The sequence below is a fragment of the Tenrec ecaudatus genome, chromosome 13 (assembly GCF_050624435.1).
Source record: "Tenrec ecaudatus isolate mTenEca1 chromosome 13, mTenEca1.hap1, whole genome shotgun sequence".
Taxonomy (NCBI): Eukaryota; Metazoa; Chordata; class Mammalia; order Afrosoricida; family Tenrecidae; genus Tenrec; species Tenrec ecaudatus.
In genome coordinates, this window is record NC_134542.1 from 40,203,212 (window position 1) to 40,347,390 (window position 144,179).

A 144,179-nucleotide genomic window follows, 5' to 3' on the forward strand; every position below is an offset into this window, starting at 1 on the left:
AACTATCACTATTTGCAGGTGACATGAATCTATATATCGAAAACCCCAAGAGCTTCACAACAGGAGTACTGGCAGCAATAAAGGAATACAGAAGAGTGGCAGGATACAAGATCAAGATCAACAAATAGAAGTCTGTTGGTTTGCCTTAGACATTGGACAAGACTACAGAAGAGGAAGTCAAGAAGACAACACCTTTCACAATCGCTGAGAGCAAACTGAAATATCTAGGAATATGTCTAACAAAAATAAACCCCAAAAGAGTTATACCAGGAAAACTACAGAACCCTACCACAGGAAACCAAAAGTGGCCTCCACAAATGGGAGAATATCCCATACTTGTGGATCAAAAGACTCAATATAGTAAAAATTATAGTCAATCATACCAAGTCACTATATGAGTTTAATGCTTTCCTGATTCAAATACCAACAACCTTCTTCAAATAATTAGAAAAACCGACCACCAATTTCACATGGAAAGGGAAGCAGCCCAGAATTAGCAGAGGACTCCTCAAGAAGGACTAAGTCAGAGGGCTCGCAACCCCTGACTTTAACACTTACTACACAGCCACAGTGGTCAAAACAGCATGGTACTGGAATAATGACAGAAACTTAGACCAATGGAAAAGAACAGAAAATCCAGAATTAAAAACATTAGCATACAGACAACTCATCTTCACAAGGGCCCCAAAAGCATCCAGTGGGAGGTGGCTGCCCTATTTAACAAGTGGTGCTGGAACAATGGATATTCACCTGTAGAAAAATGAAGCAAGACCTTTACCTCACCCCATGCACAAGAACAAATTCAAGGTGGATCACAGACCTAGAAGTTAAATCCCAAAGTAATCTGGACAAATCTAAGAACCTTTGTGCAGGAAACATAAGGAAGGATACACACACAGGTGAAGCTGAAATGGACAAGTGGGATATATTAAGGATAAAACACCTGCGTGTGTTGAAAGAATTCACCAGGAGTGTAACAAGAGAACCCACAGACTAGGAGAAGATTTTTAAACATAAGGCTTATTACTAAAATCTACATTTTCCCCTAGTCAGCAAAAAAAGGAAAGCAGATATCTCCTAAGGAAGTGGGCAAAGACCTGAAAAGAAGATTCAGTAGGGAGGAGAACCAAATGGTCAGCTCTTCCCTGGTTGGTAGAATGCTCCTATGAAGATGTACCATCCAGGAGGGTAGAGGGAAGACAGACTGGAAGAGGAAGGGAGGAAGGGGAAACTGATTGCAATAAAGCCCACCCCCTGCCCAGGGGTCTAAGAACAGAAACTGTGGGGAAGGGAGACAGTGGTGGATGTAAGATATGAAAATAATAATAATTTTATAATTTATCAATAGGTCATGAGGGTGGTAGGGAGGAAGAAGGGAAAAAAAGAGGTGCTGATACCAAGGGCTTAAGTAGAAAGTAAATGTTTAGAAAATAATGATAGCAACATATGTACAAATATGCTTGATACAATTGATGTATGGATTGTTAAAGAGTTGTAAAAGACCCCAATCGAAGGATCTTTTAATTAAAAAAATATTTAACTTAAATTTTATTATTGTTATTGAGAAAATAAACAGAAAAAACATGCACCAATTCAAAATTTTGTCTATGTTCAATTCAGTATCATTGATTATTTATCATTGAAGTTTGAAGACATTCTCAACCTCCTTTTTTTTAGTTGTTTCTCCCACATTAACCCCAACTCACTGCTTTCTAGGGTTCCTATCTCAGATGTGAATTGTTAGTGGAGCCCTGGTGCTTTCGTGGTTAGGCATTGGGCTGTGATCCGAAAGGTCTGGAGTTTGAAACCACTGGCCACTTTGCGGAAGAAAGATAAGGCTTTTTACCCTCCAAACATTTACAGTCTCAGAAACTCACATGAGCACTTCTACCCTGTCCTATAACCTCCCTGTGGGTTGTCTTTCACTTGATGGCAGTGAGTTTGGCTTTGGGTTCATGGTCAATTTCATCTCGTATAGATAACTCTTACAAGACCATGATGCTAAAGGCAGACACTTTTTAATTTGATCTCAACACTTCAGGGACTATATGTTGTGGGTGTGGTTTAAATACTATTTTAAAATCAGAGTTACTGTGGTTTATTTAGCTCTATGGCTTCAAAAAGATTAAGGAATATCAGATTTTTAAATTCTATTCTCCATTTCCACCCTTTTTATCAGAATCTTTACCATCCTTGATCAAAATGATCAGGAATCACCCAGTTTGGGTCTCCTGACAAAGATGGCGACTATTCATGGAAGAAAGTAGGCACACATTTCAGACTCACATTGTTGGATTTTAAATGTAAATTTTATAGAGATGGGCAGAGCATTTTAAATTTCCTCATGATAAGAGGAATGCTATTAGCTATTGTGGCTGGTAAACAAATAATGGACTCCAAAGATGTTAATGTCCTAATCCTCAGAACCTGTGAATATGTTACCTTGTGTAGCAAAAGGGGCTTCGTGTGACAATAGGTTGGAATGTCCCAAGTAAGGATCATACACACATCCTGGCTTCCCAATTGCCGGATAGTCAACTGATCAACACTTTCTTAAATAGTACTTGATTGCATTAGATTATAGTTAGATATTGCATTTTTAAGCTCAGTTACAGTTAGTTATTGATTATAAGTGAGATGCCAGGTAAACATCATGTAGAACCAATGACTGATTTATGAGCTCCTTTGAATAAAGAGGCCTAATGTTGAGCATGCTAGACATGCTTTGCCTGATCTTAATCTTAGAATAGACTTTGTAATCCTAGACTAGACTTAATCTTAGAATAGACATCTCCCCATCTGAAAGGATTGGGGCTTTACCAAGTGTAAGTGACTTGTCTAAAATCACATGAGGAGTAAAGCCCAGAAGGATTCTGAGCATATTTGACTGCAAACCTTATGATCTTTCCTCAAACATGCAATGCAGAAGAATGAATTTTAATACTTTTGCCATTTTATTTTGAAATAATTTTAGATTTACAGAAAAGTTCCCCCCCCCCAAAAAAAAAGAAAAACCTAGAGTTTCCAACTATTCTCCCTCTGAATACAGTCTGAGCTAGTGAATAAAACCTCCTCTCAAAAGCTTATTAATATTACATAAAAATAAATTGAGTGCAAAAGTAAGATCGAATTCAATACATAATGATGATGGTTGATTGGAAACATGCTGAAATGGTAACTGTTTTGTGATATATGCATATTTGTATGTATGTCTATTTACTTCCACAATAGGATAAATGAAAATTTAAAAATTAAATGGTAGCTCAGTTGTAGTGAGAAATAGAATTACCTCAAAGTGAAAGAGAGACTGAGGCTAGATAAGTCACAGAGGTTTTAAAACCTGTGATTTTTTTTTAACTGTAAAGTCTATCCACAAAGGGCAGTACTAGCCATAAACCTTGGAGCTGCCATTCTGTAAGTCAGGGTAGAAGTAGAGCTTGGGCTTCCTATCAATGAACTATGGAAGAGAAACATTACAATGGCAGACCTGGAGAAATAGTGAGAATGCTACTCATCTGCATCGCTAGAAAAATAAAACACCGTTATCCACAAGCCGTGGAATATTGCAAGGGGGGTTTATCAATGAGTAAAAGTACTGAGCAGAGGAAAACCTCATTTGAACACTCACAGAGTCTTCCCATTTCTCCATTGTCAAAATTTCGCCTTATCAATGAAACCATGTATTAATCACTTATGGTGCATCCCAGTGAGGTACTGAGGCTTCTACTCCCCAAGTGAAATCATACTCTGCTTTCATTTAGTCACCTTCACAAAAGTGTTGGGCAAATCATTTCAAGGACTGTACTTGTGTCACTGAGTGGCATTCAGGAGACTGAGGCCTGGCAGTGGCTAGTAAAAAGGTCCAGGTATCCCTGGCTTGGCTGGCATCTCAGTACAGTCTGATTTCCCAGCAGACAAAGGATCAGGGATGGTGGACACGTGCAGGGAGGAGCAGGTGTTGACCTCTGATCCACAGCCTTCTGGCATACTCTCTGTTTTTCTTCAATTGAAAAATCATTTATAGTAAATTGTTAATGTATTCTGTCCCTAATGCCACCTGCCATTTGCCAGGTCTTTACATGTGGATGTAAAGATAATTCTTTCGTGAGAGGGACGTGGAAATCTAACCTTCAAAGTGGACCACATTTTCCTTTTCCTGTAGTGTGAACGTGAAAACTTTCACCAGCATTTCTGTACTAAGGAGAAGGAGGGGTATTTTCTCAATGAAGCCAGAAGGTTCTGAATGCCAGGTAGAAGAAAAGAATTTCCTACGAGGTTCAGACTATGAGCAGAGTCTGATCTGTAGCTCTGTGACTTTAGACCAATTGCTCAACAATCCTGGGTAGTATGTGTACTGTCCTGTTTAAAACACAGATGGTGATGAAATAAAAAACAAAAGAAAATCATAAACTCTTTGCCTTTGAGTAGAGCCCCATCATGGGGACTCCATGCACCCCTGGATGGACTTGATCTACCAACTTTTTGGTTAGTCACCAAGCACTTTTGTGCCACCCAGGACTCCAGAATCATAGTTGCTTCTTCCTAGTATGGCAGTGATGAGGGCTAGAGGCTGCAATGTTGACAATAACTAGAACTCACTGCACGCAGCAGTGAGTCACGAAAACCAGTGCTGACTGCGGCTGCGCCGTCTACCCAGTGCCGTGTCTTGCATTAAAGGGAGAACAACGGGGGTCTTCTCCAGTATCCGTTCCCTCTTGGCCCCATTCTAGTATGTCCTTTTTTGCACATTAGCTATGTGATTGGGGGGAATCAGACCAAAATCTGCTCGCCTTCCGTTGGGAGGATCACCAAGAGAGAACAGGATAAATATATGGGAGTGAAATGTGCACTTCAGCAAATAGGCATTTCCTATGGTCTCTTACGAACAGCGAAGCATCTGAGAACCTCGTACTCTGTCATAGAACTACCCACAAATCCATTTTGGGATTGAAAATCCATGTTCATCTCAACCACCATTTCTCAACCTGTGGGTCGCGTCCCCTTTGGGGGTCGAATGACCATTTCATAGGGATCGCCTGGTTCATAACAGTTGCAAAATGACAGTGATGAAGTAGCAGTGAAAATAGTTTTATGGTTGAGGAACCTGAGGAACTGTATTAAAGGCTTGCCGCCTTAGGAAGGTAGAGAACCACTGATCTAAATACTGGAATTAAGTATTAAGATCACTATTGTTCAGCACGAGGAAGAGAGACCTCCACCCTGGAAAGAGAACCACAATTTTAAAAGTATGACAGTGAAATGGCAACTTCTCAGCCATTTAATCTGAGAAAAATGTTAAAATGAAGGGCCTAAAGAAATAAGACATTTCCCCCAAAGCAGTAGGTTGGGAATGGCACTTCTTCACAGATACTGCAACTCAAGCAGTATTGTATTCCTCTGATTCACACCAATAATCTGCCATGTTTGATGTTGTTTTATTTTATACTGAAGAGAAGTATTGCTTCCGTCTGATGCTGGTTTAATTTGATTTTCATGTGCCTTTCAGAAAGGGGTTGGGCTCTTTTCAACATTATGAAATGCAACATTCTTCTTGAAAGATGGTATTAATGATATCTTTGTGGTCTTAGGTAGAATCTTGATTTATATAGAAACAAGAATATTTGGTAAATCATGTAATGTTCTGGAAATGAATCTAATGTATTCAGTTGAGCTTGTGTCTTATCCTAATTTTATTTTCAAATAACTATGAACTATGTGATTATATCAGATTCTTTGTCCTTGGTTTCCTCCTCTGTAAAATGACAAGAATATCCTATAAGAAATTGCATATCTTTTTATTATATTCTGTAATTTCTTTGATTAGTCAACATATTTACAAGTTATATAGTTTCAAGCTTGGGAAGCTATAGCAATACATACCAAACTAAAATAAATTTCAATTCCATCAGGTAGATTCCAACTCATAGTGACCCTGTAGGACAGAGTAGACGCACCCCTGTGGGTTTCCAAGACTAAATATTTATGGAAATAGAAAAACCTCATCTTTCTCCCTCAGAGTTCTCATAGTTTTGAACTACTGACCTTGTCGTTATCAGCTGAGCACATAATCTACCACCAGGGCTCCATGTGCAGCATGCTGAAATCAGAGATGGATTAATATTGTCAAGTAAAAGTTGTTCCCCACACTCATACATTAGGAGAATATGGTGCTCTTTGGTTTGCTCATCAGGAAGGCAGGATCAAAGGTCGTTGGTTTCCATACAGGTCCAAGGGTCAGTACAAGTCATTTCTCAGCTCTACATTTAATTTCTTACCGTAGTTCCGTGGACACAGAGACTTTGACTTTCTGGTCCCCTCTACATCCTTGGAACCAGAACAATCCATAATATCAAATGCTCACTTCTCAGCCATCAAGTCTAATGAACATGTGTTAAATAAAAAGCCTAAAAAACTATGCATGTCTCCAAATGTGCTGTCGAAATAATTCTCCACAGATATGTACAAGCCAGGTAATATTTTATGTCCCTTCGGATCTCACCAATGAGTTGCGTTGCTGTTTTTTTAATCCTGGTAAATTTCTAATGAATAGAATTTTGAAATAAATATATGAAGACCTGTGTTCTGGACTCAGCTTTGGAACCTTTGGTGCTTTTCAGAAGTGATCCTAGAATCACACATCATGATGGATGATATAAAAATGCATGGAGAGGCGTGGCCTATGATAGTCACTGACTGTCAATTCATATTTAACCGAGGTGGCATCCCCTGTAGAACAACTCTATTTACTTTGTATTCGTTTGTTGACTCAAGTATGCTTGATTTTACTTTATGAATCTAGATGGCGATAATTGGCATAGAGATAATGTTTAACATGAATTTTTAAAGTTTCATCCTTTTCATAGGAAGCTTCAGAAAAACAAATCCCAAGTGCATACATTCAAGTGTTTTGAATGTGGAATTGCTCAGCTTCTACCAGAGATTTCTGTCTTCATTCATTGGCAACTCCTAATAAGTCTTTTCTGATTGCCAATGTTTGCAGATATTTCCATGGATGCATAAATATAAGAAAGATTCGTTTTTTGGAGAATTGGTGATGAGGTAGAATTTGTCTGCTGGGTAATGCAAAGCAAGGGTTTTGACTCAGTCTTTTTCTTGGTCTCCTTTTAAAATTATTTGGAAATATCGATATAGATATTTGTAGCCACAGATGTAGAGCAATAAATATGCTAGATTGGGAAAGTATAGTTCTGGTGAAAACTGAATGAATATATTCAAATAACTTTGACTTTAAGTTAATGAATTTGGTGGTAGCTTATAACTAAACCCTATGCTTTGGAGATTTCATAGAGTCAAGAAACAAACTTGAAGAAATAAATATAATGTGAAATCAGATTTCAGCTCATAAATGATTTATTTAATCAATTCATTTGAATATGCCATCCATCCTCAGCATTTCTGAGAGCTGTATATTATAACTTCGTGGCTGACTATAATGCCTAATAATTTGTAGATTGCTTTGCTGGTCCTGACATAGTTCTCCATTTATAATGAAAAGTCTGTTGTGAATAAGCATCATAACCTTCACAAGCTCTTGAGAAGGCCAAGATGAAGTCAAGAATAAAGCCCTATAAAACCACTTCACTGTAAATTGGCTTTAATCTGAATTGTTTTCTCAGAATATGAGAAATGTTTATATTCTTGTCCTGGGCCTCCTGTAGCATTCTTCTTACATTGTGCAATGAGGAATTTTATTGGGTTCTATTATTTGTATAAGTGTTCTTATAGCTAGATAGAAAGGACATGGCGGTGTTAGAGAAATTAACAATTCAAGGAATGTACATTGCTATTAGAAAATTAACACTAAAAGATATTGTTAAGGTCATTAATAAAAGACCACATCTTAATTTTAAAATGTGTGGCAGTATCCATTGTACAAACAAAATGTAAGTTATTGTTATTAATTGGGTTGTATGCATGTTTTCCAGACAATTCTCATTGCCACTCTTAATGGCCATGCCACTGATTTGCCCTTTTCAAGGTTACTTGGTTTTCCATGTAGAAAAATCTCTAACTTTCCTTGCATAGAAAAATAAGAGTTAAGATGGTAGCTGTTCAAATATGTGTTTTCAACGTGGTGGTACGTTTATTTCTTAAAATAAAAGCTGTAGGGAATCGACCACAAGGATCAACATATAACCCCCTCCCGGGAAGATGAACAGCAGAAGAGGGGGTAAAGAGAGACAGTGGACAATGTAATATATGAAAATAATAATTTATATTTTATTAAGAGTCCATGAGGGAGGGAGGGTAAAAATGAGGGGCTTATATAAAGGGCTGAAGTAGAAAGAGAATGCTTTGAAAATGATGGTGGCAACATATGTACAAATGTGATTGATACAAATGGATTGTGATAAAAACTGTAAGAGCCCCCAATAAAAGTATTAATTAAAAATAAAGAAAAAAAGATCAATAATTTTTTAAAACTATAACAAAAATAGTACCTCTTATTAATGTTTTTCTGCAAATAAATACTTATACTGTCTTTTGGAAAAAATCATACATCATTTATATGGTTCAAACATTTCTCCAGAACCTATTTCTCCAACCTCATAAACCTCCATTATTTCTTGAAATTCAAAGCATGTTAAACTTTAGTTCACAACTGCCTGTTGTTGTTATGTACCATTGAATCAACTCTGACCCATAGAAACCCGAGGCACGCCAGAAGGAAACACTGCATGGTCCTGTGCCATCTTCAGAATTGTTCTTCTGTCTAATTGAGCCCATTGATGCAGCCACTGTGTCAGTCCATCTTGTTGAGGGCCTTGCTCTTTTTCATCGCCCTTCTATCTTAATAAGTTTCTTTAATAACACTGCCTAATAGAGCTTTTTACAATAGAAGAGGTGTTCAATACCTAACCTCAAGTGACTAAATACCAATAGTATGTGTGAGAAATTAAAATTTGTAAGTTATTTAACTGTAATCCACCTGGATTAAAAAAAAAAAAGAAAAGCCAATATGTTACCGTGAAGGGTGAGCCTACCTCAAGTCATGGTATTTTTAGTCACCTCAAATGCATATGAATGGGGGACAATGAAGAAGGAAGGCCAATGAATGACTTGGAATTATGATGTTGGCAAATAAAATTAAGTATAAGATGGGCTACCAGAAGAACAAACAAACCTCTCTTGGAAGAAGTACAAACAGAATACTACTTAGAAGAAGAGAAGGGTGAAACTTCATCTCCCCTATTTTGGATATAGTATCTGGAGGAACTTGTCACTGGAGAATGACATCACGCTTGATCAATGAAAAAAGAAGATGGATGGACACAATGGCTGCAACATTGATCTCTAACATAACAACAAGTGAGAGAATGGTGTAGAGCTGGGACAGGTTTTGTTCTATCATGCAAACTGTTGTTATGCTTGAAATAGACTCAATAGCACCTAACAATGTTAAAATTTAAATAGTCACAAAATTTAAAGTGAAAGTATTGGATAGCAGAACTATAGTTCCTCAAATGAAATACATCATCCCTGATTTCCTGCCCTTCTAATTTGTAAATGTGTTTTTGCCTGTGACTAAAACACCTTCTCCCACTTCCCTCAGCTAATTGTGACTTTCCTCCCATCACGTCCCAGACCTTTCAGAGCTGTTTGGGTGCTCTTGTTGTGTGGTTGTCTGTTGTCCTATAACATAATGGTATCAACTGTCAGAGTGAACATTTATTGATGAACTATGCAACACTAGTGCATTTATTTGATTTTATTCGCCCAGAAACCCAAAGAAAAGATCAGTATGGTTATCCACATTTTACAAAAGATAAAAGCAGCAGTTTGGATAGATTTAGCAATTTATGCTCAGCTAATTCTCCTATCCATTACCTATCTGTCAGTTTGTTGTACACTCACTGATGAAGATTGGGGATTGAAGTCTTCAATATGTATTAAAGCTTGATGTAAGACCAAAATCCTCATAACTGGAACAATAGGTGACATTGTGATAATTAGAAAAACTGTGGATATTCTCGAGAAGAATGGGAATTCTAGAACACTTCATTGTGCTCATGTGGATCTTGCACATGAAGAGGCACTTGTGCAAAAATGGAACAAGGGGAAACTGCAAGATGTAAAATCAGGAAAGGTGTGCAACTGGATTGTATCTCTCACCCTACTTATTCAGTCTATTTAGTGGGCTTATCTGAAGCTGGATTCTGTGAAGAATAACGTAGCATCAGGATTGGAGGAAGGCTTGTTAACAACGTTGGGTGTACAGATGACATAATCTTGCTTGTTGAAAGTGAGGATGAATTGAAGCACTTGTTGATGATCAAGGACTGCAACCTTCAGTATAGATTACAACTCAATGTAAAGAAGACCCAAATTCTTACAACTAGACCAATAGGCAACATGGAGAAAAAGTAAATATGTAAATGGATTAAAGGTTGACATTCTCAAGGATTTTGTCTTGCTTGGATACACGAATGCTCACAGAAACACCAATCAAGAGTTCAAAATATGAGCTGCATGAGGTCAATCTGGTGCACAAGGCCTCGTTAGAGTGCTGAAAAGCAGAGATGTCACTTTGAGGACTGAGGCGCGCCTGACCCAAGCTACGGTGTTTTCAATGGCCACATATGCCTGTGGAAGTTGGACATTGAATAAGGAAACAAAAGAAGAATTGATTGAATTGTAGTGCCAAAGAAAAATATTGAAAGTATCAGGAATTACTAAAAGGTCAAACTATCTTGGAAAAAGTATAGCCAGAATACTCCTTAGAGGCAAGCAGAGCAAGCTTTCATCCTTGGGTGTGCTGCCAGGAGAGACCAACCCCTGGAGAAAGACATTGCGGTCGGTAAAACAGAGGGCCATTTAAAAGGGGAAGGCCACCAGCAACACGGATGGACACAGTGGCTGCAACAGTGTGCTCAAGCATAGGACCAACTGTGAGGCTGGTGCAGGACTGGCCAGTGCTTCCTGCTATGGCACATAAGGTTGGTAAGCGCCAGCATCAACTTCAGGCCACCTGGTAACAGCCTTCTTCGACAGCACTCATCATACTTATGACGCGCTTTTTAAAATAGCTCTGCTTTCTACCAGACTCCCAATTATACATGTTCTGAGATCTTCATGCCTCTTTGCTTTCTCCCCCACGCACAGCATTTAACAATTATACATTATTGTCTATGAACTGACTTCAAAAGTTATGAAATGTGCCATTTAAAGCAGAACTGATATTATTCATGCAATCATAAATGGTTCATTACTGAAAAAACGTTTTAACTAAAGAGAAGTTGTAAAATATGTTATTTATCCACAATGCTGCCCTTTAAAAACTGGTTTGTGTTTTTTAATATTGTTTAAAAATAAGTGTAAAATGGCCTCGTTACATCAGACCACCTCTAATTTCAAAAGGGGAATAATAATCAACATTAGCCTAATGTTAATCAATATGAGATGGACATCAATTATAAATTTATCTTCGAATCTTTTTACTAATTCTGACACAAGCCTTCCCTCTTGTAGCATTCTCTATTTCTCTGCTAGGCTCATTAATTTATTGTAATGACCACAGATAACTCATGGCAATACTCACAGTTATGGGGCTTACAATTGAAGTATCAGGTTGCAATTTAAGATTAGGAACAATTCTGGATACAATTCTTTGTTCAGGGCAGTTTCTCAGCTGTGCCTATAGCCAGGCCTCACTTTTGGTCCATGAGCCTCTGGGCCACTTACCTTGTCTTCCTCCTACTTGGGCAAGGGTTGCAAAGTTCTATAGCTGTGTCAGTAAGTGCCTGGAGGCATGCTAAGCCCCCTACCTAGAGGCTCTCAGTTTCTTGCCCCTGGCTCTGGGGACCAGTAAGTCTACTGCATCATTTGTCTTGGTTGTTCTGCTGTCGTTTTTCTGTCACTGCTTCCTAATGTCTTTTGCCATCTTCAGCGTTATAACTCTGTTTCTTGAGTCTCGGAGAGTCTTACTGCAGGGATTTTAGGTCCAAAGATGTACTCTACTCCAGACTCTTCATGTTGATAGTTATGGACCTTCTCCGGTTCTAGTATTGGATCCATTTAAACCAATGGGATGGCAAAACTGATCATCCCCCACTGAAATCAAGCCAACTCCTAGTGATTGTGTTAGTCTGGGTACTTTAGGGAAACAAATCCATGGAAACTCATGTATAAGAGAGAGTTTTATATAAAGGTTAAGTGCACATCAAGAAAACATCCTAACCCAGTGCTGCCCAAGCCCACAAGTCCAACATTAATCCATTAACTCATATGTCCAACACTAATCCACAAAGTCCTCCTCTGTCTCACAAAACACATGCTATGCTGCCGACTGCAGGAGGAAAGCCGAGTCAGTGAATGTGCAAGCATCTCAGGATTAGGAGGGGTCTCCACACGGCTCGTCCAGCACCCAGGCCTGCATCGTGGTAGGTCCATGCGGCTTCCCCTTGGAGATGTCTTAGGAAGTGAGTCTTGCCAGCTGAAGCAGGAACTGGCTAAGGCAGCCACATCTTGGTCTGACCATCACAAAGCAAGAGACACGAGAACTCGAAAGGCGAATCTCACAGCCATTTATCTCTCCGCCCTTCAATTAGCCCCACATGGATTATCGCCAGGATGGCACAATAAACTACCTCAGTGACCCTACAGGACAGACTTGGACTGCTCCTTTGGGTTTCTAAGGTTTGAATACTTATGGGAACAGGTAAGTCATTTTTCTCCCAAGGAGCAGCTCAGCTGGTGAATGGGGACGGCTAACCTTGTAGTTAACAGTTCAGTGCAGAAGCCAGCGCACCACTAAGGCATCCGTGTTCCATATTCATACCATTTATTTGTGTGATCTCATTTTTGTGAGGGTTCGATGCATTTCATTTGCATCATTAGCAGGCCGTCCTGTCCCCTGGCTAGACCACAAACACGGTATTTGCAGAGTCCCCCAATCATTCTGTGTGAGTCACAGACATGGCTGGAAGGGTCATATTAAGGTAATTCACTGCACCACAGTGATTCAAGGGTCTTTCAAAACACTCCTGGAAACATTCCTTTATCTTTTCATTCTATTTGCCAGTGAATCTTTTGGAGCCCCCTTGTAATGTCTAGACACTATTGTATTCGTGGAATCTTATATTAGATACAGTGAGTTATTTTTTAATGCCCTGTACTAGAAAAAAGAGACTTGTGTTTTCAGCTTTTCTCTATTTTGAAGATATGTGACCCTGACTTCATATTTCTTGGCCTTACAATTTCCAGGATTCAGTTTCTTCAACCACATAATCAGTGGATTGGATTCGATAATCTTTCGGATTATTTTGGGTTCATAAATTTTATGATGATCCCATGTGCATTCCTACCAATGCACTAAATTCTTAAAATGGCAGAATAATTGTCTAACATATATATTTATAAGTCATCCTTAAATAACTTTATTAAAGCACCAATGTGTTTTATAAACATCATATTTTTCAATCAGAAGGAACTTTCAATAGCAGCATTTCCAATAAAGCTTTTACCTTATTTTGAAATAGTTTATATGAAACACAGTCATGTTATTAAAAAGTTCACCAACCCCTTCAGTATAATTCTTTCCTGTCTAATATGTCAATAGTATACCAGTGTCTCTTCTGAGTAATGTGAAGATGTTCTTTGAACCTAATCTGCAGGGAAAACAGGACATACCTCTATGGGGGAAGTGCCCCTTTTCATTGTGATTCAAGTGGTTGAAACCCAAGAATGGAATTAATCATCTCATTTTAACACTGTCCTTTCCAAATGTAGATACAAGTTACTTTTCTGAGACAGAAATCATTTATTGACTCACCAGCCTGTATTGAACCTTTAACCATTGTTAACTGTTTGGAAAACAGATGAATAATATTCTTGAGATGTTCAGCATCTCATACCCTGCACAGTCCTGCCCATGGGTCACAACTTTGATTTAAGGTGAACTAGTGGCTGTAGCGTGTGCAGCACAAAAGACAATGTGCAATCACAACATTTGGTGACCCCCGAGCATTTCTAGAGTGCTATTTCTAATTTGTTTTTAAATTGTCACCCAACGGCCCTCCACTTCTCTCCCAACATTTTAGCTTGATGATCACTTTCGTCTTATGAGCACTTAGTTTACTGAAGGAAGAGTATGCCATGATATGAACATTAAGAAAAAAATTCATCTTGCTCAGGATTAACTTTCCACCAAGATTTGAAAAGGGGAAGCTTTCCTCTTCCCTCTGGACAACATCTCAGGAACATTCCCTACAGTTTCAAACTCATTTTTGGTCATCTTGTGAGCCTAAACTTTGGGCAGAGCTAGTGTGAACAGCTCACTATGCTGTATATACAAGAGCACCACCAAAATGAAAGAAAAAAAAACCAACCCCACAAAATGAAAAAAACAATGAAATTGAAAAAAAAAACCACAAAAAACCTCTTCCCAGGTATATATTTTTCCCACTAGGAGAGCATCAAGCAACTCCCTCTGAGTTAGTGCACCCAGGAGTGTCACCTGGGAAGGTTCTCTCTGGTCACAGGGAATTTTTTTATAAAAACAATTTTGCTCAAACTTCATTTTTTGTGATGGCTGATTTAAGAGAACAGCATACAACTGTGAAATTTTGTTTCCTGCTCAGGTAAAATGCCACATAAACTGTGCCCCAGCTTAAAGGACAGCACTATGGGAAAAGCTCAAGTGTACAAGTGGTTGTTTCATTTCAAAAAGGGCCAAATGCCAATGACAAACCTTGTTCTAGATGTCCATCAACTTCCCAAACAGATGAAAATGTTGACAACATTTGTGCACTGTGCTTAAAGACCACTGATGGGACCATTGAAGAGATGGGGGAGTTAGCATAATGGACTATCGTGGAGCTTGGTTCAGTGAATTTCAATCAAAGATTTTGGAATGAGAAGGGTCGCAGTGGAATTTGTGCCTCGGTTTCTGACGGACTAGCACAAAGAATGTTGAATGGAAACATACCGTGCTTTGAAAGAACAGCTCCAGAGCAACCCAGACATTTTTTCCAAGGTCAACTCTGGTGAGGAGACATGGTGCTATTCTTACACCCTGAACGCAAACATGAATCAGGCCAGTGGAAGACACCATCATCACCCACCCCCCTAATGTGGTTTGGGTTTGGCTAAGGGTAGAACTAAAGTCTATCAGGATAATAATAATAATATTTTGATATCATAGAGAACCTTTAACAGCAGTCTTATTTTTATGCTCTGTAACATGAATTTAAGAAGTTTTAGTGCTGCAGTGGTGAAAGTCTTTGGTTGCTAGTCAAGATACCAGCTACACCATGAGAGAAAGATAGAGCAATCCGACTTCTTAAAGTTTTACATCAGTGGAAACCTAGGTAAAGACAGTTCTATTCTGTCCTTTAGGATTGTGATGAGTTGTCATTGACTGGGCCTCAGTGAGTTAACATGCATTCAAATTATTACAAATTTCTTGATCTTAAGGCTATTTAGTTTGATGCTTTTGAACCATCATTTGCCTATGCTTCAATGAATGACTGAAAGATTGACAAGATCTTCACCTTTCCATTAAGAGTGTCAAGCCACATCACTCAAGGTGTTTTCTATTTGGCAAGTATGCTCTGAAGCAGTCAAGTTCTTATAATATCACTATGGTAGCTACAGTTGTGTGGCACTGTGGAGAGTCTGGAATAAATTTAGTTATTGTTTCAATTGCAGTCATAAAATAAGTAGGGCACATTGTATTCACAAAGCAGTCATGTGTAACCAGCACATCTGGCGGTGTCTGAATTGTAGGTGAATTCCCAAAGACAGAAATTCAGTTTCTTTCTGAGTTTTAGAGAGGTGAATCATACAGCTTCTATCCATAGACCAAAAAGAAGCTTCAAATACTTTAAAAAAAAAAAAGGTGGTGGAGGGCTGTTCTAATAATGTGGAATTGTAAAGTACTCACCTTCCTGAGACAATTGCTGATGACAAAATGAGTGCATAAAGAAATGTGGTGAAGAAAGCTGATGGTGCCTGGGTATTAAAAGATATAGCCTGGCTATTAAAAGATATATATGGGATCATAAAGGCTTATAGTTAAAGAAGCAACCATGTAGCTGGAAAGCAACAAAGTCCACGTGGAAGAAGCATGCCAGCATGTATGATTATAAGGTATCAGTGGGAAAAGGTATCAAAAATTCAAAAATAAGCAATCAAATCAATGTGAAGGGATGTGGATGTAGTTCAGACTCAAAACCCACCTGTAAGATAACTGGACAGTCCCTCTCAGAAGGGCTACACTGAAGGGATGATAAATTTACAGGGTATGGTATAGACTGGTGTGGTATAACACACAATTATTCTCTAGTCCTTTAATATTTTCTCCCCTTACTATTATGGTTTTATGTGTTATCTCATTAATCACATTAGACTTTCATATGTTCACGTGTATAATTAACATCATTTTACACATAAAAGCCAAGATAGATAACCATTCAGAAAGAGTAACAGGAGTAAAGGTTCCCTGAGGGTACGGGAAGAGAGAGGGGAGAGGAGGAGCTGATGGTATGGATGTCTGTATAACCCCACCCTACGGGAGCAAACAACAGAATTGTATGTGATGTGAATGCATACATTGGATGGTGTAAGATATGGCCAAAAAAAAGTAAATAAAGGTTTCGGCGGGGTAGGGGAGACAAGGGGATAAAGGGGAACTTATATCAAGGAGTTCAAGAAGAAAGAACATGTTTTGAAATGGATTGTGGTAGCAATTATACAATAATGCTTGATGTAATTGAACTGTGAACTGTTATAACATCTGGAAGAGCTCCCAATAAAATGATTTTTTTTAAGTAAAAAAATGGGGGGAAAAGGGAGGGGTGTTGCAATAGGCTGATAGTCTCAGACAACATATAGCCTAAACCTGGACAACAAGATGCAATATATTTACTGAGAAAACACTGCTAACCAACGAAAGATACTACTAAGATATAGTTCCCAACCCCAGGAGCTTTTATTGTAGTTGGGGAGATGAGACGTACACATCATCATGCTCAATCCATATAAGTCAGTGTCAACTGAATATCAAATAAATATGAAGCAAGAATATGTAGAATGGTATGTGGCCACGCATTGGAAAGTAAAAGGCATTTATTGAAAAATGAATAAATAGCTTGTGAAATGGTTGAACTGAGCTGCCTCGGGGGTCCAGGAATGTTCGAGAAAGATCTCAGGAGGTGGAAGGGAAGGTTTTGATGGTTTATTTTGTCTGCCAGCACCTCGATGGGATTGCAATGATGAATGAAATTGTGTTGCTTGCTTAAGATGGATTTCACTCTTTCAATGACTTCAGTAGGAGAAAAGATTGAGTTCCTGTCTTGAGAATGAAATAAATGAAGGAGAGAAAGGAATAAATCAGGTGAAGATGAAAACTCTTAGCTTGAGGCTGTCTTTATATTCAGCCATAGAATCACTGCAGAATCTTTCCAAACTCTATTTTTTAGGTTAATCTACCAAACAATTCACAAGGGCAAGTGAAGATAGTGCTTTGCTTTATTTTAATGTATATACACACAAAATTATCTCAATACACAGGTTAGATTTGGCCAGGGGCTGCCGCTGAATCTCCTCTCTTTAAAGTTTTGAGGAGCAGAGTGTATGGCTCAATGGACTTAAGTGTATTGTGGGACGTTTTCTCGAAACGAAAGCCAGGGTTGGGGAAAATGAATGTGAACAATAGAATAGTGGGAGAGGGATAGAGGATGTTTGATTTAACCAATAGAGTGGTCTACTGCTTAAAGGAAGTATAACTTGGACCTTCCAGAAATGAGGCAAGGAAGTATTTCACTCAAAATGACAGCAACCGTGATGAAGCATTGATTTCAACTGCCTCCTTGCTAGACTACAGTTCAAAGTGACTTAATGTTTTTGACTAATTGGTTTCTTTTTGCTGTGAGCCTTGTTACAGATTTTCTACCTGTATTTCAATCTGTACGCACCTAATGAGAAAGGACAAACATTACCAGAGCCATGTTGACCTCTTAATGTGAAAACCTCAAAGAAAAGCCTCGCTTCTTTGCTTCTGAATTACACTTTTTGCCAAATATATAATCATTTGAGTCTCATTTACTTATTCTGTCTTTACAACAGCTTTATTTTCACACGACCGTTTTGCTGAATAACTCGTTTGTGCAAAGGTGTCTATGCACCCTTGCCTCTGAGAGCTTGGTTTCATGAAATTTGCATATCTAGAGACATCCAATGGCTAGAGAAGTGCTGTTGTGTATAATTAGTGGGAGACTGTCTTCCCTTTTCAGAAGTGTTCTCCGTCCTCCCCATCCACAAGCATTCCGGTATGTGTAGACGTATGACCTTAATTTGGGTGGGGGGGGGGGGATGTAAAAGCGGTTCTGTTCAACACAGAAATGAAAGGCTGTCCTCTTCTTTATTCGTGCGTTGATGTTTGTTTGAATTTGTGTATTTGAGCCCACATCGCTGTGATATATGTTAGAATATGAATTCTTAGAGGACAGGGATTGTTACTCTCCCATTAACTTTGTATATCTTCCAGCATGGGTCTATGTATATACAAAAGCTTAATGTATTCAATCCGCTGAAAAATGACTGGGCCTGGGATCCTTCAAGGGTAAAATTGTATTCTATGATACTTTCATTTAAACATGGAAATCATTCAGCCTGATTCTTTCTCAAAGCTGTCCTGATGTAGGTTTGTATATGGAAAAGAACAAAAGCAAAATGCACTCGTTTCGCCAACATGAGAAAGCAGAGGGCAAGATAATTCACACATAATGTGCATCTGCTTGAGACAGGTAATCTAGCCGCTGTACACAGGTTACCTCACATGCTGTTTACAAGGCAAGATGTAGAGCTAATCAAGTGTTTCTAAAGGATCACAATATTTAGAATAGATTTACCTGAGTGTGAATTTCTGTTCTGCCATTTACTAAGCTGCATAATCTTGGGGCCTTTACTTAATGTTCCTGAATCTTTGTTTCCTTATGTGTAAAGAGCCAACAATGATGACGACTTTTCCATATTAATGCAAGAATTGTAAATGAATGTTATTATTATCAAGACAGGAGTTATTGTACTCATTTGATAAGTGAGGAAACTGAGGACAGAAGTATTATACAGCTGCCAGGTCACCTTGAAAGTGCTTGGCACATTTGCTGATTCCAAGTCCTATGCCACTTTAAAAACTAGTTGCCTACAGATGAGCTTTGGGTCATGGGGAGGACAAGAGGCAGTCAGGGTGCAGTGTAGCAACGATGAAACATACAACTTTCCTCTAGTTCCTAAATGCTTCATTACACGCCACCCCCCCCCACTATCATGATCCCAATTATACCTTACAAAGCCAGCTAGACCAGAGCATGTACACTGGCACAGATAGGAACTGAAAGCACAGGGAATCCAGGACAGATGATCCCTTCAGGACCAGCGGTGAGGGTGGTGATGCTGGGAGGGTGGAGGGAAGGTGGGGTGGAAAGGGGGAACCGATCACAAGGATCTACATATAACCTCCTCCCTGGGGGATGGACAACAGAAAAGTGGGTGAAGGGAGACATCGGACAGTGTAAGACATGACAAAATAATACTAATTTATTAATTACCAAGGGTTCATAGAAGAAGGGAGAATGGGGAGGGAGGGGGAAAATGAGGTGCTGATACCAAGGGCTCAAGTAGAAAGAAAATGTTTTGAGAAAATCATGGAAACACAGGTACAAATGTGCTTGACACAATGGATGTGTGTACGGAGTGTGATAAGAGTTGTATGAACCCCCAATAAAATGATTTAAAAAACAATGTGGGAAAGATTACAGTTAACTTGCATTGTTGATGTGACCCAACTGAGGGGGCTGCTCAACATTAAACAAGGAACAGTTATGACACTTGTGTAAGAGGAGAATAGAGAAGTGAGGTTGGGAGTTTTTTCCTTTCGAGAAGTCTCAAAATTGGATGTTAAAAAGGGCAAATTTGCTTCTCACTCAAGTAAACATAGGGAGTCTAGAGTCGATATGCTGGTTCCAAAACTGCCGAAGATCCAGGCTGCTTCTGTCTTGCATTCTGCTGTTCTTAGCACTTGCCTTTCATCTGTGGTCCCTATCAAAGCCAGCCAGGCACATTCTAACCAGTAGCAAGGAGAGAAATAAAGACAAGGACAGGAGAAAGCATGCCCTTATTCCCGGGGGACACTTCTAGGAAAAGTTCCCATATTTCTCGTGTTTCATTGAGTGAAGATGGTCATATAGCCACACTAAGTGCAAGGAGTTCTTTAGCTGATGAAAGAAAGGGGACCAGATATTGTGGGACAACCAGAAAATCATTCCACATCACTTACTTAAAGTTTTTGTTTTTGCAAAAGTAGATTGAATGGCACTATTTTCTATTGGCTACTATGCTTTCCACTGATTTCGAAAGTAGGTTGATTAAGGTAGGGTAACAGTGTTATGAGTTACTTAGTATGGCCCGTCTAGCTCTGATCTCTGTAGCTCCCACCACATGGCCATATAGGACCCTGAAACTGAGGTACTTATGGCCCATCAAAAGGATTGGATAACTTCTTGTAATGTATGTGTATAGCTGGATGCCAAAAAGGTGACTGGAACCCCAATGAAGGTATGGTCAGTTTTACTATTCTGTGAGACTTACAATGAGCCGCCACCACTCGAGAGAGTAAAGCCAGGGGGTGGAGCTTGTCCTTCCCATATGCAATCCCGAAACAGAATCTTCTTAATTCTGGAGACCAAGCGCTGTGATGCCAGAGGCAGCAAGAGATGGTGAGACGCAGTGATCCAGAAACAGAGGCTGCAGAATCAAAAGGCCAGGCCAGGCAGCTGGGTGGGTTTCCCCACCCCAGTGTGAGAAAGCGGAGGTCTTTGGGGAGACTTGCTGTGGAGTAGGGTGATTCTGGCCACTTGTTTGGGAGTTTGCTGACTCACAGAGCTGGAGCTAAGCACCTTCTGGCTGAGGCTTAATGATATTAGAGTGGGGTTCCTCTGGGCATTTATTCAACAGCGCTAAGAGACTTTGGTAACACTTGTCCAAACAGAGGAGAGGGCCCAAGACCTTGAGAGAGGCATGCCTGTGGGCGAGAGGCTTTTGTGACTGAAGAACTATGTTCAGTATCATTTTAAATCTTGAATTATGACCTTTCCTAATAAGCTCCATAGTCAGGAGTATTGTTTGTGAGTACTGTGATTATTGCAATGAAAATCATGAATCTAAAATAGAAACAGAGAGTGATGTGGGAAAGACAATGTCAGAATTGATAAAAAAAAAAAAAAAGACTGGAGTATGGAGGCATATCTTCGACCTGATAGGAATTAGCTTAGGGGTAATGATCTTGATTATTTCTTCGCCTTGTGAAAATTAAAGGCAGTCAGGTACCAGCCCCATACGATTTTTTAACAGGTACCTTAATAGTTTTGTAGCTGAAACAGGCTTTTAAATATGAAGAGGCTATAAAAAGTTCAGGGAAAAATGGAATTAAAAGATAATGGAATTTTCCCATGAACTTCTAGAAGTTCCCTAATATAGACTTATCTTATTCAATATTAATATACAAAATCTTCTACAATATTATAATTTTTATTATTGTACTAAAACATCTCAATCAAAAAGTGATGGATTTTTACTTAAAAGTGCTATACATATTAAAGTCATTTAAAGAAATAACCCTTCCTTAATCTAAACATTTTTTTGTCTAGCTAGGCTTGATAAATAATCCCTTTAAATTGCTAGACTATAACCCAAGCATCATTTTATTTGTCTTTGTGTAATGCCCAGTAAATATTAAGCCAATCAACAAATTAATATAAACATGAATACCTGAGATGTCTGATGGAGTTTTAAGCATCCTTTTGACATATGAAATTATTTTTACCTTTAGTATTTGTGATTTTAGGATAGCTTTATTATTTGTATATTCAAATAATTGAACTCCAGGAGATGATAAACTTAAAAGCTCTGGAGGGAAGTTTGGTTTTTCAAATAGAATAAATCTTTGAAAGAAACATCTTGGTTATTCTTCCAAGTATCTTCTTCCTTCTTCCCTGCTTCTTTTTTTTTTAACTTCTAGGAAAGCAAAAGAATAATGTTAGAAACAGAGAGAGATAAGATGACTTTCATGAAAACTCAATGATGAACATTAATGGTCATCAAAACCATTAGATTTCTTTCTACCCCAAACCTGATCACTAAAAAAAACTGAAGTATAGATTTTACATAAGACATAATACAGACTATTTTTAGGCTTATCGGGTTAGGCTTATAAAACTTACAGATAAAATAGAAACTCTAGAATGATATGAAACAATTATACCTCCACCATAATCACCCAGAGACGTACGTATTTATAAAACACTTTCATGGTCTTGCTTTCACTTTGTCCTTCTGCCCATGCCTCCATCCACCTCTCTCTCTTTCTTCCTTCCCCCATTTTCTATTTTTAAGAGAAGCCTCATATTGTTGGATATAGTTTGCATCTTCTTATCACTTAAAACTATAACCTGTGTTTCCATGTCATCAAATATTATTTGATAATGAGTTTGGACATTGTCATATGTTTTTATAGCATGATTTTAATCTTGCTATAAAAATTCCCCTTAATCTTGAAAATTTTTGCATGGCTTCAGCTCTTTTATAGTATAGCAGTAAATATTTTTATATATAGGTAAGGTCTTTTTATTTTCCTTGTATTAGGTTTCTAGTTATGGGATTACTGGGTCAAAAAATATTGTCTTCACTGGTCCTGGAGGAGTCATCTGTCCTGGATTCCCTGTGTTTCCAGTTGCTATCTGTACCAATGTACATCCTCTGGTCTAGACAGATTTGTAAGGTAGAATTGGGATCATGATAGTGGGGTGGAGGAAGCATTTAAGAACTAGAGGAAAGTTATATATTTCATTGTTGCTACCCTGCACCCTGCCAGGTTCATTTCCTCCCCACAACCCTTCAGCAAAGGGTGTCCAGTTGGCTACCATTGGGCTTTGAGTCTCCACTCTGCACTCACCCACATTTTCAATGATATGATTTTTTGTTCCTTGATGCTTGATATCTGATCCCTTTGACAGCTCATGGTCCCACAAGCTGATGTGTTTCTTCCATGTGGGCTTTGTTGCTTCTGAGCTATATGGCTACTTGTTTATCTTCCAGTCTTTAAGACCCGAGGTGCTATATCTTTTGATAGCTGGGCACCATCAGCTTTCTTCACCACATTTGCTTATGCACATGTTTGTCTTCATTGATCATATCAGGGAAGGTGGGCACCCACTGATATGGTTTTTAGCTCTCTAATGTCTGATAATTGGTCCCTTCTGCACCTGTGGTCAGACAAGCTCCTTTGCTTCTTCCATGTGGGCTTTCATGCTTCTCAGCTAGATGCCTGGAGGGTGGAGAGAATGTAGGGTAGAATGGGGGAACTGATTACAGGAATCTACGTATAGCCTCCTCCCTGGGGGAGGCATAGCAGAGAAGAGAGCTGGGGGAGATATCAGACAGTGCACTATATGACAAAATAATAATAATATATTAATGATGAAGGGTTGATGAGGTAGGGGGAGTGGGGAAGGAGGGGGAAAATGAGCAGCAGATATTAAGGCCTCAAGCAGAAGGCAAATGTTTTGAGAATGATGATGGCAACAAATGTACATATGTTCTTGACACAATGGATGTATGTATGGATTGTGATAAGAATTGTATGATCCCCCAATAAAATGATTAAAAATAAAAGATACTGTCTTTGCAGTATCGAGAATATGTTTTACTACAGTGTGTTCCAGAAAAGACATCCACTTTACATCGCCAGCACTGTGTGAAAAGACCAGTTCCTGTCACACCAACCCCAATGTTGTGTTTTTAGAGGTCTATAGCTCTCTCTCCAAATATAATAAAAATAGCATATAATTATGGCTATAATGTGTAACAGTTGATGTAACATTTGTTTGCACTTTTATGAGACCATATTTTTTCTGGTTATAACCTTAGACTGGATTTATAGACAACATCATGGTAAATGTAGAAAGAATTTAAATTGTCCAGAATTTTATTTTAGTTGGATCCACAATCAATGCTCATGGAAGCAGCACTCAAGAATTCACTTGACATATTGAATGGCACAAATCTGTCTTTGAAATGTCTTTAAAGTATTAAAGAGTAGATATCACTTGATATGTCTGACAAAACTATTATACGTTTGATCCTTCCAAATGCATATGAAAGCTGGGCAAGGAGTACAGAGGACAGTAGAACAATTGATGCACTTGAATCACAGTGCTGACAAAGAATATCAAAAAGTACTGTGGACTGCCAGAAGAACAGACTAATTGGTCTTGGAGGAAGTACAGACAGAATGTGAGAATTTGAATCATGTTCTCTGGACATGTGATCAGGAAAGACTGGTCCCTTTCCATGGACATTATGCTCAGTAAACTAGAGGTGAATGAAAAAGGGGGAAAGCCTCATGAGAAGGATTAAACAAATGGTACCCAAAGGGGTCTAACATAATGGAAATTGTGAGGATGACACAGATCTAGCCACTGCTTATGTCTTCCGTGCATGTGGTCGTATGGTTGCTGTGCATTAGACTGACTCCAATGTGCTGTTAGCTCCTACAAGCAAATATAAACAATGGAATAGCAAGGCTACATGACTTAAGGTACCGTATGTACTCATGTAGAAGCTGAGGTTTTTAGCACATTTTTTTAAACATTTTATTAGGGGCTCATACAACTCGTATCCCAATCCATACATATACATACATCAATTGTATAAAGCACATCCGGAGATTCTTTTCCCTAATCACTCTCAAAGCATTTGCCCTCCACTTAAGCCCTTTGCATCAGGTCCTCTTTTTTTCCCTTCCCTCCCCGCTCCCCCTCCCTCATGAGCCCTTGATAATCCGCAGATGGTTATTTTGTCATATCTTGCCCTATCCGGAGTCTCCCTCCCCCCCCCCCCTTTTCTGCCGTCCATCTCCCAGGGAGGAGGTCACATGTGGATCCTTGTAATCAGTTCCCCCTTTCCAACCCACTCACCCTCCACTCTCCCAGCATCGCCCCTCACACCCTTGGTCCTGAAGGTATCGTCTACCCTGGATTCCCTGTGCCTCCAGCTCCCATATGCACCAGTGTACAACCTCTGCCCTATCCAGTTCTGCAAGGTAGAATTCGGATCATGGTAGTTGGGGGGAAGAAGCATCCAGGATCTGGGGGAAAGCTGTGTTCTTCATCGGTACTACATTGTACCCTGACTGACCCATCTCCTCTCCTAAACCCCTCTATGAGGGGATCTCCAGTGGTCGACATTTGGGCCTCAGGTCTCACTCTGCACTTCCCCCTTCATTCACTATGGTATATATATACATATACATATATTGGATGATGCCTTATACCTGGTCCCTTTGGCACCTCATGATCGCACCGGCTGGTGTGTCTCTTCCATGTGGGCTTTATTGCTTCTGAGCCAGATGGCCACTTGTTCACCTTCAAGCCTTTAAGACCCCAGACACTAACTCTTTCGATAGCCGGGCACCATCAGCTTTCTTCGCCACATTTGCTATGCACCCGTTTGTCTTCGATGATCATATCGTGGAGGTGTGCAGCCAATGATATGATTTTTTGTTCTTTGATGCCTGGTAACTGATCCCTTCGGGACCACGTGATCACACAGGTTGGTGTGTTCTTCCATGTGGGCTTTGTTGCTTCTGAGCTAGATGGCCACTTGTTTATGTTCAAGCCTTTAAGACCCCAGTCACTATCTCTTTTGATAGCTGGGCACCATCAGCTTTCTTCACCACATTTACTTGTTCACCCACTTTGGCTTCAGCAGTAATGCAGTTGTTGTGGTAAAATTAGGTCCCTCGACTGATATTCAGGTCAGTTCATACTCAACTGTATATGGTAATTGCTAAGATGAATGTAAAGGGATAATATGATGATTAAAAACAATATGAAATTAAATATATAAATGAGCTGATGATGTTGGGATACAGTAGACAAAGATATAAGGGAAGTGGATGTTTATTTGGGTTTATATGCTTCTATAAAGCCAGTTTTAGCTCATAGTAACCCTATGTGATAAATGGATAATAGTTTTCTTAACTATAATTGTTTTTTTCTGGAAGCAGATTGCTATGATTTCTCTCCCTTTCCTCACGCTCTCCCCTTTTCTGTAGTTGCTGAGTTGGTGGGTAAACTTCAACCTTTTGGGGACAGCTGAGCTCTTAATCATTTGTGCCATCAGGGCTCCTTGGGAGTTTACTTAAATCGTGTTTAATACGGGAAAAAGAAGTCCTGGTAGTACAAACAGTTAAGAGCTAGGTTTCTGACTGAAATGCAAAGTTGGCAGGTCAAACTCACTCAGTGCCTTGAGTGAGAAAGAACTGGTAACTGCTTTTATAAGAAACACATCCAAAGAAGTGACTGTGTGCACTACTGTCACATGGGTACTTCTGAATCTAGTTGAAGTCCACTAGATTGCATCCAACACAACCCATTAAGAAGAGAGAATGATGACATTATCTATTTAGATAGCAACAGTAAAAGAGGACTTTAAATACGGAAAAGTCTAGAATGATTTAGCTACAACAACCAAAATTATAATTCAAAATACCCTCAAGCAATAGGGACCCACTTCCTTAAAGAATTCCCATAGTAGAGCCATTGCTTGGTAGCCACATTTGATGACTAAGCATAACCTAATGGCCTGAGCTTTTCTCTTTTCTCTTTTGTGATTCAAGGATAGTAGGTTTTCTTCCTTTCTAGCTGGGGGATGGCAGTAGACTTTGATCTAAATTGAAAATAAATGGGGAATACTAATGAAAATAAACTATAACTGTACAAATCATAGAAAATATAAATCATTACATCGTTTTCATTAAATGAGACAGTTAAAAAACTATAAGGTGATTCAGGGTATTTTTATGCAGAAAATAAAATAAGATTTAAGAATATAGAGTAAAAATATATTAGAAATGGAGGAAAAATATAGAATCTCAAATAAAGACTAGTATACATTTCTGAATAATTAAAAGATCAACTTCAGTAAATATTTATATAAATAAATAAATCATGCATATACCAGAGAGTACCCATTTTGAAAAGTCTATACAGAATACATAAAAATGGGTTTCAGTTTATGGTACTTACTATTTGCCAAGAACCATTCTAAGCACACATTTTCTCTCTTCCTTATTATGCTAGGGCCAAAAGAAAAAATTAAATTCCTAAATGTAGAAATCATACTATCAATGATCACAGGGAAATAAAAATAGAGAATAAGGACCAGAAAGGAAGAAAATACCAATCCACTTAAAATCTTAAAACACCCAATAAATAATTTCTGAATTAAATAAAAAATAAAAGCTTAAATAAATTATTATCAAATTAATCATAGTGAGACCATTACAAATCAAAGACCCAATAATTTTCCTAAAATGGTTGCAAAGAGAAGGAAATTATGTTGTTGAACTTATTTATTATGAAATAAGAAAGATGAAAGCTTAATAAATTAGGATTCAATTCAAGAAGCTGGAAAAGGAACAACAAATAAACAAAATGAAAGTAGTAGGAAGTTAGCAAAGATAAAAGCTGAAATTAATGACATGGGACATAACCTATCAGACTTAAAAAGAGTTAACTTGATCAATATAAATTAAGACCGGTTCTTTGAAAAGAACAATAAAATAAACCTATCTTTGGCAAGTTTCATTAGCAAAATTGAAGTTCAAAATAACATTATAAATAAGAAATAGAACATAATTACAGATACTTTACGAATGTTTAAAGGACATCCATTCCCTAAGCAAAATACAAATTATGAAAGTAAGCTACTCAAGACACAGAAATCCTGATTAGATCAATAATCACAGAAGAAAAAATGAATCAGAAACCTAATCCTTAATAAGCATGAGACACAGACACTACTACAAGAAAGAGTAGCCAAGATTCCTAGCAGATAAGCTTTATAGGTCTTGAAAATAGACAGAAAGGTTTAAAGTCATTCTATAAGACAAAGTGATCATAATACTAAACATTGACTAATAAAATAAAAAAACAGATAGACCAATCTCACTTAATAAAATGAAAAGCCTTTGAAGGATTAAAAAGGATAAAATGACACAACATAAACCCAGGAGAATACACATAATCATTAATTAGGATTAAAAGCAGTAATGAGCCTACAAATTTGTTTGTCCTATCCTCATTTCTAAGGACATTTGGTTATTCTATTTTCAAAATAAATTTGTTTGTTCTTAGGGCAGTCATTATATATTCAGTATTCTTCGCCAACACCATAATTCAGATGCATCCATTCTTCTGAACTGTTCCTTTGAAATCTCCGGCTTTCACTTTCATATGAGATCATTAAAAATAGCATGATTGAGTCAGGTCCACCTTAGCCTTCTTTGCTCCTTAGCATGTTAAAGAGGTCTTGTGCAGCAGATTTGCCTATGTAATTTAATGGCTTGACTGCTGCTTCCATGTGCATTGATTGTGGATCCAACTAAAAGGAAATTCTTGACAATTTCAATCATTTCATGATGTTGTTGATTGGTAACATTGTGAAGATTTTTGTTTTCTTTATATTGAGTTGTAATTAATCCTGAAGGCTGAGTTTTTTAATCTTCATTAGTAAACGCTTCGAGGTATTTTGGCTTTCAACAAGTCAGGCGCTGTCCTCCAGTCCTGATGCCATGTTCTTCTTTATGCATCATTTCTTGGATGATTTGCTCAGCAAATAGATTGAATAAGTATGGTGAAAGCACACAACCCTGACACCCGTGTTCCCCAATTTTAAATCATGAAGTAGCCCCTTGTTTTGTTTAAAGGGCTGTTTCTTGGCTTATGTATAGGTTTTATATGAGAACTATTAAGTGATCTGGAATACCCATTATGTACATTTTTATCCATAGTTTGTGATGATCCACACAGTTGAATTCCTTTGCATAATCAATAAAACACAAGCAAACATCTTTTTGTCATCCTATGCTTTTAATCAAGATCTATTGAACATCAGCAATGAGATCCCTCTTACTCCATCCTTTTCTGAATGTGACTTGAATTTCCAGCAGTTCCCTGTCAGTGTACTGCTACAGCCTTTTAAAATTATTTTCAACAAAATAGTACTTCCATACACATGATATTAATATTATTGTTCAATAATGTTCACATTCCGTTGGATCACTTTGCTTTGGAATGGGTTCAGATATTTATTTCTTCCATTCAGTTGGCCAGGTGTCTTCAACTTTTTTGGCATAGACCAGTGAGTACTCTCAGCACTGCAGCAGTTTGTTGAAACATTTTAATTGATATCCACCAATTCTTGTTTTGGGCTAAAGTCCTCAGTGAAACTTGAATATTTTCCTACAACATCATTAGTTCTTGATCATATACTACCTACTGAAATAGTTTTTGGTATAATGACTATATGTATTCCTTCCACCTTTAAAAAATCATTTTATTGGGGGCTTGTACAGCTCTTATCCAATCCATCCATCCATTGTGTCAAGCACTTGTGTACATTTATTGCCATCACCATTTTCAAAACATTTTCTTTCCACTTGAACCCTTGATATCAGCTCCTTGTTTTGGGTCCCGCCCTCTCCCACCCTCTCTCCCTCATGCGCCCTTGATAATGTATAACTTTTTATTATTTTTCATGTCTGACACTGATTGATGTCTCCTTTCACCAACTTTTCTGTTGCCTCTTCCCCAGGGAGGGAATTATATGGAGACCATTGTGATTTGTTCCCCTTTTCTCCTCCCACCTTTCCTTTATCCTCTTGGAATCATTACTCTCATTATTAGTCCTGAGAGGTTTATTTGTTCTGGAATCCCTATGTTTCAAGCTCTTATCTGTACCCATGTACAGATAAGCTCTGGGCTAGCTGGATTGGTAAGGTAGAATTGGGGTCATAATAGTTGGTGGAAGAAAGCAATAAAAAACTAGAGGAAAGTTGTTTGTTTCATCGGTGCTATCCTGGACCGACTGGTTCATCTCTTTCTTGTGACCCTTCTGTAAGGGAATGTCCAATTGTCTACAGATGGGCTTTGTCTCCACTCTGCAATCCCCCTCATTCACATTGATATCAATTTTTGTTCTGGATCTTTGATGCCTGATTCCTGATCCCATTGATACCTCCTGATCACACAGGCTGGTGTGCTTCTACCATGTTGGCATTGTTGCTTCTCACCTAACTGGCCGCTTGTTTATCTTCAAGCCTTTAAGACACTAAATGCTATATCTTTTGATGGCCAGGTACCATCAGCTTTCGTCACTACATTTGCTTATGCACCCATTTTGATCGTGTCGGGAAGCTGAGTATCACGGAATGCCAGGTTAGTCGAACAAAGTGTTCGTGCCTTGAGGAAGTAACTTGAGTAGAGGCCCAATGTCCATCTGCTACCTTAATGCTTAACATATAAATATACATAAATCTGTTTCCCTATTGTTATATATAAACATATTTACATATGTACATGCCTGTACTTAGACCTCTATAAATGCCCATTTGCCTCCTAGTTCTTTCCTATGTTTCCTTTTACGTTCCTTTTGTCCCACAATCATGTTTGGCCTTCATTTGTGTGTGTCAGTAATTCCTCTCGGTTATGTTGCCCTTGATCACGCCCTACCAGGCATCCTATTACTTCCTTATCATATATGTTAGATCACTTGTTGTTCCTTTGTCCTTGGGCTTATTAACACCCCTTTCTTTCCCTTGCCTCCCCCTCTCCTGTGTCCCCCTGAAACCATCGGTCCCATTGAGCTGGCCTCACCATGAGACACTACGTCCCTGGAACAACACTGGAGGGGAACAACACTGGAGGTACAATATGGGAATTGTGCCTGATCTGACCCCACCACACTGGGTGAAATGCTAAGGGAGTGCAACAGAACAGCAAGTGGAGCAAAGCAATGATGTCCCTGGAGAATACCAAATATAGACTTTGGGACCAGGACATGGCATCCCATCAGACTGGACTGGAAAAAACTCCTGAAGGTCAACAAACAGACTAGAACTATGCATGGTCCTTTCTAATTTTTGTCGTTGGGTTTTTTTGTTTTGTTTGTTTTCTTCTGTTTTTTAGTTTTGCTCTGTCTTGTTTTTGTGCTTATTATTGTCTCTGCATGATTTTCTAGCTAAGATAGGCCAGATAACCAATTCAGAGGAGAAAATAATGGGACCTTCCACCTTCTTTTGATGATTGCTCCATTGCTCTCAGTATATTGCCCATAAACCCCAAAGCCAGTGCCATCAAGTGAATTCTTACTTACAGAGATTCTTCATGGGGTTTGGGGGGATGTATACCTTTGCAGGAATACCCAGCTTCATTTTTTTCCCCGCTGTGGAGCCATTGGTAAGTTTGAACCACAGACCTTGTGCTAAGAAGCCCAAAGCCTAACCCACAAAGTCAACAGGACTCCTTTAGAACCTCTCAATATTACAGCTAAGAGATTGAATTTTTTTCGGTACTTTCATCTTGAGAAATACTGAGCATGTTCTACACTTTTGGATTTCTAGCAATAGTTATTTGCACATTTCATTATAACATCTTACTTTGTTTTCTGCAGCAGCCTTATGGAATTATCTGTTCCACTTTTTCACCTCATAATATTTTTAGTTTCTACATGCTGAAGAGTAGGTTTCAGAATCTCTTCAGATATTCATTTTTGTCTTTTTTCTATATATTTTTGGTACCTTTTGCTTCCGTCTTACACGTTGATGTTGACGTTGTCACACAACTCATCTACTCTTTAGTTATTACTTTTCCATTCATCAAATTTGTTCCTGAGATTCTCTCTAAATTCAAGTGGGATATAATCAAGTTCATATTTTAGCTTTCCCAGACTTCTTTTAATTTTCTTCAGCTTCAACCTCAACTTGCATTTATAAGAAATAGATTGTCTTTCTCACAGTTGATCCTGGCTCTGTTTTGGATGATAATATTGAATTTCTCAACTGTCTCTTTCCACAGATATAATCAATTTGATTTCCTGTGCATCCATCTTGATGGTTCGCATGTATAATTGTTGAAACAAATGGGTTAGAAAGTGATTGATCTTGCAAGTTATATCACATGAGCTCCAGTTTCATTTCTGTCTCCAAGGCCATACTTTCCAACTAAAGATCCTTCTTTTTCTTTCTAACTTTTATGCAATCACTGATAATTATCAACTATCTTGATTGATTTTTCAATTTTAGACAGAAGATGTTGGTAGAATTCTTCAATGTCTCTCTCATTAGATTTCGTCGTTGGTGTGTAATTTATAAATATTGTCCTATTATAGACACCATTGTTCTTCTTTTTTTTTTTAATTTTAACAATTTATTAGGGGCTCACACAATTCTTATCACAGTTCATACATATACATACATCAATTGTATAAAGCACATCTGTACAGTCCCTGCCCTAATCATTTTTTCTCCTCTTTTCTTTTTTTATATTTTATTAGGGACCCATACAACTCTTATCTCCATCCATACATATACATACATCAATTGTATAAAGCACATCCATACATTCCCTGCCCCAATCATTCTCAAAGCATTTGCTCTCCACTTAAGTCCCTTGCATCAGGTCCTCTTTTTTTTCCCCCTCCCTCCCCTTTCCCCCCTCCCTCATGTGTCCTTGGTAATTTATACCTCGTTATTTTGTCATATCTTGCCCTATCAGGAGTCTCCCTTCCCCCCTTCTCTGCTGTCCCTCTCCCAGGGAAGAGGTCACATGTGGATCCTTGCAATCAGTTCCCCCCTTCCAACACACTCACCCTCCACTCTCCCAGCATCGTCCCTCACACCCTTGGTCCTGAAGGTATCATCCACCCTGGATTCCCTGTACCTCCAGCCCTCATATGCACCAGTGTACAGCCTCTGTCCTATCCAGGCCTGCAAGGTAGAATTCGGATCATGGTAGTTGGGGGGAGGAAGCATCCAGGATCTGGGGGAAAGCTGTGTTCTTCATTGATACTACCTCGCACCCTAATTAACCCATCTCCTCTCCTAAACGCCTCTATGAGGGGCTCTCCATTGGCCGACACTTGGGCCTTGGGTCTCCACTCTGCACTTCCCCCTTCATTTAATATGGTATATATATGCATATACATATACACATATATACACACACTTATATCGTTGTTGTTTTTTTTGCATGATGCCTTATACCTGGTCCCTTGGCACCTCGTGATCGCACTGGCCGGTGTGCTTCTTCCATGTGGGCTTTTTTGCTTCTGAGCTTGATGGCTGCTTGTTCACCTTCAAGCCTTTAAGACCCCAGACACTATCTCTTTTGATAGCCGGGCACCATCAGCTTTCTTCACCACATTTGCTTATGCACCCATTTGTCTTCAGCGATCCTATCATGGAGGTGTGCAGTCAATGATAAGATTTTTTGTTCTTTGATGCCTGGTAACTGATCCCCCTGGGACCACTCGATCACTTCCATGTGGACTTTGTTGCTTCTGAGCTAGATGGCCGCTTGTTTATCTTCAAGCCTTTAAGACCCCAGTCACTATCTCTTTTGATAGCCGGGCACCATCAGCTTTCTTCACCACATTTACTTGTTCACCCACTTTGGCTCCAGCCGTTGTGTCGGGAGAGTGAGCATCATAGAGTTCCAATTTAATAAAAGAAGGTATTCATGCATTGAGGGAGTGTTTGAGTAGAGGCCCAAGGTCCTTCCGCCACCTTAATACTTGACCTATAAATATAGACACATAGATCTATTTCCCCATCCTCCTACATATATTTGCATGTACATGTCTTTGTCTAGACCTCCATGAATGCCCTTGGACTCCTAGCTCTTTCCTCCATCTCCCTTGACTTTCCTCCTGCCCTACTACCATGCTTCATCGCCACCTGGGCTAGTGTATACCTCTTCTCTAAGCAACCTTACCCTTGATCATTTCCCACCAGGCCTGCCACTCCCCCTTCTCTACCATTTGGGGTCCCGTGTTTTTCCCTTGTCCCTGGGTTTGTTAACACCACTTCCTTAACCCCCTAACCCCCCACCCCAAGTCCCCCCAGAACTGTCGGTCCCGTTGTTTTTCCTCCAGATAGTTCATCCAGCCTGTCCTATTCAGACAGACCTGTGGAGTCACTAACATGCACGAAAACAAGACAGAGGAAAACAAAGCAACAGTATACAACCAGACAACAAAACAACAAAAACAAACCACTGACAAAGAACAGAACAAAACAGTTCACAAGAGAAAAGCTTGTAGTTAGTTCAGGGATCGTTTGCTGGCCCTTAGGAGCGTTTTCCAGTCCAATCTGTTGGGGCACCACGCCCTGGCCCCAAAGTCCACTTTCAGCATTCCCTGGGGACCTTGCCACTCCATTCCCTTGCTGTTCCGCTGCACTCCCCCAGTGATTTGCCTCGGTGTGGTGGGATCTGGTCAGGTGCAATTCCCACACTGTGTCTCCAGTGCTGTCCCCTGTATCGCCCTTAGTCACTGAGGGGCATCATGTCTCATAGTAGGGCCAGCCATGTTGTTCTCTCTGTGGACTGGCTGCTCTACTCAGGAACATCATCATCACGGCCTGGTGGGCCAGGCTGTGCTCCACTCTCTCCTCCTGCCCCTTCATCTGCTCCCGTGTGCTCTGATCAGATATGTCCATCTCCCGGAGCTGCGGAGTCAATGTCCTTTGGAACAAATTCTTTTCGGGGAAGGGCAGGAATCCACTTAATTTATGGTGCTGGGGCCAGCCTCCCAGACCTCTCCACTGGTTCCCTCCTCCACGCCGGGATATTGCATTCACACCTTGCGACACTGGGTTGAAGTCTGGTCCCACTTTCCCTGTGGAGATATAAACAATACCCTCCCCTTGGGTGGATTAATGCCCCATGACCCCACTACCCTTTTCTTCCTTGTATTCATCCTTTTGTTTTCCTTTCCCCACCTCCTCCACCATTGTCTACCATGTACATCCCTGGTTTTGGTCTGGTCTCTTCCATACTACACCGTCTTCACCCCTAAAATGTTTGTATACAGTAGCTTTTTTCCCTATGCCACTTTTGCTTTTAAAAAAAAAATTTTTTTTTAATTCTTACCTCAGGGACTCATGTTGTACTTGTCCTTTTGTGCCTGACTTACCTCGCTTAGCATGATTTCCTCCAGTTCTTCCCATGCCGCTATGTGCCTCATACGTTCATCACTGCTTTTTAGTGATGCGTAGTATTCCATTGTATGTATATACCACAGTTTTTTAATCCAATCGTCAGTTGATGGAAATTTGGGTTGCTTCCAACTCCTTGCAATTGTGAACTGTGCCGCAATGAACATTGGAGCACAGATGTCTGGTCTTGGTTTGTTTCTTGCCTCTTCTGGATATATGCCCAGTAGGGGGATTGCTGGGTCATATGGTAACTCTATTTCCATCTGTTTTAGGTATCGCCAGATTGATTTCCATAGTGGCTGTACGTACTTACAGTCCCACCAGCAGTGGATGAGAGTTCCTGTCTCCCCACAACCCCTCCAACACTTGTTGCTTTCTGATTTTTTGAATTGGGCTACCTTTGAGGGTGTCAGGTGGTACCTCATTGTTGTTTTAATTTGCATTTCTCTTATGGCTAAAGATCGGGAACATTTTCTCATATGTTTGTTGGCCATTCGGATTTCTGCCCCTGTGAAACTTCTGTTCAAGTCCTTTGCCCATCTTTCAAGTGGGCTATTGGTTTTTTTCTTTTTGGAAGCTAGCAAAGTACTGTAGCTTTTAGTAATAAGGCCTTTGTCTGATGTGTCATTGCTAAAGATGTTTTCCCAGTCTGTGGACTCTCTTATTACTCTCTTGGTGAATTCTTTAGATGTACACAAGTGTTTTATCTTCAGTATATCCCATTTGTCGATTTGTGCCTCCTCTGTGTTTGTGTCCTTCCCTATTTCTGATAGCATGTGTATTCCCTGCGCCAAAGTTCTCAAGTTGGTCCCAATTCCCTCATTGATGGCCCTAATAGTTTGGGGTTTAACTTCAAGGTCTGTGATCCACCTTGAGTTTATTCTTGTGCATGGAGTGAGATAAGGGTCTTGCTTCATTTTTCTGCATGTTGATATCCATTTTTTCCAGCACCACTTGTTAAAGAGGGCATCTGCTTCCCATTTGATATTTTTGGGGCCCTTGTCAAAGATCAGCTGTGTGTATGCTGATGCTTTTATTTCTGGGTTTTCAGTTCTTTTCCATTGGTCTGAGTATCTGTCATTGTACCAATACCATGCAGTTTTGAGAACTGTGGCTGCATAGTATGTGCCAAAGTCAGGTAAAGCAAGCCCTCCCACGGTGTCCTTCTTCTTGAGGAGTTCTCTGCTAATTCTGGGCTTCTTCCCTCTCCATATGAAGTTGGTAATCAGTTTTTCCATTTCTTTGAAGAAAGATGATGGTAATTGTATTGGGATAGCATTAAATTTATATAGTGCCTTTGGCAGAACTGACATCTTAACTATATTAAGTCTCCCAATCCAAGAGCATGGAATATTCTTCCATTTGTTGAGGTCGCTCTTGGTTTCTTGTAATAGTGTTCTATAGTTTTCCCTATATAGATCTTTTGTTTTTTCAGTCAAGTGTATCCCTAGATATTTCAGTTTGTGTTTGGCTATTGTGAAGGGTACCACCTTTTTGATCTCTTCTTCTGTGGTCTTATCTGATGTGTATAACAGTCCGATGGACTTCTGTTTGTTGATCTTGTATCCTGCCACTCTGCCAAACTCCTCTATTGCTTCCAGTACTCCCCTTGTGGAACTTTTGGGATTTTCCATATATAAAATCATATCATCTGCAAATAACGATAGTTTCACCTCTTCCTTCCCCAGACGAATACCTTTGATGTCACTTCTTTGCCTTATGCTGTTAGCTAAAACCTCCAGCACGATATTAAATAGGAGTGGAGACAAGGGGCATCCTTGTCTGGTCCCCTTTTTCAGTGGGATTGTGTTAGTCTTTTCTCCATTGACTATGACTTTGGCTGTTGGTTTTTCATATATAGCTTGTATTGTCTTGAGGAACTTTCCTTCCATTCCTATTTTCGCTAGTGTCTTAAACAGGAATTGGTGTTGGATGTTGTTGAATGCTTTTTCTGCGTCTATTGATATTATCATGTGATTCTTATACTTTTTCATGTCAATGTGACGAATAATACTAATGGTCTTTCGTATGCTGAACCATCCCTGCATCCCTGGTATGAATCCCACTTGGTCATGGTGAATTATTTGTTTTATATACTTTTGTATTCTGTTGGCTAGTATTTTGTTAAGGATTTTTGCATCAATGTTCATTAGGGATATCGGTCTGTACTTCTCGATTCTTGTGGGATCCTTGCCCGGTTTGGGTATCAGAGTTATACTAACTTCATAGAAGGAGTTTGGGAGTTTGCCATCTTTTTCTATGTTCTGGAAAAGTTTGTGTAGGATTGGTATTAGTTCTTCCCTGAATGCTTGATAGAATTCTCCAGTGTATCCATCTGGTCCAGGGGATTTTTTTGTTGGTAATCCCTTGATAACCTTTTCTATTTCTTCTATTGCGATGGGTCTGTTGAGATTCTTGATGTCCACCGAGGATAGTCTAGGGAGGGATTGTTTTTCCAGGAATTTGTCCATGCCTTCCAAATTGTTGAATTCATTGGAGTACAATCCTTCATAGTATTGTGTAACTATCCTTTTGATTTCATTAGGGTCTGTTGAAATGGCCCCTCTTTCATCCCTTATTCTTGCTATTGAGATTTGTTCCCTCCTTTCTTTGGTTAGGTTTGCCAATGGTCTATCGATCCTGTTTATCTTTTCAAAGAACCAACTTTTAGTGATATTAATTTTTTCCATAGTTTTTTTATTTTCCCTCTCCTGAATCTCAGCCCTGATTTTTATAATTTCTTTTCTTTTGCTATTAGTAGGGTTGTCCTGCTGACTCAGCTCTAGTTTTTGTAAATTTTGTGTCAGCATATCCGTCATGAGTCTCTCTTCCTTTCTCAGGTGTGCTTGTATTGCTATGAACCTTCCTCTGATGACTGCCTTTGCTGTGTCCCATAAGTTTTGGTACGTCGTGTGCTCATTTTCGTTGGTTTCGAGAAATTTCCTGATTTCGTCTCGGATCTGCACCAGTATGCACTCCTTTTGCAGTAGAGAGTTATTCATCCTCCAATTATTTGCTTTTATTTTCTTTGTCTTCCTTTTGTTGATTTCCAGTCTTATGGCACAGTGGTCAGAGAGAGAGGTCTGTATTATTTCAATGTGCTTAAATTTATGTAGATTTGCCTTATGCCCCAGCATGTGGTCTATCTTTGAATATGTGCCATGGGGACTTGAAAAGAATGTGAAATTTTTTGTATTTGGATGAAAAGCTCTGTAAATATCTATTAGGTCAAATTGTTTAATTGTGGAGTTTAGCTCTCTAGTCTCCTTGTTGAGTTTCTTTCCCTGTGATCTATCTTTCTCAGTGAGTGGTGTGTTGAAGTCGCCCAGTATAATTGTCGAGTCTGTGATTTCTTTCTTAATCTTTTGGAGTGTTTGGTTCACGTATTGAGCTGGTCTCTCATTCGGGGAATATATGTTTACAATGCTTAGTGGTTCATTGTCTATCATTCCCTTGAGCATTATATAGTGTCCCTCCTTATCTCTTTTTATGGTTTGCACTTTGAGGTCAATTTTATCCGAGATAAGGATTGCAACCCCTGCTTTTTTTGTGTTGCTGTTTGCTTGGTAGGTCCTTCTCCAGCCTTTGATTCTCAGCCTATTTTTGTCTGTAACCTTGAGATGTGTCTCCTGTAGGCAGCAAATTGATGGGTTGTGTTTTCTAAGCCATTCTGCTAGTCTCAGTCTTTTAATGCCTGAGTTCAGGCCATTGATATTCAGGGTTATTATCTCCATGTGCGGACTCTGTGATGCCATTTTATACTTTTTGTGTTGGGAGTTTTCCTACTTTCCTTTCTCATTAGTGTGTGTATCATTATTGACTTCTTTCCATCCTTAAGCCATTGCTATCTTGGGGTCTGTTTTCTCTTTGTTGTGCTCTGGGTGAGGTTGTTCTATGTGCTGGTCTCTTATTTGTGCTTGGTGAGTGTTGTTCTTCTGCCCATACTGAGTCGGCGAGGATCTTTTGTAAGGCTGGGTTTGTTGTAACGTATTTTTTGAGTTTTTCCTTGTCTGGGAAGACTTTTACTTCTCCATTGATCTTGATCGATAATTTGGCTGGGTAGAGTATTCTTGGATTTGCATTGTTTTCTTTCAATTTTTGGAATATGTTACTCCACTCTCTCCTTTTTTTCATAGTTTCTGCTGATAGGTCTGAGCATATCCTTATGTGAGAACCTTTATATGTGATTGCTTGCTTTTCCCTAGCTGCTCTCATGATTTTCTCCTTTTCCTCAAAGTTTGAAAGTTTAACTATTATGTGCCTTGGTGACTTCTTCTTGGGGTCCCGTCGTGCTGGTGTTCTTTCAGCCTCCTGGATGGTTGCTTGGTTTTCATTCATTAGGCTGGGGAAGTTTTCCTCCAAGAATTCTCTCGCTATTGTTGCAGATGACTTCTTTGTTGTGTCTTCCTCCGGTAGGCCAATAATTCTAATGTTGTTCCGCTTCATAGCATCAGACATAGCTCTTAGGTTTTCTTCGGCTTCTCTGATGCTCTTATTAGATTTTTGTTCACGTTTATTAAAGTCTGCTTGGCTGTCCTCCACGCCACTGATGCGGTTCTCTGATTCCTCCAATCGATTCTCAAGGAACATGATTCTGCTATTGTTTTTCGTTACCTGCTCCTCAAGCTCCTGTATTTTCCTTTGGTATGTGTCTTTTATCTCCTCTTTCATTTCATCCTTTTTCTGTAGTGTTTCCCTCATATTCTGCATCGCTCCAAGCACCATTCTGAGAGCTTCTTTGTATGGCATCTCAGTGTCTGCTTCTTCTATGTATGTTGTTATGTTCAGGACATCTTCTTCCTTTGCCTTTTGTTTCTCCTGTTTTTTCATTGAGGTCGTTGGGGGTGATGGCTGTTTGCGTTGAGTTGTTTTTGAGGGACCAGGTGCCATTTTCTAGTCTCTCTCTGGAAGACTTATAGGAATTCTTCTTCGATCTGCCTACAGCTGATTTTGCTATGGGATTAACCTACCACTTTATCTTCCTGTGGCTTCCCTATCAGGGGAGTGCCCCAGATGGCAGATCGACTGCCTGCACCAGTGTTGCAGAGGCTGGGCTGAAGTTCCCGCTATTGATTTGAATATTGATAAGTGTTGGCTGAGCTGCCTTATGTCCCCAGGTACACAGGCAGGAACTCCCTGGTGAGAAGTCTGAGGAGTATCCCCTGGAGAGCAAGCAGGCCTTACCCTAGCCTTGGGCTATCTATGCAGGGTGGAGCTCACCTAGCTGGGTGTGACCCAGGCGCAAATGCCCTAGGGCAATGGGAGTGCCCCGTAAGTCCGCAATGGAGTGTGAGAGAGCAGGGCAGGAACAAGGGGGGTGAGAAAAATCAAAAAGTGAGACTAGACTGTGCAGGGGTACAGGGAAGCGAGGGAAGCAAAAGAAACTATGTAGCTGAGTCCCACTCCCTGCCTGTGGATCTACAAGGGCTTACTCCCTGCCCCAAGCCCCAGCGGTAGTTCACAGCTGAGCCCCAAGAAGGGTCGCAAGAAAACTGCTGAGCCGCCCCCAGAGAAATGGGGGGACAGAGAGCAGAGATGTTAACAGACTCCGCCGTGTAGCTGAAGCTTGATCCCTGCCTATGGAGCTGTGGGGATTTGGGTTTATTCCCTGCTTAGACCACGCGGCGCGGCTGCGGCTGCGGCTGTGCCTTGAAAAAGCCCCTGTGCAGCCCTCCAAGGCTGTGTGGGAATATAAAGCAGAGACGCAAACAGAAGCAGCAATGTAGATGAACCCCAATCCCTGCCGGTGGAGCCGCAAGCGTCCCGTTCCTGCCCTGAGGCAGATAGGGAAAAACTGTGGCTGTGCTGAGACCAAGCCCTGCTACAGGCTCCAAATGGTCCCAGCTTGGGCAGATCCGGCAACTGGACTAGGGTCGAGCCCCAGCCGGCTTCCACTGAGGTAAGCCAAAAGCCCCCAGCCCCTCAAGACCCCGTGGATCTGTGCCTACTTATCTTTGTGATGCACCTCCTGCGATCCAGTGGCGTTGAATTTCACTCTGAGCAACTCTCCTGGGCTGGATTCTGCGGAGTCCCTCTGGTGTGTGTCACTCCGTCGCCATCTTCCCGGAAGTCGCACCATTGTTCTTCAAGATAGGATTTAAGTGTTCTTTTTTCTGAATAATATGATCCTCTTTCTCTTCAACTTGTCCTTTAAGTCTGATTGTCTGATTCAAAATGGCCAATACCAGTCCCTTCAGCTCACTAATACCTACGCTATTGGTCTTTGTGTGTTCTATTTCAATTTTGACAACTTCCGATTTCTCTAGATTCATACTTCATACAGTCCAAAATTCATGAATGTTTACAGCTGATTATTCTCACTTTGAGTCATGTCTCATCAGTAAATAAGGTTTCAGAAGTTTTGTTCCATTTACATCATTAGGATCTACTCTATTTGAGAGGAAAGACTAAGGAAGTAAAATTACATATATATGTATAAATACAGAAAGGTATATATGTAAATATATAAGATAAGTGTATTTGTCTGTGTGTACACACACACACACACACACACACACACACACACGGAGTTACCCCCCCCAAAAAAAATCCATAACCATGCTGGGTGGAGTGGACCTTTCAGAGTACACATTTCCCCCACTAAGTGAGCATCAAGCAACTCGCTCTGAATTAGTGTACGCAGTGGCATTGCCTGGGAAGGTTCTCTCTGGTCACAGTGAAATTTTTTTTATAAAAACAGTTTCTCTAGGACTGGGATTTTTTGTAATGGCCAAATTAAGAGAACAACATGCAGCTGTGAGATTTTGTTTCCTGCTCAGAGAAAAATGCCACAGAAACTGTTGTGTAATTCTTTACAGTAGCAGATGGGCTCATTTCTCCTGTGGAGCAACCTCTGACTTTGTAGCTAGTAGTCCAATACTTACCTGTCAAAGGCACAAATAAGAAAAAAAAAGATCTCAATTTGTTTTATGTGTAGTAGTTACTAGTTGAGCTGTGATCCAAGTGATTAGCAGTTCAAAACCACCAGCATCCCCAAGGAAGAAAGACTGGGATTTCTTCTCTGAAAAACATTAATTTTAGAAACCCACAAGGCGTTACTATGAGTCAGCATTGACTTGATGGCAGTGAGTTTGTAAATTTTCAGTGATGTAAATGTTCCAGGAATAATGTGAACATTAAGTTTGCTGATGGAAGAAAAATGTATCGAGAATATTTCAATAAGGTAGGTTTTTTTCTCTCAGTTTTTGTTTACAAATTTTTTTTTTGTTTTTTTTTAATAGCTGTTTCAGAAGAAATTTACCAGAAGCTTAATCCAGATAAGGGAGCCTGCAAATGAGCTTTCACTGCCCTCCACAGACTCCGAAAAGTAGGTGTTCAGAATTTAAGTCTAATACCATTCCCTCTTGAGGGTTTGTATTTTATTATTTACAGTTCTTGGATTACACAGGCTGCTGTGCTTTTTCCACGTAGATTTAACGAACGTCTCACTTACATGGCTGCTTGTTTTAAAACAAACATGTAAGACGCCTAATGCTATTATTTCTGATAGCCAGACACCGTTTGCTTTCTTTAACATACTTTCCTATAGTGCCCACATCTTACATCTTCAGTGATTGCTTAATGGGGGTAGATATTGAGCAGGGCCATGTCATAAGAACTAATTGTTCTTAGATTCGGGCTACAATTAAGTGTGAGCTCAAAATTCATTCATAAATCTCTGGTTAATATCTTTCTTTGGTTCACTTTAAGGACATTATTAATATCTTGTTGAAGGACATTATGAATTATCCCATGGTAAATTGTTCCTGTGGGGCATGTAGTAGTTCTATTGGTTTTACCATTGATACAGTCAATGGCATATAATTTTTAAAACTGTCAAGACAAAGAAAGTATACATCTGTATAGGAAAAATTTTCAGACCAAAATACATATATTGTTGATTTCTACAGTGTTTGAGTGGATTTTACTTAGAGTAGCAATGAAGGTTGGAGATAGGGTGAAACTTTCAGTAATACACATTCACAAAGGTAGAAGAATTGAGCTTTTCATGTCATAAAAAGGTAAAACAAGTGTGAAAATAGCACACACATTTTAGTATTCAGTTGCTACTTATTGGATGCTCGTAAGGCAAGAATTTTGGACCAAGTCCAATGGCTTCCACATTTATATCCTTAGGATAGAAGTCATATGCTTCTTCTCACATTCATTCATTTCAGCCTGAGAAGCATGGGAGTATTGCAGTTTTTTTAATCTGGTATTGGTGTGTTTAAAGTAGAGTGCAGTCCACTTAGTGGGAATTCCAAGTGAGATCTTTCTGGTGTAGTCTTGGAAGGATGTTGTGCACCTTGAAAAGACACAGTCTAAAGTGTTTGTGTATAGTACACAGCCTGTGACACAAAGGTCTAATGCAAACTACGTAGGGAAAGAGTGCTTGATTAGGGGTGTGATATCAAGTTTATTCTCCTATTGGTGGTCTATGTACTTAATGATGAGCATTTTTCCTAATGGCAAGATACCCATAATGATTTAACCACTGACCAAAGCATAGTTGCCTTCTCTGGGAGAGACCAAAGCATAGTTGCCTTCTCTGGGAGAGACATGCCCTCAACCCCATCACCTCTTGATTTTGGTTTCCAGGAACACTCACTCAATGCTCTTGTAGGAACATCCATTCATTTGGAGTGGCTGTAGAATAACGCTATATGGCAAGGACTGATTGGTCTTTTCCCTTTCTTGGCATCAGGGGAAACTGGCCTGGTAGAGGTGAAGTCTCCTCTGTTCTATTGACTTTTAAGTTGTACAAATAAGAGTGCCAGGCAGGCACACTCTCTCATTGCCTGGGAAACCTGAATAGAAGATTAGATAATTTGAGAACAGAAGCCTAACTTTGTATTGGTGCTAATTTTATAGTGGTTGTCTCATAAAATATTTGTCTTTCTGTGATTGGCCAATTTCATTCAGCATACTGTTTTCAAGGTCGTTCATGTCATGAGGTGTGCCATGGTTTTGTCACTGCTTTTTAAGGAGGCATAGTAGTCCATGGTGGGAATATGCCAGAGTTTCTTTATCCATCCTTCTACTAATGGGTATTTGGACTCTTTCTACCTTCTTGCTATTGAGAACTTTGCTGAAATAAACATGGAAGAGCATACATTTGTTAGTGTTCTTTATTTTACTTTGGGAAATATGTCCAGTATTGGTATTGCTGGGTTGTGTGGTATTTCTATTCTAAGTTGTTTTAGGTAGTGCTATATTGCTTTCCACAGTGATTTTACATATTTAAAACTCCACCTATAGTGTATAAGAGGTCCAAACTCTCTATATCCTCGCAAGAAATTTTACTTTTCTTTTTTTTTTGAATTGGGCAATCATTATGGATGTAAGGTGATAACTTGTCATAATTTTGATTTGTATCTCTAGGATGGCTAGTGATCATGAACATTTTTTCATGTATTTTTTAGACATTCAAGTGTCTTTTTTGGTGAACTCTCTATTCGTGTATTTTGCCTACTTTTTAATCGGTTCATTTGTAATTTTTGTATTGATGTATTGTAGAATTCTATACATTTTGGTAATTCAAGCCTTGCTCAGTCCATTGTGTCACTACTAAATCCCTCCTCCCAAATCTTTGGGCTCTTGTTTTACTCTTTTGATATAGTATTTTATGTGAAAAATATTTTATTTTAAATAGTTCCCATTCATCTATTTTGCCTTCTACTGTGTGTGCCTCTTCTATTATAGTGGGTATGCCCTGTAACAGAACTCTTCAAATGTCCCAGTTTTCTCACTGATGATCTGCATAACTCTGGGATGTACACTTAAGTCTTTAATTCATCTTTAGTGTTTTGTACATGGGGGAGGTATGGGTCCTGTTGCATTCTTGTGCTTATGGATAAAACAAATATTCCAATACCATTTATTAAAAACGTTTGGTCTTTTGTCAAAGATCAGTTGCCTTTAAGTGCATTCATTTACTTCTGGGTTTTCTATTCTGTTCCATTTGCCTGTGCAGCTATCCTTGAACCGGTGCCAGGCTGTTTTGGCTCTGTGGCTATATAACAGGTTTTATGGTTGGGCCCTGCAAGGCCTCCTACCTATGTCCTTCTTTTCAAGGAGTGCTTTGGTTATCTTAGATTTCTTCTCACTCCACATAAAGTGGGTAAGTAGGGTTTTTCCCCCTAGTTTCTTTAAAGAATGACATTGATATTTGGATCTGGATTTCATTATATCTATAGCGTGCTATGGGTAATATTGACATCTTCACAATATTAAACCAGGTGATCCACGAACAGGTGATATATCCTTCCCTTTGTGTAGATCTAATTTGGCTTCTTGTAAAAGCATTCTGTAGTTTTCTTTGTGAAGCTGTTTTGTTTCTTTAGATTCCTAGGTATCCTTCGACGGACTATAATAAATGATATTGTTTTCATGGTGCCATTTACAGACTTTTTCATTTGTATGCATTTTCTTCTGCCTCCTAATCTTGTATACCCACTATTTTACCAAATTCCTCGATTGTTTCCCCCCAAATTTTCATGTAGTCTTTTGAGTTACCTTTATATAAAATCACAACATCTGTAAGCAGCAAGAGCTTCACTTATTTGCCCAATTATATCCCCTTGATTTCTTTTTGTTTAATGGAGCTGGCTAAGACTTCCAGCATGATGCTCAATAGAGTGGTGATAAAAGACATCCTTGTCTGATTCCTGTTTTTTAGGAAAGGCGTTTTCAGTTTGTCCATATTGGTGGTTGGTTTATCATATATGGCCTTTTTTATACTGAGGGATTTTCCTTCTATTCTTATTTTTTGAGTGTTTTTTATCATATTGTCAAATTCTTTTTCTGTATCTATTGATATGATCATGTAGTTCTTGTTCAATGTCTTGTTTATGTGGTGAATTACATTGATTGTTTTTCGGATGTTGAACTATCCTTGCATCCATAGCAGGAATCCCACTTGGTCAAGGTGAAATATTTTTTTGGATATATTGTTGGATTCTCATATCCAGAATTTTGTTTAGAATTTTTGGATCTATGTTCATGAGGGATATTGGGTTGTAGTTTTCTGTCTTTGTGGGGGGGTTGCCTGGGTTTAATATCAGAGTTATGTTCATGTCATAGAATGAATTGGGGAGATTGTTGTCCTTTTGTATAATCCAGAGTAATTTTGTGTGGTACTGCTGACAGCTGTACACTGAATACTTGGCATAATTCCCTTTGAGGCCATCTGGTTCTGGGTTTTCTGGGTAGGAAGTTTCTTGATGACTTCCCTTGACTTTCTTTTGTTATGGGTCTGGTGAGATTTCCACAACCATCTGCATTCATTTGGAGAGATGGAGTATTTCTAGGTATTTTTCCATTTCTTTTAGGTTATCAAACTTTTTGGAGGAAAGTCTTTTTATAGTAATGCATACTTATTTATTTTTTTACTTGATATGGATCTGCTGTGGTGTCACCCTCTTTGTATCTAATTCCAGGTATTTACATATTTTCTTTCTTTTCCTTTGTTAAGTTCACTAGTGCTTTTCCAATTTTATTAATCCTTTCATAGATCCAACTTCTCGTCTTGATTTTTTTTGAAAAATTCTTTATTTTATTTCTGCTCTGCTCATTGTGATTTCTTTTCTTCTCTTGTTTGAGGATTTATATTGTTGCCTTTACTCCAGTTGTTGAAGATGCTGTGTTAAGGTGTTGACTTTGGATGTTACCTCTTTATTTGTCTTAGATTATTGCTATAAATTTACCTCTAATAACTGCTTTAGCTGTATCTCTAAATTTTGGTGTGTTGTATTATTATTTGTTTCAAAGAATTCTAAAATTTCATCCACTTATTTGATTTATTACCCAGTTGTTTTTAGGTAGTATATTGTTCGGTCTCCATGTGTTTGTCTTTATGTTTCTGTTCCTTCTATTGATGATTTCTAGTTTTATAGCATTGTGATATGAGAAAATAAATTGTAAGATCTCAATTTAAAAAATTGTTAAGGCTGGGTGTTAGACTGGATTGTGTAGAGAAACAAATCCAGGACACTCATATATGTTTAATATTAAGAAATAATTATCTAACAAGAAGGCATCCCAGCCCAGTCCAGCTCAAGTCCATAAGTCCTGCTACAAACTGACATAGCTACAGGCTGGTGACACAGAAAAGTGAGGCAGGAAGCAGGAAGATCATGGGCCATGGTGGGTGCAGAATCCTGTAATTCAGGGTTAGTGGAAACATAGAAATGCTCCAACAGCTCTCAGGATCAGGTGGCCCACTTGTAGTTGCTCCGGAAGTTAGACAGAATTCCAGGAGGCAGGAAGTCAGCGGGCAGAGAGTGAGAGAGGTTTTCCATTTCTTCTTACAATAAAGCCTCACATCTAAGGAGTCATCAGTCTGTGACCAGATTGAAATATTGGACATCCCCCGACTACAATTTCTTAAAATTCAAGTTGACTTAAAACCATCTAATTATCACAACTTACTTTGTACCCTAACATGTGATCTATTCTTAAGAATGTTCTATATTAATGGAGAAGAATGTCGACTGTATTGTGGTTGGATGGAGTGTTCTGTATAGATCTAGGACAGCAGTTCTCAACTTTGCTAATGCTGTTACCCATTAATATAGTTCCTCATGTTGTGGTGACCCCCGACCATAAAATTATTTTCATTGCTACTTCATAACTGTAATGTTGCTACTGTTATGAATTGGGTGACCCCTGTGAAAGGGTCGTTTGACTCCTAAAGGGGTTGTGATCCACAGGTTGAGAACCGCTGGTCTAGGAGGTGTAGTTGATTGGCTCCGTCAGTGTAGTTCCATTTGTCTTGTCAACAGGAAGACAAAGCAGAGAGTGTATCTGGCCTCCAGTGAGCTACTTATCCCCTTTGTGCCTCCAAATGAGGTCAACAACTGAGACCTGATTGATGGGCTAGCCTCCATTCCTTTGCAAATTGACAGATTATGTAACTGCCACAGTATGTGTTATTTTGTTTTATTTGTGTGTTGATTAATTTTTGTTTGTTTGTTTTTCTACATTTCACTGTTGTTTTATATATTGCTTTGAGTGTGTTTATTTTTGTGAGGATTTATTTCTTGTCTACTAATATTTGGTTTATATATTTGGTTTATCTGCAGCTGTTGATTATTTATTTAGTCATAGTACTTCATTTAGTATTTTTATGTGATAATCTTATTTTTGAAAATTAATTTCTACTTGTCTGGGAGTACTTTTGCATCACCCTGATACTTGAGTGATAATTTTGCTGGATACAAGATTCTTGGAGGACAAGTTTTTTTTTTTTTTCTCCTTCACGATTTTAAATATGTCCATTGCCTTCTTGCCTGCATGGTTTCTGCTGAAACATCTGAGCTTATTTTATTGCTACCCCTCTTGTATGTGGTTTTTTTTTTCTGTGGCTGCTTTCTGACTTCTTTCCAAATCTTTGATATTGGAGAGTTTGACTATAGAATATCACACTGTTATTCTTAGGGTTTTCCCAACTTCTTGGATAGCTATTTTTGCTTGTTCTCTTATATTGGAGTCAAAAATGTGTCTTCAAGTTCACTAATTCAGATTCCCACCTCTTCAGTTTTATATCTCTGTTCTTTCATAGTGTTTTGTAATTCTGGTATCAGAGTGTTTGACTTCTGGGTTTCTGTTTGGGGTTTATGTTATAAGTCTTCATTCTAGAAGCTCTATTCTTTCCTTTTTTATCTCAGATTCTTTCTTAATTTATTGTACATGCATAGTCATCATTCTTCTGAATTACTTTTTTCTCATAATTCCATAAGTTGTTCCATTTCACTTACATCTAGGTGTTGTTCACTAATTTTTGATTTTCTTGTTTTTGTTTGTGCATGCCAATATATTCTGTTGCTTCCTTGACATTTTAGTGTAACTATTAGCAGTAGCAGAGAGGTCGGGTTGTGAGTGCAGTTAACACTGTTGAATGGTGTCGTAGGGGGATAATAGACCCTGCAAAACAGTTAGTGGTGAAGATAAAAATGATGGAAGGTAGAGTTTTAGAGAAAAGAGTAAAAACAAGGATCAGGTAGTGCTAATTTGAGAGTTGTCATTTAAAAAAAGATAGAGAGATTTTAAAATTACTTATTTTGAAAGGATGAAAGAAAGGGTAATACTGACTGAAAAAATATATAAGAATGTTGCAAGCTTTTGTTTGGAAGGAAAATAGAAAGATAAGGGTTATAGGAAAAATAAAAGGAAATGTTGTTGGTGTTTGTTTGGGTCAAAACTCTGCTCAGAAACATTTTATCTGTTGTGAATGAGAGAAATATATGTTTAAAGTAGAAAGGTGGGAAGCCTAGGTGGGAGCAGAACCTGAGCTGCAAGCATGAAACCTGAGGATCAGTTGAGTAGTACAATTAATGCCTGGATGAAAATGACTCTACCTGAATAGGGGGTTAAGGGTGGCTGTAATATATTTAGGCTGTAATATATCTACAGCAGCCTAGAAGTGAGGGAATGAGTGTGACAGCAGGATATGGATATTTCTCTCAGGGCAGTCTAAGGCTGACGGATTGTGGAAGGAGTGGGGCTCACTCCTTTTGAGAGGCAGAGGGTCTCTGAAAATGAATACTTGTGACTTTTACTGTCTTGTGGATATATTATCAGATACATTTCATTGTTACAAACTTGAAATTAAAAAAAAATTGAAATAAATTACAAAATATATTGAAAAAGTTTTCTAATTTACACACCCATTAAAGTTTTCTCTTATTGCCATCACAACTTGGTTCTGCCAAATTAGATAAATGAAATTCAGTAAATGATGCTTTGTTCTGAGCCGGAAGCTAGCGCCGCAAGATGGCGGCCGCCGCGGAGTTGAAGCTGCTTGAGAAGTCCCTGGGGCTGAGTCAAAGGAACAAATACGGGGCCCACGGTGAGCGCCAGATTCCAGTTCTTCAAACAAACAATGGTCTGAGTTTAACAGGATTAACAACAATAGCAGCTCATCTAGTCAGGCAAGCCAACAAGGAATCTTTGCTGGGGGGCACTGCCGAAGAGAAAGCAGTCGTGCAGCAGTGGTTGGAATACAGGGTCACTCAGGTAGATGGACACTCCAGTAAAGACGACATCCGCATTCTGCTGAAGGAAGTTAATTCTTATCTTGAAGACAAAATCTACCTTACAGGCTATAACTTTACCTTAGCCGATATTCTGTTATACTATGGACTGCACCACTTTATAGTTGAGCTGACGGTTCAAGAGAAGGAGAAATGTCTGAATGTGTCTCGCTGGTTTGGCCCCATTCAGCACCACCCAGGGATCAAGCAGCATCTGACTAGTGTTGTCTTCATCAAGAACAGACTGTATACCAGTTCCCATTAGAAGGTTCCCAGGCCACACAGAAGAGTTATTAACACGTTTCAAGTGAAAAATGCATTCTGGACCAGAGGACTAGCATAAACTGATAGTCATTATTTGTTGACGGGAGCTAAATTTTAAAAGTGTACACTTCTTTTAGAATGTTTTGTTTGTTCTTTGGTTGACATTTTGCAATTTTTAAATGTAAAAACTGTTGTCAAAATCAAGTCATAAATTATTGTGACTTATAGGTGAAATTTTAATAAAAGTTGCAATTTAGTGGCTTAATCCATAAGGAAAAATGTTTTCCATGGGTGACGTATTTGGCTATTTGTTGACCTCTCTTTTGTATTTTAAAATTCATTTTCCCCCAATGGACATTTAGCTAGTTTGTTTATTATCATCTATAATAAATTGTGCCAAGGAAAGGGAAGAAAGATGGACTTGTTTTAAAATATTTATGTGAGCTAGTAAATGTGGTTTAAAAAATGACGCTTTATTCTTGACCCAAAAAAGTTAATTTAAAAAATGTTTTTGCCATAAACTTCAAGGTATATTGGTTTGTTTCTCAACACATTCTGAACAAAACACACATATCTAATAAAGATTAACTATAAACATAGTTAATATTTTGATATCTTAATACTCTCAGTGTAATAAATGAAACACATGGTAATAACTGTAAAAGGTTCCAGAAGTACATTAAAACTTATTTTTTACCAACTTGCATGTTGGTGAATGCTTAGGTGTATAATTTACGTAAAGCTAAAGCAGTAGTGTTCATTTATCTGAGCTACAATTTCTGGGCTATGGGGAATAGGAGCTTCGTCAAAGTGAGACCAACCTGAGTAATGATGAAAATGTTTAACTCCGCCAGTACCATGAAATATTAAAATACGTTGATAGATCTGCAGAGAAATTGTCTTTTTGCATGTGAAGATGATATTAATGAACCATCACTACTATATCAGATTCTTGTATTGTTTTCCTTGTCATAGTGATCGATTTGTGGTCTTTCTCATTTATAAAACATCTGGCTAGAGTTAGGGAGTCCGTCTGTGGCCACAGTCAGGGAATACATGAGCCCTCAGAGGTATTAAATCCCGCATTTAGTTGTCCATAATTCAGTGTTCTGGTCAGTGTAGAACACCTAAGATAAGTGAATGAATACTTTTTACAGATTTTTGGACAGAAGCTCTGATGGAACTTAAGAGTAAGGCTGTGAATATTGGTGTATTATATATTTCTTTGAAGTTTCTCTGTAGATAAATTTGGTAGACCAAAATTACCCATTATTTGGATTTAGTTATAGAATAAAATTCTATTAGGTATTGTTGTGGTGTCTTTATGTTTATTTTGATCCCTGGAGACCTCATTTGTTATAGAATAGAACTACTAGAGAGTGTTTCATTAGCTACAGTCTAATAGAAACAGATCACCAGACTTCTTCTGGGATGCCACTGAGTTGGTTCAAAGTACCAAACTTTAAGTTAGCAGTCATGTTCAAGTTGTCTGTACTACCCTGGAACCACAGATAACATGTAGTTCTGTGAAAAGTTATCAGTCTGCAAAATTTTAGGCGATTCTAAGAATCTATTTGCTTTACTAATTTATATGATAGTAAAATATAGTTTGAATATCACAAAATATAGTACATACCCAAACACGTTTCAAAGATACTCTTCTGAAATCTGTGGATCTCATGTTGGCTGCTCAGCTGAACCAGGGTCTTGGTCAGACAAGACAGGAAGTTCCACAGGCGTTGATGAGTCTCCTTCCTGGAATGCTGACTCTGAATCTCTACTAGGCAACATGGCCTCTTGTTGTGGTTTAAAGGCAGGAAGCTTTTTGGTGGCAGTTTCATGGATCATTTGGTGGAAGTTTCATGCATCATTTGGCTTGCCAAATGCCAAGCCACTCAAAGGGAAAGGCTTGCCAATTTTGTTGTAGGGCATACACAAGATTGGTTTTAGATTGTTTGCAGTGTGAATTACTCAAACTTTTCTTCCTGAAGATATTCGGCAATGATGAATATCTTAAAACCCCTTTTTTTCCCACAAAAGAAATCATCTTTAGAATGATTATTTCAGCATTATATTTACTTCAATTGGTATTTGATATCTTTGAGTTACATTAATAAAGATAAGGCTTTTCTAATCTAAATTATATCTCTTTATCTTGATGGCTGCATATGCTGTTGACCTTCATTGTACTGTTACTGTGGGCAAATGATACTGGACTTCATGATGTTTAATTATCATTAGTAGGGTGTTTTTGGTTTTTTTTCACTCTTCCCTTTTGTATACAGAACTATTTAGTAATTACCAAATTGTGACTACCCCAAACCCCCTTAGCCTTATTAAAGGATGTAAATTCTGCAACTTATCAAATGAATCTACCTCTAGGATCCAAGAGATAATTTTAGGGGATGTTCAAACATATACCCCATATATAGTTTATAATTAACATGCTTTTATTTCTTTTCCTGGTAACTTGTTTCCTCCTGAGAAAGCAGTCTACCACAGCAGTATGTGACCCACCAAATCTGCAAAGAAAGGACAGTCCCAACTTATAGTTGACTCTAGACCAAAAACGTTGGCCAAGGAATGAAGTGTCACTGGAAAGGCCACAACAGACCAACTTGGGGCTACATTTGGCAGTCAGGAATCCAGCAAACCACTCCCAGGCCAAAACTCGTAATATGACTCCAATGGGTATTCATGACCATGCTTTGATTTCTGTTACATATTCATAGTCTCCTTAATTCACTTCAGGGATATACACACATAAAACTGAATATCCTCCTTTTTTGAGAGCTTGCCTTGTCAATTCTAGCCCAAGCTCGCTCCTTGCCATCAAAGTCAGCTTTGCTCCTTCCCTTCCATCCACCTCTGTCTTTGTTTCTTAAGCAGTGCCAAGCAAGACCTGGATTGCCAACAAATTAAATAACCCCTTGGGATCATGGGCTTGTTAAAGTTAAGGCTCCTCCAAAAACAGAGAAATAAAAAACTTGGCAAAGGCACCAAAATTTCACTAAAAGCATGTTTTACGCAGTCACGTGGGTTGGTTTAGAAAAGAGAATTATCTTCTTCAGTTCTAATTTATGTAATTTTATCGTAATTTTAAGGAGCCCTGGTGGTGCAATGGCTGCTTACTGAAAGGTCAGTAGCATGAAACCACCAGCTGCTCCATGGAGAAAGACGAGACTTTCTACTCCTGCAAAGATTTGCAGTCTTGGAAATTCACGGGGACGGTTCTAGTCAGTCCTCTAGGGTCAGTGGGAATTGGAATCTATGCAATAGCTGTGAGTGAATCATCATAATTTTAGTTATCTTGCCTTCTTCATTTGTATTAATAATCTATTGCCACATAATGGTTATGCCACCAAATTAGTGACTTCAAACAACCATATTTACTATCTCACAGTTCCTGAGACTCTGGGGTCTAGGCATGCTTAGTTGGGCTAACAAGACCGAATGGAGGTGTCAGTTTACACTATTACCGCTAGTTTCATAAGAGCAGCAAGTGGAAAGAACAGGAGGGAGGGAGATTACTTTACCTCCATAAAATAGAAGCTACTTTCTTTTATTTCCTGTTCTCAGAAATGATATGTATAATTCTTTCTATAATTGTTGTTGTTAGAAGCAAGGCACTAAGTCTAGCTCATAGTCAATGAGAAGATCAGACTGGGGGTGCTGGTGATTATTGAGGGCCAATTACTTTGACTACTATATGATCTAATGAAGTCTTTGTACTCGCGTCTTGATTTCACTCACCTCGCGGAAGCAGCTCAGAGTCAGCTAGAATATAACATGGGCTGTATGTTGATATTTTACCGTTACATGTTTTTGAGTTCAATGGTTACCAATAAATGACTTGAAATATAATATGAAACTTCAAAAGTGGAAGAGAAAAAAAGAGGAAAACATTGAATAGCAGAATAGGGATTTGAACTTGTCTCCTTAATACAGAATCTATTTTAACTTAAAGCATATACAGAGAGCCTGAAACAAGCATATCAACACACAGTAAAGACTCCAAAGCACAGTAAATAAAGTGTCTAAATAAATAGTCTTTAGTGCGCAAAGAAATTTTGGGGGGTGTGCCAGGGACATTCGTTTTAATTGAGCCATTGTTCTTATTTCAGGTCTGACTAGAGAAGGAGTGTAACTGTCCTTTGTTCTGTGTCGGACACTGTGTTAGGTACAATCCTTATATTCATCCTACCAAGTGAGCATTATTTTATTTTACAAGTGGAAGAAATCACTCTTTAAGAAGTTAGGAACATAGCCAACTCACCAGCTTCAAACTGATAGAGTTGCAATTCAAACAAGAATAATGGATTCTGCACACCCCAAAAGTTCTCCTTTTCCCCATTATAACATGCTGTCTCCCCAGAAAGGGGAAAAGAGTGGGAGAGAACAAAGAATCAATACTTTCTGAACATCTCTTAAAGACCAGACATTCTTCTAAACTCTTTATATATGTTATCTACCAAAAGTCTCATGAGGTAAGGACTGCTAGTCCTAGTTTAAAGATTAAAAAACGACAACTACTACATTCATTTCTTTCTTTCTCATATGTTTCGTTACTAAGAGCTGGGATGGGACCTAGTGGCAATCGGTTTGATTTGGGGTCTGTATGTATGGAAAAACGGTGTGAAGGAGGGCCATATCTGACTTCCATTGGGTTCATAGTGGCCACTGGTAGAAATCAGAAATACATCTACCTTCCACCTTTCTTTACCTTTTCTGACACCAATTGATAATTCATCCAGAACTCACAGATAATACTCACAATTAAGGGCGTTTGTTATGGATGTCAATCGGTTGTCAGAAATGAGAATCTGTACATAGTAAGGATATGGCCACTGATCCACCGCAGTACCCCCTCTTCATTCAGTAGCCAAGTCTCTCTCCAGGAGAGACTCCCTTTGCCTTCTCTGTCGGTGGACTTCTGCCAGCTGCTCTGGCCAGTCTCAGTCTCCATACTGTTCTTCTGCCTCCCTTGCAGGCTCTCCTCGCCTCAGCCTCTCATTTCTGAGTAGCTCTTGTGCCTTGTCCGATGGGCTCCTTGGCGCAGCTTCAGGGCCCTCTGGGCTCTGTCCTTCCCACCTTGGAAAGAGCTCTCAGATATGTTCTTCTGGTTGTTCTTCTTCCGCTAGTCCTTGGATTTCTTCTATGTCCCACTTCTGAAGTGGCTATCGTACACAGAGGAAAGCTGTAAGGTCAGGTGCGGTTCTCTCCTCCAGATGGCCACAACACCAAAGAAACAAAGGGTAATGACTTGGTTCACACCTCTACCATGGTGGAGACAATCTCACTGTAATCAAGGCCATTAGCACTGCAGAGAATTCCTTCCAAAATGGGATTATAACCACAAACCGGGAGGCTTGAATTTATAATACAGCATATAAAGAATTATGGCTTGAAGGCCATATTCATTGACCACATCTAAATGCTTAGAATGATCTCAAATTTCTCATAATGCATCTTGTCCTATGGTATGTACATTTCCATGTATATTACTCTTTATATGAATATTTGTATAAGTGTAAAAAATTTCTGATACTCAAAAGGAGTCTAAAGCTCTTTGACTCATTAAGAAAAATCCTCGTACTTGAAATATCACTAAGATCTTCTTTTCACATGGATAGTGTGTTTAAACATTTTATGAAGGGAAGGTTTGCTTTTATCAGAGAGCAAAGATGGAGCAAATTATTGTGGGTAATATTATTGACTTGTAGTAAAGTCTCAATTTTTTTAATCTTCAGGCTTCATAATTGTTGCAAAAATGGAGTCATCCAGACACAGAATTGTGACGTAAACAAAATTAGAATCGTTCTGCTTTCTAGATGGTTCTCATGCAGTGAACATTGAAAGCTTGATGATAGACCAGGAAATATGCATCCCACATTACTTCCTCTTGGCTAGTAGATAAAATAATTGCTGAGAATCTACATCTATTTTTTGAGTTCCCATGTGTCATGTGCAACAGGTACGCTTTCATATTTTAAAAGAGTCAAAGAATACCTTCTGGGTCAATCAAGTGTTTTTCCTCAGCCAGACAGATGTTTTTTCACAGTCAAGTTTTGGGTTTTTGTGACCCATTCTTTTAAAAATATCAAATAAGTTTGATAATTTGTTGATAATAAGTTTATAATAAAAATATAAAATTAGGTTGTTACATAACTGTATGGACATATATTAGTCATATATATATTTTAACTTGGAAACATTTCCATAAAATTCAAAGTTAGCACTTGTATATCAGATATGACAGTATAATCACAACATTTTGGATTTTTCTTTTCCTTTTAACACTGAGAAAAAATGGACTATTTCCTTTCCTTAAGATACTAAGTCTTTTTTTCCAGTGGCTTGCTTTTTCCTTTGTTAAGTTTTCATGTGCTCTTCTGAGGGGTGTGTGTTTTCTTTTTAAAATTAATTCACTATTATTTTCCCCTTCCTGCTCCAGATAACTGAGTCATTTATAATTTTGTCAGATTTATTTATCTATCCAAGGCACCAAATTTATCCTCATGTCATCCTTTTAAACAGCAAACGAGACCAAGAAAGAAAACCTTACAGGACTGAAGTGCGCTCCCAAAGAGACTGCCAGTTCAGTCAACAACATTTAAAGTGCCAGTAAAAACAGAAGACTCTCTGAGGTGTAGACCCCAGTGGCTGAGGAAAGCCGCAAGTTCAAGCTGACCTCTCCAAAAGCATTTATGCTTTTAGCCAAACTTATTAAAAACAAAATTCATTTGAAAGGGAGAGAAAAATGCTACTGGCTTTCAGAACATCAAGATGACAGGCTACAAAGAGGTTTTATTTTTAATAATATTGCCTACTGAACACAATTCTAAATCTGTTTTTCTTTCAAGTTCCTCAGCTTCCCACTTCCCAGCGACTCCTAGAATAGGCAGCCCACCCTTGCGACGGAAAAACAAAACACCAAGTTTGACGGGTTTCATTTTCAGGAAGCATTTCTTTCCTTATTAGATTTATAATGTCGAGAAGTGCCCGCTGGGCCCTAGTGTGAAAGAGGTAGTAGCATCAGCTCCAATGCTTCACGGAGACAATAGCGCAGCCCAAGCTGACGCTGAGGCTTTTTCACTTTGCAAAATCTTACACGTGTGCTTGACACCATGGATGTATAGGTGGATTGTGATAAGAGTTGTACGAGCTCCAAATAAAATGATTTTTAAAAGGTTTAAAGTAGTTTGAAGACGGCGCCCTAACCAAATGGCAAGTTTCTCTCTGGAACCCAGCATTTGTTTCCTTGCATCAGGGGGAAACCTTGTGTTAATGTTGTTTGCATGTAATGGACTATTGCTGACAGCTGATTTAGAGGAAGCAAAGACACGGTTGCCCAGAAGGAAGAGGATTTGGCATGATTTCCCAAGGTCACAGCAATAATGTCTTGAGTAGAATTTTTGCAGGAAAAGTTGTGGCCTTCCTGACTTTGATGGGCACTGCCTATCAAGTGGAGATGAAAAGAATTGCTTAATTTTATTTTTGAAATTTTTATTATATACATACTAATATTATATATCAAGTGAAACATGTAAAATGAAACAGTCGTGTTCAGGGATCCATACATTGGTGATAATAATGATAAAGCAGCGAATACTTCATTGCTCATGACAGAGGTAGTATCAGCAGAAGCATGGCCTATCCCAGAAGAGTTGAAGAATGGATAGCTGGGCCTGCCAAGTGTGCAGATGTACTTCCTTAAGCTTGATGTGCGGAACTCGCTTTGCTATTCGTTTATTGCTTTATTACATACGCTACTGTGTAGACATGCACTGTTGATAAGGGGAGAACGAGAAGAAAGTAAAGGTATGGTAGTCTATGGCACTGATAGTGCCTTTAGTCATGGAGATGCGCCTAATTGTAGTATTATTCTTCTCTTTCAATCTAGTATGATTCCTCACTTTAAAATAATTTGTAGTATTATTTTACACTTTCAATCAGTAACTAGGTTTGACTTGACTCAGCCACACAGAGGGGTAAAGCTCAGACTCTGGAGCCTTGGGATGAGCATCCACAGGATTTATGGAAATGGTCACTGTTGTCTCAAGTGTTGACTTGGGAGAAATAGTGAAACATCACAGCCTAAGAGGATTTCATCTAATCACATAGGAAATTATACGACATGTTCAGTGGTAGGCTCTTAGAAAGCTAGGTGAGAGCCAGATTCTACAAGAAATGAAATGTGGCCCGGGGGTTCAAAGTTCACACTGTTCTTTAGTACATGTGGAGTGATTGTTCTAAAGGGCATGAAGTAACACGCATCATGCTTGAATGGCTTAGAAACGAAGCTTGTGTGTAGGAATGATCACTATATAGTGGAAATAGTCCATTTCAAATTGAGGCTGTGGAATGTCTTTAAATTCAAAGGCAGTAATCCTATGACCTTGTACTATATGCAAAACCCAAACCAAACTCACTGCCATTAAGTCATTGCTAACTCACAGTGACCTTATACAGCAGGGTAGTATTGCCCTTGTGGGTTTCCAAGACTGTTTATGGGAGTAGATCGTCTTATTCTTCTACTGTGGAGACACTGATGGCTTTGAACTGTTGACCTTATGGTTAGTAGTCCAACTTATAACCACTAAGCCACGTGCAATGCATCTCTAATTCTACTTGGGGATGTGGAAAATAGTTGGGGGAAATATATACAAGAGTGGGCAGGGAAAAATAGATTAAGTGATCATATATACATGCCTGTCTATCTACATTATATATTTAGACTGTGTCAAACTTCCAGGCAGCCATTAGACCAGTGGTTCTCAACCTTCCTGATACCACGACCCTTTAATACAGGTCCTCATGTTGTAGTGACACCCAACCATAAAATTATTTTCATTGCTACTTTGTAACCATAATTTTTCTACTGTTGTGAATCATCATGTAAATATCTGATATGCAGGATGTATTTTCATTGTTACAAATGGGACATATTTAAAACATATTGATTAATAACAAAAACAATATGTAATTGTATATTATGAAATATTTATTTCTAATAACAAATCAATCAAATTTTGTCTTGAAGCATGGTGTAGCGTGGGTAACAGGCTTCATGCAGTTTACTCATATGTGAGTGTATCTGCATGTGGGCAGACCCACCTGAAGACGGATAGAGGAGTGGTATCTTGGTTCCTAAGACCATCAGAAATATGTGTTTTCTGATGGTCTTAAGTGATCCCTGTGAAAGGGTCATTCAACTGCCAAAGGGGTCGTGACTCACAGGTTAAGATCATTGCATTAGACTGATAGGAAGAAGCCATATGTAACCACAGACAGCAACCACTCTTTGGCTGCCTATCTGTGTTTGAACTCAGCACATGAGACATTTAATAGTTTTGGTGAAGTGAAAGTCATTCTTATTTATATAAAACAAATGTTATATATAGCAAAGGATTACCACAGGCAACCTACTTACCCTCTGCAAATTACCTGGTGTCTGTTCTTGTGTCACTGATAAGGTAAACCATGTTGGCTCAGGTTAGATGTTGCATTCGAGCAAGGCATGATGGCGTGTTAGATGCTGTATTCACATTACTACTACTTTCCGCTACCACAACACCATTGGATATGGGGGCCCCTAAAAGGCTTCTGAGACTTCTACTCTGTCAGTGGTCCTCACTGGGCCTTGCTGTTAGATTGAGGACTCCCACACAGCTTGAGCCTATGCTACTGGATCCTTCTAAGTCTCTGTTGCCAGCTCCTGCTAGAGCTGAGGTTGTGGGGATCTCTTGGTAACATGCTATCTGAATCCCTGCTGCTTGTTTCTGTGTGTGTGTATGTGTGTGCACATGCAAGCTCTCCATAGGACAGACCTCAGGCCTCTGCCCTACACTTGAAGGCAAGTGTTACACTTTGTGTTAGGGTTCTCTAGAGAAACAAAACCAGGACACTAATAATTTTATATATATTTATATAGATAGATAAGTAACATAAGAAATAAAGTTAATCAATCTATAAAGCAGTACAAATGGCTCAGTGCAACTCACTTCTGTGAGACAGCTAGTACACTGGTAGTCCTTCAAGTCTGTAGAGCAATTCAAGCTATCCAGCTACAGGCAGCAAACAGCAAGGCAGGTCACCAACAGTTAGATGGCAGGGTCTGACAGTCCCCAGCTCAAGAAATGCATATTCCAATAGCACGGAAAAGCAGGTCTTGAAGGAACCTCAAACTACAGCAACACAGTCCACGGGTTAGGTGTCCCACAGGTAGTGTAGCTTGCAATTGGAGGCACAGAATCAGCAAGGTAGCTACACACTGGTCTGATGATCAAAGAGCAAGTGAGAAGCGAGGCTTCCCGAGCCATATATATCTCCACCCTTCAACTAACCTCACATGTGTTCATTGGCCATTTGGCACAACAAGCCTCCCTATCACACACTTATTTTAGTTCTTCCAGCAAGACCCCTGATCAAAGATCCTCAGATGTCATACCATAGACTGATTTATTGCTACTGTTCTCATCATCTTCTGCATTCCTTTCTTCGGGGTCTAGAAGGTTTGTAGTGCAAGAACCCTCAGTCCTTGGTCCAAAGTATGTGCTCTGCTCTAGACTCTTGATTATAGGAAAAGTCCACTGGACTTCTATGGGATTAGCTCTTTTAAGCCTAGCAGGATGCCCAAACAAATCAATTCCCTTATTATGTAATAGTCATTTTTATTTGCATAGTTATAGACAACTTCCCAATCTTTTCAAGACATTTGCACCCTTTATTTTCATCGCACTGCTTTCAAATTTATTCTAATTCATAGGACAGAATACAACTATTCCATAGAGTTTCTGGAGCAGTAATTTTTATAGATGCAAACTGCCTCATATTTATTCCACAGATTGGCTAATGGATTTGAACCACCAACCTTCTGGTTAGCAGTCCAGTGCTTAACCCACTGGACTACCAGAGCCAATTCCTATTTGCATAGACCCAGTCAATAATTTTGTGGAGCTGCTAAAAGTCCATATAAAAGAAGTGATTCACTGCACCATATGATATATGAAACCCAAACTTTAGTAGACATCTAGTTAGGTCTATTGTCATACTTGTCAATATAAGTACCTCAGATTGTAATCTGATCTGCTCTTCAGTAAATTTTTTTTATTATTGCTTTTCTTTCTTTTATTTATTTTTCATTTTATTGGGAGCTCTTATAGATATAACAATGCATAGGTCAATTAGATTAAGATTGATTGTATAATTGTTGCCACCATCATTTTCAAAATATTTTCTTTCTTTATTCAGTCTTTGATATCAGCTTCCCTTTATCCCTGCCCTCTCTCACCCTACCCCCAAGAACACTTGTTATTGTATTAAATATTATTATTATATTGCTGTATTTTTTCCATATCTTAGACCATCCAAAATATCCATTCTCCAGCCATTCTGCTATTCATTCCCCTCAAATGGAGTTATATAGCCATCTTGCTAACAGTTTCTCCTTTCCTCCCTCTCTTCCTGTACCCTCAGGGAACCATTACTCCCATTACTATTTCTGAAGTGTTTATCTATCTTGGATTCATACATTGTATGATCTTAATTGTACAAATGAACACACACAGGTCTAACAGGATTACTGAGATAAAACTAAGATCATCATAATAGGGATAGTAAGTATTAATGAACCAGAGCTTAGTTATGTGTTTCAACAGTGCTATACTCTAGCCTGGAGATATCATCCCTTCCTTGTGGTCTTTCTGTGAGGGGCTATACAATTATCTTGAAGGTAGGTTTTAGGTCTCCACTTTGTCTACATACCTTTACCTCAATCTGATTATTTAATTTTGAATTTCTGACACCTATTCCTGTCAACACCTCGTGATCACATGGGCTGTGCACACTTCTTCCATATGGAAATGGTTGATTCCCTGCTAGATGGCCGCTTGTTTAACTTAAAGCCTTTAAGACCGCAGATGATATACATTTTTTAATAGATGGATACCATCAGCTTTCTTCACCACATTTGCTTATGAAACCATTTTATCTTCAGCAAATGTGTCAGGATGGTGAGTATCATATATTGGCACATTATTAGAACACACTGTTCTTGCACCGAGGTAAGGTTTAAGTAGAGGACCAAAGTCCAATGTCTTCTTGTGTGTGTGTGTGTATGTGTGTTATATTCAGGGCTCATCTACCCTGAACACCTTCTGAACAGAAGCTCTGCCTTGCAGGGGCTCACAAAATAATAATCTATATATACTGGAGATTGTATGTAAGGAGAGGAGAATTAGCTATGCAGCAAACTAGCATAAATATAAATGGGCCTTCTGTTTTAAACACAAATAATTAAAGGCCTGATTTCATCCTGTCCCAATTTACAGGGTCTATAAGGGACCGTAGTAAAATTAACATACCCATTACATGCCACAACCACCATCTAGAACCTGCTTCCTACACCTCTACCATACTTATCCTCCCCCAACTTACCAACTAAATACATATCCTCTATAAGCTTCCGTGCCCAGGTCACTGTGAATGCGAGTCCACTTCCACATTATTTGCCTTCCCAGTTCTACCCTTGCTGCTAGCAACAGACCTGGCATTGCTGCTAGTGATCAGAGCCTTGTGACTGGTCTGTGCACAGGTCCCTTACATAGCTCCCTCTCCCACTATGGCCTATATGTACTGGCCTGGCTGTAGGCGATTGGCCTGTACAACACTAACTTTTCTGCCTATGATTGCCCTCCCCACCCTGCCTGAGAGAGCCACCCATGTCACCTTCCAAATAGATAGCTCCAGTTGTTTAGGGAGACAGTTGACCCCAATGTCATAGATATGCAGCGTGAACCTTCAGTGCAGCTGGCTCCAGGTAGTTCTTAGAATCATTCCTACTAGTGATCAAGAAAGAAACCACAGGGCTCCTGAACTCCCAGGAAAATGGCACCAAGTACCACCAAAATGTCAAAAAATGCATACATCAATCCACAGTTGCACCCACTACAAATTAGCAAGAGAAACAAAATGTAATGTCTGAGGAGGACCTAAGCCTAGCGAGGTACATAGAAGAAGCAGATTTTAAACCATCAAATAGAGAAATATTCAGTATGTTGTTTAGTGTCATAGAGGATATGAGGGACTCAATACAGAAAGAGGATGAAAAAAGGATAGAGAGGATAGAGTCTACATCCTGAAGGGAAACACAAGAGGTTAAAGGAACACTCAGCAGAAGCAAAGCAAGTGACAAAAGACCTTATCACCACACTGGAAGAGGCAGAGAATCATATCGACCACCCTGAAGATAGCCAAGTAGAATTCAGCAAATGTGAAAGATAATCAAACAAGATAATTACAGAAGCTGAAAAAAATCCCTGAGAACAATGAGTGGAACTATGAAGATAAATAATATTTGAACAATTGGGTTACCAGAGCAAGACACAATGAATAAACAAAAAACAACAGCCAAGATAGTAAAGGAATTCTTGGAAGAAAATGTTTCCAATTTAATGAAAGAGTATCAGACAATTATCCAGGAAGCAGATTACATCAATTAGTCTTAACCTCTAGAAAAACACACTGAGGCATATAGTTGTCAAATTATCCAACTGAACGAGAGAGGAAACAACCTTAAGAGCAGCTAGGGAAAAATGCAGACATCTATAAAGTTAATCAGAAGAATATGCTCACATTAATCAGCAGAAACCATAAACAAGAGAATGGAACATCACCTTCCAAAAGTTGAAGGAACATAACAGTTAAGTTGAAGGAACATAACAGTTACCCAAGAATTGTCTATCTTGCCAAAATTTCCATCAAAATAGATGGAGAGGTACTGGATTTCCCAGATCAGGAAAATTGAGAGGATACATTAAAATACACACACACAAAAAACCCCAGCACTACAAAAATTATTTTCTAACTCACTTAGGTCAGAAGACCAACATCCACAGAGCACAAACATGAGACCACCATGTAATGTAACACTATACAGAAATCAGATCATTGAAAGAAATGCTGAAGACATCTTCGACCCAATAATAAAAATAAGGCAAGAATGAATCTCCCCAGACATACCTAACACACTGCTAAGGAGGGGAGGGAGGAAAGCTCTATCACAAAAGGTATGAGATGACAGCAAAGAAGTCACAGATGTACTAACCCTAAAGGTCAATGGTTTGAAGTCCCCCATTAAAAGACAAAGGCTGGCAGATGGGATAAGGAAACAAAATCCACCAATCTGTTGCCTTCAAAAAACACATCTCAAGCTCACAGACGAAAACAGGTTGAGCATCAAAGGTTGGAGGAAGGCATATCAGGCTAATAGCAACCTAAATAAAGCAAGAGTGACAATTCTGATCCCGGACAAAATCAATTTCAAGGTACAGGGCATAACAAGACATAACTGTGCACAGTATATAATGCTTATAGATCAGTAGACCAAGAGCCAGTGAGCATAATATATATTAAGCACAGGAGGGACCTGCCAAATACATCAATCATATCCTCCAAAAATGGATAAAATAAATCACGAGATTGACAATCACAGTAGGAGACTTCAATACCTCGCTCTCTTAGAAGGGTAGATTAGTGGGAAAGAAGCTCAACAAAGAGGCTACAGAACTAAACTCTACTAGTAGTCAACTATATCTAATAGACATATTCAGAGCTTTCCACCCAACTGCAAAAAATTCACATTTTTTTCAAGCTGAGATGGCACATATTTGAAAATAGACAGCATGCTGGGACACAAGTCAAGTTTGAGCAAATTCAAATATATGAAGGTCACACAGACGTCTTTCTCTGATCACGACACCATAAAGCTAGAAATTAACAAAAGAAAGATTAAAGGGGGGAGAGAAAATTCTTGAGGGATGAGCAACCCACTTCTTCAAAAGGAATTGGTACTGGCTCAAATTCAAGGGGAAATTAGGAAGTTTCTATAAACCAATGAGAATAAGACCACGACACACCAAAATCTATGGGATACAATAAAGGCAGTTATCATAGGATTCTTGATAGTGGTAAATGTGCACAGGAAGAACAAAGATAGACTTGTGGTGGGTACCCTCTCACAAAACCTTCAGCAGCTGGGAGAGTCAACAGAATAATCCTTGTAGAAGCAAAAGAAAAGAAATTTTAAAAATCAAGGTGAATATAAATGGCTTGGAAAACAAAAAACTATGGACAAAAATCAACACAGTAAAAAGTTAGTTCTCTGAAAGGATTAGCGTAATCAACAAAATGTTCACAAATCTAACAAAAGTTAGGAAGGAGCAGGCATCAATATCCAGGTTGAGGGATGAATCAGGAAATTACAACAGGCCCCAATGATTAATTACACAGTACTGTAAAAAGGACTGTACTCCAAAGAATACAGCAACTTGGAAGACATGGACAATCACCTAGAAAGCAAACCCTCCCTGATGATCTCATATAAATGTCAAGAACGTGAACTGACACATAACAAGAGAAGAAATAGATACGCTTGTCAAGGAACTACCCATTGAAAGAAGCCCTGGTGGTCTAGATGGCTTCACAGGAGAATTCTACCAGGCATTAGGGAAGAACTGACACTGGTTCTACACAACCTCTTCCAGAACATAGAAAGGGAAAGTAAACTCCCAAACACATTGTATGGAGCTAGTATAACTCTGATACCCAAACCAGGCAAAGATCCAACAAGACTAGGGAACTACAGGTTGATATCTCTAATGAACACAGATGCAAAATTCTTAACAAATGTTAGCCAATAGAATATAAAAGTGTATAAAAAGAATAATTCATCATGACCAAATGGAATTCATACTTGGGATAGAGGAATAGTTCAACATTTATATATCCATCAACATTATCCAACACATTGAGAAGAAAAAGGACAAGAACCATATGATAGTATCAATAGATGGAAAAAACAAACAAACAAAAAACCCATTGAATATCACTTAACACCCATTCCTAATTAAGACATTTAAGAAGATAGGACTGGAAGGAAATTATCTTAATGTAATTAAAGCTACATAGAAAAACCAACAGCCAGCACTATAATCAATGAAGAAAAGATGAAAACATTGCCACTGAAAAAGGGAGCCATACAAGGATGCCCCTTGTCCCCACTTATATTCATCACCATCCTGGAGGTCCTTGCTAATAATATAAGACAATGGAAGGATATCAAAGGTATATGCCTGGTGAAAGAAGTGAAATTATCATTAATTGCAGATGATATGATTTCATATATTGAGAACCCCAAAGGCTACACAATAGGAGTGCTGGAAATGATAGAGGAATATGGTAGAGTGGCAAGATACAAGATCAACAAATAGAAGTCAATTTGAATGCTATATACAATTGGGATTACAGAAAAAGAGATCAAGAAGGTATTACCCTGAACAATAGCCAGGCATAAATAGAAATGTCTAAGAATATGCCTATCCAAAAAAAGGTCTGTATAAGAAAAGTAGAGAACATTATTACAAGAAACCAATAGAGACCTTAACAAATAGAAAACATCCTATGCTCTGGACTGGTAGATTCAGGATTGTAAAGATGTCACTTCTACCTAAGGCACTCTGTAGGTTCAATTCCATCCCAGTATAAATACCAGCATCATTTTTCAAAGAAATGGAAAAATTGACTACCAACTTCATGTGGAAAGGGAAGAAAGCTAGGATAGTTAAATAGCTCTGTAAGAAGAAGAATAAAGTAGGTGGCCTTGCATTACCTGACTTTAAAACTTACTATGCAGCCACAGTTTTCAAAACAGCATTGTACTGGTATAATGATAAACTCTCAGACCAATAGATAAGAACAGAAAATCCATAAGTAAAATCAGTATAATATAGACAACTGACCTTTGATAAGGGCACCCCCTCCCCCAAAATCAAATAGGAAGCAGATGCCCTTTTGAACAAATGGTGCTGGAAAAACTGGAGATCAACCTACAGAAAAATGAACAAAGACCATTCCCTCACCTCATCCACAAGGACAAATTAAAGATGGATTAAAGGACTTGAGGCAAAACCCAAAACTATCAGGATCATCAGTGAAAAAAATTGGGAAAAAGATAAGAAACTTAATGCAGGGAATATGTAGTCTCTCAGGAAGATAAAATAGACGCATGGGACATATTAAAGATAAAACACTTGTGTTCATGGAAACATTTAATCAATCTAGTAATGAGAGAGCCCACAGACTGGAAGAATGTATTTAGTAATGGCAGATCAGACAGAGTTCTTATTACTAGAATTTACAGATCCCTGCAACCTTACAATAAAATGAAAACCAAAACAAACAAACAAAAACTAAATAGCCTACTGAGGAGGTGGGCAAAATACCTGAACAGAAGACTCACAAAGGAGGAAACCTGAATGGTCAATAATATGAGAAAATGTTCCTGATCATTAACCATTTGGAAAATGAAAATCAACACAACCATGAGATAAAACCTAATACCCACAAGGATATCCCAATTCAAAAACATAGTGAGGCAGGAACTCTTATTCACTGCTGCTGCTCTTGTTGATATGTACAGTCATTGTGGAAAACAATTTAGCAATACCTAAAAGACATGGAAATTAAGTTACCTTACAACCCAGCAATAAGAAACAGTTCATGACCAGATGTCTGCACTCCAATGTTCAACATTGTACAGTTTATAGTCAGAAAGAATTAAGCAGCCTCAATTTCCATCAATAGATGGAGGGATTAAAAACCTCTGGTATATGCACACAATGGAGTGCTACACATCCCTGAAAAACAGTATCGACACAATGAAGCACCTCAACTCATGGAAACAATTGAAGAATATTATGCTGAGCAAAGTTAGCCAAGCACAAAAGGAATAGTATAACAGGAGTCCACTGAAGTAAGTTCAAACAACAGAACAGGCACTGGGGGAAATGTATGTATCACACAGTTCCTGGGCTGAGGACCAGATACTCGGGCAAGTGCCAGACCAAACACAATGATGCATTGGCAATCAATCAGTAAGAGGCAGACAACACTTGTGCAGAAAGACATCCCCCTACTACCCTGTATGCCTTTAGGGACCACAGAGGGGTGGGGGTGGGGGAATATGGCAATTGGGGAACAGGGCACTAATCCACCCAAGGGGATGGTATTATTTATGCCTCTATAAGAAAAGGAGAAAGAGAGAGAGTAGATCTCATTTATTCACAAGGGGCACATACAGAAAGCCTAAAGGTGTAACGGAATGGAGGTGGGCACTAGGCAGCTCCATCCTAGTGATACAGTCTTGTAGAAGGTACACCACTCAGACATGAACACTGAGGACTAAAGCGTATAAGCGATGTTAGATAAGCAGGTCTTGGGAAAGGGATTCCTGAAAGAACAGCGGGAATGGAACAATGGATTATAACAGGGGCGGTTCTCTATTTAACAGAGGGACACTCATCGACTCTGGGTCCGCACAACAGTTAGACTTGAAACTATTTATATGGTCTTTTTCTTTGCTGTTAGTGTCTATCTATGTAAGAGAGGTCAGACAAGCAATCTGAAGGAGACTGTATGAGCACCTGTGGTTCCAGGGGGCATGGGAGAGGAGGAGATGGGGTAGGGGGGTGAGCAGCCAACAATCACAGGGACAAGAGAATAGCAAAGGATATAAAATTGGCAGGGAGAAGGGTGTAGCATTCTGGAGTGTGTTTGATCAATCAAAAAGTATCTGAGAGGAGAATTATAGGCATACATAATAGTGGACAGGGTGAAAGAAAAAATAAGAGGAGAGAGCTACAAAGTAATAATCATATATCAGGTATAAATATAAAAAGATTATTGTGAGTGTGTATCGGCCTCTACTTAAATCTTACCTCAGTACAAGAACTATTTGTTCTAATAATGTGGCACTGTATGATACTCTTTCCCTACACGATCACTGAAGACAAATGGATGCATAAGCAAATGTAGTGAAGATAGCTGATGTCACCGGCTATTAAAAGAAATAGCATCTGGGATCTTAAATACTTGAAGTTAAACAAGCAGCCATCTAGCAGGAAAGAAATAAAGCTCACACGGAAGAAGCACACCAGCCTGTGTGATCATGAGCTGTCAATAAGAATAGGTGTCAAAGGTTTAAAAACAAGTAATCAAATTGATGTGAAGAAGCATAGACACAATGGAGACCCCAAACCCACCTGTAAGATAGTTGGACAGTCCCTCACAGAAGAGCAATCCAGGAGGGAAGATATATCCATAGTGCAGTACAGCACTGATGGAACACATAACTATCTTCTAGTTCTTTAGTTCTTTAGCATCTCCTCTCCTTACTGCTATGGTCCTAGCTTTACCTCATTAATCTTGTTAGACCTGCACATGTTCCTTTGTGTAATGAAGATCATTTGATGCGTGAAATTTAAGATAGGTAACCATAAATTGCAATGGGACCAATGTTCCCCTGAGGGTACAGGAAGAAAGGTGGGATTAGAGGTAATCTAGCAATGACAACTGTATAACCCCACTGGAGAGTAACAAATAACAGAATTGTAGATAAACAGATACATTGGATGGAATAAGATATGGCAAAAATAAAATTTAAAAAGGCATGGCTTGTCTTGTCCTTGTGATCCTTCTGTAAGGGGATGTCCAATTGTCTACAGATGGGCTTTGGGTCTCCATTATACTCCCCCCCTCATTCATATCGATATGTATTTTGTTCTGGGTCTTTAATGCCAGATACCTGATCCCATCAACACCTTGTGATCACACAGGTGGTTCTGCTTCTTCCACGTGGGCTTTGTTGCTTCTGAGCTAGATGGCCGCTTGTTTATCTTCAAGCCTTTAAGACCCCAGATGCTATATTTTTTGATAGCCCGGCACCATCAGCTTTCTTCACCACATTTGCTCTATATAATATAATGACAAGGATTCCTGGGGGTAGGGTGGAGGAGGGAGGAGATAATGGAGAGCTGAAATCAAAGAGTTCAAGAAGAAAGAAAATGTTTTGAAAACAGATGGTGTACAAGTATGCTTCATCTGCGGTGATTGAATTATGGATGGTTTTAATATCTTTGGAGAAATAAATGTGGTATATTGATCATATGGAGTTAAAATGTGTAACTACTGCTAAATAATAAAGTAAAATAAAAATCAGTGAGGAACCTCTCCTTCCTCCCTCTGGCCCTTTGCGTTCCTGCTTGCTGGGCCTGTGTGTGCCTCCAGTACCAGCCCAATGTGTACCATCCAAACATGACTCTATACCGCCTGGCCTGTGACCTCCCTGCTTCCTGCTTCACCTTTACTGTCTTCAGGCTGTAGTTATGTTATGTCTAAAGGGGGCCTGGCTGGCCTTGGACTTGAACTTGAGTTGGAATGAACAAACACAGGGCCAATAAATTTTGATTTATATTAAAATCTAATATTAAAGCAAAAAAACAAAAAAGGAAAAGAAAGAAAAAAGAATTAACAAGAAAGTCACATTTGTCAGGATCCCTTCTTCTCAGCCATGCCCAGAGGCAAACCTCTCTCTTGTCCTCAGTCTCTTAATCCATATGGGCCATTAGCCTCTGCTCTTCTCAGGCAATAGCACATTTTAAACTCAGTGCGATGGCAAATCGACCAGTTCCCTCATCCCTGGTGTTGTAATAAATTATGAATTGGGCTTCTAACCACAAGATTTACAGTTCAAACCCACCAGCCACCTTTAGGGAGAATGATGAGGCTTGCTGCTCATGTCAGGGTTTACAGTCTCAGAAACCCAAAGGGGCAGGTCTCCTCTGTTCTATAGTGTTGCAATGAGTTGGCATTGAATTTTGGTTTGGCCCCGTCATGTGAGGAGAGCCACAAAGTCTCTGGTTACAAAAGCCATATCACGTAATTTACTAGACCTTGAATAATAGTGTTCTGAAAGTTGTATACTTGTTATTAAACTTTGTGTCTTAGTATCATGCCCAGCTTTTTGAATATTGCTTTATGATGGTGAGACTGATAGTCTACAAACCATAGTTTGGCTTTACAATTGGATCCCTGCTAGGCTAGGTTAATAGAGAATACCGGACAGATAATTGAAGGCTGATTGATTCTTTTTTCTGTCAGGGACCAGCAATTTCTCCTGGCCTTCCTTTCTGCTCCCTGCCCTTGGATGTTTCCTAGCACCACTTCACACTAGCATGTGAATACAGCTTACAGCTTATCCAGTTCTCACAGAGCAAACCATGCCATCTACTCAGCAGGGGCACCACCATCATCACCGTGCAGAATGCCCTCCAGAGACCCCAGTTTCCATTGAGTCCTTCTCCTAAGTTCAGAGACATCAGCACAAACTGAGCAGTGCCCCCCCCTACAAGCTTCTAAGTTTTAATTATTCAACTTGTTTTTATTTCTTGTTCATGCAAGACAACTGCATCTTATAATTGCTGCCTCATTTGATACTGTTGTGCTCTTTTTATCTTTGCACGGATTTAGTTATCACCTTTATCCTTAGTTAACACTTCCTTGAATTTAATTCTCTCTGTTCAAATAACTAGTGATTTTTTTTCCATCTTGTCTGAACTCTGTCTTGTATACAAGTTGGTTTAACCAAGTCTTTCCCTGGTTTTACCAAGTATCATTTATGCATACAATTGAAGACAGTTTTTTTTTTTTTTTGGAACTGTGGCAGTTTGCACGATTGTGTGAATTGGAAACTGAAATAGCTGGTATTTCAGATATCATCAGGGTCATCCACGGTGATAGTGAGCAATTGTGAGGATGGTGAAGGTCCGGGGAGGGTTTCGCTCTGTGGTGCACAGGGTCACTATGCGCTGGAACTGATTTGATGGCACTTCACCTAGAGAAGGAAGAGATGACCTGCTCCTGAAAAATTAGCATCTGAAAACCTCATGGATAGCAGTGGAACATTACCTGCTATAGTGCTGGAAGATGCATACCTCAGGTTGGAAGGCACTCAAAATGTGATTGGGGAAGAACTGCTCCCTGCAAGTAGAGCTCACCTTAATTTTGAGGATGGAACTAAACTTTGGGACCTTCATTTGCTGATGGACCATGACACAAAATTATTGTGATATGAAAAGTACCATGTATGAATGTAGGAAAATTGGAGCTCTTAAAGGTAAATATCCTTGACATTAGTGAGCCGAAATGGACTGATACTGCCCACTTTGAATCAAGCATATGGTTATAAAACTATTTTTCAATTTTGTATATCAAAGATTAAAGTCAGTAATAAAACATTGAAGAGTTCTACCAAATTCTTCAGTTCTGAAATGCTCAATGAAGAAATTAGGATGTATTGATAATTGCTGGTTCTTTGAATATTAAAGTTAGAAACAAAGAGGAAGAATCAGTATTTACAAAATATGGTCTTGGTAATAGACACAAAACTGGAGAACATATAAAAATGTCTAAGACCAACAACTTTTTCATTACCAATACCTTTTTTCAATAACATAACATCAGCTATAGGCATGGAGTTCACCAGATGAAACACACAAGAGTCAACTTGAATTAATTTGTGGAAAGAGATGTGGAGAAGTTCAATATCATTAACCAAAGTCAGGCCATATATATATATGCACACAAGTCCATGAGAGATAAAATAGAACCTGAGTTTAGAAAGCCCTGGTGATGTAGTGGGTAGTGCATTGCAAAGTCAACCTAAACCGAGGTTTTCTACTCCTGCAAAGAGTTACAGTCTTGTAAATCTGCAGGGGTAATCCTGCTCTGTCCCACAGGGTCTCTATGAGTCAGAATCATCTTGATGGCAGTGAGTTTGTTTTAGTTTTGATTTTAGGGACTATCTGAAGAACAGATTTGACACACTGAACATTAATGAGAGAAGACTCCAAGAACTCTGGGATGATATCAAGAACATCATTCATGAAGAAAATAAAGGGCTATTAAAAAGAAAAGAAAGACCAAAGTTCATTTCAAAAGAGATTCTGAAATGTAGACTTTTGAACACATAGCAACTACAATAAATGGAGAAATGATAGAGTAAGAGATCGGACAGTCAATTTCATGGCATAGTTGAGAGGGCAAAGTAAAGCATTATAATAAAATGTTCCAAGACCTGGAGTTAGGAAAATTAAAGGGAAGAATATACTTAGCATATCTCAAGCTGAAAGAAATGAAAGAAAAATTCAAGTCTCCAGTTGGAGTATTGAAGGATTCAATGGGGGAAAAAGTGAACAATAGAGGAAATATCAAGAGAAGATGGAAAGAATACATAAAGTCATTGTATCAAAAGGAATGAGTCAACAGTTGACCATTTCAAGAGGTATCCCATGATCAAGAACTGACGGCATTGCAGGAAGAAGTTCAAGCTACACGGAAAGCAATAGTGAAAGACAAAGACTTAGGAATTGATGGAATCATTTGAAGCATGTCAATGCAATATTTCAACTGTTCCTACTGATGCAATATTCAAGATTCTAGGCCAAAAAATTTGGGTAATATCTACCTCACCAACAAACTGCAAGAAATTCGCCATTGTATCTACTCCAAAGAAAGGTAATACAACAGAATGCAGAAATCATTGAACAATATCGTTATTATCACATACAAATAATTTTTTGCTGAAGATAATTTTTAAAATGATTATATCAGTTCATCAACAGAGAACTGCCAGAATTTCAAGCCAGATTCAGAAGAGGCCATGGGATGAGAGAGATCAGAACAAGGGGCTAGGGTACAGTTTAAAACTACAACTGTGTGTGAAAATTAGAAGGTGTGTTAGGACTGTATCCTCTCACCACACTTATTTAATTTGAATACTGGGCAAATGATTAGAGAGGTTGGATTATATGAATAAGAAAAAAGATCATGCTTGGGGGTAGGTACATTAATATTTGTGTAGGCAGATGACACAACCTTGCTTTTTGACATTGAAGAAGACTGGAAGCACCTACTGATGAACGTTAAAAAATGCAACTTTCAAAATGAATTATAGCTTGATGTAAAGGAAACCCAAATCTGGACCAAGAGACAACATCATGATAAACGGAGAAGAATTGAAGCTGTCAAGGATTTCATTTTGTTTGTATTCACAACTAATGCTTATGGAAACAGTAGTCAATAGATCACATGATGTATTGCATTAGACAAATCTGTTGCACATGACCTCATAAGGTGTTGAATAACAAGGGTGTCACTTTGAGGCATCGGGTGTGCCTGGTCCGAGCCAGGGTATTTTCAATTGCCCTTCCATGCATGTGGCTGTTGAGCAGTTAGTCAGGAAGACCCCAGAAGAATGGACGCGTTGGAATTCTGGTGATTATGAAGAATATTGGAAGTCTTAAGGACAAACAAATCTATCTTAGAAGACATACAGCCAGAATGTTCCTTAGAAGTGAGGATGGCAAAATTTTGTCTCATATCCCTTTGCACAGATTATCAGGAGAGACTCGTCCTTGGAAACGGGCATTATACTTGGCAAAGGAAAGGATCAGTGAAAAAGCAGAAGCTGTCCCCCCCCATGAGATGAATTGACACAGTGGCTGCAATAATGAACTCAAACATAAACATAAGTCCGAGGATGCATCTGGTAGTATTTTGTCCCATTCTATGTAGTTCGTTATGAGTTAGAATCAACTCAAAAGCAGCAAAGTGTAAATATTCATTAATTTGGATAAAGTAATATGAGATGCACAATAAGGGAGTGGTCAGTATAACAAGACCAAGGCATAGGAAGACACTGGGAAGTGCACAGGGAAAAGGCAACTATCTGAAATATTATTATATATATATTAATTTCTGCAGTGACCATAATAACAAGCAATAATTTAAAAGTAGATACATAGCTAGATATGCTATATGACAGGTGTGCAATGGCATATGGGTATATACCCTCAAGTAGATATATACAGGCTTTCCATAAATATTTCTACATCTGTAATCATACATATGACAAATATAGCTCTTTTTATAGTAGAGCGTATAGGGGCAAATGTCTGAAAACTTCTTAGAAAACCAAAACCAGAAATAATTCACTGCTTTGGACTTGATGCTGATCCACAGGAACCCTACCCTATAGGACAAGGTAGAACTGCCACTGTGAGTTTCTGCTATTGTAACTCTTTATGGAAGCAGAAAATCCCATCTTTCTCTTGAGCCATGACTGGTGGTTTCAAACTGCAGACCTTGCTGTTAGCAACCAGTGCAACCATTACACCACCAGAGCTCCTCTGAGAATTGCTTAGCCCTAACCAAATACCACGAGGAACTGAGTCATAGGCCTTCGGGGCTTAGAACAATATTCCCAGTGGACATGTAGTTCAATTGGCCTGACAGTTCACAATGACAATGTTCTACTTCCTATTTTGGTGAATGGCAACTAAGGTCTTAAAAGTTTTGGAAGTGGCTAGGCCATCCAAGATGCGACTGACTATTACTCTCTCCATTTCTGAAGAAAGAAGAGTGAAGAAAACCAAAAACTCAAGGAAGTAGCTCAAAGCACTAGTCAACCACACTAATCATCCCCACCACTAGCCTGAGACTGGAAGTAACAAGATTGGGCCTGGGTGTGCTGATCAACAACTCTGATTGGGGTCGCAATGGAAGTGCCTGGACACAGTGGAAGAAAAATGTCGGATGACATTCAAAATTAGAGGGACCAGATTTACTATTCTGATAGATACTAGTGGAAAACCTGGAACTTCAAACCTGTGGGGCTCGCCTTTCAACCAAACAAGAGGCAGGGCTATCAAGTGAAAGAACACTCTTGAAGTACCTGCTCCTCAGAAATATCTACCACATAAGATTGAAAGGTCAGCATTTGTCTAAAAACCAATTTCAGAGTCCTGAAGGGTCAAGAAAGGACAAATAGAAATGGTAAACAGACTGAAGAATTGGTAAGAATGCTGTCCCATTGCAGGCATTGAACTAATATCACAAACCAAACTGTGCATAAATTGTTGAATAGTAAACTAAAGTTGTCCATAAACTGTCACCCAAACCACATTGAAAACCCCAAATAACCGTCTTTGTTTCCCTATTTTCACCAATCCCATTATTGTTTCTTCTGTTATTTAAGAGACAGTTGTTTCTGGAAAACTCACCAAACTTCTCTCTTTTCTATATTCTCCAACTCAGGTGTCAGATAGCAACAGACAAAACACCTCAATGCCATCAAATCCATTCTGACTCATAGGGATCGTACAGGATAGGGTAGACCTGCTCCTGTGAGTTTCTAAGACTGCAACTCTTTATGTCTCTCTCCCACAGAGTAGTTGGTGGTGGTTTTGAACTGCTGACTATGCAGGTAGCATCCCAACATGTAACCGCTTCACCACCAAGGCTCATTTGTCAGATAATAGGAAAAGGCAAATTAAATTTGTTGTAACATTGATTGCTACTCTTGGATACCCTGTGTGTTTCAGACTGCACTTGGTAGACTTTTCATAGTTGTGACATTTTCAGAGGCAGATTGCCGGACCTTTTGTCCGAGGTGCCTTTGGGTAGATTTGAACCATCCGCAGTTTGGTTAGTAGCTGAATGTTTAACTGTTTGTGCCACCTAGGGATTTCTCAGGTAATAAGAACAAACCAACCACCAATGAACCAACCAACCAACCAGCCAACCAACCAACCAATCAAGCAACCAACCAACCACTACTGTAGAGCTAATCCCTACTCCTAGTGATCATATAGGACAAAGTGGAAGTGCCCATAGGGTTTCCAAGGCTATGAATCTTTATGGAAACAGATTGCCAAATCTCCTGTGGAAGAACTAGTGGGCTTGAAGAATTGATATTGTGATTAGCAGTCAAGTACTTTCATTAGCAAGACCCTTTCAGATAATAGAAGACAGCAATATTCCATCTTGCCCCAAACTGAAAAGAATAGTGACCATGTAGCTTCATAAGATACACATAACTCACAGATGGATACATAATTCATAGTCCTAATGGCCAGAATCATATTCTAATCTCAGTTCTTTGGTCTACTTCGATCGTTCTTATTGCTGAAAGAGTGCCGGCTTCCCACTCTTCACCACCTCCCCTGTATGAAGATTGGTCTTCTAAATTCCAGTTCTGAAGGGTTTTATTTTAAGCTAACGTTCATGTATAAGTAATTTTATTTTCTAATCTCCTCTAAGGTACCAACAGTTTTATATATTAACTTTTCCAAGCATATATGTATTTTAGAAATTTGGCCTCAAAAATCTGATTTCTTAACCCAAATGTTAAAAAATTCTAAGAAGTGAATATGACCATTAGCTAAACGAGCAGAGGCTGCTCTGAGATGCTCTTCAGTGAAGATACTCTTTATCCTCAAGTCAAACCTATGAGTGAAGCCTGTCTAGGTTCTAGACTTCTGTTTCGGGAATGTAGCTTTATGGGTTGGAATGTTTAAACATTCTATATCTTTATAAATAATGATAAAAGAATGTGCCATTGCATGTTACTAGAGAGATATCATTTCAAGAGAGAATAACAATATAAGAAAAATAGTCTGTAGCCCTATTTTGATACAGTGTAAATCAATGTAAAATGAATTTATTTTTATTGTGTTAATTGCTAAGAATTCCTAGTCTCAGCCAAGGAACAGTTTGTTTTTCATTTGCTTTCTGACAAATTTTGAAAAATAAGGGTTTGGTCACAATCAGAAGGAGAGGAATTGTAGAATGCTTATGGCGGATGTTTGCCTTGACAATCGCATACTAATGTGGACTATTGTTCAATTTTGAAAACCAATGGCTATTTACCTCTGAAGTGAAAAAACAGATCCTACCTTATTATTAACTTCATTCTTGCATGTATTTCCAAAAGAAGTCATGCAGACCCACGACAGTCTCCCAGTACCACAGAGTGTTTTACTAACAAATCTTAGAATTCTTACTTGAACCATGCTGTGATTGCATCTCTAAAATATAGCGAAGCAATTCTCTTTGTTCTGATACATGTGGTATCACATCAACTGGAACAGCTTAGAAGATGGACAGCTGAAGCTAGTGAGAGGAAACTACAGGAAGTAGACTTCTTTAAATTAGTGTATTTGCCATCGGTTTCTTACTTTCATGTACTTGGCTGAATTGTTTGAAATATGTGTGTAGAAAAATTAGATCTCTTAACACTCTTTTGAGGTTTTGTGAGTGGTTTCCCTAGAAATTTACTTAGTATTTCCTAAACTCTAATGGGAGAAAGCCAGTCCTCTTGCTTTCAGCATGTCTTCTGAAATCTGTGTACCATTATGAAATAATACATAAAATTCAAGGTGTTGAAATGTAAAATCTAAGGATAATAAATGAGGGCCATCTTAGAAGCATGCATTTTCTTAAGAGGACTCTGCTCTTTACCAGCCTGGTTTTGGTACACACACACACACACACACACACACACACACACACACACACACGGCATTCCAGAAAGGAAGCTGAACATCTGGTCACTTTATTCTAGTACTTCTTAATTTACAAGGATATGAAAATTTTAACATCTCCTAGCAGAAAGTCTTCAATCTGTTGATAAGATCTTCATCTCTTTGACTGGACTTTTTGCCCTTGTGACTATGGCATGGGGGCTAATATTCCAGCAGCTGCTTTTGTGAGTCATTAGAAAAACACATCTATGCGGAAAACATTGTCCATTTATCACGTGAAGCTTAACATTCAGGTGATTAAACCCATTGTTCTTGCTGTAGGTTAATTCAAGATTGTGGGAAATACATGTCTCATCTGATTTCATGAGTCTTGCCAAAAAATAACAAACATTATACTTGAAGCTTTCTGAATTTATTACCTTTTGGGTATTCAATATTCCAACACATCTTTCATGAGTTAAACTTGCCCTGCTCTTTCTTCTTTATGTAAAAAGAAGTTAATGTACTGTATTTAGGAATACAATATTAATGAAACCACTCCTCCACCAACCTCAAATGTCTACATGATAGTTCTGTGTGTGCATCGTCACTCATGTTCAGGAAGTGAAGAAAGAGCATAAGAGAGGTCGGGGACAGGTCGACCAATAACTGTGCAAAGTGTATTTTTTCGCCAGTTTGTCAGAATCACACCGTCACCACGGGTGTTTGGTTGTCATTGAGCTCCTCTGCTTTGTGCGTTGGACCTGGCAGAATGGAACTGATGGCATACCCAATTTCTTCCAGTTCTCAAAATTAGGATTCATACAAAATACCTTTATTTTACCTTTTTTCTTGATTCTAAAAATAATTAACATGTAAGCAATGTAGGCTATCTAGAAATGTATATAAATAACATTTTTTTAAACAAAAACCCAAATTCTACCCAGAGGAAAACATAGTTAACATGTTGCCAGTGTCCTTTATGAACTTCTCCTTAGGATTCAACATATACTTTATATACATGGAATCCCATCATATAATGTATAGTGTTCCCACGCCTTCCTTATAACAAAATTACTTTTTATATGAATGAATATCAATTTACATAATTAAAAAGAATACAGATAATTCCATTGTATGGACGCACTAAGGTTACTTAACCAATTGACCTTGATGGATTATTAGGCTCTAGTAAGTTTTTCTTTACCACACACATCAGTGTGATGAATTTTCTTGCGCCTTTGTTTTTCTGCCTATGTTTGTGCATGCAGGACTGAAAACACTTGTGGAATGCATGCTTGAAAAGAAATCATCAGGCTAAAGGCTATGCATGTGTTTGTTCTATTATATTTCTAAAATCTCACCATAAGGGTTAATAGAACTATCACTCCTCTCATCCCTGCATGAAAGTGTTTTATCCCTCTTATCCTAATAAACACGGAGAAAAATCATGTCTAAGAGTCTTCTTGCAAAAAAGTCATAGTTGTTATGGGGGTTTTTGTTGTTTTGTTTTTGCTACAATAATCATACTACAAGTGGAGGTAAAAATCTTTTGTGAGATTTTCTAATCTGTTATAGACCTCATTCCTTACTGATTTATACATTACCAATTTATGTATTTAGTTATTTTTTCCTAGTAGAGTTTTGGTCATTATTCACATTAATTTTAAGAGTCTTTGGACTTGATATATGGAATCTGAGTGGCTATGAGTTGGGCTGCTAACTGCAAGGTCAGCGGTTCAAAACCACTTGTCGCTCTGCAGGAGAAAGCTGGGGTTTTCTACTCCTGTCATGAGTTACACTTTGTTTGAAACTCACAGGGGTAGATCTGCCCTGTGCTAGAGGTTTGCTGTGCATCGGCATGAAGTGCGTGGTGGTGAGCAGTTGGTAATGAAGTCCCTAGATGGTGAGACCATTGAACTTGCTTAGCTACTAATCCCAATGTTGGAACCAAGTCCACCCCCAGATGCCTGGGAGGAAAGGCTCGGCAATCTCATGCTTCAGAACAAAACAAAATGCATCATGAGTTAAGACCCTGAAGAGCACAGTTCTACTACGACATGCACTGGGGCCTGGAGCCAGAGTGGATTTGATGGCCTTTGGAGATAGAGCAATTACTAGTGATTTTTGATAACTCTATTGCAAATCTTTCCCCTAGACTTTCATTGGGTTTTCATGGTTATTTATATGCGTGTTTTGCTTTTATTTGTTTAGATATAAAGTCAAGTTCATGACATTCCATGTAAAGGATCTGTTGTGAATGGCACTCCCAACTAAAATGTTAATGACATGTGATTGCAGTGATATGTAGATCACCAAGCATTTGCAAATGTGGTCCCTGGCTATCTGAAATGCCCTACGGCAGGAGAAAAACAGACCCCCCCTCCCACCCCCAGACCCTTTTCCTTCTCTTCATCCATTAGCTTGAGCCTAGTTCACTGTTCCCACTTTATGACTTCATGCTCATCTGGAACCTCAGATTAAGCAGCATTTAATAGTCAAAATGAACAAGCAAAGCCACAAAGTGACAAATGCTCGACAGATGAAATGCTGGTAGATCTCCATTGTTTACCTTTACAAACAACCTTCTGGTGCAGAGCTTCAATCTTAGAATCAGATGATTTACTCGCTGCAACTAAATTGAGGAAGTAGTCAAGTTTTCTGTACACTGTGTATCAAAGGTCCTTCTCACCGCATTTTTCTTTATAATATAGTTTTCAAAGCAATCCTTTATTTCCGCATATATGCCTGGGAGGCAGTAGAGTGGAGCAGAAATAGAGTTGAATTGAGATCTGGCTCATACTCTCAGTTTTTACTGATGACATGCTATAATTTTGGAGTAGGGCCAGCATTTCTATATTGGTCAATCTGTCCACTTAAATATATTTTTTTCAAAGACCTTGCCTTTTTATGCCATCCAGATTGTCCAAAAGTCCTTGGGGGATTTCTACGAGCCAAATAACCATCAAGTTATTTGATCAAGAAGGAAGATACTCTATAAGCAGCCAGTTTTATGTAGATGATCTTGTGGAAAGACGATTTTCATGTTCGTCATTCTCCGTTCAGCGGCCACAGACGTTGTTTCTCCTCTGGCCTTCAACACTTCCCTCACCGCTCCTTCTCTCAGCTGGTGAGCACACCTTGTTCTTAAAATAACAAGATTGACCTCACTTAGTCTTGTCTTCCTTTGCCCCATTTTCTTTTACCTCTCTAGACACCTCTACGAAAGCCTTCCGTGTTAGAGGAAGACACTCGGCAGTGCTAACCCCTCCTTGGATGTGCTCAACTTCGGTCCTTTGCCCAAAGCTCGCCTCTTTCTTGATTCCCCTTATCTCATGCCCTCCTTCCAATAGCGCCCATTTCCTCACCTTGAGGAAAGCCTTTGCTGGACACCACTACCTCTCGTTCCTCCACGTTCAATCTCCCTGCTTTATTTATTTATTATTATTATTTTAAATAATTTTATTGGGGACTCGGACAACTCTTATCACAATCCATCCATCCATCCATCCACCCATCCATCCATTGTGTCAAGCACATTTGTACATTTGTTGCTATCACCATTCTCAAAACATTTGCTTTCCACTTGAGCTCTTAGAATCAGCTCCTGCTTTTTTCCCCTTCTTTCCTACTCCCCCCTCCCTCATGAACCCTTGATAATTTAAAAATTATTATTTTATCGTATTTTACACTGCCTGACATCTCTCTTCACCTACTTTATTGTTGTCCATCCTCCAGGGAGGAGGTTATATGTAGATCCTTGTAATAGGTACCCCCTTTCTACCCCACCCTCCCTCCACCCTCCCGGTATCACCACTCTCACCACTGGCCCTGAAGGGATCATCTGTCCTGGATTCCCTGGTTTATTTTGATGTCAGACTTCTACCAATGCCCCCTCCCTAGCATCAAGCCCACCCTTGATGCTTCCTCACACTTCCTCACACATTTCCTCCCACTCATTTACTGACACAGCTGTTGGTTACCTGACACAATGGCAAATATTGTCTGCGTGTCTGCTTTGCAGCTTTTGACACACTTCATTTTTCTACTAGTTCTTCGTCTACTTATTTCTACCCTCTTTTTTATTGGGAGTTTTTCGATAGATTTCTGTACATGTTGTAAGGCATCTTGCAGTAGCTGAAAGGAGCAGGGTTCAGAGGGCTCTTGAAAGTTACCTCATTTTATTTTGTACTATTTTATTCTCTGTCACATGAGGGTAAAATACCTCACTTGAAAGAAGACAACAAAAATCTATAGAAGGTAATCAGCTGGTCAGAGGTAATTCTAATCTATCCAAGTCATCCAAGTTAGTTAATTGCTTTTGGAAATTCTAGCCCTAAAGTTTTCTTTGTAAATGGCCTAATTTAGGAAAGCATACACTACATAATTTAATATTTAATTTTAAACGACCTTTTATCTATAGCTTTTGTTTCATAAGTTGCATTCTTCTAATTACAAAGCGGGGATCATCCTCAACAATTCCACTAAATCCCTCTTAATACTCAATATTCTTCCCTGTTTGCAATGGATGATAGATATTTGTGAATTACCTGGACTGTGTTGTTTGCCTTGCCCTCCTCTTGGCTTCTAATAAATAGTCCAGAAAAACTAGGAACATGTATAGGATTTACTATTATCATCCTACTTATGTCCCTTGTTTTCTTAGATTTTTGAAAATATGATTACACTGTATATGGTTGCATTGGTATTAATTTATTAAACAGTATCTTCATTCTTTAGGTTTTAGGGGTCAGATACCAACACCTTATTTCTTCCATTGTTGCAACAATCTTTTCGGAGTCTAGTAAAGTTAGACACTGACATTATGGCATTTAAAAAAAGGAGTCCTCCCTTAACAACTCACAGTTTCCTAGGAAGCCATAACAATAGGCAGGTGACACTGCTGGAGTATGGCAAATAATATCTCATGGGAAGTAAAGACCATAAACCACTCTATGCAGAGAAAGAAGTGGTCTGAAAGTCTTCCAGACCAAATGATTTGTAACGTGAAACTTGATATTTAATTTAAAATAATAAAAAGCATGCATAACTTGATCTTAAGTATATATTTAAAATGCATGTATGTATTTATCTTTTTTATTTTTAAATGACTACCATATTTTGAACCTGTAGTATCCTAATTAGGTTTCTAATCCAAATATATTGGAAAGAAAAATTAATTGCAGCAGTAGCATATTAGAAAATGATGAAGTCATAGTATAATTTGAATTTTTCTTCCTCTTCTTGGAAGAAGGAGAAAGACATCATTTTTGCTCAGAACATTGGACCCACCTGAAAGAGACCTTAATGAGATGTATTGTGGGATCAACAATGGAACCAGACTGTGGGTAAGGATCAGGACTGGGCAGTGTCTTGAGTTGCATATAAGGTTGGTGTAAACTGAAGTCTATCCCATGGCACCTGATAACAACAACTCATAGGCAATGGACAGGATTTTTCAAACTAGCTACGTTACATAAGGTGTGCCATAGGTAGATGACATAACCTTGCTTGCTGGTAGAGGAGGACTTGAAGCCCTTGCTGATGAAGATCAAGAATTGTAACAAATAGGTAGCATTATGATAAATGGGAAAAGATTGAAGTTGTCAAGGACTTTATCATATTTGAATCCACAATCAATACTCATGGAAGCAACAGTGAGGGGATCAAATGACACATCACATTGTGTAAACATGCTGACAAATTTAAAGTGTTGAAAAGCAAGGATGTCACTTTGAGGACAAAGTTGCACCTGACCAAGCCATGGTATTTTCAACTGCCTCATATGCATATGAACGTTGGCCATAGAATCAGGAAGACTGAAGAAGATCAATGTATTTGAACTGTGTTACTTGGAAAGAGGATTGAAAATGCCATAGACTGCCAGAAGAGCAAGTACATTTTTCTTGGAAGTAGTCCTGCCAGAACACTCCTTAGAGGCAAGACTTTGCCTATGGTGAGACTTTGTCTCAGGTGCTTTGGACCGATTGTCAAGAGAGACATCATTCGTGGCAAAGTGGAGGAGCAGTAAAATTGAGGAAGACTTTCAACAAGATGAATTAACACAGCGGCTGCAACAATGGACTCAAATTGTGAGGATAGTGCAGGCCAGGGCAATGTTTCCACAGGACAGTGGCTAACAACTGCAAACACACACACACACACACACACACACACATTCAAATTCTGTTTAAGACCTCGTATTCACTGTCATCCAGTCAATCCAACTCATAGTGACCCTATGGGATAGGGTTGATCTGCTCCTGTGAGTCTCTGAGTCTGTAACTCTTCACAGGAGCAGCGAGCTTCCTCTTTGTCCAGTGGAGCAGTTAGGGCTGGTTTGAACTGTGAACTTTGAGGTTATCAACCATAACCACTACACCACCAGGGGTCCTTGTTTAAGAGCTAGAAGCTACCTCCTGATTTGCAGGACAGTATTTTTATGACCAGCAAAGACCTTTTCCACAGCACTGATCTTTCCTACTATGGCCATTTGTTACTTATGGTGACTCTCTTGTCTTCAAGAAACCCAGTTTATTCAAAGCTCAGGTAGCATTTTCAGCAGAGAGGACAAAAATGAGGGATGCAAAGCACACTGAACTTCTTAGAAAAAATACATGGTCTATATCCTATCAATGACAGTGCTCCTAAGCTGGAAATATTCAAATCATTGACTTTTGTTTCATTCCGAGTTTTCTGTGCAGTGAGAGGGGAAAATGGCCCGTTTACTAAGGCAAAATATGATGAAAGCAAACAGAGAAGAGAACTCATGTTGTCCAAAAGCCCCATCGAGAAACCAAAGGGCTCCCAATCCACACACTATTTGTAATGAGCTTCAGGGTCTCTCGCCTAAATTTTTTTCTAGAATAAATTAAAATATGCTTGTCTGTGACAGACATATCAAAATTTCCCATAATCTGACAGGAAGGGTGCCCCCCTCCTTCTTTTCCTGCCCTCTCCGTAAGTTTAGATGCTTGACACTCTGAAGGTACTGCCACAAAGCTGCATGGTTGTTTACCTTCGTTCGTCCACAAAAGATAATCCAACAAATTACATTAATTATAAACCAATATGTTCCGTTCAATTCCCATATGAGCCAAACCTGGGGATGAGCATCTGCTCTTATTTTCTGAGCTCGGTTTTGAGGACAAGATTCATAACAATACTCTATCCATAATTAACAGAAAAATTAAAGATGCAACATCCCAACATCCTGCTTTTTGAAGCAGCTCAGTATTACTTTAAAAATAGCCATGCCCCACTCCTGGCTGGCAGGCTTTTTAGCTCTCCTATCCCCAACTCAGAAATAGTCTATTGTTATCCCTGGCAGGTTTTTATTTGTTTAAAATATTTATATTTATGTTGGGCTTAAAATACATTTGCGAATATTTTGTACAGAAAGAATGAACAATAATTTTACCCTATGAAAACGTTTTAGCTTGAGATTCCTTCTTTCCCTAGATAATTTTATCTTCTCCCATAAAAGTTATGTTTGTTGTTATTAAGCATATTATTTCATTATGTGGGAAGTAGAAACAAGCAAAATATATTTAACATATTTGTGGGTTTCTTTCCCTTTTTGGCGCTTAGAAAGAAATAATAGTCAATTGTACCAATTACCCATGCACAGCTACACATATTTAGCACATGTATTTCATTCTATTTATGAAAATGCCTGTTAAGCAGTTGGTGGTAAATACATATTTAAAATATCCACATTAGAGATACCTAATCCATTTATGGTGTCCATATGTAGATTGAATATAAAAAGGTATATTGTTTAAGCACACCAACCAAGCTACCATGCAGAGTGAATGAGGACAACAATACGCTTCTCTTTGGCTTGCTCACACGTGTGCCCCCCCCCCCCAAAGAGGAGGATGGGCATCTTTTACGTAATTGCTCTGAGACCTGAGAACAAAGGAGTAGCATAATGCACATCACTGTGGGCACTTCTTGCGTGGCTTATCATCTTTTATCTTTACTGCACTTGCCATCATGAAGGGACACGGACCGCTCTTGCTGAGCTTCCTCTGTTGATTTCAAACTGCCCTCAAAGACACCTACTCTTATGTAGGAGGAGGGGCCCGTGGCACTAGCTTCAGATTTGAGTGACAGGAAGACCAAAGGACACTGGTGGTGAATCCAGGCAGGGCTGTGTGACAGGAGATCCCTGGTTCGGGATGCAGACACTTAAGAGTATTTGGGCTAAAGTGTAAGGCAGAATGAACAGCTGGCTAGAACTTCACCTTTAACAAACCACCCAAAGTGAATGCTGGCGCATAGTGACCCCCGTGGGCTTCTGAGACTGTAACTGTTTATGGGACTAGAAAGTTCAGTCTTTCTTGACAGAGCTGCTGCTGGTTTTGAACTGCTGACCGTGTGGCTTGTATCCCACCTTTTAGCCATGCCACGTTCAGGGCTCCACATTTAATAAACAGCCTGTGATCAACACCACGCAAAAAAAAAAACCCAAATGTATGTTGCTGTTCTCTCCAGGAGGAATGGTATATATCATCGTGAACAGAGCTGAATGAAATATTAGTTGTTCTTATGCTTTGGATGACAAAATTCTCTTACGTTTTAAGAAAAAAAAACTGTTTAATTAACAGAATAATGTCCTCGTGGATCAATAAGCTCAGCAAGGACAAACCCGATTTCCACCTTTTTCTTCTTGTCACTAGAACTTGGCTTTGCCCTTAGCAATGTGACCTCACCGTGTCAAAATGGCTGGCGCCGCGGTAGCACCATGTGTCAGGATGGCCCAGGGGAAATCGACTAAGGGAGGTGGGGAGTCTTCAAATACGACACTCTTTTCGAGGAGGAAAGCAGTTCTCAGAAGCTTTAGTCAAGTTCCTTTCCGCATCCGAGGAAGTGGCACGGACGCCCCATGGGAACAGGAAAAGCCCTCTTGACGCCGACCTAAGACTGAAAGCCACAAGGCCAAGGTCAGCCATGCCTCTACCCACTCGCCCTCTTTCTAGACCCTATTCTGACATTCGCGGTTCCTCTCACGAGGCTCCGTTTTCTAGCTAGGTTCAATACTCTGTTGCCATGGCCACTCGGAACTCACAGACAACAAGCACAATTATGGGGGCTTATTAGGGAAGGCAACCGATTGTTACTAACTAGGATCAGAACACATGAAGGATAGAGTCATTGGTCCACACAACACCCCTTCGCAGCCAGCAGCCAATTCTTTCTGTGTCTGGTTCTCAGCACCTCGGTCATATGGTCCCTTGACCTTGGCCTCCTTGGGTCAGGAAGCAACTCACTGCTCTGACTCAGTTTCACGGCCTCATAGCGTCCCATCCATATGGTCTTGGCTCTGCTACTCCGCTCTGTCTCATGATCTCTTTGCTTTGGCCTCCCGTCTCGGCATGGGGTGGCCTCTGCCACTTCAGGCAGGGATTGTGAAAGTGTTCCTGTGTGGGTCTTCTTCCTAAATGGTCCTAGAAATTCTTTCTCTTCCTGTTTCTAAATTGCCTTATTCTTATATGGCAAAACTGACCAATCCCCAAGTTAGAGGCCTCTGTACTTTGTTTGCATGTTCACACATAATCATTTGATGGAGGTTATGGAGAAATGTATGGAAGTGCCATATTAAGAAATTTCAAATCACTCTCTGTCCAAATTTGGGTCTCAGGACAACTGCTAAACTGAAAATAAAATACACTAATATTCTAATTAAATTAGGTTAACAATAATTAATCTTCATTTTCTAAAATTAGTTTAATAATAATTAATGTCATTCATCTTTTAGAATTGAGAAGATGCTGCCATTCAGGGAGTTGATGTTATATAAGTAAACAAGACCTTGCTTGCTACCAAATGGCTATCCCCTAGCTTTACACTTATGGCCCTTACCAGACAGTCCCACGCGAGTTAAAATATGTACACACACACACTGAAGATATTTAGATGTACACATACTCCTGTTTATTTTACAGGCCCAAATTGATCTTCATTGGTGTTGTCTTTAGGTGCTGTTGAGTCGACTTTGACTCACAGTGACATTCTGTACAACAGAACAAGCACTGCTCAGTCCTGCGTCGACTTCACAATTATTCTACTGTTTGAGCCATTGATGCAGCCACTGTGTCCACCCATCCTGTTGAAGGTCTTCCTCTTTTGAGTATTTTGATCAGACCTCTTATATTATGTGTTAATATTTTGATAGATAAAAGGCAATTAAAATATTGCATGTGTTTGTCACCTGCTTTGATATACTTTCATATATAAGGGGACTTCAAATTTTTGCCCAAAATGGAATCAAGATATAATGGAATTAGTATTTAACCTATAAATATGTGCACATAGATCTGTTTCCCTACACTCATATAAGTATATTTACATATGTACATTCCAGTTTTTGGACCTCTGTAAATACCCTTTGTCACCTAGTTCTTTCCTCTATTTCCTTTTGCTTTCCTCATGTCCCACTATCATGCTCAGCCTTCATTTGGGTTTCAGTAATTTATCTCAGTTACCTTGCCTTGCTGAATCCCTACCAGGTCTCTCACATCCTCCTTGCTACTGCTTTTGGATCACTTATTGCTCCCCTGTCCCTGGGTTGGTCAGCACTTACTCAATACAAGAACACTGTGTTCTATTCAATTGTCATTCCAGAATGCACACCTTCCCGACATGATTGCTGAAGAAAAATGTGTGCATAAGCAAATGTGGTGAAGAAAGCTGACCGTGCCCAGCTATCAAAATATATAGCATCTGTGGTCTTAAAGGCTCAAAGATAAACAAAGTGGCCATCTAGCTCAGAAGCAACAAAGCCCACATGTAAGAAACACACCAGCCTGTGTGACCACGAACTGTCAAAGGGATCAGGTATCAAGCATCAAGGAACAAAATATCATATCATGAAAATGTGGGTGAGTGCAGAGTGGAGACTCAAAGCCCACTGGCAGCCAACCGGACACCCCTTACTGAAGGGTTGTGGGGAGGAGATGAACCAGTCAGGGTGCAGGGAAGCAACTATGAAGCATATAACTTTCCTCTAGTTCTTATCATGATCCCAATTCTACCTTACAAATCTGGCTAGACCAGAGGATGTACATTGGTACAGACAGCAACTGGAAGCACAGGGAATCCAGGACAGATGACTCCTTCAGGACCAATGATGAGAGTGGCAATGCCTGGAGGGTGGAGAGAATGTGGGGTAGAAAGAAGGAACTGATTAAAGAATCTACGTATAGCCTCCTCCATAGGGGAGGGACAGCAGAGAAGAGGGCGGGGGGGAGACATCGAACAGTGTAACATATGACAAAATAATAATAATTTATAAATGATGAAGGGTTCATGAGGTAGGGGGGAGTGGGGAGGGAGGGGGAAATAAGCAGCAGATATTAAGGGCTCAAGTAGAAGGCAAATGTTTTGAGAATGATGATGGCAACAAATGTACATATGTTCTTGACACAATGGATATATGTATGGATTGTGATAAGAATTGTACGAGCCCCCAATAAAATGATTAAATTAAAAAAATGATATAATGGAATTTTTGAAGTGCCTCTCATACTTCTTTTTAAAAAGTAGTAAGACCTAGCCTTCTCTCAATTCCTGAGAAGTCCAGCGATAGAATTCACTGTCAGTAAGACTACAAACCTTGTTAAATAACTTCTCAGTATTTCACTTTGTTTGTGGATGAAGTTGGGATAACTATTCCTGAGCTATCGAATTCAGTTATTTGTGGGAAAGATTTGCAAAAAGATCATGGGAAATAATTTCATGAATTACATAAAACTTATGGGGAAATATTTTGAAATCAATATTTTATCCTCTTAGTATTTGTTAATGAGTTCAAGTGCAAAGATAGCCAGGGAAAGTTGCTGTAAATTCCAGACCCCAGACCTGTTCACTACAAAGAGTTTTCAGTGTGCAAGCAGAGGTCCACCAATTCCATTTACCCTCCTCCCCTGCTTAGTCAACCACAACATGCCTCAAAATAGCCAGAAAGTCCAACCACTGACCAACTTGTTTTCTGGGGTGGTCTGACCCTGTTAGGGACACTTTCAAACATCATATTATTCAATTTGCTATTGTATGATATTTATAAGAATTGAGTTGACCCTGCAGAGTCTGAAATTAAGGCTTTGTTAACCCCAGGGTCTGGAGTTTTTCTCCACTCTGCCAGCTCATCAGTGAAGTTCACTGGTACAGACCATCGTTTTAAACTGCTCACACCCCATACCACAGAGGCTGGGAAAGCTCCATTTGCAATTCTCACTGGCATCAGTCAATACGCGTTTGCACTTCCTGTGGTCCAGCATGTCCACACACAGGCTATGTCTGGCTGAAACTTCTGATGTGGCCTTGATACACTACCTTAGGTGAGGGCTCAGCATCTTCTTTCTTTACTTCACAATATTTACTGAGTGCACCATCTGGCCTGAGGTTTCTTTGATGGATTTAAAAGAAAGAGAGGCATTAACCACATATTTAAGGAGTTCAAAACCAAGATAAAGCCCCCAGAGGTATAAGTATTTGTGAATATTATTGTATAGCATTTAATATTCAGTTTATAATTATGTCTGTATCTGCCCTAAGTTTCTTTTAAATCCCAAGTTTTCTTCTTTTAATTGTATTATTTCCCTCTGGATATCTAGTGCTTTGTACCATATTTAACATGAAGCAGTTGCTCAATAAACATCTATTTAATAATTGAAATTGCTATAACAAACATAAAATAGACCTGGCTTATTGGTTAGGGGTGAGACCCCCAACTACAGCCCTTAACCTTCAGGTCTGGAACTGAATTCAGCCCGGGGTAGAACAGTCAACCAGGGAAGAGCAAAGGGCCAGCATTTCCCTGGGCGAATTGCAGAGGGCTAGAAAGACTGAGTAAGGGAACGGGGACAAAGGCAGGGAGTGAGTGGGACAAGGGCGGTGAAGGCATTGTAATGAGCGTGTTGACAGTCATACGATGCGCATGAACCCTTGAACATAAAACTAATTGGCTCTGCAAACATTCACCTAATTCGCAGTTTAAAACAACCTTTTTCCTGCAATTAAACAGAATTAACTAAGTGAAGACAAGAGACTAAAGTGAGTCAGTTAAGTTATTCACGAATGATTCCTGCAGAAATGGGGAAGGCAAGGAGCAAGGAGCGAGGTTGGCACTGAATCTGGATGCAGGTGGTCAAACTAAGAGTGTGGAGAAGAGTGAGTGCAGAGAACAATGAGGCTGTGTTCTACGAAGTAGCAATGACCTTGGGAAAAACCAGAAGTGAGAAGAAACACAACTGATATTGTATCATAGGGAGTGTATGTATTTATCTTTTTATATTGTGGTTTGGGTGAAAACTGGCAGAATGGACTTCGTTCCCCTTAAACAATGTCTACTCATGTGTTTAAGAATGTCGATTGCCATACCTCCATGTAACGCCCTTCTTCTCATGATCTCTCAGGATTCTCCTTTCTTTGCATTGGGGGGCGGGGGGGCGGGGAGGGTTCGCTGTCCTGTAAGTCTCCTGTGGTTGGTTGTTCCGTGGACGGTGCTCCTCACTTTGTCAGCTTGCCTATTGTTCGCTGAGAGGTGCTCGGCAGTGTAGATTCAGTTCCAGGTTTGAAGCGTGTGTAAGGGCCAGAGTGTCTGCTCCACAAGTAAGACTTGATATTTTTTAATGACTTGAAATTTTATTTTAATTTTACTTCCACTCTGTCTGGGACCTTCTATTTCAGTGGTTCTCAACCTGTGGGTTGCCACTCCTTTGGCAGGTCAAATGATCTTTTCCCAGGGGTCGCCTAAAACCATTGGAAAACACATATTTCCAATGGTCTTAGAAACAAGACGATCTCCAGGCGGTCCGCCCACATGCAAATACGCCCACCTACGAGTACCCGCATGAAGACTGTTACCCACGCTACACCATGCTTCAAGATAACATTTCATTGATTTGTCATTTGAAATAAATATTTCACAATATATAATTTCATATTGTTTTTGTGATTAATCACCATGCTTCCATTGTGTTCAATTTGTAACAATGAAAATACATCCTGCCTATCAGACATTTCCGTGATGATTCATAACAGTAGCAGAGTTACAGTGATGAAGTAGCAACGAGAATCATGTTAACGTTGGGGGTCACCACCACATGAGGATCTGCATGCCAGGGTCGCGGCGTTAGGAAGCTGGAGAATGGCTGCTCTATTGACCTGAGCAGAGTGCTCAGTAGTGGCTGCCTACTGCCATGCGGCTTCTCTGGTTAGTGGAGTCTGTGGTTCATTACTTTTTTGAATTCATTGTTTCCTTGAATTTCGACGTTTTAAATTCTTCTTGGTTTAGGTTGGTGGGAAACCACTAGCTGCGTTTAGATGGCTTTAAACAAACAAACAAACAAACAAACAAACAAGCCCTGGTGGTATAGTGGTGATGGGCTGGGCTGTAGTCTCTGTGGTCCCCAGTTCGAAATCTCCAGCAGCAATGTGGGAGACCCGACTGGGCTTTCTATTTCATAAAATCTCAGAAACCAATGGGGGGTGGGGGGGCGGAGGGGTGGTCACTATGAGTCACCAGTAACTCCTTGGCAGTAAGTTTTTTTGTTTGGTTTTATTTCATTTTTTAAGGCATAATTTCATGTGATTGTTTACTTCTGCTGCATCAGGAAAAAAGAGAAACAGTTATGGTTTGCTTACATGTTTCTAGTGTAAAAGTAATGACTTCTTAGGGAAGGGTTGGAAAAGTGCAGTTGTTGGTGTTGTTAAGTGTCCTCGAATTTGTTCGTAGTGAGTCTACCACAGCAAGATAAAACACTGCCTGGCTCCGTGTCCTCTTCACAACTGCTATGTGTAAGCCCATCATTGAAGCTCTGTCCCTCTGTCTCCTCTGGAGTCTTCCTCTTCTTAGCTGACCTTCTTGTTGACCTTTGTCAGGGCCTGCTCTCCTGGGAACCTGTCTAAGCCTGTTTGAAGAAGTCTGGCCATCCTGACTTCTAAGCATTCTGGCTGTACATCTTCCAAGACAGATTTGTTTATTCTTCTGGTGGGCAGTGCTGGTACTTTTCATATTCTTTAATACCATCAGAATTCAAATGTATTAATTCTTCTTATGTCTTCCTTATTTACTGCCCAGCTTTCACATGCATCTGACAAAATTGAAAATACCCTCACTTGGGTCAGGTGCCTTTTAGTTAAAGCAATACCTCTCTTCTTAAATACTTTAAAGAGGCTTTGTGCAGCCAACATCCCCAATGTCATATACATATCCTTTGATAGCTTGACTGCTTCTTCTATGAGCATTGATTTTGGATCCAAGCAAGATGGGATCCTTCACAATTTATCTATTGGTCCAGTTGTGAGGATTTTGATTTTCTTTACATTGACTTGCATTTTATACTGCAGTCTACTTTTCAATGGCAAATATGTCAGATCCTCTTGGCTTTCATCAATCAAGATTGTGTCTTCTGCACATTGCTGGTTGTTCATGAGCTTTCCTCCAGGCATGATGACTCATTCTTCTTCATATAGTTCACCTTCTCAGAGTATATGCTACGCTTACAGCTTGAATAAGTGCAGTTGAGAGACTACAACGCTGACACACACCTTTCCTGCTTTAAGCCATGCAGTGTTCCCTTGTTTCCTTAGAATACCTGCCTCTTTGTTTATGAACAATGTTTTTGAATAAACATTATAGCCCATAGGTACAATGACCTGTATTGTAATTCTCCTTTTTGCAATGTCATCCGTAGTTTCTGATGATATTCACAGTTCAATGGTTTTGCATTGTCATTAACACAGTAAACATCTTTCGGATAGCCTCTGATGTCAAAGATATCCTTTGCTCCATGGTCTTCCGAAGCCAACTTGATTTGTGGCAGCTCCCTGTAAATGTAGTCCTATGGCCATGTGTGAATTATCTTCAGCAACATTGTAAATTCAAGTGATATAAATAATATTGTTAGATAATTTTCACATTCCATTGAACCATCTTGTTTCCAATTAATAAATCATTTTATTGGGGGCTCTTACAGCTCTTATAACAACCTATACATCAATTTTATCAAACACATTTGTACAAATGTTGCCATCATCATTTTAAAAACATTTCTTTTCTGCTTGAGCTCTTGGTATCAGCTTCTCTTTTTTTCCTTTCCTCCCTCACCCCCTTGTGGACTCCTAATAAATTATAGATTATTATTATGTTCATATCTTACACCATCTGCTTTCTCCCTTTACCCCCATTTCTGTTGTTCGTCTCCCTGGGGAGGGGGCGTCTTTAATATGTTGATCATTATACTTGGTTCCCACTTCTCCCCCTAACTTCCCCCCACTCTCGTGATATTGCTACTCCCATTACTGTTCCTGGAGGGGGGCGGGGGGTTATCTGTCCTGGATTTCCTGTGTTGTGAGCTCTTATCTGTACCAGTGTACATGCTCCCGTCTAGCCAGATTTGTAAGGTAGGACTGGGGTCCTAGTGGGGGTGGGGAGGAAGCATTAAAGAACTAGAGGAAGGTTGTGTGTGCCCTGGGTGCTGTGCCGCACCCTCACTGTCTTCCGCTTTCCTTGTGACCCTTCTGTGAGGGAATGTCTAATTGTCTACAGATGGGCTTTGGGCCTCCACTCTGATCCCCATCACTCGCATCAATATATATATATATATATATATATATATATATATATATTTTGGGGGGGGTCTTCTGATGCCTGATACCTAATCTCATTGACACCTCATGATCACACAGGCTGGTGAGTTTTTCCTTGTGGGCTTTGTTGTTTCCCTGCTAGATGGACACTTGTTTAACTTCAACCCTTTAAGACCTCAGATGCTAAATCTTTTAATACCTGGGCACCATCAGCTTTCTTCACCACATCTGAATGGGTTCAAATATGGATGTATTCCAGACAGTTGACCTGTGAGCTGTCTTTTAAATTTCTTGGCATAAACTAGTGAGTGTTTCCAGTGATGCATCAGCCTTGTGGAACTTTTCATTTGGTATTCCTTTATTTTGGCAAATGCCTTCAGGGCATATTGAATTTCTTCCTTTAATACTATTGCTTCTTGACCATACGCTACATCTTGAAGTGGTTGAACATTGAGCAATTCCTTTTGGAACAGTGACTCTGTGTATCTTTACTATTTTCTTCTATTTCCTGCTTTGTTTGACATTTTGCCCATACGATCCTTCAATGTTGCATCTCACACTTAAACTTCTGTCAGCTTGTGATAGTCTAAGCATATTTTTCCTTTTGGATTTTCTAGTTTGAGGTCTTTGCTTCGTCTTCTTAAGGTTCCTTTTGAAATTTTCTGTTAAGCTGTTTTATTACATCCTTTCTCCCATTCTCTTTAACTACTCTACATTTAAATCCACTTTGATATTATTCTTTCTTATTTTGAAAAATTTATCTCTTGTATTCTTCATATCTGATGATGCTGATGTAATCTCACTACTACTCATGTTTTTCATATTCTATGCATCAAATCTGTTCTCGAGATGGTCTCTAAATTCAGATAGGATATACGCAAGGTTGTATTTTGCTCTTGTGGAATTGTTTTAATTTCCTTCAGCTTCAACCTGAACTTGCTCATAAGCAAGTGGCAGTCTGTTAAATAGTGGGCCCCTGGTTTTGTTTTAGTTGTTCTATTGAGTTTATCATCATTTCTTCCCACAGATGCATTAATTTGAATCTGCTGTATTCTATCTTCTGATGTCCACATGTATAGTCATTGACATGGAAAAGGTTTTTCATCATCATTCTCAAAATTCTGCTTTCTACTTTAGCTCTTGGTATCAGCTCCTTATTTTTCCCCTCCCTCTCCACACCGCACCCCACCCCCATGAACCCTTGATAATTTATAAATTATTATTATTTTGTCATGTCTTACACTGTCCGACATCTCCCTTCACCTACTTTTCTGTTGTCCATCCCCCAGGGAGGGGGTTATATGTAGATCCTTGTAATCGGTCCCCTGTTTCTACCCTCCCCGGCCCTCCCAGTAACACCACTCTCACCACTGGTCCTGAAGGGATCATCTGTCTTGGATTCCCTGTGTTTCCAATTCCTATCTGTACACAATGGATGAATGAATGGGTTGTGATAAGCATTGTACAAGCCCCCAATAAAATGATTTTTTAAAAGGCACAAGGAAGAATAGCTATGCTGGAATTGATTGTGCTGATGGTTGCACAACTCATGAATGTGATTGAACTCTAATTGTATGATATGCAAATTATATGTGGATAGCTTTTAAAAATAAACAAATTAATTTTTTTAAAAAGAAAGACAAAGGTTTTCTCAATGAAGAATTTATTGGTCTTGCAAAATTGTATCATTCAATTCTCAACTTTGTTTCTATCCCCAAGGTCATATTTTCTAGCTACTGATTCATTCTCTTTACTTCTAACCTATGCATTCCAATCACCAATAATTATCAGTGCACCTTAATTGCATGTTACATCAATTACAGACTGAAGGAGTTTATACAATTCTTCAATTCCTTCTTCACTCACTTTAGAGTATATGGTAGTTACAAAATTTCATGTCAACTTGATTAAAGAATGAAGGAGTGGAGTCTAGCCTATCAATAAAGTCACAACCTGATGCTCCCTCCTTGTGGGCTTGGCCTTCTCATGAGGATTTCAGGGATTTCCTCTCTTCCCCTCTGCAGGTGGGGACACACACTTTCTGTGCTACACATTCTTGTTGACAAGTCACATGAAGCCATGCTGATGGAGATGTGTGCACTGCCATTGGATCCACAGGACTTTCCACCCAGTGGCCTGTAATTTTCCTGCATTCAGCATCATTGCATGGCTGTGTGAGTGTAAAGAGGAATTTATGGGCTAGTATTGGACACATAGGCTAACATTGAACTTATGGACTTGCTCTGGACTGGGCTGCAATATTTTCTCAATTTAAAATGGATCTTTGATATAAAGTTCTCTCCTGCACACATACGAGTGCCTCTGTGTTTGTTTCTCTAGTCAACCCAGTCTAGCACAAGTATGGCACATACAGTTGAGTAATAGCTTTATTTACTGATCTTTCTCGTAGGCATATAGATTTCATCTCATAACAGGAACATTTTTCTTCAGTATTTTCTCCAATATACTAAAAGAACTTGAAATGTTATTTTAGTCAATGAACGGGACCCTCTTGAAGTTGTTGTTCCTGGCAGAGTAAAGCATGTGAACATCCAACTCAAGGTGGCTAAGACTAGTCCATTTCAGCTCACTAATGCCTGGGAAAAGAGCCCTGGTGGTTCTGTTGGGCAATGTTGGACTTACAACTGTAACATCAGTGGTTCAAACCCACCAGCTACTCTATGGTAGAAAGATCACGCTATCTGCTCCCATAAAGATTTACAGTCTTGAAATGCTATATAAGGTGATAATATGTTGGTATCAATTCAGGGACAGAGTAAATGCCTAGGATATAAATCTTTATATATTCCATTTCATTTTTGATGACATCCAATGTTCCCAGATTCTTACTTTGTACATTCCACCTTCTGATAATTAATGAATACTTGAAGTTGCTTTCCCCATATTGCGTCATATCCCATCAGCAAATGCAGTTCCTCATCCACGTTATTGAAGTGAACTCTACTTTGAGGAGGCAGCTCTACACCAGTGGCATTCTGAGTGCCTTCTAACATGAAGGGCTCAGATTCAGACATGATATCTGACAATCTGACAATGCAGCTCTTCAGAAGGTTTTCAGTGGCTATCCTCAGAAGTAAACAATCAATTCCATCTTTCCTGTCTGGATAGTTGCTGATAGCTGTCCACACTGATGGCCCTGTTGGTCTTTGAAGTATCGGCGCCGTATCTTCCAGCATCACAACAATCCAAGAGCTTCCTACAGTAGACAAACATAGAAAAGTGGTGTGGAAACGTATGGAGACTTGGGAACTAGATACTTTGCTCATTGTCCCTACATCAAAGGACAACGCAGTCTTTTGGTATTTGACAGAGAAGTGTGTGTGGGATGCCTGAAAAGCTCTGATTGTTTTAGTCTTCTCTAAAATGTCCTCCTAGAAAACAGACTTCCTGTATGCGCCAGAACCTTCGCCAATTTGTAGGCATTCCAGTTATCACTGGCAAAGTTATAGACACCGCAATTTCTTCTAAGATTCCCCACTTTGAGATCTGTAGTTCTCCGGGACTCTCACACATGCTTGCTCTTCAAATCTCCTGGAAGCAGGTCGATGTTATAATGAATAAAAAGGTTTTGGGATCCTGAGCACTTCCCAAGTTACCTGTAAGCAGCCAAAAACTCACTTCACTTCCCACCACGTGAAGAGCATCTCCCCTCTTTGCGCTTCCACACTTAGCTCCTGGAAGCAGCATGCTCCCACCAGAGGGCAGGGCAGCATGTGGGAGTCCTTTCTGAATGGCTCCTTCACTTCTGATCGTATCTTCCCAGTCTCACTGCTATGGAGTTGATGCAGACTCTAACAACCCTGAAGGACAAAGTAAGACTGCTTCACAGGGTTTCCAAAATGGTAAACATTTATGGGAGTAGACAGATTTCCCGTTCTCCCCTGGATCTGCTAGTGGATTTGAACCTTACATCCGCTGCCCTGTGCTTGACTCCCCGCACCAGGAGGATTGTTTTCATTCACCGCTAATGTGCCAATGGGGTCACTATGGTTTGGCATGGGCTTGATGACAGCGAGTTCTTTTGTTGTTGTTTTTTCTGAGGGGAATGGTTAGAAACTTTTATTTAGAGAAGATAATTTTTCTTTATTTTGGTCTTTCTTTTTCTTTCTTTCAACACCTTTTCTAAGTCCATCGAAGGACTGAAGGAAAAGTTCATTGATTCAATTCTGTTGTGGAAATATTCACTGAGTGCTAAATTCATGGAGCTGAATTTTCTCCGCATAGTTTGTCCAAGATTTATGAAAGTCCCATTGGAAATCTGAATTGCCTTCATTCCACTCGGTTCTTTTCCTTATGAGTAATTTATCAACATTTTCAGGAAGCAATAAAACAACTACAAAATGAGCTTTCAAATTGTGGTTTCAAATTGTGTGTGTGCATATGAACATCCCCCATTATATGAAAATAGTCATGCAAGAATGGGTGAAAGTTTTCTTTTAAAAAATTATTCTTCCCCTTTCTACCCCACCTTCCCTCCAGTGTAAGATATGACAAAATAATGATATTTTATAAATTATCAAGGGCTCATGAGGGAGAGGGGGACAGAAGGGAGGGGAAAAAAGAGGAGCTAACACCAAGGGCTCAAGTAGAAAGCAAATGTTTTGAGAACGATGATGGCAACAAATGGACAAACGTGCTTGCTACAATGGATGTATGTATGGGGTGTGATAAGAGTTGTAAGAGGCCCCAATAAAATGATTTTTAAAAATGTTCTTCCCAGAGAGCCCAAAATAAAACTCAGTTTTAAAAATAATTGAATCTTCAACTGTATTCAGGACTTTCCTGGGAGAAGAAGGCAGTGAAGACTTCACCCTGCTACGTTTTCAGATACAATCTTTTATCTGCTAAACTGCTACTTCCGTGAGTTAAGGAGGCCTCCTCTTCCTCAGAGACCTTGCTGAAAGTTGGTTCTTGGCTGGCATGGTAGACGCCTGCACTTGATTTTGTCAAGTTCGTGTATTTTTTTCTTTTTAAAATCATTTCATTGGGGGCTGGTACAACTCTTCTCACAATCCATACATACATCCATTGTGTCAAGCACATTTATAAATTTGTTGTCATCATCATTCTCAAAACATTTTCTTCCTACTTATGCCCTTGATATCAGCTCCTCATTTTCCCCTTCCCTCCTCACTTCTTCTCCCTCATGAACCCTTGGTAATTTATAAATTATTCTTACTTTTTCATGTCTTATTCCGTCTGACATCTCCCTTCATCCACTTTTCTGTTGTCCACCCCCCTGGGAGTGGGTGATATGTAGATCCTTGTGATCAGTTCCCCCTTTCTCCCCTACCTTTCCCTTTCCCTCCTGGTAACGCTACTCTCATTATTGGTCTTAAGGGATTTATCCGTCCTGGATTTCCTGTGTTTCCAGTTCCTGTCTGTACTAGTATACATGCTCTGGTCTGGCCAGATTTGTAAGGTAGAATTGGGATCCTGATAGTGGGGTGGGGTTTGGGGGTGAGGAAGCCTTAAGGAACTAGAGGAAAGTTGTGTGTTTCATTGTTGTTACACTGCACTCTGACTGACTCATCTCCACCCCATGTCTCTTCGGTAAGGGGATAAGGGGAAGTCCAGTTGCCTACAGATGGGCTATGGGTCTCCAAGTCGGTTTATTTTTATCAGAGTGGGACTCTTCCTTGAAAACCACCTGAAGGAACGGTTCTCAGCCTTTTGAAATGGTTCATGTGCAATGGTCTAAGGCTCTGAAGAGCTTTCGTTTATTTACCTGGGTTCTAAAGATGAATAGAAATGAAAACTGAAAACTTAAAATATGTATTCATTTATTTTCAGATAAACTGATTAGCCTATTATACATATAAATATATTTCATGAAACGAACTATATTTTTCAACACACAAATAGTGGGAATATGATAGTGTTCCAAAATTTTTAATCTTTTCATTGTCCAGCTTTGTGGAAATCAACTAGACTCTCCTATCTGCTTCTGCATCTTTATAGTTATATCTGCTTCAAGGTGTTATAGTATGTTTCCTTGGGAAAAAATGTAGTCTGACACAGATATGTAATTTTAAAAGGGAAGAATGTTTTAACTTTGTTAGATAGTTGTGCATATCCTGTGGATTATAGAGCAATATTCAAGCAGTGGCACTTTACCAAAATATGCAGGGCGGATTCTAAATCACTCTAGATGAATATTTGAATTATGCTGCATTAAAAGCCATTAATTTACCTTTCTTCTTTTGAGTAGTTTCTTTACACCTGCATTATTTTGTAACACCATGCATCAGCCATTTGAAAAATATCATTTCACCGAGTTATGTGGCTCTTCCAAATATTGATGCATTTTATCATGTAATATATTAAAATATTTTAATTTTTTAAAATTAACAATACCTATGACATCAGTATGCAAGTCTTTCGATACTGAGAGATTCTCCAATTTATGGTAACATATATTTTCAATATTTCGATTCTTTCAAATTTACATTTGGCAACAAGTAAGTTCAGGTTTTCTTTAAATAATAGGCTCATATATTTTTTTCACACAGAAAATGCCTGTTAAATAACTACCGGGTGGATATTCAGCTCATAGCTCAAGCACACGTGCCTTTCCTCGAGACCGCCATTGTACTTCGGTAGGAAGCAGAAGAGCTATTTCTACACTGCTCATTTCACATGCAGAATATGACTCAAGGACTGGGATCTGATGGGATTAATGACTTCTAGTTCTTCAACAGGGCTTCCTTTTTCCTTTAGCCACAAGTATACGTCAGTGAAGAATATAATGACTAATGAAGAATAAATATATGAATGGTTATGTAACACACAAGGTATATGCAGGATTATTTATTCTTATTGTAATCTTTGAGTCTTCATCATTCTGTTAAAAAATGCCATGCAGCTCCAAACAGCATAATCAATGTTGGGTGTCAGGAAGCACTAATAAGTTGAAGAATAACCAAGCAGCAGTCTTGGTTTTTAGCTATTTTTCAAATAAAGAACTATGGGCATTACGAAGGTAAGTTATTTAACAGCATTCACACAGCCCATGAACACCCTGCAGGCTGGGATAGTGGGGTTTGTATGGCTGCAAACCACTGAGTCAGCCCTCAAAGGGAAGAAAGCTCTGGCTGCTCCATGGGAGGCTGAGACTTTCTTCCCCTGGACAGACAACCTCGGAGCCCACAGGGCAGTGCTGCCCTGGGAGAAAGCGAGTGAATGACACAGGGCAGAATAACGAGAGAGTTCTAAGGCATTTTGACACGAAATCCCTTGTTCTAAGCCCAATGCTAAAATTTAGCCCAAGGAATTGTGAACAATCGTGCAAGAATCATAAGATGCAAAGATGTCTCAAGAAGCCATACATTTAGACAGGAATATAATTTTAAATATTTCCATTAATAATTTCTAAAGGAAAATAGCATAAAATGAAATACATTCAACCAGAATATTTGGGGGCTTAAAAGACAAGGGAATTCTCTTGGATTTCAGAGGCCAAGTAGGTCTTGGTGATTATGAAAAGAGATGGTATTTGGGATGAATGTGACCGAAGGCAGGGCTTTACAGAACAGGGGAGATTGTTAGAGAAAGGCACAAACAGAGACACAGATCCAGGAAATTGAGGGATGTGTGTGGGAAACCATGAGTAATCTATTTCAGCTGGAGTGTCTGGGAGTCATATACAAATGAACTTGGTAAAATGTGTTGGCATCAAAGAGCCATATGCCAAACCGAAGATTTATATAAGACCTTGAATTTCATGGAGCCATAGAAAGATTTGTGAATGGGATTTGGGGGTAATTGGGTTCTTATGCTTTAGTGGAATCTTGGAACACTACTACCCATTGAGCAGGATTTCTGTAATATCAAAAACCCATTGGCGAACTCACTTCCATAGAGCAGCATCCTTGCTCACAGTGACCCTGGAGGGAAGAATCCGAACACAGGGTGGGGTTTCTGGGACTGTAACTATTGACAAGATCGAACCACCCGATCTTTCTCCCATGGAAAGGCTAGTGGGTTTAAGCTGCAAATCTTGCAGTTAGCAACCCAAATTCAGAGACATTTAGAACTATTTGTTATAATTGTTAAGAAAATCATGACAAGAACAATGCCCTATTTCTGGTAGAAAGAAGAATGAACACTTTTTGAATATAGGTTTCCATTGATGCATTAGAAACATGCATGTACACTATTATCTAAAAATGGAACCTCCCTGTGACACGTCTTGTAGGCTGCAATAGGACAGCACAAAGAAGCCATTACCATGGGTTTATATGGTGAATTTTTTAGCATTTCCACGCCCCTGAAATAAATCATACCAAATAATGCACAACCCCCAAATAACACTAGAATATAGTTGTGGTAGATATATAATCATTGGACAATTTGAGGATTAAGACTGTAGTGGTGGGGTCAAGCTTGTCAATCAGATTATAGCAAATGAGGCCTCGGTGTGGGCTTGGCCTTCTCCTGAGAATTCTGGGAAATCTAGTACTTCCTCCTTGGAGATGGGAGACTCTCTGTCACTCCCTGGGAGACATAGCAGCTGACAAGACACATGGCCCCACCCTGATGCAGAGACCCCTGCCAGCACTGAGATGTTTCCAATGACACTGAATCCAAAGACTTTCTACCCACTAGCCTGGGATCTTCTACATTCATTGTCATTGCATGTGTTTCGTGAGTCTGAAGAGGACTTTATAGTTTGGCATTGGAAATATGGACTAATATTGAACTTATGGACTTGGTCTGGACTGGGCTGGGATCTTTTCTCAATGTTTAATTGCTCTTCTATATAAATCTCTTTCTTCTACACATATGTGTGTCCCTGGATTTGTTTCTCTAGTCTACCCAGACTAACACAATAGTGTTCACAGATACCGTTCTAAGGTATGGCTGCTTGCTATGGAGATTTGGGCATAGCTCCTAGAGGCGAAGCTTGGTGACATCATTCTTGGTGTGCACTGTCTCATTACCGGCTCACTGCAAAACCAATGCCAAATGCTAGTTTATTCTTTCTGGGAAGGGTGAAAACAGAAATCCTTTTTGGATTTTGTTTTCTGGTTAGCAAAAGCAGGTATTGATGTAAGCCTTTTGTAAAATAAAAGTGGTTTAGAGTGAGCATTCAAAAACAAGGAATACCTGTGTTCACCTGTGTATATACTCTTCTTACCATTGGGTGAATGTAATACAACAATTACTACTATTGTTCAAAATGGTTTCTAGTCATACTGTTTGGTCAATTCCAGCAATGTGACCTTCTCTACCTGCCAAGGATTCTCCTCAGTCTTGTTGAACTCAATTTGAACTACTAAAACATGTTTAACTTTCTTTGGAAAAAGGTGAGCAAGCTTCATTGCAAAACCTAATATAGAAAATAATGAGTGAATGAAAGTCGTAATGGTAAATTCCTGTTCCCTAGAAAGACCTTCTATAATGACAGAGTTTCCTGGTCTTGCGTGTTAGATAGAGGCTCTAAAAATCAGTTACTACCACCCTACTGGTTGGTAGGAGAATCTTCCCAGTTTCTTTGTACCTGTGTTCTGAGGGTTGCATGTTCCCCTGCTGTGGGAGCTACATACAGCCCTCAGCTGTGCATTTAATGGATGATGCTTCAGAAGAAAGAGCCTTAGGAATATGTGACTTTCTCCAAACACACCAGGTTGTGATGATTCACATAAATCTCATCTTTGCCACAGAAACTCATATTCAATTGCTTGAGGGCGTCATCATTCTGCATCCTTACCACCACCACCACCACCATTAAAAATGGCCATGTGTTAACTCCTAAATTATTGCTGGTCCTGTGGTAGCTGCTTTACAATCCTCCAAGGTTGGTTTACTTCATTTTATACACATGAACATTGAGGTTGAGAAGAGTTTTAAGAATTGCCCAGAGGTATAAATCTATTAAAGAAGCATTCCCCATCCAGAAAGCTGATGACCCCATAGCTTTAGCCTCACAAATAGGTTCTTATCCACAAGCCTTAATCTAAGATTTAAATGTCATTGACCCAGAGAAGTGTTATCTAACTCACCAGACTTGGCTAAAACCTTCGCTATACATTTCCATAGCTCCATTTCTCCTTTTCAATGGTACTATCTTAAGTTGAAATGGTGAGCTAATTTAGTTTAAGTTTTTCATAGTACTCATTCTTTTGGGATTCCCCTTCCAAAAAGATGCTATTGTCTGGAAAGATATCATATTCAGATAGTGTTGCCTAATACTTTCTTATCAGAGCCTCGAATGTCATCACTGAGACCCAGGAACATTTTCACAAGGAAGAAAAGGAAGTCACTGCTCAAGAACATGAGTCTTGGTTGGTGTGATAGTTAGGTTTTTTGTGCCAACATGGCTCCTGTAGAAGAAACAAGTGGGCCGAGGTTAGTCTGTCGATCAGGTTGCAGCTTGATTGGAGGGCAACCAAGATTAATGGCTCACTGGAGGCCAGCCTCCCTCTCTCTGCTTCCTCTTCTTGTTGACAAGCCATATGGGGCCACATCGAGACCTGAGTGAGCCCTGTGATGCAGCCACTGTCATTGAGTCCACAAGACTTTGTACCCATTAGCCAGTGATCTCCCTGCATTCTGAATTGTTGAATGTCGCTGTGTGAGTCTGAAGAGGGATTTAAGGACTAGTATCAGATTTGTGGACTAGTATCGGACTTATGGACTGGGCTAAGATGTTTTCTTGATACATAATTACTTCTTTATATAAAGCTCTCTCTTACACACATATATGAGTGTTCCTTGATCTGTTTCTCTAGCCAACCCAACCTAACACAGTTGGGTTCTAGATTTGGGACCTTGAGCAATGGCATGCAACATGGTACTGGGCTTGTAGAGACAAAGATTCACTTTGGAGTTTTTGGTTTTTAATTTACAAAAGTAGTGAAATGATAGCAACACTCTTTTTTTCCCTCTAGCTAATTCCATCCTTTGCTTCTCCCCTCAGAAGTGGCCTTGGATAGCATTCTCAGTGTAGGTTAGCCTGAGACTGGCATAACCTGTGATGAGAGGAGGTGCTAGATTTTGAATAGAGGATTCTTCCAGAAATGCATTTCCTTTGCTTAGCATGTCATCTGGAACATGGTCTGTATTTAGTAAATATTTGCCAAATAAATAATGGAAAGTTCTTCCTCCTTTCATGGTTATTATAACTTATTTTTTTTCTTTAGCTTAGTTAGATAACTTCATTTAGAAGTTAGTCTACAAAACTGAAGTAAAACAATAGTTATCTTTATGATAATTAATATTTTCTTTTCTTAATCCTGGTTAACACATACTAAGTTGATTTCATGGCTTAGTAGTGGACTGAATTCTTCTACCTTATGAATTTAGTCTTATATACACAGACACACATGCACTTCTGCATATACTGGGTCAAATAAGAGAGGCTTTTGAATATATCTGTCTTACTATCACAAGTTAGACTTACTCAAACCTGAGTATTTTTTCCCAGTTCTTGCTGAAACATCTGGTTCACTCTATGCTGCAAATTGTTTAATCCCGTTCCCCAAGTTACTGAGTTCATTGTAGCCTTGAGATAGATCTCCCTGTTGCACAAATGTCAGAATTTATACCCTATTTTTAATCGGGAGTTGTTGTTTATTCAGACTCATTCAAAACACCAACGTAGATTCCCCTTTTCCTTTTTGCAAAATCACCGAAGAGTGAGAAGGAGCACAGAACTGAGCTCCTGCGGGATTCAGAAGAGCACTATGTTTAATTTTTAAATTTTTTTCTCAGCCAGGCTCGTGAATGTCCTTGACCTAGTATTTCTCAAGTATCATCAGACAGAACTTAATCAAGTTCCATTTTATTAACCAATTCCCTGTATTCTCATTCGTTAAACTAATTGTATATCCCAAGGCTTTAAAGATGAGTATGTGTAATAGCATCTCTCCAAGTCAGGCTGAAAGAAAATAAAACAACAAAACAGTTTCATGAGTTAGTGCTGCCCTGTCAGTATCCTCCAAGATGAGTTACACCAGAGGAAAGGAAGATGCAAATGCTGCAGAAAAGAAAGAACAAAGACATAATTTAGAAATTTTATAGTTAGAAGGTTAGTAGGACCAGTGCACTCAAGAACTGATTAGAAAAACATCCCACAAACTTATATCAGAATATAAAAATAACCAAAGCAAACTCACTTTCACTGAGTTGATTCGGACTCATCACATCCAATTAAACAGAGTAGAAGTGACCCTGTGGGCTTCTGAGGCTGTAAATGTTGACAGGAAGCCTCTTCTTTGTTCCTCAGAATAGCTGGTGCCCTTCGAACTGCTGACCTTAGCGCTCTCAGCTCAATGTCCAGCCCATGGTGCCACCAAGGCTCCAAAACCCAGGAACTTTAATTTTTCTAGGGTCACTTCTAATACGCAGACCATGAGTAAATAATGTTGCTGGATATTTTTGACTCAGTTGTCAGAATTTTGACATCAACCTTATTCGTCTTATATGAATTTGGTAGAATTATTGTTTTTGGGTATGTATTTTATCAGAACTTGGTTATATTATTTCAAATTCACGAGTATTTTGTGTGATATGTGAAAAATATGATGAGAGGTAGTGGGGGTTCAAAGGTGCTCTTGACAGCAAGGGATGTCCAAAGAAGGCAAGACATGCTTTCCAACAGCATCGCGGCTGGGTATTACGAACTCCTGAAAACATTTTACAAAACACAGAGCTCTCGATCCTCTCCAAGACCATTTAAATGCGGAGTTTCTCTAAGTAGAATCTAGAAAGTTTAGACATCATTCTTTTGTACAAGCTACCAGGTATCAAACCCTGGTTGACAATTTCTGAGAGAGGTTGAGAACTGCTACAGAAAGAGTAGAAAGAGCAGAGCGTCCAAGAACCCAAGAGGGGCTCTCAGGGCCTCATTATTCCTCCAGACTACAGCATCTTTTTGATAGGACCCAAAGGTATGAGCACTGTAAATAACTGAGGTTAAGTTAATTTACCACTCTAGTTTGGAGTCCTTGCCCTTAAACACTCAGTTGACTCATTAGGAATTCTCCTTGAGCACAGACTTTGAAATCAGTTTGGGGTTGATTTTAAAGACAATGGGAACTCATGTAAAGGGTTTTAAGTCAGGACAGTGTTATAAGAATTGCATATCACATATAGGAGCATTGTATAGATTGAAACATAGAAGTGTCAGGAAAGACTAGAGGCAAACTGATTAGGACGCTGCAGTCATAACATTGGATAGGTTAAGGTGAGAAGTTTTTGTTGTTTTTTTATTTCTCTTTTATTTATTTATTTTTATTTTTAAAACATTTTATTAGGTGTTCATACAACTCTTATCACAATCCATATATACATCAATTGTGTAAAGCACTTCTGTACATTCATTGCCCTCATCATTTTCAAAGCATTTGCTCTCCACTTGAGCCCCTGATATCAGGTCCTCTTTTTTCCCTCTCCCTCCCCATTCCCTCCTCCCTCATGAGCCCTTGATAATTTCTAAATTATTAATTTGTCATATCTTGCCATGTCCGATGTCTCCCTGGGTGTGAAGTTTTTGAAATGATATCATTAACAGTATAGGGAAATTGAATTGGAGGGCTACAGGAGGGCAGGGACGCAAACTTGCAGATGTAGTAGTGGACTCATTAGGATATGGAAGAAATTGAGATTAAAGACATGTAAAATAAAGGACTATAAGAAGGACAAATCAATAGCTACATTTAAACTGTATGGGCAAGAATGAAGGTTATCTATATACTGTTGAGCCTAAGGTATAATGTCTACATTTTTATATTTAATATTTCTGAAATTACAATGTTATAATCACTGTAAAAATAAATCTGGTAGTCCCACAAGGAATAAATTAGCTTTGGTATTTGTGGTAGTCACCTAATCTGGTATCAATTTAAGGATTAAGAGTGTAGTGGGTGGAGTCTAGGCTGTCAGTTGAGATAGCCAATGTGACTTCTGTGTGGGCACAGCCTTCTGAGAATTCTAGGAAATCTGGGACTTTCTACTTGGAGGCAGAAGACACCTCTCTCTCTCTGCTACTCCCTGGAAGACATTGCAGAAGACACACCACATGGACGCAACCAGACCTTGGAAGCTCGAGAAACCACAGAGAGATCCCTGCCAGCGCTGAGATGCTTACAACACTACTGGACCCAGACTTTCTACTGGCTTGTGATCATCCTGCATTTGGCTTCATTGCATGTGTTTCCTGAGTCTGAAGAGGACTTTATAGATTAGTACTGGACATATGGTCTAAAATCAGGCTTATGGCTTTGGACTGGACTGGGTTGGGATGTTTTCTCAATGATCAATTCCTCTTGTATATAAATCTCTTTCTTATACACATATGTGTGTCCATGGATTTGTTTCTCTAGTCTACCCAGACTAACACAGTATTGCTATTTTATGTCATATTCAAACTAACCTATATATTAGTAGTTATTTTTATTGGTAATGCTACCTGCAGTTGAGTATAATTTATATCCCTAGTAATGACTTACAGGTAATATTTTTCTATGCTAGCCAAATAAAGAGGACAAAGGTTAAAATTCTCAGCTGCAAATCAAAGATCTGCAGTTCAAACTCATCATGTTCTTCAAAGGAGAAAGACCTGGCAATGCACCCCGGTGAAGATTGTAACCAAGAATACCTCCAAGCTCACTATGGTCAGTTGATTCTGACTCACAGTGACCTTTGGGTTTCTGAGCTTGTAAATGTGTATCAGAGTAGAAAGCTCATCCTTCTTCAGCAGAGTAGTCGCTGGGGTCAAACTTTGTGGTTAACAGCCAAACACAAAAGCTGCGACAGCACCAATGGTCCCTAAGATTATCCAAGGCTCATGGATGCCATTGTTACTGTTGTTACGGTTGGGCGCCATGGAGTCCCTTTGCACTCTAGAACCCTCTGCACAACAGAACAACCACTCCCCGGTCTCGAACCATCCTCACAATGGTTTTATGTTCGAGCCCATCATCACAGCCGCTGTGTCAATCCTTCTTGTAAAGAGACTTCTCTTCTTCTCTGCCCTTCTGCTTTACCAAGCGTGCTCTCCTTCACCAGGGACTGATATCTCCTGACATATCCCAAGCACATGAGACAAAGTCTCACCATGCTTGACTGTAAGGAGCACTCTGGCTGTACTTTTTCCAAGACAGATTCGATACTGCTGCTGTTGTTGTTATTTGTCAGTGCATGGTCCTTTCAAAAGTATGTATATACCACGGTAGACTGTTGTTAGTAGGTGTAGTTATGTCCTTTCCTAATCATAGCAAGCTCATTGAACAGAGTAGAGCTCCCTGGAGGGTCTTCAAGGCTGTAAATGAAGAAGGAAGATGCCATTAGTTCCTGTGGAATTATCCACCAAACACTTTATGAATAGAAGCAGAATATTGTTAGCTACGAAAACCCTGTGATGAGCTCCTTAAGTTGAAAGCCACTCAAAATATGACTGAAAAAGAGCTTCCTTCCCGAAGTAGACTCCACCACAGTCACATGAATGGAGTAAAGACTCCATGAGCTTCATTTGCTAATGGGCAGGACTCAAAAATGAGCAGCGACAGCTGCAAGCATCTACTAATAACTGGAACTTGGAGTGTATGAAGTATGAATCTAGGAAATTGGAAGTTGTCAAAAATGAAATAAAATACATAAAGATTGATATTCTAGGCATTAGTTATTTGAAATAAACTGGTATTGGCTACTTTGAATCCGATAGTTATATGGTTTATTAAGCCTAGAATGAAAAAAAATCAAGAGGAATGGTATTACATTTATCATCAAAAAGGACATTTCAAGATCTGTCTTGAAGTACAATCTTGTCTGTGATAACATAATACCTACATACATACCAGGAAGTCATATTCATGCGATGATTATTCAAATTTATGTGCCAACTACTAAAAGTAAGGATGAGAAAATTGAAGAATTCTACCAACAATATTAATCTGCAATTGATCAAACATGGGATTGAGATACATTGAGTGTGAAGCAAAGAGGAAGAAGCAATATTTGAAAAGCACAAAATTGGTGAAAGAAATATGATCTCGTGATATAATTTTGCAATACTAACTAATATTTCTTCATTGAAAATACCCTTTTTCAACAACATAAATGGAGACTATACTCGCTGCTCATAAATGGACGATGCTAACTACAAGATTGGCAGTTAGAAACTACCAGGCACTCTGAGGGAAAATGATGACACTTTTTACTACTGAAGAGTTGCAGTCTCAGAAAACCACAGATGCAGTTCTATTCAGCCCTGCAGGACTACTGTGAGTCAGAATCGACTTGATGGAAGTGGGTTTGGTTTTTGGTTTTGTACACAAGGATAGAGCCCACTGGTGGTGTAATGGATTACAGGTGGGGCTGCTAACGACAAGAGCAGCACTTGGAAATCACCAGTCACTTCAGGAGAAAGCTAAGGCTTTCTAATTCTATAGAGAGTTAGAGACTTGGAAATCATGAGGGCAGCTCTGCACTGTCCTTTGGGGTTTTATGAGTTGGAATCGACTTGATGACAGTGAGTAGGGTTTTTAGTATACACATGGACTTCTCTAAATGGAATCCATAGAAATCACACTGACTACATGTGTGGGAAGAGACATTAGAGAAGCCCGGTATCAGTAGCCAAAATAAGACCCTCAGGACCAATAATGAGAGTAGTGATACCAGGAGTATAAGGAAATGTAGGGGGAGAAATGGAGAACCAATCACAATGATCTACATAGAACCCCTTCCCAGGGGGATAGGCAACAGAAAAGTAGGTGAAAGAGACAGCAGTTGGTGTAAGACATGAAAAAAAATTATAAATTATCAAGGGTTCATGAGGAAGAAGGGTGGGGCGGGGGAAATGAGCTGATATCAAGGGCTCATGTAGAAAAAATGTTTTGAAAATGATGAAAATATGTGTACAAATGTTCCTAACACATGGATGGATGGATGGATGGATTATAATAAGGGCTTTAAGAGCCCCAATATAATTATTTTTTTTGAGCTATATGGCTTTGGAAACCCAAAGGGGCTGTTTTACTTGGTCCAATAGTGTTCCTGTAAGTTAGAATTAACTTGATAGCAATGAGTTTGAATTGGTTTTATTTAGGCCTTGTTCAAGAAAAAAAATATGAAGTATATAATTTTTGTTGAACATACTTCTCCACTTCCTCATTAAAAAAAATTTGTCCCTCTCCCAGACCCAGTTTCAACCAGCTATCATTCATTCATAGCCTATTGGCTTCTCAACTGGCTTTTTTTCCCTATCATTTCTCTATTAACTAAATTGTTTCTCCATCTCCAAACCTTTTCAAAACTTCCCTATCCTGTGTTTGATTCTCTAGGCCTGGCTATCTATAAAATGAACAATAAATTATTTAATGCTTAATCATTCCTTTGGGTCTTTCTATGTCTATAAATTATTCTTTAGGGTTGCTATGATTCAGGCATTGACTCAATTATTTTTTTCTCCCTGTTTTAAAAGGCCACCTTTAACAAAATCTAAATAGTAAAGACTTTTAGCTTTTTGTAACTCATAATATGATCTGGGTGGAACTAAAAAGGAATGTGTTTGTGTGTGTATGAGAGAGAGAGAGAGAGTAAAGAGATTTGGAGAGGGTACTTTTATACATACATGGATATAATAACTTAGAAATCTAATGGCAAATAATGAGTTTTTTGTTTCTAGAGTATGTATTTCTTGGTTGAGTTGTTTATTTTCATCCAAGAGTTAAGATCTGTTTTTATTTTAATACTTTCCCATGCAAATATAGGGAAGGAAAAATAATTCAGTATTTAAAAATTTAATTCATACACATATATACATACATATGTATACACACATGAATACACATACACACATTATATATGCCTGTGAAAATCCAGAAATATTCCCTTGGCCTGAAGACAGATGCTGGCATCCTACAGAGAAAGCATCTCTGTAGAGGGTGTTCTGGAAGCAGCCTTCTCACGAAGGTCTGGTAGTAGCCAAGTGTCCCATCCTCTCACCATCCTGACCAATTTGTCAGGGCAAGGAAACTTTCCTAGGGCTCCCAAGATTGTCCCCAAGAGCAGATCCATTGCCAGTGGACACTCCCCTGGCTAGTGACTGTACCCTACTGCGCTCTCTCTGAGTATGCATGTGTGTTTTACATACGAAATCACATTATCTTGACAAGAAGGAATAATGGAACATATAGGTAATATATAAATACAACTGAGAAAAGAGCCAGGGTTGCCGATCAGATTGTCTCATTGTTGAAAAGGCAAATCAATGTGATTTGAACAAAAGACTAGAGAGCAGCATGGCAGTATCCGCTCTGCTATTCACCAGCTAGCCAATGTTCCTGAGCGGTTTCTCCTTCAAAATAAAGAGCTTTTCCAGTGTGACTTCTGAAGTCTCTCTCATATACTCTGCCATTTCTGATGAAAGAATATCAAATTAGGTGACTTTGGGAGTTACAAAACCATTCATCTTGCTACACTCATGCTATTTTTTCTGGCGAATCTTGATATGTCCCTATTTCAGTATTTTTTAATATATATATTTTGAGCAATTTGTGACAAGTTCTGGTTTGCCTTCTTTCTGCCCAAGTTTTCGCTAGATATTTTTTCTCCAAATTGAATATGTTAGAGCCTTCCAATAGACTTAAAATAAATAGCATTGTTAGCAAAAAAAATTATTAATTGCATCTGGAATCCTTGTCTTAGAATTGCTTTCATAGCCAAAGCCCTGCTGGAATTTGTGCATGTGGAGAGGACCATAATAGAACATTTGGAATTACTGATGATTTTACTTTATTTGGTTTGCAGAATGCATCCCTAAGGAAGCCTGGAGCCGCATTTAATGTGGGATCCTGTGCTAAGTGAATGGAAAATGCAAGGGAAAAATCAAATAAAAGAACAATATAATCAACTGAAACCAAAATAGATGGGAATTGGGGTTGGGACTGTGAGGATAAAGAGGGGTGAGCAAAAGAATGCGGGTAAATAAGCACCCAAAGCATCTACTAGCCCATATAATCATTATTATTATTATTTCTTTTTAGCAAATCTGCCCGGGTGTGGGGTCATGGGTAATAAAAGAATAAAATGAGTAGGTTTGATGTTTTCTAAAGAGTAATTCAAACGTGGCGCCATCAGTTGATATTAGGTGCTTGAGATTGGCACAGTGTTCAATAATACTAATAATATAATAATGTAGGGAGCTGAACAGGGCCTTAGCAAATGAGACATGCCCAAGATAAACCTAGACATGCAGCCAGTGGCCGACAAAGCCTTAACTCGGGGTTTCTAATCTAGATCCAGTCTCACTTCCATCATGCAAAGCTGAAGAACGTACAAAGTCTCTATCTCCATCATTAATAAAAACATATGTTGCAAAGTAACTCAAAAGTGAGCCTGACCCCTCGAATAAACAGGTAATCTAGTTCAAAAGTAGAAGTCAGTGAGATAAAACGAGCTCATGGACAAGGTAACTTTTTCCCTAGGTTCAGCACTACTCCTAATGGATTTGGATCTGGTCCTTACTGTGGGGAAACACCCCGCCCCCACCCTCCACCCAGGCTTTCCAAAAGGGAAACTGTACCTCTCTACTTTGGCCCCGACATCCTTACGATATCTTTGGTGGTCTCTCATTGTATTTTCCCTCTAGCTTAGATTTCAATTGTATAGCCCCGTTAACAGGCTAACCACTCAATTGAAGGTTGGTAGTTCAAACCACCTAGACGTGTCTTGGAAAATAAGATTGATGAACAGTTTCTGAAATTCACAGCCTTGAAAACTTTTTTGATTTTCTCAGCACTTACAGAGTTACAATGGCATAAAATCAACCTGGAAACACCAATAAAAAAACAACAGTGAACCTGGTGAGTCCAATGATTTATGTGCTCGATTGCCAAAGGTTACAGCTTGCAATCCACTCAGGTATGGTGGAGGAAAGGCCAGGCGATTGGCTTTTGAAAACACCCTTGGAGCACGTTTTGAGTCTGACACATATGCAGTTGCTTTAATTGGAGTTCAAATAATGATAACTGGTTTCATAATAGTAGACCAGACTGTCTGGTCTTTGATTCAGCCATGTTTGGGTTGTAATTTTAAGCCAGTTTAGTCTTTTAAAGCTTCTATATCCTCAATTTTGAAAAGGGTAATATTATTCTTCTTCATAGGGTTTTTATAAGAAGTAATGATGTCATGCTTGTGGTATTTGTATTACAGTGTCTTGCACATAATAATCACTTAGGAAAATGACAACTGTGAATTTGTCATTAGCTTCCTACACTCTTATCCCAAGAGTCGCATATATCTGATTCACTTAGAATATTCCTTCCATTGTGATGTTATTTTTGTTTTTGTTTTTGTTTGTCTCTTCCCAGGTTACTCACTGTCAAAGAACAATTTTTATTGCTCTTTCAATGGACCAGGTTGAGTCTCCAAAACCTTTCTTGTTGGCTGTCACTCGGGTAGCAATCAGACTCCCAATTCAGTCTGTATTCAGGAAGTCTTCCCACATGGCCTGAGGTTTATCAATTTTCCTTTTCAAAACGCACTGCTCTGCAAAAGTAAAACTTTATTGCTTTACTTATAAACTGTTCCATGTTTTTTATACTGTATCCCAAACAAACTGAAAATGTTCATATTACCTACCACAATACTGGACTCAGAGTGGGAAACAGAATAACACTCGAGTGAGTGATTAATTCTGCCCAAGCTGGCTAGACTAGGGTTTTCTGTGGGCCATTATTGCAAATCTCAGCTCCCTCGGTCTCTTAACTGACCCTGAATCCTTCCAAATTTCAGATGACATTTTGATGTAAAATACCTGTATCATTTATATTATTTCCTTCTTTAAAAGACACTACAATGATATACAGAGGTTTGAATCACATTTTCAAATTAACTAATATTCTATAAGAAAAACAGTTAAGGATCATGTTTTCCTTTAGAAAACAGGATCTAACATATCAGTTATGTTTTGGGTACTCATTAGGCCTTCAGGGTAGATGCTAAAATTATATATCTATAAAATTATTCATCACATTAGATATACCTATTTTGAATTAACAGATAATCATAGGAATATATGGCATTATTTTAGAGGAAGGACATTATAGTTTCTTGTTTGTTCGTTTCTCTTTATGGTTAAGGACATAATTTTGTGCTCTGTGTGCTAACTAGTTTCTACTGGACTAGTTTCCATTCTAAAGCAAGTTTGTAAGAATGTCTTCAGATGTTCAAGGAAGTACTAGAAGTTTCCATAAGCAATATAAGACAAAAACATTAACGTTTATCTGCACTCAGACTTAGAAAGAAGCATTTTGTGTGGGATTTCCTTTGCCTTGGAATAATAATTGAGGTTAAAATAATAATTGTGTTCTGATCTTTCCCTTACCCCTCATAATTCTGGAGTTAATGATATGCTTCTAACAGTTTGTGAACAAGTAATATTCCATAAATGGGTTATGGGTGAGATCCTTAAGCGTTTTTCAGTAAGTCCAGAAAGGTTCCTAAAGTTTGAACTTTAGTGCAAGAAAAGGACTGGGGTCTTTTCAATGATCTGAAAGCTGCATAAACACCAAGGAAAGGTGATTGTGATGGACAATTGGTTACAAGTAGGGATCCATTAAAGGCAAATTTGAATAACAATAAAGAACAAGGAGGAGTTGTCTACCAGTTGGATGTTCAAATATACTAATTGGTCTACTAACTATCCTTTTTCCATGGACCTAAACTCTTATATGCCACAGAATTTTATTTTAACCAGAATCTATGAATCACTTTTGAATTCTCTTTTAAAATACATTGTAAACATCTATTATTTTTTCTTATTCCATCGTCTCATAAAAAACCCTGGTTAGCCACTTTAATGAACAATTTTGTCTCCACTTTTATCTCTTTTTTAAATTTTAAATAATTTTATTGCAGGCGCGAGCAACTCTTATTTTAGTGTATTTAAAATTTTTTTTATTTGTTTTATTAGGGGTTCATACAACTCATCACAATCCATACCTACACCAATTGTGTAAAAAGCACATTTGTACATTCATTACCCTCATCATTCTCAAAGCATATGCTATCCACTTAAGCCCCTGGCATCAGGTCCTCTTTTTTTCCCCTCCCTCCCCACACCCATTCCCTCATGAACCCTTGATAATTTATAAATTATTATTTTGTCATATCTTGCCCTGTCTGACGTCTCCCTTCACCCACTTTTCTGTTGTCCATCCCCCAGGGAGGAGGTCACATATAGATCCTTGTAATTGGGTTGCCCTTTCCAATCTACCCACCCTCTACGTTCCCAGTATTGCCACTCACACCACTGGCCCTGAAGGGATCATCCGCCCTGGATTCCCTGAGTTTCTGGTTCCTGTCTGTACCAGTGTCCATCCTCTGGTCTAGCCAGATTTGCAAGGCAGAATTGGGATCATGATAGTGGGGGCAGGGGAGACAAAGCATTTAGGAGCTAGAAGAAAGTTGTATTTTTCATCGTTGCTACATCGCACCCTGTCTGGCTCGTCTCCTCCCCAAGACCTCTCTGCAAGGGGATCTCCAGTGGTCTACAAATGGTCTTTGGATCTCCACTCTGCACTCCCCACTTCATTCACTACGGTAAGATTTTTTGTTCTGATGATGCCTGATACCTGATCCCTTAAACACCTCATGATCACACAAGGTCATGTGCTTTTTCCATGTGTGCTTTGTTGCTTCTGAGCTAGATGGCCACTTGTTTACCTTCAAGCCTTTAAGATCCTGGATGCTATATCTTTTGATAGCCAGACAACATCAGCTTTCTTCACCACATTTGCTTATGCACCCGCTTTGTCTTCAGTGGTTGTGTTACTTTTATTTCTTAATGAACTCTTCCCCTGGCTGAGTCCTAGTCTCCCAGTTTATTTTCATTGCTATAGTGACATTGGTCAGAGGAAGCACTGTAAAATTAAGCATCACATTACTGGAGACTTTAGCAATAATTCTCTCTTGAAGGAAGAGGAAGTTCCATAATCCTACCAGCATACCCTCCTTGGGTGTTTGCTCTCTCTATTTTCACCCTAAAAACAAGGTTTCATAGATCAATTGAACACAGTAAGTTTGGAGCAGAATACAAAATAAAGTGACATTCAAATAATCCAAAGATATAAGAGAATTATTTTCCTTTGTGTTTAGATGACTATTGGTGAAAAATACATCATAAATTATTATTGACTTAGGTTGCTATGTATTTTAAAAGATTCAAACTTATTCATGATTTTTCTCATTTCTTAAGTCAAGTTAGGTAATTAAGATGCTGGTTCAAAGGTAACCACAATTGACCACTCATATTCCGCCTAAGCAGAGCTGAATCATTGATTCCAGGAGACATGACTCAAATAAGTACTTTTCAGAGACTTGAACTTGAGATGACTGCTTCTGTAGAACACTTACCAACTTTCCAAAAGGGCTGTGGAAGGCAGTGGTTCCTATATAAACATGTACACAATTAAGATGAACTTGAAGTGAGCTTTTCAAGTAAGAGAGCACCTACCTAGTTTTCAAGAATAAGATATTAACTGTCTCGTACCCAGTGGGTTAAATAAACCTACTCTATTTTTGAACAATGGCTTGGGCACTTGAAGACAATGTCATCATGCTCCCTGCTTGGTTGTAACTCCTACTAGTTTCATTGTTGAATCATCTGTATGCTAATCCATCTTGGTATAACTTTCTTGTTGTTTTTCCAAGGGCAAAGCAAATTGAATTATTTACTTCTGTCTTGCAGTCATTCAAGCTTCTAACAGGACCCTCTTCTCCTTACAATAAACCTGACCGATGCCTGCCACCATTCTAAGATGTGAAGTCCAGCCTCCGTATGCTCGTATGGGTTGGAGGTCCCAGGACGCTCCAAGGAGCACAGCCATTTTCTGAAGCTTTAGAGCAGACTGCTTCTAGAAAAACAGTTCTTCTCACTCTCAGGGAAAGCTGCTGAATCCTGGGGAAATCCTGCCACATAGTCTGAACCCTCACTTGAGCCATGAATAGAGTAAGTCACCAGACAGACACAAGGGAATTGCAAAACCACCATCAAGCATAAATTCTACTCATGCATGAACCTCCCTTTACGTACAGCTTTTGCAATGCATTAAATATCCGTGGGGAGGTAGGGCTTTGCACTATGAATGGGAGTTTAGAGAGTTCTGAGAGAGAATTGTTTTAGCTTATTCAGGAGCATCGGTTTTACCAGTGGGGTAGACAGTGAACGCAACAAGTCAGGAGGGATGGGTCAACCGGCGTGAAATGTGGTGTTGTGCCCCTCCATAATACTCTGCATCATTTCACCTTGGGGAGCCAGGATATGTTTTGCTTTGCTCTGCTATTTTTAAGACTGGCACGTGATGGCAAGGGTGCTGGGAAGTTAGTCTGTTTCTCGCTCCCGCCCCACCTCCGTACTATTATTCTTACAAATGAATTAACATTCCTGTCTTGACTGCCCATGTTGGCCTGAACACACAGTTTGCTGGTCACTGGAAGTAGAAAGTAGAGGAAGAGGAGGGAGGAAGGGTTCAAGGCAGAAGCATTTGTTGATCTACGACCTTGAACTGTCTCTTGATGTTTCGTAACTAAGTGGTCATGAATCATGATGGTGCCTGTTTACTGTTTCAGAACATGATGTACCTGTTCACTGATGGACTCTTTCAGTAACTTTGCTGAACTTACACCTGTTTAACCTGCCCTTTCTCTGTTATTTTTTGACAAATATTATGACTCATAATGACTTACCAGTTCCTGAAAATAGTCAACTATAACTAGCCAATTATTATATTTCCTCAAGTTTTAAAGAAATAATTTCAAACATACAGCAAAATTGAATTAATTTTATAGTAAATATCTCTATAATCACTTTCTACATTCTTTTTTTAACCAATCACTTAACTGAGGGCTCTTACAGCTCTTATAACAATCCATACATCCTTTGTATTTGTACATGTGTTGCCATCACCATTTATAAAATATATTCTATCTACTTGAGCCCTTGGTTTCAGTTCTTCTTCCCCCTCCTCCACCATTCTCCCACCCTTGTGAACCCTTGATAAATGATCAATTATTACTAGTTTCATGTCTTACACGGTGTCCTGTCTCCCTTCCCCCACTTTCTGTTGTTTGTCCCCTGAGGGGGTGGCTGTTTGTGCATCAATCATTGTGACCAGTTCCCCCTTTGTCCCCCTTCTTCCTCCACCTTCCCCTTACCCTCATGGTTTCGCTACTTCCATCATTGGTCCTGAGGTGTTTATCTGTCCTGCATTTCGTGTGTCGAGATCTCTTATCTGTACCAGTTTACATGCATCGGTCTAGCCAGACATGTAAGGTAGAACTGGGGTCATGATAGTGTGGGGGGGGGGAGGAAGCATTGAAGAGCTAGAAGAATGCTGTGTGTATCGTTGGTGCTATACAGCACCCTGACTGGCTTGTGAGGGGGTGTCCAATGGTCTACACATGGGCTTTGGGTCTTCACTCTGACCCCCTTGTTCCATCAATTCATTTAATAGATTCTACTAATGACAGGTTGCTATATTTGCCTTATCACAGATTTATCCCACTTGGTCATTCTTTTTTCTTTTTGTAAACTCTTTGTCATGCATTAGGTAAAGGTTTACTGAGCAGATCATCTGCTTTGCATGCAACAGTTTATACACATTTTGTTTCAGTTCATCAATTTTAATCCCATCTATGTGCGACCACTTATCCCACTTCCTCCCAGTATTTTCTGTTTTCATCTTCTTTTTCCCAATCCTCTGTGATTTTTTCCTTGTATATAAATACTGCCCTTTGGATCTTAAATGGTTGGTTATTCTAATAAGGGGTTGATTCAATCCCAGACCTGAAGAGTGACTAAGGGTCATAGTCTTGGAGATTTTATCAGTTGCTCTACAATCAATAAGCTGGATTTCTGTTATGATTTTGCTCCACAGCTTCTGACAATACAGGACCTTCCAATGTTATCATTTTCAGAATAGTCGGTAGTGGTAACTGGACACCATCTGGTTCTTTTGGTCTCGAGGTTGTGGGAGTTGATGGTTGTGTTTTTTGATTTATAAGATAGTTTTAAACTTTTGATGGCTGATCCATCAAAAGTTTTAAAGACTCCAGTGACTACCTTGCCTATATAGGAAAAAGGGCATTGTCTTTGTGATCTATGTTTCACCAATTGAACTTGGTGTCCCCTGAGACTGTGGTCTGGGTCCCCTAAGACCAGTGACTCATTCTCTTAAGGTGTTTGGTTATGCTTAGAAAATTTTCACATTCTTCCCCCAGAACGGATAAATACACATAATTAACTTACTTTTCATATATTTTAAAATAAATTATAGACATCAATTGAATTCTTCTTAAATGCTTCATCATGCATACCATTAACAAAGTTTTAGTATTTATTAACAGTTTGTTTCTGTTGATGTAACATTCATAGACAATGAAGTGCATAATTCAGTACACATTTTCTGAATTTTGATAAAGGCCATATCCGTGTAACTCAAGCCACCATCAATGAAAGAATATTTTCATTTCCCCAGAAAGTTCCTGGATACTCTTTTCCTATTACTCTTTGCTTTTGACCTCCTAGAAAAAAAAAAGCTTGATTGCAGTAGAATTTCATATAAAATTTATTTATTCATCATTGTGATTTGAGTGTAATTTACAGAACAAATAGGTTTCTGTTCAACAATTCACTTCCTATTTTTTGTTGTTGATTCGGCAATTTCCAGGCCTCTTTTTCAGAATATTCCATTGAGTTTGGGTGATCTGGGATTTTTTTTTTCTTGATTTTGGGCTGTACTGTGGTTGACTATGGACTCTGTGACATTGGAGTGTCACTTTAGTGGTGTGAGCTGCCGGGTTGTATAGGGTATTTGGCTCTGCCCTGTGATATGGGAGAGCTCTAATAGGAGTCAGAAAACATCATCCGTATAATCATGAAATCGAGAAAGGGGAAGGGAAAGGGTTAAGTGGGGGCTGGGAGAAGAGAATTTAACAAAAACAATGACAACAATAATAAGTGGGCTTCTGAATAGGTCAATAGATTTGTAAAAATAAAGGAAAGTCTATTTAAGAGGGGCTAATCACAATGAATAGATTTACTGGAAACACATTTCATGAAGAAAAGGAGATGGAGAACAGAAAGGGATAGTGGGGGAGACGGGGAAAAGTATAAGGAAACAGACCAGAGGAAGAGGATATAAGTATGTATGTATATAATTATACTTCTATAAATATGTATATGCTTCTATTATATATATGTATGTGTGTGTGTATATATATATATAGAGAGAGAAGTAGAATTAAATAAGAAAGGATAAGATGAAAAGATAAAAGAAGGCAGGAAAGAACAAGGAGAAAGGAATGCAAAGGTGTGGCTGTGCAGAGGAGCGAAGGGGAGACAGACGGTGAGGGAGAGACTTGAGTGCGGGTGCTGGAGTTTGATTGCTGTGGCCGTGGGAACGTGGCCGGTCTGTGCACTCAGAAGCAAAACGAAACGAAACCATAAAGCCCTTGCTTAGGTGGGTGTACCTAGATGTTCAGGCTCTCCTGTTTTCACCTGGGACGCCTGTATCTGCTCAGGGGGCTGGGATCACAGGGGAAGAGAAAGTAGGAGAGAACTGGGGGGGGGGGGGAGTATTATGGTTGATCAAAATAAAACACCAAATAAAATATAAGACGCCTTGTGGCTGCTAATTACTGCTCCTTTGGTAGTGTTGTGTGGGTGGGGTCAAAGGGGAGGGTGTGGAGGGAAACTGACAAAGAAGAAAGCAGGAAAGAAGAAAGGGAGAAAAAGAGTTAGAAACCATTGTTTGGGCACCATGAATGTCTGCACCAAGCTGCCCCAGTGGTCTGCTATCCATGCAGGTCCCCAAGAGACCAGTGAGGTAAGCAGTTTGGCTTGCTGGGTTGGCTCAGTGGTGAGGAAGTATTGTCTTGTGTGGAGGACAGGGGGTGGGGATACTGAAGCAGATTCACTACTGCTCATTAGGAAAGGGGAGTCTGAAGCCAACAGTTGCTGATTACCCACTGTGAGAAATGCTGGTGTACTTAGCTTTTAAGTCGGTGTTCTACCTTCCAGGGAGTGCAGGGTGTCCCTTCCGGTTCGCCGAGGAGAACTTCCTGGGCTTGTTATCTGGCGGCCACATTCCTCCATCTCCCTGAAAGCTATTTGGTAACTTGGATGGCAATCTCCACCGTTTAAGGGGGCTCTTTCTTACACACATTTCATAATTAATTCTTCAATCCCTACAACATATATCCACGAGGATTAGAATTGATTTGCATTGACTGTATAGCCCCGTTTTGAAAGAATTGTTAACATTTAATTGTAATTACATAAAAGCTTTCTGCCACTTTGTTGCATTGTGGTGGCTTCTGGGAATGCTGGAAAGTACATCACAGGCATTGCAAAGGCCAGCCAGGGTCCTCCATGATAAGTAGCTTGCGGAGTTAGCGCAGTCGCAGAATAAGGAAAACGCTGTCCACGTCTGAGGAGCGAGTCACTGAAACTTTATGAAGCACCACAGGAAACTGTCCTTGACAGTGCCAGCACAGGACGAGCCTCTCAGGTTGGGAGGCACTCAAAGCACAGAAGGGGAAGCTGCCTCTTTAAAAGAGAGTCAACCTTAATGAGGTGGACAGAAAAAGCTTTCCGAACCATCATTTGCTGATGGGACAGAGCCCAAAATGAGAAGAAACATCTGCAAGCATCCATTAACAATTGAATGCAAAATGTACAAAACATGAATCTAGTAACATTTGAAATAACTAAAACCCAAATGGAGCAAATAAAGATGAATATCCCAGACAGAAATAGACTGGGACTGGCCATTTTGAATGATGGTCATGTGTTTGACTATGTTGGGATGGCCAATTCAAGAGGAATTGGATTACGTTGACAGTGTCAAAAGAGCATTTTAAGATCTGTCTTGAACTACAATGTTGTCTATCATAGGATAACATGTATATACCTACAAAGAAGCCCAGATAATACAACTATCTATTATCAGACATAATTATGGTATTCAAACATACACATCAATCACTAAAGCTACTGAAAGAGAAATTGAATTCTACCACCTTCTTCAGTATAAAATTAACCTAAAATGGAATCCACATTTATTGATAATTATTGATACTGGAAATGTAAAAGCTGGAAACAAAGAGGAAGGAGAAATAGTTGGAATATATGAGCATAGTTATAGAAATGAAGCTGGAGATCACCTGGTAGAATTTTGCAAGACCAAGAACTTCATCAACATAGATGGCAACTATACATATGAACTTTGCCAGATGGAATACAAAAGAATCAAATTAAAGTCATCTGTGGGACCTGGCAGCTGAGAAGCTGAATATCAGAAGCCATCACAAAGCCAGAGGCTGTCTGTGGAACAAACTCTCAATTGGTCATATGAAAATTCAGGTTTAAGCTGGAGGAATTTAATGTATTCATGAGAGCCATAACACAACCTTGAGTATATCCCACCTGACTTTTGAGAAAAATCTCAAGAAAGGATTTAACACATCGAACATGGATGACAAGCTCCCGTATGACACCAAGAATATCCTACATGAAGACAGCAAACGATCATGAAAAAGACAGGGAAGGAAACAAAAGGACAAACGTGGATGTCTGAAGAGACTCTGAACCTTCCTTTTAAATACAGAATAGCTAAAGCAAATGAAAGACACGAGGTAGTAAAATGTCTGAATAGAGAGTTTCTCAGGGCAGCCACAGCAGAGAGCCTAGACTCTTACAACGAAATGTGCAAAGACCTGAAGTTCAAAAGTCAAAAATGTAGAACATGCTCAGAGTAACTCAAGTTGAAAGAACTGAAGGAAAATCAAGCCTGAACTTGAAATATTGACCAACCATGGAAAAAATAGTGAAAGGTATAGGAAATAGATATAGAAGATAAATGGAATGCATGGAGCCACTTTCTCTAAAAATAATTGGCACACATGAAACTATTCCAACAGGCAATGTATGATCAAGAGCCAATAATATTAAAGGATCAAGTACAAGCAGCACTGACAATATTGAAAGAAAAAGTAGCCTTAAGAAATTTACAGAATACCAATGGAAATGTTTTAACAAGTTGGTGAAGCAGTGGAATCCCTCACTCGTCTATGCTAAGACATTTAGAGACAATTTCCTGGCTGCATGGCTGAAAGTGATGTGTATCTATCCCCATTCCAAAGAAAGCATCCATATTACATGCAAGTATAATTTTTGAAAGATAATTCAACGACGGCTGCCCGAAACTTAAGCTGGATTCAAAAGGGGACAGGGTAAGAGGGAATATTGCTGATGTCAACTGTATCTTGACTGAAAGCAGAAAATAGCAGAAAGATACTTACTTGTATTGAATTAACCATGAAAAATCATTTGCATGGGGGGGGGGCATAACAAACTATGAATAACATTGAGCAGAAGGAGAATTCCAGAACACTTCCTGATTTCATATAGAACTGTGTATAGACCAAGAGGAAGCAGTTTGAACAGAGTTAGGGAGTGTTGCATGGTGTAAAAGCAAGTAATGTGTTTGTCGGGGTAGTGTTGTTTCACTAGATTCATTCACACTGTATGCACAGCAAATAATTCACAACACTGGACGGCACAGGTATGTTTCTTTTGTATGTGGTTAGCAGTCCACCAATGACGCAGCAGCACCACCCGGGCTTCCCAGTGGAAGGCACTCCAGATACGACTAGGGAAGTTATGCCTCCTCAAAGTAGGCAGTCTTCCTGCTGTCGGTAGAACAAAGGTCTTAGGACCTGACATGGCATGACTCCAAATGAGAAGAAACCATTCTGTGTCTCCATTAATAATCAGAATGTGGAGCATGTGAAATATCAATCTAGGAAAACTGGAAGTTATAAAAAGTGAAATGGAATGGTTATAGATCCATATCATAGGCATTTCTGGGCTGAAACAGGTTGGCATTGGACGTTTTGAGTTAGTTTGCAGGGCATGGCAAGTTGCAGAGGAATGACATCACAATCATTGTCAAAAGGAATGTTTGAATATCTACCCTAAAGTATAATGCTATGAGCGGAAGTATAATGTCTATATACCTACAAGGAAGACACCTTAAATCAAACTGTGCATCAAACACTAAGGGCAAAGATTTTGATCCAAATCTGCAGTCAGAAATTGAGCAAACGTGATCGAGATTCAAAATTCGGTGACTGAAGTGCAAAGGGTAGAAACAAAGTGGAAGGTTCTACCGTTGGAAACTATGGCCTTGGTGATGGAAATTATGCTAAAGATTTCTTCACAGAATCTTTCAAGACCAATGACTTATTCGTTGCAAATACCTTTCCCCAGTTTTACAACATGAGTGATGGTTATGCATATAGACCTGGCCAAATGGCATGTACAGGAATAAAATGGACTATATCTATGCAAAGAGATGATGGAAGCAGCTAACTATTGTCAGAACCAGCCAATAGCTGTTTTAGGGACAGCAGAGGCCATCTATTGCTATTGTGCAAGTTCTGGCGAAAGCTAAAGAAAATTAAAACAAATCCAGAACAGTCAAAAGAAATAAGATGAAATAGTCTATAGTAAATCAAGAATTTGTTTATGATAACTTAGAAACCAACACTAAAATTGTATGCAACAGAAAAATTGAACAAAGCAATGCGTGTATAAATGTTTATAGACTCAGAGAACTTCATAGCTTAAATTTGAAAGATCACTTTACTACTATGTCAGTTTTGCAGGGAGGAAGCTGGGGATCTGAGATGTGAGGTAAAGTATAGAGCAGGACACAAGGAAAATAAATGAGAGTTAAAATTAAAATGGACTATTGTCGATATTGTTGCCTTCTGTCCAGTACTTAACAAATATAAGATACATTTTACATTTGTTTGTGTGATCATAATAATAATAGCCATGACCTATTGAACATCTGCTACACGACTAATTTGTTGCTGGATTTTTCAGAGATGCAATAATTATGTCTTTTGTAATGGATGAATCCAATGCCAAAAGAAGGTAAACATCATGTTCATATTCATACAGTGAGTAAGAATTGTGACTGGAATTCTAAAGTACATTTGGCTGACTCTGAAGTGTTCACTCCTTCCATCTCCACATTATGGTATTGGAAATATGTCCATATACTAGCATTAAATAAAAGAATGAGTAAGATACTCTTCCTTGACATTCATTTTATGAAATAGTTCCTAGGCTATCAATAGTTCCTTTAAGGTATACTAGAAAATAACAATAGATTTTTATGCAATAAAAATGGGAAAAGCACCAAGAAGAGTGGATAAATTACTCAAAGGGAAGATATTCTCAGGGTTAAGCTTGGAATTTGGAGCTGCTTTTTCCCTGGAAGCCATTGCAAGTCCTGGGCTGTCTTAGAGACAGAGAACTGCCTGAAATGCTGGCTGTCACATGGAGCTATACAATTGCAAACGGAGGGATACTTAAGCACGCAGACATTTCTTCAATTCTGAAACTGCACTGGCTGGGAAACTAAAAAGCTTTTCAGAAAAAGCTCTTAAAAGCAAGTGGACTTTCCTGCATTTGTGTAGTAGATAGGAGGCAAATATGTTTCAGTGCGGAAGAAGCCCTTGAGAACACAATAAACAGCAATAAAAATCCCTGGGCAAACTAGGCACTTGTCGATCTGTGTGAGAGGCTCAGAATCTAGCTGGGCCTGGCCCCTTAGGAGAAGGTGGCTACTGGAGGACAGAAAGACAAGCAGCCACAAATTGAGGCTCGGTGACAAATCTGGCAACTCGAGTGGTCAAATGCATAGCTTCCCCATTAAGAAAATCTATCGCCATGTATGTGAGAGGTCAAGGACCTAACTGGAAACTACTTAGTTGGAATGCAATTTTTTCCAACTTTTCACTGCTCAAGAAACAATGAAGTCCAAGGTTTTCAAGGAAGAATTCTGAAGGGCCATGTCAGAGAATCTGGAGCAAACTGGATGTATACTAAGTCTGAACAATCCTGAATTAATACTTCAAACCACTAAGTGCCAGATTGGATGAAGATGACAAACTTTCAACTCTATCTACCTGGAATAAATGGTTGACTCTCTTTGGAGGAAAATGAAATGATCTGAAGTCTCTATGTTTTATTCACACAAAATCTAACTTTCAATGAACTATGATTAACAGAGTTATTTTAACACAGATTAAAATTACAGATAAATAAACAAACATGAAAAAGCAGACTTACAAGTGTCGTTATCAGAGTTACCAAAAAGGGTTTTAAAATAACTATGATTAATAAGCTATAAGAAACAGAAAGTTACATAAAATAGGTGGAAAGCTAAATTTTAAAATGGTAATTCATAAAAAAGATAGCTTTATAAAATAAAAACTGTATCCTCTACCAATGAACTCAATGAATGAGATTCATAGCAGATTTGAATGAACACAGTAGAAGATGGGATTAGCAAATGGAAGAGAGGTCATTGAAAATTAGTAAAATGAAACATAAAGGAAAAATAAGCAAAATTAGAGTTGTAGAGTTTAAGTATCATACAGGATACTTAAGATAACATTCAATAGGAGTTGTACAAACAGAAATGGGGGGATCTGATACAGTAAAATTTTAAGAAACCTGGTTGAAAGTTTTATGAAACCAGTGAAAATAAACTCAAATAGTATTTTAAAAGTAATTTGACTCCTCATGCTTTTGAAGTTTTAAGAGAAAACTCTTGCATCCAAGTTATGTGACTATTCAAAGAGGAAAATAAATCCACAATTTTAAGAAAACTGAAGAGTAGATAATATAAGAAATCCTAATCAAATGATACTGTGGACATCTGACTCACTGGAAAATAATCGGGCAATGGAATATTAGGAACAACTAGCTAATAGTTCCTACATAATATTAGTGGTGCACTAAGAATCTCAACCTTCAGCGTTAAGCAAGGCATGCATCCAGTAGAGGGGTGTACAGGGGTCTTTAAATAATGACCTGCATCTGAGAGCAGTCTTCACCAGCAACTCTGGGACAAACAGGAAGGGAATTAATACATATTTTAGGTTTCTCTCAGTTTGGGCATGGCAATAATTCCTCTGTCCCTTTTAGACAAGCCCTTGGTGGCGGGGGGGGGGGGGGATTCCTCAACAATGTGTTCTGAGACTGAAAGGACCCGTTGAGCTTCAAGGATGAAGAAGGGGCTTTAAGAAGAACAGGATGAACCTTGAATCCCTGCAATGTCACGTTCTGCACATTGTGCAACCTTTTCCAAATTCTCTCACTGCCCTTAACTATCAAGAGCCGTGGGTTAGACATTGGGTTGGTAATGGAAACTTGGTCATTTAAACCCACTGGCGACTCAGACGGTGAATGATAAGGCTGTCTTCTTTCATCAAAATGGATTTTGCAAACTCCAAGGTGCAGCTGTATGTTGTCCACCGTGTATGGCAATCGGCTCAATGGCAGTGCTTTTGACTTTTAGTTTATTAACATAAACTCACTAGGTAATCACACACACATGCACACACACACACACACACATATATATATGTATAAGTTCTAAAAATTGGGATCTCCAACACTGGGAATAAGTATAAAATAAAGGATATTATCGCATTTGTACTTCGAACGTGTGGGTCAGCACACAGCAGTGCCAAGTCTGTCTCAGTGCCCCTTACTCCGAGCGCTCTGTGGGAGAACTCAGTAAGCTCACATTCTAGAGCTTGAAACGAGCTTGCTTAAGGAATTCAGATAAATATTCTATTGGCTTAAAAAAGGCAGTGGGTTTGGACACCAAATACTTGGATTCTGGTCTCAGTCCCCTCTAATTTACAAGGTACCTTTGGTTTCATCACATTTGTTTATCAGGTTTCTCTGAGGGGAAAAATCATAACTCTGATTTCTCAAGCATTTCTAACACTGTGCCTGGCCTTGGAGGTAGAAACTAAGTGGCATGTGTGCTGTCACTCCAATATTGTTGCCCAAAGAAATGCACTAATTCATCACAGCATTTGCTGGCGCCGATTCCGTGTGAGTTTTCAGAGTCCTTCCGGCCACATCTCTGCAAACCATCACTACCAGTCCTTGGAGATTTGTACCGGAGACAACACTTCATTGTCATACAGGGGCACATACCCGTAAGCAAGGAAAGCAGAGGCTTATGTTTGCTTGCTTACTAATCTATACAGACCAGTCTCCCAAAGATATGATAAAACCAGTGGGAGTCTCTGATTATGTTGGAAGGGGCTATTGGATTGGAAGGTAGACAGATGCCAGTCATACTTAGAAGCAGAATCTCTGATGTACTTTAAAAATGTAAAATTGTCTTTTCGGATTAGTAAAGAAGCACAGATAGCCCAGTTTCTGCTTGGCTGATTGGGGCGTCTGAAACCGCCACCGCCCCATATATAAAGAGTTGCAGCCCACATCTCGTCTGATATGCTGTTGGACAATGAGTCCCTCTGGTTGGAAGGCACTCAGAATACAAGCGCCACCGCAAAGTAGAGTTGACCTCAAGGATGCGGATCGAGCCAAGTGACCAGTTTTCACTTACTGGTGTGCCTTGACTCCATAGTAGAAGAAACAGACGCCAGCATCCAGTAATAATCAGAATCAGAAAGGTACATAGTATGAATCTAGAAAACCGGACATCATGAAAAATGGACCTCATAAAGATGAATAATCTAGGCTTTAGTGAACTTAAAAAGACTGATATTAGCCATTTGAAGTAAGACAATTGCATGACTTATTATCCTGGGAATGACAAATTCAAGAGGAATGGCATCAGATTCATCATTATGCATTTTTTCTAAATATCTATCTTAAAGTATAACATTGACTGTGCTGTTAATAACCACACAAATCCAAGGGAGACCAGATAGTACAATGTTTTATGCAGATGTATCCAACAACCCATAATGCCAATGAAAATAAAATTTAAAATTCTGTCAAATTCTTCAGTCTGAATTTGACCTATGATGCAATTTGGTGGCATTGATAATTACTGGTGATAGGGAAGGGAAGAAAGAAACAGGAAGTACCAGTAGTTGGAAAATATCCTTGATGATAGAACTGGAGACTTCCTGATAGAATTTCACAAGAACAATGTAAATTGTTACAATATTAAATAAGCTTTTTATGAAAAGAAATGGTGACTGTACACATGCATCTTGCCAGATGGAACAATTGGCAATTAAATAGATTACATTACTGCAGAAGGAGGAGACAATGGAGAAACTTAATATCAGTAGCCAAAATAATACCAGGATTCAACTTTAGAATAGACCATCAATTGCTCATAGTCAAGTTTATGTTTGAGTTGAAGAAGATTAAAATAAATCTGTGAAAGTCAACATATATTCCTGATTAGTCCCCTCTAAATTTAGACAACACCAAAACTATATTTGAAGCATAAAACACTACTGACTTAAGACCTGAGGAGTTGTGGACTGATACCAAGAACATCATACATGAAAAAAGCAAAAGGTCATTTTAAAAGAAAGGAAAAAAGAAAAGAGCAATATGAATGTCAAAGGAGACTCTGAAGCATCCTCTTAACTATGGAAAATCTAAAGAGACTGGAAGAAATGATGGATTAAATGGGTTGAACAGAAAATTTCAAAGGGGAATCAAGAAGACAAAGTAATGTACAATAAACAGTGCAAAGATATGGAGTTAGAAAATCCAAAGGGAAGAATATGCATACTCAGCATCTTGTAATATCAAAGGATTCTATGTGCAAAATATTGAACAATACAGGAAGTCGCAGGAAAGTAAAGGAAGGTACAGGAAGGTACAGGAAAAACACCATACCAAAAATTTTAACCAATAAAAAGGTCAATATTGAACTACTTTATAAAATAACTTAGAATAAAGAATGGATAGTACTGAAGGAAAAATTTCAAGATACAATTTGGAGATTTCCAAAAACAAGACACCAGGAATTGATAGACTATCAATTGAAATGTTTCAAAACACTGATGTAGAGCTGCAGGTGCTGCCCCTTGTAAGCCAAGAACTTTGGAAAACAACTACCTGGCCTACCAAAAGGAAGAGGACCACCATTATTCCCATGCCAAAGAAAGATGACCCAGCAGGATGCCGAACTTGTCAAACAATACCATTAACAATGCACGCAAGTGGAATTTGCTAAGGGTAATTAAAAAGCTTGCAGCATTATGTAAAAAGGGAGCTGCCAGAAATTCAGGCTGAATTCAGAAGAGGATGTGGAGGAAAGAATGTCATTACTGAAATTATATAGATCCTGGCTGAACACAGGGAACCCCGGAATGATGTTTATTTGTACTTAATTGATTATGCAAAGGCACTCAACTATATGTTCCATGCCAAACTATGGAGCAATTCATTGTGCTCTTACAGAATCAATACATACACCAACAGGCAGTCATTATTTTTGTGCATATTATTATCTCTGCAAGTCAATCTAGATAAACTAGGCAGGATAAACAATGTGGAGTAGAAAAAAATAGGACTGATGGTTCCCAGGGGAAATGGCAGAGAAGAGGCAGGTAAAAGGAAGTGGGTGTTAACAAACCCAGGGACAAGGGAACAACAAGTGTTCCAAAATCAATGGTGAGGAGGGTGTAGGAGGCCTGATAGGGTGTGATCAAGGGCACTGCATCCAAGAGGAATTACAGAAACCCACATGAAGGCTGAGCATGATAGTGGGACAAGAGGAAAGTAAAAGGAAATAGAGGGAAGAACTAGGAGGCAAAGGACACTTATAGAGGTTTAAATATAGACATGTACATGTGTAAATATATTTATATAAGATGATGGGGAATAGATCTATGTGCATATATTTATAGGCTTATTATTAAGGGAACATATGGACATTGGGCCACTACTCAAGTACTCCTTCAATGCAAGAAAACTTTGTTCAATTAAATTGGCATTCCATGATACTCACCTTCCAGACACAATCACTGAGTAAATATGGTGCCTAAGTAAATGTGATGAAGAAAGCTGATGGTGCCCGACTATCAAAAGATATTGCATCTGGGGTATTAAAGTCTTGAAGACAAACAGCGGTCATCTATCTGAGTAACAACAAAGCCCACATGGAGGAAGGACACCAGCCTGTGTGATCATGAGTTGTTGATAGGATCATATGTCAGGCATCAAAGAACAAAAAAAAATCATATTATTGTGAATGATGGGGAGGGCGGAGTGGAGACCCAAAGCCCATCTGTAGGCAACCGGACATCCCCTTACAGAAGGGTCACAGGGAGGAGATGAGCCAGTCAGGGTGTAGTATAGCACCAATGAAACATAAAACTTTCCTCTAGTTTTTTAATGCTTTTCCCCCCTCTACGCCATCACGATCTCAATTCTACTCTACAAATCTGACTAGACCAGAGGATGTATACTGGTACAGATAGGAACTGGAAACACAAGGAATCCATGACAGAAAACCCCTCAGGACCAAAAGTGACAGTAGTGATACGAGGTGCATAAGGGGAGGGTGGAATAGAAAAGGGGAATTGATCACAATGATGTACATATAACCCCCTCCCTGGGGGATGGACAACAGAAACGTGGGTGAAGGGAGACATTGGAGACTTTAAGACATTACAAAATAATAATAATTTATAAATTATAAAGGGATCATGAGGGAGTGGAGGTAGGGATGAAGGGGAAAAATGAGGAGCCGATACCCAGGGCTCAAGTAGAAAGAAAATGTTTTGAGAATGATGATGGCAAAAAATGTACAAATGTGCTTGACACAATGGATGTAAGTATGGGTTGTGATATGGATTGTTATATATATGGATTGTGAGTTGTACGAACCCTAAATAAAATTACATTTTAAAAAGAAAGAAAAAACAAGCAAAAACAACAACAACAAAAATAGAACAAGAGAATAGTGAACGGTTTAAAATCAGGGTTGTGTGTCAGGGTGGTTGTATCTCACCATACGTTTATAATCTGTAAAATGTGTAAATAATCTGAGAAGCTGGATGATATGAAGATGAACGAGGCATTAGGATTTGAAGAAGTCTCATTAACAGCCCGTTATATGCAGACTATATAAACTTACTTGCTGAAAGCAAAGAAGACTTGTGGCACACATTGAAGATCAAGATTAATGAAAATGAGAACTCTCCCATTTGAACCAATACACAACAACAAGATGTCATGATAAATGGAAAAGTTCATTTAACTTGGATCCACAATGGACGCAGTTGTCAAGAAATTAAATGATATATTTGGTAAATCTCTTGCAAAAAGACCCAGACATAATACATTGAAGTCAAGGTGCCCTTGACCCAAGTCATGGTCTTGCACTTCATATGCATGTGACATCTGGATAGAGAATTAAAAAGAAGGGGGAAGAATGGATGTATTCGAGGCATGACGTTGGTGAAGAATATTGAAAGTACCAATGAACTCCTGAGAATAACAAACAAATTTGTCTTGGAAGAATATAGTCAGAATATTCCTTGAAAGGAGGATGATAATATTTTTGTTTCATGTACTTTGGACATGTTGTCAGGACCAGAAAGCAGAGGATCAGTGAAAAAGAGCAAGACCCTCGAGCAGTTGGATGGACACAACATCTGCAATAATGAGGATATACACGCAGCAGAGATATTGCAGAAATTTCTATTCCCAGTTGTTTGGGGGGTAGTGCCATACCCCTTTCCACAGTGGTTACACATAATTATATCATCACCAGCAGTGTATGCGGTGTAATGCATTAAAGTCTAACAATGACCAATTCAGGGTAGACATTAGTGTTATTATTATTGTCCTTTTATTGATAAGGTATGTGAAGCTTGGGGTGGTTAAGGAACTTTTCAGTTACCTAATTTGGCAGTCAATGCTTCCCTTTGCTACAAATTCTAAACCACTGTGTTCACTTTCTTCATAGTACGGCCAGTTATAACCGTAAATGAAGGAAAATATATAAAAAAATTTTAAACAAACCATATACTCTTTTTTTCTTCCTATTCATCCCTGAACCCTAAGACATATAATGCCTACACACATATATAATTGTAAAGTACAAACATATTATTTGTAGATATCACATTGGCTTAGTGTCAAGCCTACTCTTTAAAAAGCAGCTACAGATTATCCATTCAAATCCCTAGGTTAATTGAACAACTTACTTGGAGGTTTAAAAGAATAATGAAAAAGACTATTTGAGTACTAGGACAATATAACATTACCATTTTATATTATTTATGATAGCATTTAAAATATAGGACTTCTATGTGACTATTGCCTATTGTGCCAGTTGACCATAATTATTATAATGTGATTAGGCTTTTCTTTTAATGGTTGTTTATATCCTTAAATTTTCCACATACTGTACAAATCTCATTTTTTATAAGGTTAATTAGAATTACTTCGTCTAGGAGACCAGTATTCTTGCTATTTAGGGTTTTTAACCAGATTGGACGATCACTTCATATTAGGCCTTTGAAATAACAGACAATCCTGTATAACTCCCACTGCCATATTTTGAGCCATAAGCTTATAAGTAATACAATAAAAAATAATCAAATAATCAGATACCACACTCCAGCTGAATGGATGATTCAATTTGTCTCTTGGATTATTTGCTACATGAAAAATATATTTTAAAATTGTAGCTGGGCGTATGGAAAGAGAATATATCTGAACCTCAATGAGAAGAAACATTTAAATACTATTTTACAAAAATAAATAGGTTCAAGTGGTTTTGAAAAGGTTTCCATGCACATAAAAGCAGATACATAAAGAAACATTTAAGTAGCTTTTTAAAAATTTTTTGGTTTTCAGATCTCTAAGTATTATCCCAATGGTATATTTGCACCTCAGAATTTTAAAAAACGTTTTATTAGGGGCTCATACAACTCTTATCACAATCCATACATACATCAGTTGTGTAAAGCACATCTATACATTCATTGCCCTCATCATTTTCAAAGCATTTGCTCTCTACTTAAGCCCTTTGCATCAAGTCCTCTTTTTTTGTCCCCTCCCTCCCCACTGCCCCCTCCCTCATGAGCCCTTGATAATTTATAAATTATTATTTTGTCATATCTTGCCCTGTTCGACGTCTCCCTTCACCCCTTTTTTGTTGTTCGTCCCCCAGGGAGGAGGTCACTCATAGATCCTTGTAATCCGTTCCCTCTTTCCAACCCTCTCTTCCTCTACCCTCCCAGTTTTGCCACTCACACCCCTGGTCCTGAAGGCATCATCCGCCCTGGATTCCCTGTGCCTCCAGCTCCTATCTGCAACAGTGTACATCCTCTGCTCTATCCAGACTTGCAAGGTAGAATTCGGGATCATGATAGGGGTGGATGGGGGAGGAAGGAAGCATTTAGGAACTAGAGGAAAGCTGTATTCTTCATCGGTGCTGCATCACACCCTGACTGACACATCCCCTCCCCTAGACCCCTCTGCAAGGGGATCTCCAAATGGGCTTTGGGTCTCCACTCTGCACTTCCCCCTTCATTCACTATGGTAAGATTTTTTTTTGTTCTGTTGATACCTTATACCTGATCCCTTCGACACCTTGTGATCACACAGGCTGGTATGCTTCTTCCACGTGGGCTTTGTTGCTTCTAAGTTAGATGGCCACTTGTTTACCTTCAAGTCTTTAAGACTCCAGACGCTATCTCTTTTGATAGCCGGGCACCATCAGCTTTCTTCGCCACATTTGTTTATGCACCAGGTTGTCCTCAGCAATCATATCATGGAGGTGTGCACCCAATGATATAAATTTTTGTTCTTTGATGCCTGATAACTGATCCCTTCGGAATCACGCGATCACACAGGCTGGTGTGTTCTTCCATGTGGGCTTTTTTGCTTCTCTGCTAGATGGCCGCTTGTTTATCTACTAGCTTTTAAGACCCCAGATGCTATATCTTTTGATAACCAGACACCATCAGCTTTCTTCACCACATTTGCTTATTCACCCACTTGGTCTTCAGCGGTTGTGTCGGGAGGGTGAGCATCATGTGTATTTGACCAGGAAAGAGATCTGCAAAACATGCCATCATTGAAAGTAAACTTGAAGAATTAGTCTTTCTTCAACTGGATGGAAATCAATAACTATAAAGGATTTTGACAGTATGTTCTATTTTTTGAAGGTTAATCTGGCTGGGAAGCCTTAAGTAAATGGAGGGTCTTGCTAACAAGTAAGGAAATCATTTATAGGATTTTTTTAATAATCCATAAAAGAGGCAGTAATTTTTTAGGTAATTTTACCGAGGTGCATCTATGGTAAAATGCACATTGGAAACCCATTGGCTATTCACTGTGCTTGCATCTTGTTTACCTATCTGTTCATGTTGCTCCTTTTACCCTCTCACACATAGGAACAATTCAAACCCAAACCAACCACCATGGAGCTGCTTCTGACTCCTAGAAGCCCGTCAGGGCTCCCAAGGCCACACGTGGGTAGGCGAGCGCACAGCTTCATCTTTCTCCCTCTGCACACGCAGTGGATTCCTCTTTTGCTGCCCACTCTTCACCTAATAGTGCCACCCAGTCTCCTTCGTAGGAATGAAGATCCTATGACCGTGTATATCATAGTGTTCAGTGAAGTACATGATAGTGGTCAAGGGACTCATCCCTTGACTCTTAACCTAGGGGTGGAAGGTTCAACCCCATCATCTGCTCCACAGGAGGAAGACGCGGCCATCTGATCCATGAGGACTAAAGCTTTGGAAACCACGTGGGGAAGTTCTACTTTGTTCTCCAGGGTTGCTGGGTATCAGGATTGACTGGATGGTAATGGGTTCAGTGCTGTTTTGCTTTATTTTAGAAACAGAAATCTAAAAACTTTTCCTGTGAATGGCAAGATAATCGTTAGTTCTGATTCTGCAGGCTATATAGGCTCTGTGGCAACTACTCTACTCAGCCACAGCATTGAATCAGCTATAAACAACATAGAAATGATTGCCCCTGCTGTGTTCCAAATAAAACTTACAAACGAATACCTACATCTGAATGGTTGTTATATGTACAACCATTGCATTCTTACTTTGATTTTCCTTCCTCATTTAAACTGAAGAAACTCTGTAGCTTGGGGGTCACATACAACTGAGCAGTAGACTAGATTTAGTCAATGTGTTGTAGTTTGCTGAACTCTGTTTTATACCACGGAGTACCATACAGCCGTTACAAAGAAAAGGAAGACTTGTATGAACCTATGTTGAATTCATAATTATTTACCAAAAAGAGTTCAGAGCAATATGGCATTTACTTTTGTAGCTTAAAATCAAAAACATGCTATTGCATTTCTCCTATTTAGAAGAAATTGTAAATAGTGGGGCATCTGATACAGCAGGGAAATTTTTACTCTGCATAATACCCCTTTATAATCGCTTGACTTTCGATTCGTTGGCATTGTATTACTTTTATTGTTGTTTTCATTTCTTCTTAGGCATCAAGTGAATATTTGTGATATAGTATATTTCGGTTTGTTAGTAATTTAGTTGTTAAGATGCTTTTTGTTCTGTTTCCCCTGCTATCCTATTGTATAAAAGCAATCCATTTATAGTATTTTAAAGCTACTTCAAAGTCAAGTAGACAAGTCTTCACTAAAATATTGTTCTTTCCTCCCTTTCATCACTTCAAATTATGGATTCAATCATACTTCCTTATCAAATGATTTTAGCATTTTAAAAGATTGTCACCTTACCACATGTGTTTATACATATCCCACTCTTGTGGACACATTCAGATTATGAGCAGCCATAGCTGCCTCTTGAGGAAATGTTTCAGCAACCTTACAGTTTCTTTCTCCTACTCATTAAATTACGTTGGGGTATAAGTAAAAAAAAAAAGCAATACTGTTACAGAAATCCTCTTTAATGTAGTCTTATTTCAAAACAACTTTTTTGGACAAAATCCTTGTAGTTTTTACCAGTTGGAAAAAAAGTCTCTTAAAAAGGAATTCGATATTCACTGGGCATCTCACCAAAATTAGGCACCACCACCTGCATGAGACTGTGATCCACAGGTCTGCATTTCGAAACCACCAGACACTCCACTGGAGAATTATGGGGCGTTCTGCTCCTGTAAACAGTTTACAGTCTCAGAAACCTATAGGAGTAACTCTACCCTTCCCATCACCACGAGTCAGAATTGACTCGGTGGCAGTGAGTTTGGTTCGGTTCGGTTTGGAACCAACATTTTGGAGAATAGTTGCTTCAAATGGGAAGTTCAATAGTTAGTTGTGTTGTCAATCAAATGGGAAGGTAGAATAAAGACATTTTCAGATATGCTAAGTCTCCAAAATTATGAGGAGACACTCTATTAAAATCAGGAAATAAACCCAGGAAAAGAAGGACTAATTATCCAGGAAATAAAGGATCACGTAGGAAAGAGAACTCATGGGATGAGCGTAGAAGACATTGTGGGATGAAGGCACACTAGGCCTGATGGCTACCATCACAGAAGGTTCTGGAGACACATTTAAAAATATACAATTATTAGACAATCGGCTATAACCTTATATCTGGAAGAAGACATATTATGGTTGGGAACTCTGGTTGTTCTGTCACTTATAAGTACATGGAGAATAAATCAAACACACATATCAGAGCAAATCCTAACCTAAAGGAAAAGCGCTCACGAGAACCAACGTGTTTGTTTATTTCAAATATTGTGTTTAGTGACCTCAGGTCAATGGTTTAAATACAACCAAGTGGAGAATGTATAGACCATGACAATCAGCCAGCCTGACAAATCAGGGTGTTCTTTTTGGTTGGTCAGATATCCAGTTGACCAGTATACCATTGCCAAATGATTCTATTCTGCATTTGGTTTATATAACCACTAAAATGTAAATGCTGACTATTAGTCTAGTGAAATTATAATTTAACTTTATTGGGAGTATGTAGCAGACAATGACAAGTGAACTTATGTGTGACAGTGGAAGAGTGAGAGAGGCATACTCCTTAACTTCTTACATAGTCAGAATGTTAGAGACTATTTTTTAGACAGTTGAGAATGAAAAAGTTTTTTTTTAAAGAAGAAGGATTTAGATTAAAAAAACTGAAAAGCAAGAAAAGTGGTTTTCTCTGGAGACCCTTAAATAGCCAAGAAGTTAGATGGAGAATTATAATTCATCATTTAAAAATATAGAATTTTCTGCTTTATCATAGAAAAAAATTAAACACCTGCTCCTTAGGATTTTTAACCAGATTTTAATGATCTCTTCATATTATGCGTTTGAAGTAGCAGACCATCCTGTATAACTCCCACTGCCATATTTTCAGCTGTAAGCTTATAACTAATGCAATGAAAAGTAATCAAAAATCATGTACCACACTCCCGCTTAATGGCATTTCTGTCTTAGAAAAATTAAATACCCGATACTTGAAAATTAAAATGATAGTGAGTTTTGCTAGTACTATTTATAATTTCCTTGCAACCTCATATTGATCAGACACACCAGTGTGCCCAAATAGTAATGATAGTGCATCTTATAGACTGGTCGGAGATCCTGCTTATTTATTGAAGCCACCTCTTCTCCCATCTGCTGATTGCCTCCCTGACCACTGACCGTAAATCCTCTGGTTGCCATCCAGGCTCCAGAGAGCTTCCATTCAACTCGGAGCACCTCACTCTCCCGGGCACCAAAGTGCGCGCTCACACAACACGCACACGCACACACACACACTCCATGTAACACTCCCGTCGGGGTGGCATTTGCTATTGTTTATTGGAGCCCCAAACTGTGGCATTACATAACATGAAAGTAAAAAGATGAGAATGGAGTGCTTTCAAGTTTACAACTTTCAATCCTTCGAAGAATCATCAGTGTGAGCCTTAGAAGCCTGTCAGATACATAAAAGAGAAACCCCAGCCGGGGGTGGGATGTAAGAAACCACTAATACATGTAATAGGCAGTTCAAATTATGGGCTGATTTTAATGGATTAATACAATGGTCCAACATTATTATCAAGGAGCATTTCCATTTATCTATTGCCCAGTGATTTGGCTTCCTTCCAAAGCTAGTTCTCCAAAAAAAGAAGGTAGGTCATTGAGAAAGAGGAAGACCATCAAGGAGATGAACTTCTACGCTGGCTGCTCTGAAGGACTCAAAGATAAGCATGATTGTGAGGACGGGCTAGTGCTTCATTCGGATGTGCCTGGGTCACTGTGAGTCAGAACCAACTCCAGAATGTCTAACAAAGCAAAGGAACAAGAAACGGAATAAGGCCTAGTTCATTTCCCGAACATGAGGTGGTGTCAACGGAATGCCTTGTTCTCATTTGCGAGGTAGGGGGTCAGAGAGAGAACGTTCAGAGAATGAATGAGAGAGCTTCCATCCGTTGGCCAGGAGATGAGGAACTCTCCTCTGACCGCCAATCTCTCCTTGAGTTCCACTGATTAGAACTGGGTCACCCGTCCGTGTCTAAACTTATCACATGCAGGTTAGGTAGTCCCATCATTGGAGTGAAACGTTACCGACTTTTCATAAGACCTTTGGTTTGTGTAGGGAAGAAATGCTAAGCTGAAGAAATAGGACAATCGCATAGGGAGAACTGGGCAATGGAAAATTGGTGAGCAAGGAACAGTGTCCATTACAGGCGCTTAAAAAGCATATCAAACCAGGATATTTTCAGATTTTGCAATTTCCAGGTCAGCTCTGCATTTTTATTATTGGTTGTGACTTTTGGAAACAGATCTGCAATAAGTCATTAGGATGTTAATATATTACAGTGTGCACATGGTAGGCTTTCCGTGATTATTGGCTGATTCACTGCCATCTGGTCAGGCAAGAGATACAAAGCAAAAAATGAGAAAAATTAGATTATGGGATTTGGAAAATTATATAAAGTAAGACATGTAAATAAAATGGGCTCTGAAGAGTTACAACTAATTTTTTTTGGGGGGGGAACATTAACAAAGTGAAACATCTATTTATAATGTCATAAAATTGTTTTTCAACAAGAGCTTAAATCTTTGATCACTCTTTCCATAATTTGCCTTTACTAGAATCCCTGCACCATCTGTGAGGATCTTTGGGATTTCATGGGTACCTAGGCTGGGTTGCTATCATATATATATTAGCTCTTTCTCAATTTCAATTCTTCATTATTTAATGTTTGAATCAGTGTCATCTTTTATCATCACAATTCAAAGCAGGAATAACTCATCTTTGCTTAAATGTATCCTTAAAATACCTAACCTTTCAACACATTACATTAAAAATTACATATGTTTGAATAAGCCAAGAGCTGTCATTCCAAACTATCACTATTGTGCTGATTAGTTCCTGTAAGTAGTTTAACTTCTTATATATGCTATTTTAAACACTGTCTGTTGACCTCCTAGTAAGGGAGAATTATACAATTGCAGATTTACCATTCATTATTCCTATATACATAATCTCATGTACTTTGGAAATGTTGTCAGAAAGTCCAGACCCTGGAATAGATTATCCTGCTTGGTAAAGTAGAGCTTCCGCAAAAGAAAGAAAAGGAAGTCCTTTGATGGGATAGATTGGCACCGTGGCTAAAACATTAGACACAAACATAACAACAAGTATCAGGATGGTCCAGGACCAGGCAGTGCTTTGTTCTGTTGTACATAGATTTGATAGGAGTCAGAACTGGCTCTAGGATACCTAACACAAATGACCGCTTTGATGTGCCCCCTACTCCTCCATGCACTCTCCAGTAATCCTTCCCAACTAATTCTCCCAGTGCTGGTGCTGGTGAACTGGTTCCAGGTCAGAGTGGACCTGGGTGGCAGAGGCGACGTGCCCAATACGATTTTCTCAGGTGTGCTTTGAAGGAAGTGTACGCTCGCTCATGCAGCGCAGTTTGATGAGCTGATCAATATTGATAGCGCCCAAATCACTATCATTGCATTGATTCCAATTCAAAGCAATCTTATATGTACAGCATACCCCAAACTGTAAATCTGTGTAGAAGCAGATAGCCTCATCTTTCTCAAAAGAGTAACTGATGGGTTTGAACCCATGACCTTATGGCCAGCAGTCCAGTGCCTAAATTACGGCACTACGACTCAAACCAGAACTGAATGGTGTCTGTAGTAAAAGTTAGAAACTGATTGCAGCTATTTTGTGTTGGTGTATCAGTAGTTGACCACAGAACAACTGTATATTTCTCTACCTGAGCACGTTTTAGCTTTCTTAGGTTTTAGAGCCGATAGAGGATTTGTTTTACCTTTTAAGAAACGTACGTTTTGCATGCCTTCTAATTTTATAGGCTGATTTTCATCAATTCCTTATGAAGTTTCTACTCTGTATCATGAGGGCATCCCATATTTCTTTCTGCTCCTCCATTTATTTGATCTTCATTTGTCTTTCAGTAGGTAAGGTCTAAAAGTTTTCTGTTGGCTTCTCTTTTTATGTATTGATTGTTTATTATGGTTCTCTGTGTTCCAAGTTGCCAGACATGGTCCTTTCCTGCCAGCTTGTCAGAGTCTGTGCAAAGCCTATTTAAATCTCCGTTTTGCTCTATATAGATCTTGAGGTCACTTCAAAAGCACTTATAAATGCTGTGTTGTTTGAATAAGGATTTTAATGCAATTAATCTGTAGTCTCATAGATGGAGAATTCTAATATGATTCACTAATCATGATCACACAGGTTCTATTTAAGTTGGACATTGCTGAGTTGGGTGGAATAACCAGAAATGGTATGACCAGAACTTCATGAACCAATCTATTAAGGCTACTAGGGAAATGCTACCACAAATTATGATAGCATATATATATATATATATATCCAAACTTACTGCCATTGAGTCTTGCTGATGCGTAGAGACTCTCTGTGGATTCTAAGGCTTATTGTTCATAGGAGTAAAAAAGACCAGTCTCTTCCCTGAGCTGGTGGCTATGAACTGCTGACCATGAGGACTGCAGCCCAATGACCTACTACACCACTAAGGCTCCTATACAGGGAATATGAGTGTGACCCTTTCACTCAGTACCCACTGCCAAAAGAACTCTTCCATGCTACCTACGATTATGCCGAGAAGAATCCTTTTTGCCGAATACAAACATTGAAGGATTGACAACTTCTTCCTCCGCCTACATAAATCCAAGCTTGGTTTATAACAATCCAAATTACCAA

General features: G+C 39.1%; 1 pseudogene; it reads left to right on the plus strand.

The window, feature by feature from the left end:
- Nucleotides 1-49,848: 49,848 nt before the first annotated feature.
- LOC142424427 (eukaryotic translation elongation factor 1 epsilon-1 pseudogene) lies at nt 49,849-50,374 on the plus strand (annotated as a pseudogene).
- The last annotated feature ends 93,805 nt before the right edge of the window (nt 50,375-144,179 follow it).